At 41.5% G+C, this 144,179-nt stretch overlaps 4 protein-coding genes and 2 long non-coding RNA genes across 12 annotated transcripts; 3 read left to right on the forward strand and 3 right to left on the reverse strand.

Annotated features, from left to right (window-relative positions):
• The first annotated feature begins 35,172 nt into the window (after nucleotides 1–35,172).
• LOC118495123 lies at nucleotides 35,173–36,945 on the forward strand. The gene is made up of 3 exons (XR_004897438.1): nucleotides 35,173–35,185; nucleotides 35,980–35,983; nucleotides 36,835–36,945. It is a non-coding gene; the product is annotated as an uncharacterized LOC118495123 (long non-coding RNA).
• Nucleotides 36,946–38,115: 1,170 nt separating this feature from the next.
• On the reverse strand, nucleotides 38,116–49,326 carry treh (trehalase (brush-border membrane glycoprotein); the record flags this gene model as incomplete). Its single annotated transcript, XM_031286966.2, is given in 17 exon segments — nucleotides 38,116–38,512; nucleotides 39,524–39,577; nucleotides 39,676–39,788; nucleotides 40,789–40,900; nucleotides 41,947–42,034; nucleotides 42,036–42,101; nucleotides 42,103–42,160; nucleotides 42,821–43,021; nucleotides 43,826–43,875; nucleotides 43,981–44,103; nucleotides 44,382–44,498; nucleotides 45,161–45,253; nucleotides 45,416–45,516; nucleotides 47,400–47,487; nucleotides 47,580–47,724; nucleotides 48,228–48,328; nucleotides 49,064–49,326. Coding segments are annotated over 17 exon segments (1,911 nt in total), but the record flags the coding sequence as incomplete, so codon positions are not given.
• ddx6 (DEAD (Asp-Glu-Ala-Asp) box helicase 6) lies at nucleotides 49,324–62,858 on the reverse strand. 5 transcript variants are annotated; one of them, XM_036001403.1, is made up of 14 exons: nucleotides 62,637–62,858; nucleotides 61,201–61,816; nucleotides 61,052–61,115; nucleotides 60,131–60,235; nucleotides 59,218–59,347; nucleotides 57,279–57,425; nucleotides 56,682–56,776; nucleotides 56,463–56,585; nucleotides 56,210–56,338; nucleotides 55,866–55,982; nucleotides 55,306–55,369; nucleotides 54,238–54,339; nucleotides 53,946–54,125; nucleotides 49,324–52,424 (listed from the first exon to the last, which is right to left on the reverse strand). In XM_036001403.1, the coding sequence occupies exons 2-13, from the start codon at nucleotides 61,392–61,394 to the stop codon at nucleotides 53,950–53,952; spliced, it is 1,446 nt and encodes a 481-aa protein (XP_035857296.1). In that variant the 5' UTR covers nucleotides 61,395–61,816; nucleotides 62,637–62,858; the 3' UTR covers nucleotides 49,324–52,424; nucleotides 53,946–53,949. The 5 variants fall into 5 exon arrangements, with proteins under 5 accessions (XP_035857296.1, XP_031142827.1, XP_035857295.1 ...); XM_031286967.2 differs by having other exon boundaries at nucleotides 49,324–52,606; XM_036001402.1 differs by having other exon boundaries at nucleotides 49,324–52,606; nucleotides 62,816–62,837.
• Nucleotides 62,859–64,865: 2,007 nt separating this feature from the next.
• On the forward strand, nucleotides 64,866–68,182 carry LOC116041109 (C-X-C chemokine receptor type 5). The gene is made up of 2 exons (XM_031286963.2): nucleotides 64,866–65,123; nucleotides 66,884–68,182. Exons 1-2 carry the CDS (start codon nucleotides 65,097–65,099, stop codon nucleotides 67,940–67,942), a joined length of 1,086 nt encoding a protein of 361 aa, XP_031142823.1. The 5' UTR covers nucleotides 64,866–65,096; the 3' UTR covers nucleotides 67,943–68,182.
• Nucleotides 68,183–68,239: 57 nt separating this feature from the next.
• On the reverse strand, nucleotides 68,240–114,199 carry bcl9l (bcl9 like). 3 transcript variants are annotated; one of them, XM_036001404.1, is made up of 9 exons: nucleotides 113,847–114,199; nucleotides 81,176–81,249; nucleotides 80,201–80,600; nucleotides 77,077–77,199; nucleotides 76,497–76,674; nucleotides 76,218–76,329; nucleotides 71,551–73,957; nucleotides 71,200–71,454; nucleotides 68,240–69,953 (listed from the first exon to the last, which is right to left on the reverse strand). In XM_036001404.1, exons 3-9 carry the CDS (start codon nucleotides 80,529–80,531, stop codon nucleotides 68,761–68,763), a joined length of 4,599 nt encoding a protein of 1,532 aa, XP_035857297.1. In that variant the 5' UTR covers nucleotides 80,532–80,600; nucleotides 81,176–81,249; nucleotides 113,847–114,199; the 3' UTR covers nucleotides 68,240–68,760. The 3 variants fall into 3 exon arrangements, with proteins under 3 accessions (XP_035857297.1, XP_031142820.1, XP_031142822.1); XM_031286960.2 differs by having other exon boundaries at nucleotides 80,201–80,613; XM_031286962.2 differs by having other exon boundaries at nucleotides 68,761–69,953; nucleotides 76,245–76,329; nucleotides 80,201–80,613.
• LOC116041110 lies at nucleotides 92,892–100,127 on the forward strand. Its single transcript, XR_004102846.2, has 3 exons — nucleotides 92,892–92,903; nucleotides 98,891–98,896; nucleotides 100,054–100,127. It is a non-coding gene; the product is annotated as an uncharacterized LOC116041110 (long non-coding RNA).
• Nucleotides 114,200–144,179: the final 29,980 nt, after the last annotated feature.

Raw genomic sequence — 144,179 nt, forward strand, 5'->3', positions numbered from 1 at the left:
GCGAGTAAAAAAAACAGCTATGGACAAACATGCGATTAACTGCGATTCAATATTTTAATCTATTGACAGCCCTAGTTTCTAACAATAAATATCTCCCTAAAACTCTGTGAACATACATGGTTCAGTTTCAATCCGACAGGGAAAAGAGGCACAGTACATTGTGACGTCTTTTTTGCCCAACACATCTCAACTGAATTATTTTGAAAATGGCAACAGAAGCTGTAGAAAATGAACAAAAGGTGGGCGAGTCGTTGTTGTCCACGTGTCAGATTAGCATTTTTATAAATACCGTCTCGCATTGCCAGACCTTCCTCCACTGCGCTGCGGAGGAGGGTCTGGCTAGTCCACACAGCTTTCCAGGATGGGAGAAAAAGGTGCTCTGGTTTATTGGAATTTCTTTAAACCAATCACAATTGTCTTGGGCGGTGCTAGGATGGACGGAGCAACGGTGCCTCTGCAAAATAGCGTCAAGAAGGAACTTGTTTTGGTGGAACATGTGTACGTTCAAAAGTTGTTTTAGTTGTGCAACAGAAAACTCAGATTGGACAGATAGTCTAGCTAGCTGTCTGGATTTACCCTGCAGAGATCTGAGGAGCAGTTAACCATAGTCCTCAGAAATCCACCGGAGTTTAGAACGCCAACACAAAGAAAGAGGAAGGTAACAGACATCCAGCAAAAAAAAAGTGACATCCGGCGGAATTTTCGGTGGCCCCGGTGCAATCCCGGAAGTGGAACGTCATGGATATAGACTAATAAATACCAGACTCAGTGAGGAAATTTGTGTGTGCATCCTTCGTGTGCATGAGCTCCATTGGAGCTCCTCTGAGCTCTGTTAACAACAGAGCGAGCCTCAGGCTTCCAAAACACTGAAATGTTACTGCAACACCTGATTAAAGCTGACATATTTATTCAATCAGTACTCAATAAGAGCGAGCAGTGTGCAACAGCTGTTAGGGAATGTGCTCAGATGGAGGATTGTTTAATAAATTGGGATTCATGTAAAATCGTACCTCTTCAGTGCTCCGACCCTGTTGTTTTGACATCTGTTTATTGTAAACTTGAATCAAGTTCAATCAGGAGCTACTTTCACATTATCTTAATTAGAAACAATGTTAATGTGAGTGCCAGCAAGCAACTACATCCCGTAATACTGCTAAACCAAAAGCTGTTACATCCACCAACAATCTCTTGCAATTTTAAGGAAGAAATTCACCTTTAAGGAATATTTGAATAAAGAATATTAGGAAGTATATGTTTGCATTCCTGGGTCTGATTTCATGATGTATTTTGGACCAACAAATATGTAACTCTGGTTAAAATCGGGTTTATTATAAGACAAAAAAACCTAAATTGTCTTCTTTTTTTTTTAAATGTTGAGGCTTGTTTTGGACCCGTGCCTCTTAATATATAGTGGTTGCTGAGCAGCATACAGGGAAAGGTTGGAAATATCTAACTTTAGCAAAAGTATGAAAGGCAGAAACACCAAAAAAGAAGGTAATGACAAGACTTCATTTAAGCAATAATGCATGCCAAGGTGTCCTGATTTATAAAAAGAATAGATGAGGCAGAGGTGAAGAAAGCATATCGGAATGGCATTTTCTCCACTGTATTCATTTATTTCCGTAACCATGGAAACCTCAGAGTGCATTGTCACACTTAAATCATAACAGTTTAAAGGTTCCCAGTGGAGTTTTAAAACTCTTGTAGCGCTATTAAGAGAGTTGAATGAGTTGGTCCATCTTTTGTTTATTTCGTGCACGAGGACGCGATACACACTCCTTCCAATGGTGTCACACTATTCCATTGATCAACAGGTGGCGGTAACATATGCTGCAATGCGTCAACAAAGGCAGGGAAGAAGAAGACTTCAAGCTAGTGAACAATTCAATTCAATTCACTCTTATTCATAGTGTCAAATCATAACAAGAGTTATCTCAAGACACTTTACAGATAGAGTAGGTCTAGACCACACTCTATCATTTACAAAGACCCAACAATTCCCCCCAAGAGCAAGCATTTACTGCAACAGTGGCGAGGAAAAAACTTTTTACATTTTACAACATGGACATGGATGGAAACAATGCTGGATTCAAAATACTTAAAAATGAATCTTTCCAATTGTGTTAATATGGAGCAGAAATGGGCCGGTACTGAACGGTACTGAGTTCCAGACATTTTTGTCCACATGAGTACCCTTACTTCTAATTACGTACGGCCACCTTTTGTGGTGTCGCTAAACACCTGCGTCACTGTGTCTCTTTGTAAACACATAGCTATCTTAACGCTGTGAAAACCTCTTTGTTAACATGGATAATTTTTTGGACCAACATATTATTGTATTGCTGGAGGAGGCTACTGTGCCACTGTGCCAATGCCTGACAGAGGATCACATATGTGATCCTGTGCGCAGGCCACGGCCGAAGCATGGTGGCCCGTCCGTCCCAGCAGTCACCAAATCCCGCACACCAGACCAGCAAGCCGCGGCGCGCATACGGCGTGATGTGGCGGGTGCAGCCAAGGCAACTGTTGTGTCTGTGGCAGAAAAAGGATTTCAAAAGAAGTAGAGAGCACGCGCAGCAGGACAACAGACTTTTGCTCTGTGCAACCTATACTATTCCTTTTTTTTAATAACATTTTTATGACAAACTATGCTATGACATTTTCATGACATACTATACTAAGACTTTTTCATGATGTTTTTATGACATAGGCCTACTATACTATGTATAATGTTATATAATCACAATAATAGGAAATGTTTTCCCCCAAAGTTTGTTACTGGTAAAGTATGCAGTATATTTATAGGATTCGGGAAACACAAGTCCAGAGCAGCTCAGAAATCATTTCACTTGAACCAATTATGACAATTCAATAGAGATCAAATGATCCTGAATCTTCATTTGAGCTGCCCTCATGCCTGTGTGAATAAGCACCCTTCAGAGTAAATATAGGGGACTGTGCATCATTCTTAAAAGAACAATTTTTTTTTCAGTAAACCCTCCACTTTGAGCCCTGCGAGCCGGTCCGACTGTAGAACCTGCATGTCTGTCAGCTCTTCCTCCACGGACTCAGACGGGGCTGGAACTCTCCATGAACCCTCATGAATTATTCATCAGCACATATAATGTTGGCAAATTATTTTATACAGTAGGGAAGGATTCATCTTAGGAGCAGGAATTGGGTAGGGAGAAGCTAATGTGTTTATTATGCCAAGATAATGGCATGAAATAGAGGCCAGGGGTGGAGAATTTGTAGGAGTGTTTATACTTTATATTCATTGGAAGGTTGCATCTGAATGCCTCGTGGTCACATGATGGCAGATGCCTTTCGAATGCAATTTGTGTGTGTGTGTGTGTGTGTGTGTGTGTGTGTGTGTGTGTGTGTGTGTGTGTGTGCGTGGGTGCGTGTACATCTGCACATGCAGTCAAATCTATGCAGATGCTGAATCAGATGTTTTGTGTGCACGTCTCCATATGTGTGCGTCTGCAGTGTGTGCTTACGTAACGTATAGATTTTAACCCTAACCCTAACCCTAACCCAAGTCGAGGTTTCAGTCCACAACCAATGTTGTCTGCTTTTATGGCTGTTGTTGCGAATAGAATTCAATAAACATTACCCAGGCGCATCTCTCTGAGTGGCAGAAAACACCATTAGAGGAAGAAAGAATGTTTCTCTAGAAGTGCTCTTTGCCTTGCTTAGCTGAGATCGGTGAAGATCCTTCCTCACATCGCTAATATCTGTGTCATAATGACATTGCACTATCAAGAAGATAGGCTGCATTTGAACTCAGGGCTGGCTGTTGTGTTGAAAAGGAGAGATAGGGTCTCCATACAGATGTGTCAGCATTGTCAGCGGGGCGATGGGATATCGCAGTTCAGCCATCTGAAAATAAAAGCTTTTTTTAAAAATAAATGATACTTTTATTTGATCTAAGCGTGACAGTCACGTCACAGTGTCTGTGAACAGATTGAGGGACAACTGCATGTTAAGAGTATTCATGAGTTAATTTATTTATTTATTTTTTTGCATCTGAGTAGAGTATTTTTGTCTTATTTAAGTGAAGGCTGCTTGGATTTCCAGCACATCCTTCAATATAATTCTCCATTGCTGAATATAAGACATTTCGGGATGATAATATATTCATTTTGAGCTACAGAAATGTGTCTCTTCTGCGCCTTTCATAAATTGGGGTCAGGTGATAACTGTCACAGCAGAGAATGTGCTTAGTGCTGACAAAGTCGTGTTGACGTTCTTTGGAGAGGGAAGCACAAAAAATAAAATAAAAAACTGTCTCCCAGGAGGCAGGGAGGAGAAGAAAATAAATTGCCTCTCCACAGCCCCCTTGTTAAATATGAAAACCAATCAGCCAGCCCTCCATTCTCACTCACAGCTCCACAAAGATTGTGAGGAATATTGGAATTAGTATTAACAAATGCACTGTCCTTTTTGGGTCTGACGCCATGGGGCCAGTTGCAACTGTACTGATAAAATGTATTTCTTATTGACAAACCAGTGTAAACTGATGGATCCATGGCTATTTTACAAATATGGCTATTAACCACGCTTGAAAGGACTCATGGGTATTGTGAAACTGAATAAATAGAAATCCCTGTGCCGATGCATTCAACTTCTATCAGCATTCTTCAAGTTCCTGAATTTCATGTTGAAAGTAACCAGATCCTCTGTGAACCAAGAAATACTCTAATTGCAAAAGGTTTCGTGGATTTCTCTTATTGAACAGCTGTGATGAGTCTCAAAAAAGGAACAAAACTGTCAACTTTTTTAACAGTATCCCCAACAGTGAGCTTTGTGATTGTGAATAGCCTAATTTGGTTCATTCTCAGGCTTACTTCCCCATGAAATCCCTTCCAGTGACATGAGCACACAGTCAAAGCAACGAGGAGAAATAATAAAGTGTGTAGACAGAAAGCCAGTCACAGAATGTAGTATTAGCAGTGGTTATCGCAGTTAATTTCACAGTGATCAATTCAGAGAAAATTCTGCACGACCTAAACTGCATTATGGTCAATATGTGGCTCATTATGGTGCGCAGTGTGGAGGGCAGAAAGTTTGTTTACAGACGGGAACAACGAGCTAGTGTAAGCAATTTGACTTGTAATATATTAGTTGGAGCTTAACAGCCTATTTCACAAAAAGGTAATTTGGTATTACTTCAAACTGAATAACATAAGCACAGTTGCAGAGTCCATGATAACAGAGGATCTGCAGAGCGAAGTGAAAGGGCATGCAATTTAAATTGAAAATGTACAATGTATTTGTCTAGGGGAGTTATTTTTAATCCATTAAAAATAGGATAGTTAACACAACTGCTGCCAAAAGAAGTCCTTACTTTAATATTCAACACCATTACCAATAGCTGTTGTTGTTAAAGGAAGGTTATTCAGGTGTGCATGCTTATCCTACTTTTTTTAAGGCATGATTTTTTTATTTAAGCTAAATAAATGTACATCAAAGCTGTAAAGTTTGCTTTGTTGGTCACTGGTCAGAGGAATGACAGTAGTCTATGCTATGCTAACCGCTCTGTAAGGCTGTAGTTAAGCTACGTGCACATACAAGCGGTCGTCGGGCAGTCTGGGGGAAAACGCAAGTCTTTCCATTCATTTTGAATGGGGGTAGTGCATTCAGGGGGGAGCCAGAAAAAACTGCATTGTCCTGTGGCAAAAAGTTGAGACCAGGGGCAGAGACAGAGGCTACAGTCCTAAATGTTTTCTCAAAAGCCCAGAATCTATTAGGATTTTAAAATAACTTCAACTCTGTGTCATTTCCCCTCAGTCTCTCTGACCGGACCGGCAAAACGGAGCGATAGTTCTGTTACTGGCGAAATATCGCCATTCATTCTGTGAACTCTACTAAAAATAGGTTTCAAGATTAGTAATGCTGTTTACACCAAATTCCTACCCTACTTATGCTTTGTAACTTAAACTAGTAACATCAGTGTTGCCTCTTTTCAGGTGTCAGAAATAAAAAGTAGTCATTCTTAACATTTGCTATGTTCTGGTTTCAGAATAATGAAGACAAAGAACAATGAGATGTCTCTACAGGCTCTAGAGGATGATTATTTTTCTTGGCAACTATCATGTTTTTCCCAAATAATACATATATTTTCAGGGATTCTATTATCAAATGGCTTAAAAAAGTTTAGCTGCTGTAAATGGAGCATGCCCCCATTCGCAATACAGCTGAACAAGTCAAACACTATCCTCAGTGTGAGTCGATACCATTGCCGCTGGTTTTGATTTGATGTTTAATTTTGAATGAAACTATTCATTGTGCGCCTGAGTCCTTTTATGGTTTGCACAGCACTTTGTACACAGATCTCATCATCATGCTCATTTGCGATAGGTGAGGCAAACTCCGGGCACGGATGGTTGTTTATACCGAACAATAATTGAGATGTTGTGTCACGCTTGTTATCTGCTGCACTAGCTAAAGGGAGATGGCGGGGATAACCCATTTTCTGGTCGATTTCTGAAAAACGTAATAAAATGGACAAGCTTGAAGTAATTCTTCAAGCTTTAGATATCAGTTTATAGCTCGGCATATCACACCATAAAGAATCAGGAAAAATCTATTTTCCTCTTTTGTCAAGCGAACACAGCACCCTCACTTGAACAGGCAAAAGAGTGCACAAGTCACTGAAAGTTCTCTTGAGATAACAGCGGTTTAACATGCTGCAAGGACTTCAGTGGAAGCAAGTACTCTGCATGATCTGCATTGGGCTAACGATGGGACGTAGGAGTACAATTGCAACCTGAGGAGTAAGAAGGGAGCAGGGGGGGGGGGGCTCTGAACCAGAGTGCATGTCAATCATAATTGATCTTGAGTAGCGTGGGTGGCGGGAGACAAGGATGAAGACAAGCACAGAAGGAGACAGAGAAGACAGGGAGAGAGCAAGCATCTTCCCTGGAGGCTACAAGCACCTTTTGAGAAGCCGAGGCCCCAAGGACTCCATCGCCCTTTCCCCGCTTCAAGATCAAACCCATTCTTCTCTCTCTCGCCTCTCCTCGTCTCCCTTATCAAAATGCCTCTTCATTAGAATCAGAAAAAGAACCCTCTTCACAGCTAGAAGTAAGAGCCACGCATTAAGAAGCATATGGATGAAAATTCATTCTGAAGTCACAGTGGGGCACGGTGGAAAATAAAGACTAGACACTGGCAGCCAATGATTCCCTTTTATCTGCATATTGAAATCCCCCCTATTTTCTTTTACAAATGCATTAGTGACTGCTTTTGTTAAGCCGCAGTCTGGAAGAAAAGGCTTATTATCATAGATCTTACACTGTCACTGTAATTATCTTTAAGAGAATCTTTGTCAGTGGCTTTTTATCCCCTGGTACATTGTATGCTCTGTTAGTGACACTCCAATGTACTCATAAATGTCAAGAAGCAATTTGAGGGAAAGTGTAAAACTGTGAGATTGCAAGTCTTCTATGTTAAGGACACCATGAAGCAAACATGAGATGAAATGAGCGTCTTACAGAAATGACTTCCCTTTAAAGTGCATGTACATTCTGCTCTAATAATACATCCAGTAGGGCAAGAATACACTGAAACAGTTACAATGCAAAACTGAACATCATAACCTCCACGAAGATAGGATTTATTGTTGTTTTAGAGTGCATTAGTTTAAAATGTTGTACCTAATGTAATAAACTGGTAACTGAGTTTTAGTACACGCTCAATTGGGAAACTGTTTATAGACAAAACGACTGGATATAAATGTCTACTTTTGGCCATACTAGTGAATTAAATAGCTGAAAAATTAAGAGACTTCATCACATTGATGCAAAAATCCGGTATTAACGTATTAACATTGGCACATTGCCTGCAATGGCCTTGGAAAGTGGGAGATATTAATAAAGAGACAGAGATTCTGGATTAGATATGTCGTGCAGGTTTTTGTTTAGGCAGACAGCTTGCCTCTTCCGTTCATGTAATTCACGTAACGAGAATCAAAGTGTGCCACTTTAACGATACAGTCTTCAGTGGAAGTGACGCTGCTGTCGGGTGCTGTTCTCTGTCATTCCACATTTGTTTTAATTTCACAGGTTTTTTTTTAAAACGACTGCTGCGTTTCAGAACTCCATCCTGGATATGCTCGTTCAACATTTGCAATTTAAAAGCACACTGAACCAATAGATCCGCCAAAGAAATGTGGGAACTGTATTTTCATTCACCTTAATATATTACTTGATTCATTTACTGTTGTATTCAGCAGGTTATGTTGCTATTATTCAGGGTAAGAGATGCAAATGCTGCAGTCTGTCTGAGGTTTATTTACCTCGCAGCCACTAGGCAGGTATCCAGCACTGGTTTGGAGGTTATTTATAATCCAAAATGTCAAACATTGCTTGTGAATTTTCGAATCTGGAAGCTGTTGTGACCCACGAGCAAAATAAATGTTGTGCCTGATGTGAATGTTTATATATTTGTGCAGATGAGTCATGGAAGGTACACGTTGAGTTATTCTGAGGAATCTGCACCAGGAAATGAGGCTAAGAAGTGGAGAGACCTGCTGACAAGAGAGCCACACAGTAAAGTCCATTTCATTTTTCTTTGCACTCCTCAGCTGCCCCTCAGACTCCCCCAACTGTAGTGACCACTGGCAGGGATCACGGACGATGTCTTTTATGAAAGAGTAATACTTTTTGCAGCATAAACAGAAAAAAAAAGTTGCTGCCAGTGTCACCCCCCCCTCCCCAGTCTCTCCTCCCGGTTAATTTCCTTGGAGCCTGCAGGGCCAGCCGGTATGGGGATTTGAAAAAGGACTTCTGACAATCCTGAGGAGAGCTCACACCGAAAGCGCCAGTCTCTCCATCGCTCGCGGCCAGATTGGAAGACGCTCAGCATGCAGAGAGCAGATGAGACAAACCAGAGGGCTGTTCGTGCAGAGCTGGCTAAGCTTGCAATGTCTGACAGGGACACTGTGAGCACACACTGCCACACAGAGGCTGCAACTCATACCTCAGCCTGCCACTAAACACACCTGGAACCCAAATAGCCTATTACTCCATTTCTATGGCATTCACTAAGCAGGTACAAAGAACAATTTACAGATGACATAAACAAACATACAGCTTAAAACAAACAAAGCAGAAGAAAGATAGGTAAAAAAAAATAAACATAAAACTATTATGCACAGACATACAGAAGAGGATTAGGGCCAATGTGAAAAATGTATTTGAGTTCAGAATTCTTAAGACTTAAATCTCAGATAAAAAGTCTGAATTTATTCTCAGAATTCTGATTTTAAACTCAGAACTCAAACGTTTTAATTCTTCCCTACATACAAGTAGGTGCAAAAATTAGGTGTATTTGTAAAAAGCAACAGTGACTAACATTCAATGCCTATTAACAGGTCATTAACAAGTTATCTTATGCAGGGACACGTCTGAGATGAATACAGTGATTTTTTGGAAACAATTTAGTAAAACGCAGCTCTGCAGACTTGTCTGTGTCACCGTCGTCTGATTTCAAAGGTGTTATGAGCTCCGTCGGTGTGTAACTTAGCGTTTAAATGGAGCCCCAGTTGAAATGCGGCACCAATTGGCAGCCTGCAGCTCACACATTTCAGTCGCGTCTTTGTGACCTTTCACAGCCAAATTTACATTTCAATTTCAATAATAAGCAAGTTCACACTTTCAAAGTGAAATTCTGAGGCCAAAATCATGCCCAGCTCTTTTCTCCACTCTATCCACAATTTTTCGCCACTTACAACAGAAATGGGATGAAGGAATACAGCCATTTGCCCCAATCAATGTCAAATTGCAGCAGAGTATCCCTGAGTCATGGGAATACAAGCCAATGTTTTAGTACAGACAAATGTATAGTACAGGGAGAAGAATAGAGATGGGGAAGCTCAAACAACAGCATCAGGAGATGCTGAGGGTCTGCCAACAGAAAGAGGGAAACCTGTCACTCAAGTTGTTTGAATCTGATGAATTTTTTGTGCCGTGTTGAAGCTTGGCGGATCACAATCTATTATGTAATAGAAAGTGCTGTTTTGGATTCCTGCAATGAAAAGTGTGGAGACAAATGTTGACAGTTATTCAAAGGAATATTTTTTTGTTACAAAGTTGGACTCTGAATTCAGTTTGCCACCAACATTGCAAGAAATTCCTTGATCAGCCAAACAGTCATGAAGCTCTAAACCCTAACCCTTATCATAGACCTACCCACTATCTTAAAGGGGCGCTATGCAGTTTTGGCAATTTCTTCGCTGTTTTCTCGCAGGTTTCTCTATAGAGCTCCCCCTACAGCTTCGGAATAGATATTTGGCAGCTCCTATGTTTGCTTGTGTCTGACTCCTCTCTCGGTCAGTCTGCCGTTTCCTCTTTCTCTGTTCTTCCGACAATGCTTTCCTAGCTTTCTGCTTCTCTTTAGCCGGCTCAGCCATGACGATAGTGTGAAAAACTCCATCGCTACCTTGTTAGCCGGTTCCTGGATGGGCGTATGTGTGCAGTGCCGTGAAGCAATTTGTTACATCGCGAGACCTGATATCACGCGATACACCCTGAAGGGCCATTCACATTGTACGCGCAAACGGCAGCGCTGCGCTATGAAACCCATTATTGTCAATGACATGCGCGCAAAAGAACTGGTCTGCCGCTGCGCTGAGCAAAGCGCAGCGCAAGCGGCATTTTGCGGCTGGCCGCTCTTGCGCGTGCCGCGGTCAAAGTTCAACATGGTTCAACTTTGACCGCTGCACACGCAAGAGCGGCCGCAGTGCGCTGTGACGTGTCTGAATAAAAAGAAAAAAAAGTAAACACCGAACACACGTGGATCCACAAACGGAACATGAATGAGAGGTTGATTTTGGCCGCCAGCGATCTCCCAGAGCTGTATAGGCTACGACACAACTTTGAGCTCGTACAGAGACCTCGGACGCAAAACTATGCTGTGGAAGCATATTTCACAATAATAAGCATGCCAGCTGTGTAGGTTATTGTAGCCTCTTAATTTAGGCTAAATCATTCAGGTTGGTTTTAGCTATGTGAAATCAACATATATGTCTCCACTGAAATACAATCCTATGTTATATTTTTTCTCAGTTACTTTGGTGCATTTGTCAAATCATAATTGCATTTGCACAACAGTGAGTGCATTTCTTAAAACAATTGGTGTAAACTGCACCGCATAGTGACTGACCTGAAAAATCGTGTATCTTTCTGGAAATCTTTTGTTCATGTCCAAAGCAAGTAACAATGAATCAAACTGACTGTCTGCTTTGTGTTGTTGTCCATATTTAACAGTTCACTCTGTAAGTATAGTCTAATGAACAATGCACAGGAAAGGGAGCACTATTCCCTATGTGACAATGTTACACATTATTGTCATCTCTGATCTGAGAAATACGCCAAAGCAACTGCGAAGAACTGTAGCCTACTGTTGTGAGCTGCGAAAACCAAATACCAAGTTGATTATACAGCTCCATACAGGTATTTGTAGGATATATTTGTATTTTTTATAAAAAAAATTATAATTTATACTCGGTTGTTATTACACAATAATAATATTGTATTTGTATGTTTATATGATGTAAAATATGTTTGGACTGATTGACACAAGTCATGTTCATTTTCATTGAAGTTCACATATGTAGATATAGGTAGGTATATGGCCTTTACACAGAATAACTACCCATTTCCAAGTGTGTAAGCTCCAGTTTTGGAGGAATTAATTGCACATATGCATTAAACAAAGTGTTTTCCAGAGAATGAATGATGCATGTATGAATGTAGGCTCATATCTTAGCTTTATTATACCCAACTGAAATGACTGCAGACCTCTTAAGTATATAAACATGCAATGACACAGTGTTGAAATGCAACATTTTATTTAGAAATGAAAATAATCCACACGTCTTCATCTATTTAGAGGAGTGTAAGAAAAGGTGGAAGAACCTAAGGGACAGGTACATAAAGGAGAGGAGACAAAAAAGTGGTGCAGAGGCAGACTTGGAAGTACTTTTCCATACTGTCTTGTCTGGAGCCACACGTCAGGGACAGACAAATAGCCTGACGCTCCGTTGTAGAAATGGGCTTTCGGAATGTTGTTGCATCCGGGCAATCGTAGGCCCGACTCTCGTCAGCAGACTGTCAAATTGCTCCCTGTTGAGCTGAAAGTACCCCTGGAACCGGTCACAGTGAAAGCGGAGCTCCTTCACCAGCCCCCAACTGCTCTCTGGACCTGAGGGTCTCGTGCACCCATACCCTTCTTGCGGGTGCCTTCCTCCGTCTTCTCCTCACAACCAGGGCAAGTGCCAAGGCTTTCTTTTGTTTCAAAGACAGAAACATTGTCTCCACCAAATCACTACTGTGTATCCACAATGTCGCATGTACTGCACGTCTGATGTAAACACAGGACACAGACGTGACGTGCATTCAAATATTGGCACATGCCGCGTACAATGTGAAACGGCCTTGACGCTGAGGCCAGCAGCTCGCCGGCCCAAAGTTGCCAGGGTGGTTTTTCAGCTCACAGACACTAGGGGGGAGCGAGACGACCACCATTCAACTCGAAAAAAGTCATCTAACCATTCCAATGACTCTGAAGCTGTTCAGTTAAGGTAAATTAAGCTAAAAAAAACTGCATAGTTCCCCTTTAAAGCATTTAGAAGCCTCAAACTTAACTTGGAAGAAGATGGAAGTCTGAACGAGCTTTCCATCTCCAGAGTAAATAACAGTTGAGCTTTCAGGACAACACAGGATATTTGTCACAAGCAGCAGAGCCGAGCGTTGTTGGATATTTTGCCGTGGTGGTTCAAAACATGGTCTGAAAAACCTATCTAGGGTCTCAGAGTCATCTAGTAGTGATTAGTAGAAGGTAATGGACCAAACCAGTAATTCAGCACGTTATAGCCCATTTACTACAGATAACTTATACTTTTCCATTTTCTAAACCACGCTGTCTTGTCTAAAATTTCCCTCGGGATGAATAACATATCTATCCATCTATCTACTTTCAGATTTTTGTTTGTATTTTTTTACCTTTGAGGTTGCTATGGGTTTCCATATGACTTTAAAATCAATTGCAGACTCAGTCTGCATTCATTTTTATTATTATAAATATCAAATATCATTATCATAAGGTAACATGGTGGACTTTTTAAATCATCCTGCAATTATCTTAAAATTCCAGTTTATTTCCCGTAATTGTGGCCATTGTGACTTTTTGGGTTGCGCACTCGCCACCGCCGTTGTAGAGACCCTGGGAAACAAGGAGTCACACAAAACGTTTAATTGGGCCAAGCTACACGAGCCTCCTACAGCTTTCCAAATAAACATGATTTTTACACAAATAATCTCAAATGCTTGTCTCTGAGTCCGACTGAAAGTAAACAGAAAGTAGCACCCTAGAATAGCTAAACTGCAGAGGAATGTACCACTTGCTGTTTTTTCTCTCTCAGCTCATGGTATACCTTTGTAATTTCGGATCTCAGTGGGTCAAGAAAAATGTATAACCGGGTGCTAGTGCTTATTGCTTGTGGGTTACATATACTGCAATGTCTGCGATATATAATGGTGTTTTACGTGCTGTCATAGCTTTTTTCTTACTGTATTAGAGAACTGACTGGGCGGCCTGTGTCTCTTCTTCCAGTTGATTTTATGGAGTCGATACACTGTCCCCAGGACAAGTGTTGTTCCGAGCCACAAATTGATTTATTGTAACTTAGTTACACAGCTTGGACGACTATATTTTTCATGTAAAAAGCATGCACATTTGTTGTTTTGAATGAATCCTCATTTCCTCTAATCTCTGCAGTGGAAGTGGTGAGTGCAAAGTTAGCATTACGCTTAGTCACAATAGCCACATTTAAGGGGAAAATGCCAGGTTGAAATATATTAGAACTTCTTTTAAACTATACACTTTGATGGAAATATAAAAGGAGCTTCAGTGCAAACATGATCACTGTGATCTTTACCCAACGCAAGGTTTCCGGAGTCTTAATCATTTCTCATCTATTTATGTATAATATAAAAATCAAAAGATGCATAGAAAACAAAAATATTAAAAATCTAAACTCAGTTTATACACTGCAGCTTAATGTTACACTGGTAAACAAACATGTACTCATTTCACATTGATTGGCAGAAAATAAATCAACTAATTTGCGAATCAATGTTGCCTTTCTCTGTTTTATATCATTTTGTGTTTTGGACTGTTGGTTGAACAAAAACAAGCAATCTTCGACATTTTTAAGACTATAACAATTAATCGATCAGTTGACATTTGTTGCAGCCCCACATACAGTAAATTCATGGAGTTAATTAACTGTCTGGTAGATGGCTAAAGTAAAAAACTGGTTTGGCATTAGAAATAGGCCTATTTAATGTCACAGACCACCGAAATAACACATATTTGGTTCTTGTTAGACTTCGCTGGATAGCTGTCTGTGGCTCAGAGAATTGGAGGAACCAAAAGCAGAGAGCAGGCAAGAGTAAGTTGAGCTTGAGGATTTATTTAACAAAAACAACAAAAGGAGTCCTGAATGCAGCAGGCAAAACTCATTCCAGAATGTAGATAAAACAAAAGAACAGGAGATCCAAACTGGAACACAGAGACAACAGGGTAGACTCCACACAAGAACACGCAAACAGTACACGCAGCAACAGAAGACAATGACCTGACACGAGACAAGGGAAACACAAAGACAAAATACACAGGGTAATGAGGAAACAAGAGACAGGTGACACAAGGGCTGGGAAACAGGTGAAAGACATCAGACAATCACAAGGGCGGGAAAACCAAAAGACAGGAAGTAAAACAAGACATGACAAGACAGAAAACCAGACTACCAAAATAAAACAGGAAACAGAAACATACACAACCATAACAGTCTGTTCGATTTTAAGTTTGATTTGTCCCAGGACACTGCTTAGCTGGAAGTTTGTGTACATAGTACTGAATTAACTTTTGTCATTATTAATGGGAAAATAATAGCTGTAAGAGAGTGACACCTCATTAGAATAGTCTTTCCAATACATTGCTTTAACTGTGATCATTTCTAGTGAATTGAATTTCATTTAAGTTTAACGACTCCCAATCTTGTCAGGAACCTCCTGGATCTCCCTCCAGGGTCCCTCCTAGGGGTCCCTAGATCCCACTTTGGGAACAGCTGCTCTACCTGTGCAGCAACACTTCTCCCCCCCCCCCCCCCCCTCAGCTTGTCTGTGAGACTCAATTATTCATATTCTAACCTGATTAAGAGCTGAGGTTGTTTCACATTCAAATAGCAGTTAGTGTTGCTAACAGCCCCCATGAGGTGGCGAAGATCTCTCTCACTCTCTTTCTCCATTCTGATATATATATATATATATATACACACACACACACACACACACACACACACATATATATATATATATGTGTGTGTGTGTGTGTGTGTGTGTGTGTGTGTGTGTATATATATATATATATATATATATATATATATTCACACCTGGCTGCCAAGGATCTGGAAAGATAGCCAAATAATGATGTGTGGGAGTGAGAATGTGTCCATTGTAGCCCTGGCCACTGTTCCTTCCACTAATGGTGGTCATGTCCAGCCTCTGATTAATTAAACATCCCTTGGGGTCAGGGAGTCATGGAAGACGATGTCATTTATCATCTGGCTCATGCGTAATGGAGTGTGGCCTACTGCTACTGCAGAGTCTCTCATTAAGAGTGATAAACTCAGCCACTGCATCCAAGGCCTCGCCACAATTCAGCGAGGCCAAGGAAGGCACGGCACAGGGACGTGCCTATCAAGGAACTGCTGCTAAAGCAAACGAGTGTAATCAGAATCGCCAGGCTTTCACCTTCAAATGAATGGAACAATAGAAGCTCCACACAACTTCAAGGACTTACAATATAGTGGGAATGTTTTGGGGGAGTGATTTGCCTCCAGTGGCCATTTCCAAAGGGTAGAATAAATAATGTAAGCACTATATTTGAAGCAGCTAAATCACCATTAGAAACACTGCAATTACTATATGGGTCATATTTGGTTGGATGCCAGTTAAGGCAACATTTGTCAATTCCCTGCATAACGTGTGTGTGTGAACACTCTGCGTCTTTGATGATGGGCAAACACACAACGGCCCAAAACTTCCATTAGGAGAAACGTGCTGCAGCTTCAGAAACGATGCCAATTCAAAAGCACATAGGAATATCCAAAACAAGTACAGCAATGTGCTGCAAACAAAAGAAAAAGTGCTGCCAAGCCAAGACAAATACATTACAGCAAACAGCTGAAAATACAGAAACAATGCAAAGTTTTAAAAAAACACAGTATGCAAGTGTGACTTTCTCTCTTCTTAAAGCAGCCATATTATGCTCATTTTCAGGTTCATAATTGCATTTTAAGGTTGTATCAGAATAGGTTTACATGGTTTAATTTTCAAAAAACACCATATTTTTGTTATACTGCAGTGCTCTCTCTCACTGCTGCAGATCCTCTTTTCACCTGGTCTCTGTTTTAGCTACAGAGTGAGACCTCTTTTCTTCTTCTTCTTCTGTACTATCTTTGATTGCACTGCACATGCCCAGTAGCTCAGATGTAGATCATGTCAGCTAGCTAGCTCCATAGACAGTAAAAGAAAGGCTGTTTCTACAACTTCGGTCAGTTACAAGGCAGGATTAGCTAGGAGACTTCTAAATGAGGGCGCACATGGAAGTAGTTATTTTGTTGATTATGGTGAACTTGTGTGTGTTGTAGCAGTGCTTTGCTACTGAGAACGAGGTAGCATGCTAGCGTTAGCATGCTAGCGTTAGCATGCTAGCGTTAGCATTAGCGTTAGCATGCTAACGCTACGAGCTAATGGTTGCGGTCAGCCTGCTTGTTTCGGCTTGTGACGTCACAAGCCGTGCCGATTTTGAACAGCTCACCCAGAGACTGAAGGCAGGACACATTCAGAAACTGTATCTCACTCTAAACAGCATGGATGGATTTTTTTCAAAGTTTGTATGTGTGTGGAAGCACCAGAGACACAACATAACACCCCAAATCCCAGAAAAAGTGATTTTTTCATAATATGGGCACTTTAACTCAAGCGGTGTCTCCTGCTATTATTAGCCCACTGCATTACTGGGGGTTTGATTTATTAGCTCCCATATGTAAGGGTTAATACCCGACGAGGTGTCTTATCAGAAATTAATGGACAACGGGCGGGAGGGAGGCCAGAACCGAGTACATTAATTACCTGATAATTAACCAGCTTATACCATGGTCACTTGCCATTTTAGTAAGACCATTAATTTATATATTTCCATGCATTTTACAAACAAAATCTAAAGTTTTTTTTAAACAATAACGGTTTCCCTGATAACACCTGAGGGTTAGACTAATACCTGGAACAATAATTCCCATCCCATGAGGTTCTTATGCAATGCGAACGTTGTTCACTGCTGCAGTAAATAGGACGAACCTTAAGGTCCGGACACACAGAGCCAATAATCGGCCGTTGGACAGTCTGGCGAGGTCAGTGACTCGAGTCTGTTCGGTGTGTTCCGTGCCGTCGTCCGTCTGAGAGGCCGTCATCCGTCCGAGCGGCCGCCATGACAGTCTGGCTTTGAATTTCTGGAGAAACCAGACCCACGTGATGCGTTCGTCCAATCAGCTGCCGGTTTTCATTTTTGGGCGACAATACAGATTAGCGCCACCTGCTGTTATGGAGACGTATTACGTCTTGTCGCTTTGGTGTGTTCCGAGGCACTTTTTTGACCAATTTGGGGAGACTGATCAGCCCAACTGTTTTTTCTGCCGACATCTGGCCGTCGGCTCTGTGTGTCTGGGCCTTTAGATATGACCTGACAACGGGAGATATTTCTAGTTGGCTCAGCTTGTAGAACCCTTCAGCTCAGCTACGAGATAGAAAGCTAACGCTATGCTAGCAAGATTCAAAGTCAATAACATTGTGTACTGTTGAGAATCAGTAAATACAATTTGACAGTATGTTCAATAACAAGACAAGCTAGCTATCAGCCATGTAATTGGCCCCCAATCAATATCAAGACTTTCACAAACAAATGACCGCCATGTGTACTGTCGGCCGCAGGCTGAAGTAGCGACCTGAACAGCGAATGGGATGAGAGATGATCGCTGTGAAACAAAGTCAGTTCAAAGGGGCAGTGTGGAGTGTAACTTACTTGTTGCAGATTGTGTGTTAGCGCCATCGAGTGGTGTTCCGAGGATGTGGCATGGAAGGACATTCATTTAATGAAAAAGTATTCACCCAGACCATGGTATAAACGTAATGCTCTACACTTTAGTCGGTCCACTTTTTGCAGTGAAATCTTCGCTCCTGCTGTATATATTATACAACCATAATCTATTGTTGACCTCATATTGCCCTATAATTAATGCCAGTTTGTCTGCCCCCTAGTCAAAGTTTTTAATAGAAATGAAATGCAAAAAAAAGCCATGTGTTTGATATGGACTTTCCATGACCCAGGTAGGCCTAAATTCAGAGACCCTCTCCATCTGCTGACCATACAAGTCATAATTCGGGCCATCCACACTAAAAACTAACATATGAACACTTTTCAGGTTGATGGGACAAACCTGTTAGTGTGCAGTTGCCTATTGACACATCCAGCTGATACAGGAGCATTGTTAGCATTCATTAGGAGTATTGTTTCTGGCCACTTTTACATTACATTACATTACATTACATGTCATTTAGCTGACACTTTTATTGAAAGTGACTTACAATTGCTAAGTATGTGAGAGGCCGCATGCCTCTGGAGCAACTATGGGTTAAGTGTCTTGCTCAGGGACACATTGGTTGATGTATCACAGTGGGAACTGAACCCAGATCTCCCACACCAAAGGCATGTGTCATATCCTCTGCGCCATCACCACCCATCACTTGGCACAAGTCCAGCATTCACCAACTCCAGAGGGAAATATCCGGCTTTTTGTGCTGGAGAAGAGGTCACTGAACAAACTGTTATCTATCATGGATAACCCCGACCACCCTCTCCACCCACACTGGTCCAACAGAGGAGCACCTTCTCTAAGAGGCTCCGACAGCTTCGATGTCGCACAGACCGCTAGAAGAAATCATTCCTACCACAGGCAATTACACTTTTTAACACTTCATCACTGAGTGCTAGGTAAGACTCAACTGCACTAAGTGCACCTTGCACAATAGGTTTATCTACAGCTTTATCAATACTAGTTAAATAGTTGTACATCTTTATTCCCAACTTGTATATATTTTAAATAATTTGTTCTTATATTCTATCCTATTATTATTTCATGTATATTGTATTCTATTATTTCATGTATATTCTGTATGTGTGCTGTGTGTCTGATATTTTGCTGCTGCAACACTGGAATTTCCCATTTTTTTGGGATCAATAAAAATCTATCGATCTATTTTAGCTAAATGCAACACTATATCTGTCTGTCTGCTGTTGCTGTGCAGGTAGTGTAAGGAGGGTTCTTAGAGCTTTTTCTTTTTAAAATAGCCACCTGCTGCAGCCATAAATGACTATGTGGGTGAACCAAAACAGTAAGTTGTGGGCCATAAAACCAAAACAATTACCTGAAAGATGCCATAACGCTCCGTAGAGCTATAGGGAACTGCAGAGTCGGCTGTTGATTCTTGGTGGGTTGGTCATCATGCAGTCATTTGTTCCACTGTTATGAAAATGTTGATATATCTGCTTTAAACTTGCTCAACTAACAATCTTTAGACCAAAAGATGCAAATAAAGCAATTTGCCAACGATCACAAGGGCAAAAAGAGGATTAAGAAAAAGGATTACCTTAACATTTCTGAATAATGTAACAGATTATCTATCCAGATAACACTAGCACATACAGGCTTATGTCATTTAAGTGTTGATTGCATACACAGATGCACCTTCTCACCGTCTGGCTAACGCAACATAACAGCAATCCGTCTCAGATATCAGAAAAGCCAAGGGCAACCCCAAAGAAACAGACAGCTATCCAGGGAATATCATGTACTGACTGTCAGACCTTGTTTATAGCTAATACATGTTACTAATTGGCATTCAACCTAATACAACCCATCTTTGTGGCAGTTTCACTAGACACTTTGCATTTTTGTGCCTACACCCTGTATTTGAATGTTGTCAAAAAATAGCCTCTCCATGGCTCATGTTCTGGCTAAGCAGCTGTAAGCAAGTCCATAACCGCAATTAGTCATCTTCCTCTGAGATAGAGATTTAAATGCCCCGAGAAGCTGTCAAACTTGTTTAGTGACACCAAATTCTGAAAGTACTTCAGTGGACTATATGAAGCTCAATGATCCGACATTAGTCACGGTCACTTTTTTTTTTTTTTTTTTTTTTGTACTTTGCAAACCTTATATCATCGATTCCAACATAATTGAAATGTAACTTAATACTTCAGAAGATACAAAGGGATGAACTGGGACCAATATGATGTAACTATTACAGGGAAATAGACTGAAATCTCTTACTTCTTAGTGTAATGATGTGGGAATCTCACCCCGTTTTCCCAGATTGTCTCATCTGCTTTATCTTTTTTTGGAAATATTTATTAGATTGACATTTTTTTTTTTTATAAGCAAGCACGTTTCACCAGTTGGATTGCAAAATGTCAGCAAGGGCCAACTAATTAATGAAATTGAGATTTTCTGTTTTGATTTCTCCTCTTTCATGTCTACTCAAGTCTACCTGACTCTCAGCCCCCCCCCTGATTACTTTATTTTTGTGTTGTAATCGCCAAAAAAGTGTGGCTTTCACCCCTGACACTGTAATTTAGTATAGTCTGTGATCAGATCTTCCCTTCTTGCCCGTGTTGGTAAATGCAGCAACGTGACCTGAGCACGCCGGCGCTCATTGCCTGCCATTTCTCGGCTTCTCCTGCTGAGCTGCGGAGGCGTGACACAGGCAAACTTCCCCCCGCTAGGCTGAGAACAGCCACGAGTCCCCGCAGCTAAACCCCTGATGGAATATCAGAGCATCTGACCCCCCGTGGCTCGCCTTTCAAACAGCGCAAGGCCATCTTCTCCCAGCAACAGCATTTTTCAAAGGCAGAGCCAACCCTTGGGGAATAAATTATCACCGCATCCCAAGCCCATCTGCTGGAGCAACACCTGGGAGGGCGTTTTCACCGATTCTCCAGCCCACACTAGGTGGGAAACTCTCACTCTGCAACACTAAAATAATCCCTTTTTATGCACCTCCATCCCACGGTCTTCCAGAGGGGAAGAGTAAAGGTGACATCTGATATGAAAATTAATTCTTTTTTTTCTTATTTCTTTCGTCGGAGTTCTGATATCAGATATTACTTTAAAGTGGATGAAAAAGAACCATGAGCTATTTCCTAGTGGCCAATGCAAAAATCACAAAAGGTGTGTCAATGAGTAACCTAATGGAATATAATAAATCATAAGAGCCAGCACATTTTCATTTAGAATATATGACAATCAAAGACAAAAGCTGTGAAGCTCCAATATTTCCTTAAAATGAAATCTCCCCCCCCCCCCTTTCTTTCCTCCTGAAGGGTGTTTTGGCAGGGTTTTCTGATTACATGGTTCACATAGCTTTGACAAAAGAGGAAATTGGTTTCTTCATTATTCCATCCCACTGGGACACAACAGGTCTCCAGCGGACAAAGATGGTCTTGACCTGACCTTGGTAAATATTCAGATGTTGTGCATTCCAAATGAGGAACATGAAACAAAGAGGAAGAGTGACAGAAATCACCTCAGCACATCCTTTGTTGTCTTTTCTGGAGAGAGAATAAATTAGCTTCCCTGATCAAAAAGGTGTGCATGTTAATGATGATGTGGCCTACACTTGAACACAGAAAAAATGTGGTCAAACAGGTACACAGCAACACTGATTGTGTATTGATTAAAGCAACTGGAATAGAAATAATTTGTCTTAGATTGCACATTGATTTATTTCTCTCCCTGTAATATAAAAGGGACAGAGCATGCTGCTCTATGTCCAGGTGTGCTGTAAAATCAGACATGTTGGAGTACTAAATCAGATTAAAGCTGGGCGATATGGAGAACATCAAATATCACAATATTATTGACCAGATCCATCAATATCAATATTGCGGCGATACTGTAGGGTTGACAATTGGTGCTTTCACAAAATATGAACACAATGAGATTTGAAATAAATAGTCTTCAGTAGAAAGGATTTAATGACTATGTGGGGACAGGCAAATAATAGAACAGCTAAAAACAGTCTGGTAAGTTCAGAAAATGGCATCACTTTACTGTAATTAGGATATTATAAAATCCAACATTTAAGATGATATCCAGCCTCATTTATCAATGATTTTTTTTTTTCTTTTTTTTTTTTTTAACCTTTATTTATTCAGGGAAGGTTCACTGAGAGGCAGCCTCTCTTTTGCAGGAACGCCCTGATCACATTCACACAGTTCCACATTCATACCTGGAAGCTGCCCAGTACAACCACAGTCTGATCTGCTGGCCACTGAGCAGCTCCACTGGAGCGGTTGGGGTTAAGTGCCTTGCTCAAGTGCACCTCAGTGATGGTAATGGGTGAGGGACAAGCGCTGTTCTTTCACTTTCCCCACCCAGATTTTATCCTGTCAGTCTGGGGATTGAACCGACGACCTCCCGGTCACAAGCTCGCATCTCTAACCTTTAGGCCACCACTGCCCCATTGGGTATTGGGATATAATATTTATCTGTTGCCCAGCCCTAAATCAGATGGCAGGAAATCAAAATTTTCACTTAAGAAGACCACTTTTCTTATGCATTCTTAAATGAAATGTAATCCTGTGGTCTCTTTGTGTCTGTTATTCTCTTTCAACCAGGGAGGTTTTGCCAAGTCTGTGGTCAGATTTTAAAATTGAAAACAAGTTCCTTTCTCTGCTGTTCCCAGGTGTCAGCTCTGGGCTGCAGTTACGTGACACACCAATTTGTGAAAAAAGCTGAGTTTTTTGATCATGTGAAACATAACATGCAAGAATTAAATCCCCCTTTCAATACCACTCGGCCAGCCATGCCAAAACACATTAGTAGGAACTCTTGCAACCTTTTACAACAAGTAGTAGGTTTGTGGATTTGGGCCAGTCAAAAGAGTAGATTAAGACTTTGGAGAAGTTGTCAAAAGTAGCACATCATAGGCAAACCTGGGCAAGGTTCATCCACAGCCCATTTCCAAAGGGGCGTCACCAACGGACGCCGCTCAATTGCCTCTGGGCGCAACTGGATAGTCCTTCCACCAATCAGACCAAAGATCCGGGCGACGTAGCAGTGACAGCGGCATCAACAGGTTGCTGTGTTTCGGTGGCCGTCATGTTGAACGTAAACAAAAAGGCTGCTTGCCGTCGCTGCTCTATCGTCATCGTGTAAAGCCCGCCTCAACTCGATTTGGAAAAATTGGAAATGGGCTTGAATAGGCTCTTGGCCAGAGTGACTTGCAGAGCAAATATTTGCCGGAAGTTCATCAAGGTTTTCCCAGGCTAGGCTGTTGCCACAGCCAGAAGACAAATTTTGTATCAAAAAGAAGCTGGAGGCAACAAAAAAAACAGCACTGGCTAAACTATTTAAAAATGGCGGGTTTGTTCAGGACACCCCCGTCTGTTGCTGGTAATGATGACGCAGTGATAGTGACGATTCTCTCTGACCAATCAGTAGTCTGCAGGTTTTTACATCACCTTTTGGTATCGCCTCAGCTCGCTTGGAACCTCGACGGAGGGGATACTAAAAAAAAGTGCCTGTTAGCTAGTACCAGGTACTTTTTTTTCATAATGGAAAAACAAAAAATGCGAGTAGAGTAGAGCAGGTAACATGTAATGGAAAAACGACATACTGCATAACTCGCCAGTGTCTGAACAATAATAAGCAATAGCTGGAAGGTTTGTCAGGTTTCAGTGGCGGTTTAACACTGGTAACATTCAAGTGGAATGGGATTTTAGAATTGTGCATGATGTTTCTTTTTATTATTATGGTAAAATGAGGTGAAATGGTTTGCCTAAAATGTTTAAACACCACCTGTGGTATATTTGATATTACCCTTCTGATGAATATTAAAAAACATGAACAAAGTGGGCATAAGTGGCAGCATTTAGCTATTATGTAGCACGACACATTAGCAACATACTTAATAAGATCTCCAATATTTTTGTTCTTGTTAATTGTACAAAGCAAGTTCATCTTGTACACAGTTTTAAATATATACAAAATATCTACTATAAATTATACATTTATAAAAAAAAAGTACTATACATCAGACTATATGTACTGTATGTTGAGAGAGCATGGGGCTGTTTTCAGTTTAAAAAAAAAAAACTTAACAAAAAGAACTTTAGGGAATCATACTGTAAGTAAACTCCCAGAAACCATAATTAGTGTTAAGATTCCAGTGGGATAATATCATTAATTATCCTAAGTAAGTATCTACAGTAATTACTGAGGAGTATATGTTTATGTCAAAAATGCAATCACACATCGCTGTATAATAACGCTCACAACATTCTTTGGTAAAACTTTACTTCAAGGTATCTACATAAGAGTGACATGACACTGTCATGAACACATGACAGTCATGACACATGAACCCTAACTCTAACCATAACTTGTCATGACAAAAACACTTACTATAATGACTTGTTTATAATGTTTATGACACGTTCATGACAGTGTCACGTCACTCTTAGGTAGATACCTTCAAGTAAAGTGTAACCCATTCTTCTTTCCTTTCCAAATTTAATTCGGTAAAATCTGTCACTAATACCACCTATCTAAACTCTGCAGTATCTGAGTTTGACTTATAAAACTAAACTAAATAATGTTACTTAAAACTAGAGAGGAAGCTTCTGTGTCCGCTGAGGTTGCATTTATTTTATTTATTTTTTTAATACAAGTGAGCAATGTCATCTTCCTCTTATTACTTGGGCATGTATCACTGGTAGACAGACTGAATGAATATTGACTATGCCTGGAATAATAGCTTACAAAGCACAAAGTCGGGCCTATTCAAATATTGCTCTCTTGCAAATGCAGACTCATGAGCTCCACTGAATCCTCCCCCCAATAATTTGATTTCCCTCCTTTCCCTCCACTCTGCCTCGCGTCCTTGCAACCCCCCCTTCTCATCTGTGGAGTGTTCTCTCCCTCAGGATCTCCCGCCATATGTCGCTCTATCCTTCCTACCTTCAGCATCCAGCTTCCCTGCAACGGAATTAATATTTCACAGGCGGCTCCTCGGCCATTTTTCTTGCTGACGGATTGGAGGTGGAAGGAAAGTTTCCGACCAGCCACAGAACAATAAATATTAAAACGTTTCCCTTGGAAGTTCTCCAATCCGGCGCTCCTTATGTACACTGTCAAACGCGTGCTCTCGTGCCATTTCTCTATTTCGCTGTCTTAGTCTCACTCCTTCTCCATCCATCTATCCCTCCCATCTCATCTGCTGCGCCATCTGTGCAGCTGTAATAAGCAGGACTCCTTGTGTGCTCTCTTTGACTCCCTTGCTTTCTCTTCTCTCCTGATTGTGGCTCATCAGCCTCTCCAGGCATGGCCTCCCCCCCCCTCCCCTGCACGGCTCTTTGACTGACTCGTTTGAATCACTCGATGGAGCTATATCGTGCAGTCAGACTCCCTGTGTGCAGAAATGTCTCAAGACGCTTTCCTCGCACACATACGTCCTGCCATTACACAGCAAGCCCAGCCAGTTAACACAACGCTTGCTTTTTATCTTTGGGTGAAAGCGTGCTGCAAGCGTAAACGTGATAACCTTCCACGTGCTCTCTCCGTGGCATGTGATCTCTCACAATTACTCCGACAAAAACAATTCAAGTCCTCGGCAACAGCACACCATTGATCGGAGCCAGTCATCACACTGACATCCCACTTAGCCGGATAATGGAAAAATCTGTGTGTGTGAGATTCTCTTCACTTATGGTACAAACAACAAAAAACATCTTCAAAGACAAACTCTTGAGTGTGTGATTTGTTTTTTTTTCTTTTGCCATGTGAAGTGTCTGGTAAAAGCCTTCAAACAGCAGGCAAGGACACTGTGCCATGCTGCACATGGTGATAGGCTTTTGTGGTCTCCATATTGATTGTATGCCCACCAGAACCAAATGGCATGACTGGGAAAACAAGGCATCTCATCCAATACAACAAAGAGCTCTTCTGCCTCACAGTGGAGCATTTTGGCAACAGTCCTAAATGTTTTGGACAGGGGAGTTAGATAAGTCCATACATACCCTTCTCATCTCCGTGCGTGTCGGCTCCAACTAGCCTACTGCTCCCAATAAGTGACAAAATAACGCCAACATTTTCCTATTTACATGTTGTGATTTGTATAGTCACAGCGTGTACAAATAACAAGATCACATGAGACACAGCCGTCTTCTAACCGTATTCATACTGGGAACTATATTCTCAGAAAGGCGAAGCACTGCTACTTCTGCTACTTGGGCGGAGTGATTTGCTTGCAGCACCTGAGAAGCCCCTTGGTGAGGAGCAGAGAGTAACAACGGTGCTTTTCAGGTGTTGCGCTAATCACTCCGCCCAAGTAGCAGTGCTTTGGATAGTGAGGAGATGTTTGCTGTATGTGACAAAAAATGTTGTAGCCTAAAAAACATCACATCGCTTAGAGTACCTTTAATGAAGCCAGTTTGGTTGTGTATCATAAATGGTGTAATACTGTAGTTTCACTTCTGTTAGCAAGGGCTTTAAGGTGTTGCGCTAATCACTCCACCCAAGTAGCAGTGCTTCGCCTTCTGAGAATATAGTTCCCAGTATGTATGCGGTTAGAAGATGGCTGTGTCTCATGTGACCTTGTTATTTGTACACATTGTCACTACACAAATCACAACATGTAAATAGGAAAATGTTGGCGTTATTTTGTCACTTATTGGGAGCAGTAGGCTAGTTGGAGCCGGTTACCTCCAGGATCTGGGCTAAGCTAGGCTAGTGGTGGGTGCGTCAGACAGAGTTATGACATGCACGGAGATGAGAAGGGTATGTATGGACTTATCTAACTCTGGGGGATACGGTGAATAAGCTAAGCTAAAGCTGACGATGTGTGTTTGTATGCTCGCATAAGAAAACAGCAGCAAATTATTGTGGCCTCCATGTTTTCACCAGGTTTTCAAACACCTGATGCTCTAGGCTACGGCCAACAGCTGGTGGCAGTCATGCAACAAGTTGTTATGCCAAACGCCAATATAACAGAAGAAGAAGAACACGCATCCCGACCATCCTAACCATGTGAACGCTGGTAGTCGGAAAAACAACGTAATCACAGGGGCGGTCCCTGTCATTCCGAGGTGGCATGAACGCGCCATTACTCTGAGCCATGTGATACTACATGAACACACTATGTTCTGCCAAAGTTAGAAAAGTTCACACAAGAGATCTTTTTATTGGACCTTTCCTCACTGGTTTGGGCACAACTCGGTTGGAAAAAGGCGATGTCACATACTTCTGTGCACCAATCCAAGTTTATCTACATTTAAAAGTGCGAGAACAGATGTGGAGTTGTTTGCTTGTGCTGTCAGCGCGGTCATTTAAAGCTGATCAAAGTACACCAACGCAATTCTTGATACTAAGGATATTTTTCTGAACTTTAACTGCTGCATATTTAGTCGAGTATTTTATGTAACAGAGAACAAGGTTTTCAAGGCCATTGCAATTTCAAATACAGACAGTTTTAGCTGAATAAAACTTAAGTGAGCTCTTTACAACCTTAAAAAAAAAACAAATCACAGGTTCATGGTGCGTCTTTGAGTCAGATATGCTGCTTAAAAGCAAAGTTGATGAAGACAGAATATGTCCACTTGACGATATCATAGAGAAATCAGGCAACCAGCACCCTCACAAAGGGATATAAAACGTGTGAACTGCATAAGCAAGGTGAATTGCTTTTGATGTTTTTTTATTCTCATATATATATATATATATATATATATTACATTTTCTCTCACCGGTAGCTCTTCCTTCAATTAGATTTGATTTTAAAATCTCCTCTTAAGAAGGAGAAATTCCACAGGAACGATTCCTCAAGAGTTATTGATTATAAAACGCCTGATATCTCTGGACAGCGCAGAATCAATATCACTAAGCTAGCTCATATCTATCCGTATAATGCCTCCAGTTAGCCAATCCTTCCAGTTTAGAGGTCAAGGAGTTGGCCTATCCTCCAAACAGTTTAGCTGCTAAGCCAGAGACAAACCAGTTGTTTTGTGGAGGCCAGGCTCATAATTAGGGAAATGCATTACACCGGAAGGCCTGCATGATCCCTCAATGAGTTATTGATCAGAGCATGTTGAATGGGAGCCAGTGGTCGCCATCTCTGTCTCTCGGATTCTCCATCAGAGGACATACAGACAGCCTCCCTGCCAGGGGTGGAATGTAACTAAGTACATTTACTCAAGTACTGTACTTTAGTCCAAATGTTGAGGTACTTGTACTTTACTTGAATTCTTTCTTTTCATGCCACATTCTACTTCTACGCCGCTACATTTCAGTGAGAAATATTGTACTTTTTACTACATTCATCTGACAGCTTTAGTTGCTTTACACATTAAGATTTCTGCACTCAAAACACATATAGTTTATAAAATCTGATGTTTTATTATAAATTAAACTAGCCAACAATATAAGGGCCTACAAGTCCAGCTGAGATGATTAGACCATTAAACACACAACTGTTTGGATCCTTTACTCTTTCTAAAATGGGAGGATTTTTCTGCATTGAGTACTTGTACTTTTAATACTTTAAGTACATTTTCCTGATGATACTTTCAAGTAACATTTTCAATGCAGGACTTAGAGTAATTTACATTGTGGTATGGTATAACATTCATTTGTGCCCTTGTTAAAGTGCCCATATTATGAAAAAAATCACTTTTTCTGGGATTTGGGGTGTTATGTTGTGTCTCTGGTACATCCACACACATACAAACTTTGAAAAAAATCCATCCATGCTGTTTAGAGTGAGATACAGTTTCTGAATGTGTCCTGCCTTCAGTCTCTGGGTGAGCTGTTCAAAATCGGCACGGCTTGTGACGTCACAAGCCGAAACAAGCAGGCTAACCGCAACCATTAGCTCGTAGTGTTAGCATGCTAACGCTAGCATGCTAACGCTAGCATGCTAACGCTAGCATGCTACCTCGTTCTCAGTAGCAAAGCACTGCTACAACACACACAAGTTCACCATAATCTACAAAAGAACTACTTACATGTGCGCCCTCATTTAGAAGTCTCCCAGCTAATCCTGCCTTGTAACTGACCAAAGTTGTAGAAACAGCCTTTCTTTTACTGTCTATGGAGCTAGCTAGCTGACATGATCTACATCTGAGCTACTGGGCATGTGCAGTGCAATCAAAGATAGTACAGAAGAAGAAGAAGAAGAAAAGAGGTCTCACTCTGTAGCTAAAACAGAGACCAGGTGAAAAGAGGATCTGCAGCAGTGAGAGAGAGCACTGCAGTATAACAAAAATATGGTGTTTTTTGAAAATTAAACCATGTAAACCTATTCTGGTACAACCTTAAAATACAATTATGAACCTGAAAATGAGCATAATATGGCTGCTTTAATATCTCTGCTGAATCAGCACAGTAGGGCAAAGAAGTCAGTTTTCCCCCCATATATTTATACATTTATGACTAATTTGCTTTTTACATATCTAAGGCCAGAGGATAATAAAGTAGGCATGTAGATACGTATGTATAATTTTAAAGACGTGAAAAAATGAAATTACTATACATGCAACTATTTTCCAAGAAGACCAATACATCTAAAATGTGAAGCACTTTCTAAAGGAAAAAAAAAAAAAAAAAGTTTCTATGTTCATGCTAGTTTGTATGCTGCGGCAGTTTCTGGATGACTGGCGAGGACAAGACATCCTGACCTTTGCTTCCACAACAACATGTAATGCACTTGTCACCACTGTTTTACAATTCACGGGCCGCCCACGGAACGTGCTTCCCCGAACAACGTTCTCGCAATTTGTATAATTAAAAAAAGGCACACGCACGTGCACACACGAACACATGGTACTTTCACCTCACCGCCACTTAACTGCCGGACAACTTATTCCACACTTTACAGCTCCATCTCATTAAGTGAGCATAACACATTTCCGCTAAAACGGCATGGTAATGTGTGAGTTATCAAAAAGGAGCAGGTTCTACTTGAGTTGCTGCTGTCAGTGAAGGGCTGAAAACATAATGATTGCTGCCTGCTGCTTAAACCTCTCTAAACACAGCGTCTCACACAGCTGTGACTGTGTTGGTGTCATAGTTATGCATTGGGATAAATAAAAAATGATGATAAGGCTTGTAGATGGAGACTCAGAATAGCACATTAGTAGAGTGTGATCTTTGGGGTTGCACGAACCACTGCACCCGTTTCCCTTTAGCCCATTTCGGTTGCACACTCAATCGGTTGTGTGCACTCATGCTAAGGAGAGAGATGCTGTGAAATCCCTGACAGGGCCTCATATCTTCACAGCTAAGAGGGATGCATTTTCTTCTTTAAGAAGCAAATTTCTCATTACTTTTTTTTTTTTTTTTTTACAACCATCTGAATATCTATATACACTTCATTTCATGCTTGGCCTGTATTTCACCATAGATGTAAGCAGAAATGCCAAAGACAGAATGCCTTGTTTGGAAAAATCAGTAACTGGCAAAAAAAAAAAAAAAAAAAAAAATGAAGTTGACTGTCTTTGTTTCTTTTTAAAATTGAAGGTACGTTTGTGTGAGTTTCAAGCTCTTTAACGTTTTTCACTCTGTGGTGTGGGTGCTTTCAAACTGGAGGGAGCATCAGCTGTAATGTGAAAGTAGACTCTTTTCATGTCAAAAGGGATTTAACTGTATAACTACGGTGGTCCTTTGGCAACATTACAAAAACATTTTTCCCACAAGTGGGAAAAAAGTAGGTATCATCTTTGTCATTCTTTAAATTATAATCCTTAAAGGTCCAATGTGTAGGAATTTCTCCCATCTAGCGTTGAGATCATATATCGCAATCAACTCTCTCGCACCACGCAGTTCAAAGTACCTATCACAGCTACGGTAGCCTTCACGCTTCAAAAAGCCGGTCTTTACTCTTTTCCAGGCATGAAAACAGGTCAGGGGTGAAAAAGGTGAGAAGGATATTACCCCTCTAGGGGGGTCTGGGGGCATGCTCCCCTGGAAGAAAATTTTAAATATTCCATATTTTAAAGCATCAATCTGATGCATTTTGAGATGCATTTTTTTGCCAACCAACAGTGTAATATTTCAGTATGCAATCATTAAAGTTAATTTGACTGGCAAAACAGTTAAAGTCCTTCTGACATTACACAATTTTCAGTAAATTTTTAAAAACTAAAAAGTTTTGGATGAATTTTTACTTCTGCCAACCATATGTTAAATAAAGAGTACACATTTACATATTGCAATAATATAATCCTACAATGAATCATTGCGAAAACTAAACTTTACTAATTTGGCTGTATCTGTCGGTACACGATCCGTTCTGCCTGCACGATCCGTTCTGCACATGCGCAAGATAATACTGTTTTACGTATCCATACGACCTGCACGATCTGTTCCACGCTAGCCTATGGCTAGCCTCCACCGGGAAGCTAACGTTAGTTTAGCTAACAGCTAATTCGGCTAACCGCTAGCTGACAGCTAGATTGGGTCTAAAATAACGTTAACTCAAACGTAATGGGAAAAGCAGGCTGCAGCTAAATTAAGACTTCACAGTAATAACAATAAAGACAAGTATTGAGTGATTGTATTTTAAATGAGCACAAGTAAAGTAGAACTGACGTAACAGCTGTTATATATGTTAGGTGTTTGTTATATATGTCAACGTTTATTTTCAAGTTTTATTTTGAGGGTCTTTTAAAGTTATTACATGCTGTCTCAGCTAGCAGTTAGCCGAATTAGCTGTTAGCTAAACTAACGTTAGCTTGGCTGTCGACCGGAAGCGTGGAACAGATCGTGCAGTGTCGTAAATCCTCGTACAACCGCGCATGCGCGAACATTTTGCGCATTTGCAGAACGGATCGTGCAGGCAGAACGGATCGTGTACCGACAGTATCTACATGCTCCTATCCGCGTTACCACGGAGACCACACCGGCACCACACTCACATTCCGGCAAAGACCCGCCCTACTTTGCATCTGATTGGCTAGAACTCGTTTCATTGGTAGGTGGAAGTTCGATGATTGGTTAAATCCAGCGCATCAAAACAAATCCCATGTGGACTTTTTAAATTTATTTATTTTTCTAAAATAGTCATATGCCAGAAATCGGGCACCAGGCCCGAGTACTTAAAATTAACGTAAAATTTCAAGCCAAAAGGAATACTTGGAATTGATGGTGGTGGTAAATATTCATGAAAAAGGACAAGTTTGTGAACGGGCAACACAGATTTTGATAATGAACAACTAAAGACGTTACACACTGGACCTTTAAGATGTTCATGAAATGAAACAGTTTCATATACTATTTGTGGTCGATTTTAGCTTCTTTTTTTTTTTTTTTAAACTTGATCCCCACACACCTAAAAAATAATTGCCAAAAAAAAAAAAACTCTGGGTTTTCTATTTCAGAAAGGGAGGTTAATCAAACCTGAGAGAGAGGGATTACTCCAGCCCATTTCAAAAAGAGAGGTAACTTAACCTCAGAGTCAGTTACTATGGTAACTGAGTCTGTGAACCTAACCTGGTCGGGAGCAGGTTTTCTTCAAGAAACCTCGAGTTCTCTCAGTCTCCTCCCTCTGACACAGCGCGCTTCCATTTCCTCATTCATTCATTCATTCATTCTGTATCAGGTGCATTTTAGCGCAGTTTGTTATCTGCATGAATATAAAAAACATTGGTTTATGGCAGATTCAAAAACGTTTTCCCGTTGATGAAAAAGCTGTATTACTTCAGAGAGTTTGCGTCGGGAGATGAGTCCCGACTAGATGTATTTTCATTTCCAGATAACCGATTTGAGAAGTATTTTCTTCAGTCCATCAGATATGTAGATAACCTTATCCGTCCTCATATCACTAACATCCACCATCGTGGACATGCTTTTACATCCCAGCAGATTCTTTGTGTCGCATTATGTTTTTTGGAAAAGGCAGTTTTATTTACAACATTGGTGATGCGGATCATATTAGTAAAGCCACTGTAGCAAAGTGCCTCGCTCTGTAACGTTTTTGTAGTTGATCCCTGGACACAAACCAGTGAGAGCCATTAAAAAGAATTAAATGATTGTAAATTATATTTCTGTTAATCATGGTGCTGCAGGCTCAGGATGGGATTAGAGGTAGTATTAGTAGTACCATTCCAGTTTTCACCAGTAATATGTTACCTGTGATTAAATATGAAATTAATACATTAATAATTTTATTGTGGTGGTGCACGTGCTTAGCTCTGAGTCAACCTACTCCGAGTTGATTGAACCAACTCAAATCAGCTGTTCTGGAGCCGAAAACTCAGTTTCCCATCTCAGGGTAAATCAACTCAGAGATCAGGGTTAGAGTTTGTTAAACCTCCTTCCTGAAACGGACCCCTGCTCTAGGAATATTACAGCATTGTGAAACTAAACCCAGAATCCAGATGCCTAGATCATTCAGAGAAAAAAAAAATTCTGAGCCATTTTCAGAAAATAGTGCTCAGTCAGTCTTTGTCAAAATTGTATAAATCTCTTATTTTCAAAAGTTATAGATACTGCATTTTGGAAACGTCTGCTTTTCCATAGATAAATATCCGATATCATTTGTAATACCACCTCACCATTGTGGCAATGGCCCTGTGGATCAGCATTAAAGTTAGTTGGATCAGAATTTTGGTGTCTTTATAGTTACATAATTCAGTGTTTTACCTAACATGATGTCCAAAATGATGTTAAAATGCACCGTTAGCACAGCAGAATAACGTTTTTTTTTGTTTTAAAACTACATTGAAAGGGTGCCATGGCACCCCTAAAGCTCTGATCCTAGAGGCCCTGATTCAAAGTATTTACATCCAGTAATTACGTGTCTATAAAGTAGTTTTATTGATAGTGGTGGAGTCCACCATTCCCATGCTGGATTCAAATTAACTTTCACATGCACCAGGGATTCCCAGGAAAACAATGCATGTGTGTAATCCATAGTGATTCTAACTTATTAACGGCTTCACTGTTTATTGTTCACTCTCTCTCCATCATGTCAGAGCGGTATTAGGTTAACAATAATGCTAATCGAACATCCTACTGCTTCACATTAAAGGGTATCGTTTTTTTCAACCTGGACCCTATTTTGCTATGTTTGTGTCTAAGTGACTGATTTTATTTTTTTTGTAGAGTGAATAAAGTGAATTTTAAGAGGCTAAAATTACTTTTTATTTATTTACATGGAGTCTGGTTGCTTTAGCAAACGCAATTTCGTGGGCGTTTGTTTAAAAAAAAAAAAGGATCTTACTCTTTAACAGAAAGGTCGACCTCCTTAGAAATCCTTTCCATAATGTTGTCAGACACTTAGAAGCTTGCCACTGAGCCTGTCAGTGGCAAAACAAGCACTTTTGTGAAGGTAAATACAGGGTGGACAATTGCCTTATTAACTTACATTGTAGCTTGTTTCGCCGCTGCCGTCTGCAGCGATCTCGCTTAATACTGGACCACCGTCAAAGATTGTTGTTCCTATCAGTAGGCTAGTTACCCTTTAAAAGCTTTCATCTGGTGGAATAAAGAGTGACTTTTATTGTGAAGCAGCCACAGGAAGTGCAATGCATTGGGTGGTTAGCAGCATTGTGTTTAGTACAGAACTGCCCTTGTGGTAAGCCATATGTTGAAAAGTCATATTGCTGAACATAGTACTATTAAATATAAAAACATGTCTAATCCAGTAGCAGCACATTTTATTGAATTCAATCATGTGTAACAAGGGTGTGGCCTATATAACATCGGTGCAGTGTTGATTTTGATTGTTGATTTTGAAGAATGTCATCAGAATAAATAGAGAAATGCATAATTATGGAGCAAGAGTGTGAGACACCTTTTTCTTACTTTCTTGCACAGAACTGCCACCAGTGGTGGAAGTATTCCGATCCGTTACTTCAGTAAAACTACTACTTCTAAACTACGACACTTTAAAAATACTCTGTTACTAGTAAAAGTCCTGCATTTAAAATGTTACTTAAGTAAAAGTATGTAAGGATCATCAGGAAAATGTACTTAAAGTATAAAATGTAATTAAAGTAAGTAAAAGTACTCGATGCAGAAAAATCCTCCCATTTTAGAAAGTGGAAAGGATCCAAACTGTTGTGTTTAATGGTCTAATCATTTCACCTGGACTTGTAGGCCCTTATATTGTTGTTCATTTATAATAAAACATCAGATTTTATAAACTACATGTGTTTTGTGTACAAACATCTTAACCCTCTACAGCATAGTGTTGCCCTTAGGCAACGGAAAGTTTGCTTAGGCCCCTTTCCAGTACTTGTTTTTTTTTAATGATTTCAACCAATTAGAATTTTCCAAAAAGTATCAAAGAACAGTCCAATAAGATGTGGGAGCAACTATCAAGCACCATTTGAAGGAGGGACTTCCTTTTCTGACACTTGGTCACAGGAGCACATGGAGTGAGAAGAAGGTAAGATTATTTGCTTTAGTAATCTTATTTAAAATGACATTAACTGTAAAAAAAAAAAATATGTTGGTGTAAAAGAAGGTGTAGAGATGCCTTTTATTAGGTTTTTGGAGGTTTTTTTTTTATTGTGCATGTTCAGAAATTCTGTTTCTTTTCGTTGCCTCAGGGCAACGTTGTGCGACAAGGGGGTTCTTTTCAAGGTGTCTTTGCAGATAATGTGTTTGCATGTATTAGTGCACAATATAAGCTCTCACTAAAGTTGTGTTCTATTTTCTTTATTTAATTCTACTTCTTTTAAACATTTTTACAGAAAAATGGACACAAGACTGTTCTATGGTAGTAAAAAGCAGGATCCACTCGTTAGGCAAATCCCATCTGACAGTGAGGACAGTGAGATAGACAGTAGCTAGGTTATTCAAATGATAGGTTTATACAATAGACAGCATAAAAAATAGGAGTCAAATAACAAGTTGTAGTTATTCTTGTTGTGTTTTCATTGGCATTGGAAACTTACTTTTCATATATGTTTATAGACTAGAGAAGAGACCACATGCGCCTTTATGCCTTCAAGTCCCAAATTGCACACAGCCTGTGCAAATCCAAAAAAGATGCCAGGAAGAGAGGGCGAACCAGTGGTGGGATCTCCCAACAGTATGAGGAAAAGAGGAGGAAGCAGGGACCAACGGCTCCCATCCCTAACCAGGATGTCCGCTTGGACAATGTCTCACACTGGCAAATAATGTGTGACAGGAAGGGAAGATGCAGGGTTCCTGGGTGTACAGGAACACCCAAAGTGATGTGCAAAAAGTGCAACGTACACCTCTGTTTCACAGCAGAGAAGAACTGCTTTTTGAAGTTTCACACGGAGTGAACTCTCATTACTAGAAGTATATGACATGACACAACTCACTACATGATATAAACCTATGTCTGTATGAAATCCAAAATGTAAATGTGTTTCAGGTTATTTAACCCTTTCTGCTTAAATGATTTGTTGACATTTAAAAAAGAATTGTGATTTTGTATTGCTCTCTGAGCATTGTTTTATTAACTGTGAATTCATAATTTGCTCTATGATTCTGTACCGTTGTTGCACAACGTTGCTCTTGGGCAACAAAAAAATATTTTGGGGGGGGAGCCCCCCACCCAAAAAAAAAAAAGTTGTATCAATAAAATGTCCCCAAATGAACCAAGAAATGATGTGGAATATTTTTTATCATGTACCATCAAAATGTGTGCAGTAGAGGGTTAATGTGTAAAGTAACTAAAGCTGTCAGATGAATGTAGTGGAGTAAAATTTACAATATTTCTCTATGAAATGTAGCGTAGTAGAATTAGCGAGTAGAAGTAGAAAGTGGCATGAAAAGAAAAGACTAAAGTACCTCAACATTTGTACTTAAGTACAGTACTTGAGTAAATGTACTTAGTAACATTCTACCACAGAACTGCCACCTGTGCTATGTATCTTTCAAAAAGGAACAACGGTTAATTTTAACATGCAATGTTATACTGTGAGTGTTGTCTAAAAGCACTTGGTAGAGAGGTGTGTAGCAAGATGAAATTATGCTACAGAAAGTAATGAATTGCCGCACACAGTCAGCACTAAGTTTATTAAAACGTTCCGGCCATAGACTGTGCAAGATGAATGAATATGACCAAAGTATTGCATTTCAAATAAACTTAGTGCTGACAGTGTGTGGGAATTCATCACTATATTTAACATGTGATTATTATGCCAGCACTTTAATCTGAAATACTTGGTTGATTTTAAAAACCGCTATGGTTTAAACATCATTCATGCATTCACTTCACATTTTATTTCTCACATGAGCTTGTTTACATTCCAACTTCAGTTTGCATGCAGATAGAAGGCCTCAGAGTGAGTTCATCTGCATACAGCAATATGCTTTATAATCAAATTAGGTGAATAACTGTTTGTCATGTCAGTTCGATATCTGTCAATGCTGTAATCCAAGCAGCAGCAAGCACTAACAGCCTGTATTACCAGAGAGAGTCCAAGAGAAAGTGCAGACATCATCTGCAACTTCGCATATCGTCAGAGATCATTTACCCCCAGGGATAAATACTTAAATATTCATCAAAGGAATTCTTAGTTTATGATCAATCATATCATGTTCCCTCTACAAATTAAAGTGATCCTGATCATATAAGATTTAGAAAAATATCAGATCTTGTCCAAATATGCACAATTTAGTCTAATTTTTAATTGTCACGGCAAAATGTCAAATTTTGCCGTACAATTAATTGTCTCAGAAATAATTGCGATTAACAATATAATTGTCTCCAAGTCAAATTTACTTTTTTTTAAAAACTTTTTTTTTAATTTAAAACAAAAAGTTTTGAATGAATCCCAGAATACATATTTTGGTTATATGACTGTCATGTGACCCAGATAATGTAATAAACACCACGCGTCTTTATTATCATTAAAAAAAGAATTCTAACTGTTGTTTTTTGTTGTTATGAACGTGTATAGGGTCATGTGCTAACAACAATTGAAATAAAAATACACAGTCCAACCAATCACTTACAGTATATAATTACACTTTGGCATATATAAACAAAAACAACAATTACCAGTCATACGCCTTAAGACCTTAGCTAATGTTAGTAATTAATCGCGGTAAAACAAAGACGATTATGTAAAAAAATTGGCAACTAGACCATTTAGTAACAATAGTTACAGGACTATGGACAGGAATCTCTCCTGTCCTGTAGTGCAGTGAAAGCAGGAATAATAAACCGCCAACCTCCAGTCAGGCTCTTCTATCACCTAGGATTCACAGGAGCCTGAGAGTGGCTGAGAGGACCAGAGGCAGCAGGAGGCCAGGAGTCACTCGTCTGCTTCCTGAGACGAGTCTCAGCCCATACTGGTCCAGGAGCTGCAGGGCCACACCGTTGGTCCAGCCAAAACCCAGCTACAGAGAGGGCAACACAGCCGAGCATAAGGGACGTTTTCCTTTTTATGTCACACTTTAGCAAAGCAGCAAAATACAGTGATGCAAACATCACCAAGAATTAAAACAAGTGGTTCATTTGTGCTGATGGAAATAAAGTAAGAAAACTGAAGTGAAAAGTAGACGACAAGTACAAACAGGGTAGAACATTATACAAAAAAAAAAAAAAAAAAAAAGAGATGGATAATGACAGAAGTGAGGAGAAGTGAGAGTGTACGTGTACATGAGCATGCAGGTGTGTCCAAGTTAAAAGGTACATTGTGTAGTGTTTTAAGTATTTTATTAGCTAAAATCATTCATAAATATGTCCTCATTGGTGTAAAATGACCTCTGCCAATGATCTGACTTATCCTCGTAAAGCGAAGAATTTCTTATCTGTATTTACAATGGACGGGCAAGTCCAAGGAGGCTTCCATGTCGTTCCGCCATTTTGAAAAACTAATCGCTGAGAGAGACATAAAGCACTAGTCTAGCTGTCTAGCTAATCCACAAAGCGTTTTCGTTCAGAGCCAGCGTCACGTGACTGAAAGCAGCTGAAACGGAGAAGGAGATCAGTGAGAGGCGCTTGTCACCGCCCCGGCAAATTTGAATGCTAGTTCATAATGGAGGATCATGCTTATGCCGAGCCACAGGAGAAGGAATCCTCGTCGCCAAAAAAGAGAAAATTGTCACAGTGTTGACACAGGGGCGTAGCACACAATTCTGGGCCCTGTAGAAAGGCATCTTTCTATGGCCCCTCCCCACATCCACGGCTATTCATTCTAGCATCTTTTTGGGCCCTCCTCACATGAGGGCCCTGGGTACTCAGTCCCATTTCCACCCTCTAGTCCGACACCCCTGTGTTGACATATGAAAGCATCAAACTGTATGTACGGGACACAGGATTTTTCCACCCAAAGTTATTGTAAACTCACATTAGGATTGATTTATAAGCACATTTGTTTGACACCATCAACACACGAAAAGAAATACCTGAACTTGGTATTCTCCTCCAGCACCAGGTTTGCCATCGCCGTTCACATCATACTGTGAGGAGGAGGAGGAAGATTACTCATTCTGAGCCAGCTGGGTTATCACTGTGCAACAACAAGCTGTGACATAGTGAAACCTTTAAAAAGACTCACCTTCTCAAACATAGCTTCATATTTCATGTATGCCAACCAGTTTGTCTTGATCCAACGCTGCGCTAAATCAAATGCTAGTTGTTTTGCATCCTCTGAAGGTAGTTTGGACAAACCTGGAAATACGAGACAATTTCAATCATTAAACAAACCCAAGAAAGTCTTTTTTTAACATGAAGCCTACAGGTTATACCTAGTCCCCCAGTTTTAGAAAGATTCAGCAGGGCAGGGATTCTAATCATACAGACTTAAGGCCAAAAATCAGTCCCTCTCTGATCATGTCACACAGACAAGACTAAAAGACAGACAAAAATCACACTAAGTGAGCATTGAGTAAAGCTGGCTGCAGCGCGGTCCTGTCAGAGCATCACCAGTGACGATATAACAAGTGTCTGCTGATCTCTGTGGGTGGTTCGGTCTCAAGCCAAATATGAAATAAAATGACTTTCTGTAGCCTTTAACATGTGCTGTGTGAAGGCTTTGACGCCGGCTTGCAATATGGAGCAATGTTTTTACAATTGGGTCCCTGTTTTGTTTATACTGTGTACACACACACACACACACACACACACACACACACAGATGTGCACACAGATATAATACGTTTTCCTAGAGCTGCAAAGATTAATCAAATAGTTGTTAACTATTAAACTATTTTCATAATCGGCTAGTCATTTCTTATGAATAAAAGTAAAATGTCTATGATTCCAGCTTCTTAAATGTGAATATTTTCTAGTTTCTTCTCTCCTCTGTGACAGTAAACTGAATATCTTTGAGTTGTGGACAAAACAGGAAATTTGAGGACGTCATCTTGGGATTAAGAAACACTGATCAACATTTTAGAAACCAAACTAATAGATTAATTGACAATGAAAATAACCGTTAGTTGCAGCCTTACATTTTCCTGCAAAGGGTGTCACACTATTCCACTGATAACCAGGTGGCTAACACGCTAAGAAATGCAGCAATGCGCCAGTAAAGGCAGGAAGGCAGGGAAGAAGACTACTTTTATAAAAAGAAAAGACTCAAGAACAGTACTTAGTTACATTCCACCACTGCATGTCATCAGTACAGGTTTCAAGCACTTCAGTGTCAGATCAATGTATTGCCGCCTACCACGGATGAGCATGTGTTGCAGAGGCGGCCAGGCGTTGGGATAGTCCCACTGCTGCCCAGACTCCCTCAGCGACGTTGGGACTCCGTTGGGGAACTGGAGAGCACCGCTCCCCTGTACACACAGGAAAAGCAGCAACCATCAGAGCATACATGGGTTAGACCAGTGTAGTGTGTGAGTGCCATCTGCTGGATCACCGTTCACAAAGCACATGGAACATCCTACTAGCTTCTGAGCAGAGGGAGGATTCATGCTCAAAATGGTGGCGGGGAAATAAAAACGAACACAACAATCTCTCCTCCCTCAACAACTGTCGAGAGGCATTTCAGCAAAAATGTTTAAAGTCCAACTGAAAATCAGAATCAGAAAAAGGTTAATTGCCACAATGAGTACACTTGCGTGGAATTTTCTGCGGTGAATGCTGCAAACACATTAGACATAATTATGAAATAAACAGTAAATAAAGAAAACAAACATACATACAAAATAACTGTTGCATAAGAAAAAAAGAGGCTGAATGGGTTAAGTGCAGAATATGCAAATATATAGAATGTGCAATGGGCAGATGTAAAGTCCAGGATGAAGGTTAGTGCATTGTGTAGTGACTAGTGATGGTGATGTATTTAGTCATTCCTTTTTTTGTATTCCAAAATGTCAACGTGTCCCTTTTCAGACAGTGTGTTGTTAGTGGTATTGAAGACTAAAGCCCACAGCAGTATTTAACCAGAGGGAAGTGACATCTGCAGGTATGTTAGTGTGTTTAATGTGCGGCTGCTGAACAGCTCATTAGCTCTCTGATGGAACTGAAGAGGAGACGAGTCATACTGGGCAGATGTGTGCCTTATCAGGATTAATACTGGGTTCTTTCACACAAATGGCATAAATGCATACACCTAGGGGCCACGTTATTATGTGGTGTTGCAGTGCATTATATTCAGAGGTGGTTCTAATGTTCTAGCCCACTCATGTATGGACATAAGGAGGTCAAAAACACATTTCAATATAATGTAGACTACTATACCATATCATTAGAGGTCAGTGGGGAGAATATGCATCTTTTGTAATTTGGATGAAATGACCCTTTAAATAAACTAAATGAGCTATTCTTCCACATTTATTTGTAAAATGAGACCACAATGAAGCCTAGAATGCCCACTAACCTTCAAATACTGTACTGCCTTCTCTGCCATCTCAGGCCGAGAATAGCACTGTGCCCAGACAGGTGCCAGGTTGGAGGGGTAAAACTCAGTGTTTGGAGTGCGTCACCAGGTTGTAGTCGAACCAGGCTCCCCTCTCAGCATCCCACAGCACAGACTATGGCCTCCAGTCTGCGGGCTGCAGTCTGCTCGTACAGGGCAGCAGAGTCACTGTCACCTGGCCAGAAACAGCACACGCACGCACGTTACGTAACAGCAGCTAGGAGCTAAAAGCAGTGTGCAGACCAACAGTGGTGGAAAACGTAAAAGTCCTGCATTAAAAATGTAACTTAAGTAAAAGTATTGTGAAGTAAATGTACTTAGTTACTTCCCACTACTGTACACCAAAGTAAGTTCAAAGGCTGCTAGTCTCGCAGACCATCCTCCACAGCGCTGCGGAGGAGGGTCTGGCTAGTCCACACAACATTCTGAGATGGAAGAAAAACGTGCTCTGGTTTATTGACATTTCTTTAAACCAATTACAATCGTCTTGGGCGGTGCTAAGCGCCGGACACAATGACGGTGCCTCTGCAAAACAGCCTCGGGAAGGAACTTGTTCTGGTGGAACGTGTGTACGTTCAAAAGTTGTTTTAGTCGTGCAACAGAAAACTCAGATTGGACAGATAGTCTAGCTAGCTGTCTGGATTTACCCTGCAGAGATCTGAGGAGCAGTTAACCATAGTCCTCATAAATCCACCGCCGTTTAGAACGGCAACACAAAGAACGAGGAAGGTAACGGACATCCAATCGAAAAGAGGGACATCCGGCGAAATATCTGGCGGCAACGGAGCAATCCCAGAAGTGGAATGTTGTGGATATAGACTAAAAGGCTGCTCACCCAGTATCCTGTGAAATGAAGCGAGAGTCTTCTCCTTGAGGCACAGGAGTGCGTTGAGATCAGCAGGCAGGATCTGGCTGGTACTGGTCTCCCTGAGGGTGCCGTTGTTGTGGCCGTCAGCGTCCGTATACCAGCGGGATGTGAAGTCCCACCCAGACTCTGCACCCACTTTCAGATCCATCCACAGCTGCTCCTTACGGTCTGAGGCAGAAAACAAAAACAGATCAGCATTTCAAATGTGGTAGGTAATCATGTATGTGTTGTTTGTGAACTAGATGTGGAAGAAGTAAAATATGTGCAATTCAATTTTATTTGTAGTGTCAAATCATAACGGACGTTATCTCAGGACACTTTTCAGATAAAGCAGGTCTAGACCACACTATGATTGACAGAGACCCAACAATCCCCCCCCCCCTCCCCCCAGGAGCATACATTTGGTATGACAGCTGCCAGGAAAAAAAACTTCCTTTAAATAGGCAGAACCAGACTCTTGGTGGGCGGCCATTTGACTGATGCAGCCTCTGAATACTTTTTTTTTTTGCAACTTTAGGACATAACTTCACGGCCTTGACTTTGTTATTAATGAATGAATATGAATAATATGAATCTATTCTGCGATGTCTGAGCAAACATTTCGCTGGCAGAAAGATTCTAGCAAACAGTATTTCCTAAAATGTGTGTTCAGCAGCAATACGAAAAATAAATGTCTTCAACATACTGTTATGTATTAATTAAAAGATGCTAATGAGGTTTTCAGAGCACGTTTGTTTTGCACAGATGACCCTTGAATGGAGGGCAATATATTCCACTTTTCTGTTGAGGAGCAATTATAAACTACAGTACAGTCAAAGCCAAGACAGAGCACCACACAGCATTATTGTTTTTTTTTCCCCTCTCTCTCATTCTCATGGAACAAAATGACCATAACAGGGTAATATTACTTCTCATGCTCATAAAGAGGGATTCATTCAACCACCAAGAATATGAGCACTAGTAAACCATTACCATCAGTGAGTCCTTCAGCTAATTCCAGGTCATCTGTGTAGGATTCAGGCCTAGAAAGAGCAAAAGACACGGTTAGTGTGGGTGAAGGCACACCCTACAACACCCACATATCTCAAATGGGTTTTTATTATTCACTAGATTTATTTCAGACGTACCTTGGCAAGCCCACCTGCACATGATACCGGTTCAGTACATGCTCCGCCCCGTTTACTTCCACAGCCACAGAACGGTTCTGCATCCAGAATCGGTACTCCTGCTCCAGAGCTGGTAACGCTGCTCTTAAACCATGCAAGTTTGTACAGACAGCAGGGAGTAATGTTTTAATTCACACTACCTTTTACAGTCCTTAATATCATTACACAAAAGAGAAGTGTCACATTCTAATTGAGTATTTTAGGGAAAAACTAAACACCAGAGGCACTGACAAGACACGAGCACTGAGGTTTTAATGTTTAATAGGCTTTTTTTTTTTTTTCTCTCTATTCTGGAAGAGAAGCGAGGCAGCTGAAGAATGATAATGTGTCTGGCAGGACATCAGCTCCGGCCTAAATATCACCTGAGGAACTCTTTATCCTTGGTTGCTTGATAGTAGCTCTCCACCATTAGAGTGAGGAATGGAGGCTGACTGCGCCTTTCATAGTAAATCCGCCCACCATTTGGAATGAAGCCATATCTGCAGGAGGAGTGATTGGAAAAAGATCTTTTATTCCACAAATCTTGAAATCCCCCCGAGAGGTCCACATCCAAAGTGTACAACTTAGGTTGCTAAATGACTTAATATTCAAAATGAGAAAACTACCTGCAGCGAGCTAGACTTTTTTTTTATGCTATGCAGTAGCGGAATGTAACCAAGTACATTTATTCAAGTACTGTACTTAAGTCCAAATGTTGAGGTACTTGTACTTTACTTGAGGCTTTTTTCATGCCACTTTCTACTTCGCTACATTTCAGAGAGAAATAATGTACTTTTTACTCCACTACATTCATCTGACAGCTTTAGTTACTTTACACATTAAGATGTTTGTACACAAAACACATGTTTATAAAATCTGATGTTTTATTATAAATGAACAACAATATAAGGGCCTACAAGTCCAGCTGAAATGATTAGAACATTAAACACACAACTGTTTGGATCCTTTACACTTTCTAAAATGGGAGGATCTTTCTGCATCGAGTACTTTAAGTACATTTTCCTGATGATACTTACATACTTTGTAATGTTGTCAAAGTATTTTTACAGTGTGGAATTAGTACTTTGACTTAAGTAAAATGATCTGAATACATCCTCCACCACTGTGTGCTATGAGAGACGAAAGGTGCTTTAAGGCTTACCTGTTTACGAGGTAGAGGAAGTTCTGAATCATCCCGTGGGACGTGTCTGTCATCTCTGACAGCAGGAGCCCGTTGATGACCCAGTAGGAGTCCCTGTTGGGCACAGAGCGGCTCACGTCACTGTCTGCACACACGCCACCCACCGGGGGGAGGGGGGCATCTCAGCAGAGTTGGCTGTGATCTCTGCTCGCCCTTACCTGCTGAGACTTTCCTCTCAGACAGACAGCTGAGAGCCGGGCTCCATCGTTCACTCACCAGTAGTAGAGTTCCCTGAAGCGCCCTCCCGGCACAACGACAGGATGTGGGCTGTATATCTGCGAGTAGAGCTCTGGGTGATCTTTAACACCGCTGACCATCTGGAAGAGAAATCAGTTATTTGAAATCTTTGGACTCAACGTGGATGCTTCAGCCTCTTTCTCAGGGCTGCAACTAACAATTAGTTTCATTATTGATTCATCTGAATAATTTCTCAACTAATCGTTTGGCCTACAAATAAATCATCAGAAGATAGTGAATAATGACTTCCTAAAGCCCAATTCAAGGTTCTGTACTGACATTTCAAAACTTTTTTTAATAATATTTCCATGACCATTCATAATGTATAACCCAAACAGAACTGTATAGTATACTTTACTCAAAATGTTAATTATTGTATGAAAATAAACAGAAACCTTTAACAGTTTCGTTCATGTTTTTTTAAAGCATGTGATTATGAACTTATTTCTCAGTGCAAGTCTGAAAAACAATGCGTAGCCCACATGCTATATAATATCTCACGGCTCTCTAATGGCCGATACAAATGGTTTCGTCATTAGAGAGCCATGAAATATTAAATGTACACTTGGCCGGCGTTATTCAAACAAATCAGATTCAGACTCTATTCAAGCATAATGTCAGCTAGCTGGCGTACATGAAGCGAAAGATGGAATTTGGGGAGGAAATTAAGAAAGGTACGTGATGGTAAACAAAACGCCACGCCATCGACACGCGCCAGTGCTACGTTACGTCAACCGCTACGGAAAATAAATGGCCGTTAGGTTACATTATGATTAACTAATTAAGAGTTAATCACGGAAGATTACTGTCAGAGCTGTAACAATTCAAAATGTTGCTGTGCAATTAATTGTCTCAGAAATAATTGCGATTAAAGAATTTTTTTTTTTTTTTTTTAAAATCACATACAGCAAACATCTCCTCACTATTCCCTAGCTGCCTGTCCCCTGAACACACTGTAAAAAAAAAAAACGCGGTCTCTGTAGACAGCCCAGGCTCCACAAACGACAAGAAAAACAAACTGGCCAACCTGCACCACAAAGCACAACAGTCTTCCAGCGCTCCAGCCAATAACCGACAAGAAGGATTTGGGGGGTTGGGGGGTTAGTGCGCGGAAGGGTGTGAGGGGACGGGATGAGGAGGAGGGAGGGGCGAGCTAGCCTCCGTCTTGTTTGAAAATACTTCGAACGTCAACTAGAAGTGCCGTCACCCAACATCACTTAGAGCACCTTTAATAATATAATTGTCTCTTTCAGTAAAACTGAATAACATTTATTTATTACTTTTTAAAGTTTGGAATGAATTCCAGGCTAAATCTTTTATGTGACCCAGATAATGTAATAACGCAGGTACACAGCCTCTTTATTATCATAAAACATTGTTTAACTGTATCCCCTTGTCATTTGTGTTGCTATGAATGTGTATGGGGTGCCACCAACTAGCATAGCTTTAGCTTAACAGTCTGACCAATAATTACTTATATAATTGCAATTTGGCATATCTAAACAAAATCAACAATTACCACTCTGTCATACCTTAGGACCTTAGCTAATGTTAACAATTAATTGCGAAACAAACAAAGAAACTGCGATTACATAAAGACATTGACATTAGACAATTATGTAATCATTGTTACAGGCCTAATTACTGTAACAATTAATTTCATTTCAACAAACAAAACTTTCAAGGATTTTACTAATTACATGACTTTTCCAGGCCTGGAAAATGAGACTTTCCCAGGTTTTCCATGACTGTGGGAACTCTGCCAATTTGACATATTCATATAGCTTGTTGTCCAACAAAACCCAAATATATTCATTGTATTAACTGACTAAGAAAGGATTCACATTAGAGAAACTGAATTAGCATTTTTGCTTAAATAAAAATGACAAAGGATTATTTAATTCCAAAATATTTAGGGTTAGGCTATGTTCGACCGATCGACTAACGAGTACTAATTCATCACCTTCCTGCCGAGAGACTTCCACAGATTATGGATCTTTCCAGCCCAGTTACGTAGTTCTCTGTCTACTATTCCTTCCAGGAACTTGGGCCTGCATAGAAACATCAACTCATGTCAACCAAGTACATTTTAACAATGAATATACAGTACTATCTGAGCACGAGTCTGATAACTGGTTCTCACTCGTCATGCCAGTCTGGTGGTGTCCATGGCTCAAACTCTGACCCTGGTTTCTCAAAGTATGTACTGAGGAACTCCTGCAGTTTGGAAGGTGGGACGGTAGAGTTCGGCGATGCATTTGAAAGGTTGCGAAACGTGGACAAAACATCTGCAGTGAAAGACACAGGGAGCAACAAAAGCAGCCATGTAATCAGTGATGGAAGAAGCAGTCAGATCTTTTACTTAAGTAAAAGTATGCAAGTACCATCAGGAAAATGTACTTAAAGTATTAAAAGTAAAAGTACTCAATGCAGAAAAATCCTCCCATTGTAGAAAGTGTAAAGGATCCAAACAGTTGTGTGTTTAATGGTCTAATCATTTCGGCTGGACTCGTAGGCCCTTATATTGATGGCTAGTTTGATTTATAATAAAACAGATTTTATAAACTACATGCGTTTTGTGTGCAGAAATCTTAATCTGTAAAGTAACTAAAGCTGTCAGATGAATGTAGAGGAGTAAAAAGTACAACATTTCTCTCTAAAATGTAGCGGAGTACTTCAAATTTGTACTTACTTGATTAAATGTACTTAGTTACATTCCACCACTGCATGTAATCAAACATCTTGGGGAGAAAAAAAAAAAAATTTACGGACTTTTTTTTTGCTGACTTACCTGGAGTTTCCCGCAGCTTCATGTCAACAAAGTACTTTTCATCATCAAACAGTTTAGCTTTCTGTACCTGGTGCAAGATGGGCCCAGTGCAGTATATTTCATTGAAATTGATATATCGAGTTGTTAGTTATTAAACAGACATGATAAAGGACATGTGTAGCTTATTGGTACAATATACTGACATCTTGTTAGAGTTTTGCAGGGAAGCAGTAAAACCATGTCAGTCACTAAAAATTAGCAGGTGAGGGCAAAGGTCTGCTGACAACTTGATATATGCTGAAGACAAATATTATGAGAAAATGTCTGTTCACTGGCAGCAGTAGATGGTGGATTCAACCTTTACAAAAACAGTGCTTCCAGGGGTTCAGCAGCAGCAGGCTGAGGTTACCCTATAAACATTTTTGCTAAACGAGCGCAAAACAGCTCAAATCTATCAAAGACAGCAGCCTACATTTGTGGCATCAGAGTGCAATTTCTTTCTGAAGAAATTCAGTGTGTAGAAAATTTGACTGAAATAAAAGATCCTAAGTAGACAAAGTAGAGGCATTCCAATATTTTAGATTGTAAGCATTACAGGAGTTTTAAACTGAGCAGATCAATTGTTTTTGGTGGGAAATTCAAATATATATTTTTTTTTAAATAAAAGGAAAAAAAATATTGAAAGATTTGGGATTATACAAAGTGCCTCCAGACATGTTTTAGATTAACTTATCAGTTTCACAGCCATACATTAACCAGAATTTTCTTTTAAAATCAACAGGAATTCAAGAACAGGAAGCAGTCTCAATAGTCTTGTTTACAAAAACATTTTAAGGAAAAACACTCATTCAGCTTACCTGTCACAAGGTGGGGGGAAAGCACTGTTTACACAGGCTAAAAGAGCCACTGATGAAAAGCTCAATACCACCAAAAAAATGCATCTTGAGCTACAAACCGTGACACCGGAGTACAAGTCAGTCTGCGGTCTGAGAACTTCCTCCAGGTCAGAGTTTATATTAAGACACAACGTCAGCGACGCACTGACACCTAGCTTTGAAAGAGTGACATTAAACAGGACACTGCTGTGGTTGCCAGAAAGATAAAACTTCAGACGCAATAAATTTCAGTGAGCTTTATTTTCAAAACAACTTTCAATCGTATCCAATACTACTCATGACATCCTTTAAACTGAAGTCCATTGTAAAATTAGCTTCACTGAAAAAGAGCTGCCAATTAAATAACGACCAAATTTCCATAAAAAAAAAAAAAATGAACTCAGGCTTTAAATGCTTCACTAAATTTAGAGACTTTAAGTTCTTTACTTTTTTTTTTTTTTTTTTTTTAAATAAGGTTTACTCCACTTGAATGTTTCATGAGGAAAAAACAAAAAATTCCAAATTTAAGGGCAACTTTATCAAACCTTTTTATACCCATTACCATAACTTTGGATCTTTAGATCATGTCATCCTGTTTTTGTAATGCCCAAAGTATCCTCCCCATTTTATTTTACTGATGCATCAGTTTTGAAAGAAAATCCCTTACGGACTCCTCCCACATCCTCCTCGACAGGCAAGGGATAGGACGGCCAGATTGTACACAAAAGCTGTGTTATCGTAAATGTGTTGGAACTATCGAGAGGATGAACGTGTGCATCAGGGCAGCAAGAGCACTAATTTAACCACCCCACAAATTAAAAAGAAAGAAAAAAAAGAAAGACCTTAAAGAATGAGACGATTTAGTTACAAACTATCCAATTTAGTCACCCAATCTGGGGCAAGATGCTCTTGTCTCAGTCTTTAAGGTTCTCATCATGGCAGCCACTGGCAGTAATGCAGCATTCCATCAAAAAGGTAGCAACTACATCTTGAGGGATTGTCAATTTTAGCCCTGAAAGCATTTGCTGCGGTGATTACTGCCAGTGGGCTGACAAGAGACAGACAGCTGCCAAGTGCCTGTACAATTAGATCTCTGTTCACTCATCTAACGCTTAATTTAAATTTATTTTATTTTTTTTACAAATAAAGCCCTCCCACCCAACCCATAAGCCAAAACAGCCAAATTCGATGTGCAAGTATTTAAGGGACAACGATAGAGCCGAGAGAACAGGGATCACAGTCCTAACCAATGAGAAATCAAATAGTGATTTTAAACGGATCAACACTGTCACTCTTGTTATATTTTTTAAAAACAGCGTTGATTAACTGTGCAATACTACTTCTCATTGATTAAAACAGTTGAGAGCATCTCACCATAACAAAAGGGGGAACCTCATTTGCAAAAAGGTTCCAGCTGAACATGTGGTCAGTGGACCTTAACGCAAAATTAGGTTGTCATGTTGCATAAAAATGCAAAAAAGCAACTGTATCCCAAACCTAAAATATGAAAGCAATAAAGGGCAGAGAAATAAGTCATAAACTCAGCAGTCTGAGGTGCCCAAGTTATTTTTTTTAAACAAGCAGTCTGACTAATAGTAATATGTAATCCTTTGTGCCCATTCCCCCTCAGTGCCAATGGGGAGATGTTCTGCATCACACTGCTCTCCCATCTGGGCGTCATGGGTGTACAAAAAGCAGTGCAGTCAGTGTTATTGCCTGAACCCATCTCTCTGTGCGTTAAGTGCAGCTCAGTGCTCAGCTTGTTTTTAAATGGGGCATCTTTTGTGGTTAGCTGGTTTTAATGAACGCCAGCTAACTTGCAATGCACAGAGACTGAATTCATGCTACATTTTAGGTCAGATGGTTCATTTTGATGCATTTGGCCAACATTCTTTAGAAGGGGGGTAAATAAATCCACAGCTTCCAACATTTGTGAAGCAATGTAGCGATGCTTAAAGAGCACATAGATCAATGTAACAGCTAATACCTCCCCCAGAAAACAAATTCTCTGCCAATTCAGCTGCACTGCAGCGAGTAGTACTACTACATGATAGGATATTATTTTCTCTTCCAATAACACTATAACTGGGAGATCTTAGAGCACGTCTCAAGAGTCCGTTTCACAAGTTAAGGCTGGTGACAACAAAGAATGAATTACTCAAATGCACAAGCTTAACAAAGCTATCTGTCTAGACTGAACACTTGGTAACACTGGTAGCAGGAGAATAAGGGCAACTATTTAAACAATACCAGTTTAAGTGCAGCTTTGAAGAATTGCACTCGCCATCAAATTTGGAGGCGCTAAAAAAAGATTATCAGCGACAAACTGCCTCCAAAAACATTTCATGCACAAGGTCATGTTTTAGATTCTAATATATTCTGCAATTTCTAAAATTATAAATAAATTCACAGGCCAATGTTGCAGATCAAACAAACTGGCAGTTAAGGAAACGGTCTCCAGTGCTAACGAGAGAAAGGGTGGGTGGGTGGGTGGGGGACTTTTCAGTTTGTCGCCCAGCCTTTTGAACTTGTTTAAAACAATCTTAAAATGAAGGTATATACACAAGGTGAAAGATGCACCCCACATGTTGGCTGCACATCTCGCAGAATTAAGCATGGCCATCCATAGGAAGGTGAAACAGGACAAAAAAGAAAAAGAAAAAAAAAAAATGCATTCCCACAATTAAACTCCACCAAAACAGGTATCCTCGTGACTCATGGTGTGGAGGGGCTGCTTATTCATTTGTAGTGTTCTGATGCTGAAGACGGAGGAAAGGTTCTGGGTCTTTTACAAGCACACGCTTCTCCACAAGCAACTGGACAGTCTGGCTGTCTCTCTTGGAAAAATATCCAGCATTTCTGTCCATGGAACGTCCAAGTTTGTCCTCATTTAGCAGCCAGACTCAAGTGTAGCTTAGCCAGCAGAAAGATAATGCAGACCAGCCGCCCTCCTAATTATCTCCATTTCTTGCGAACGAATGATCCAACCGAAAACAGTTATGAATTCACCAATGCGATCTGACGTTAAATCAGCGGTACCAATTTTCAATTAGGTGAACGTGAGTGCAGTGTATGAAGTGAGCGACATGGCGGATAACGGAGGGTTATTACTTTAGAACGAGTTGAACTGCTTGTTAAGGCACTTGATACAAATTGGTTAAAACTTTCAAAATAAAAACATGGCGAATGGAGGGGTGTCATGTAGCGGTCTGTTGGTGCTGGCTTTGTGTCATTGGTGGATATGAATCTTCACAATGTGCATTGATATATTTTTCGACTTGGTCCCATGCTTTCCTCCCGGTGCTTATGTCTTCAGGGTGTGGTGGTGCAGCAGCTGGGAGCCCTATAAAAAAGGCAAATGAGTTCTTCCAAAAACGCGTCCATCAAAATACACATTCCTTATGGTGGCATCCAAAAAAGGTAGACAAACAAACTGTACATAAAAAAAAAAAAACTAAAAAAAAAACAAGAACTCCAAGACAGGGGATGAAAAAAGATACAAAGGGGAATGGATGATGGACTCATCTGTAGAGAGATAAGAGTGAAATTAAGTTTATTACATTCTCCTGTTAAACATTCCTTTATATCATATATTTAACTTTATAAACTGAATAGGTTTTAAAATCAGGACCTTCTGTATTTGGACCAGAAAGCCCATGCATAATAAAAAGGTGACAAATATAATAGGCTACACTGACAATGTGTCATACATACACGTATTTAAATCAACGGGGCCAAAACACTTGATCATCCCTAGATTACTTATTGATTTTTAAAACAGGAACTTCTGAAAATGACAAAGAATAGCCCTCCTGCAGCTGCTAGAGACTGAATATCTGGCTCAAGGACACCCCAGTTCATACAAACATTGTGTTCCATGGGGCTGTAACAATATTTCAAGTTGAAAAACTGCAGCCTTGTCACAGCACCAATTGCATTAAAATGGCATATTATGCTCATTTTCTACATCTTTCATCAGGTTTAGCAGGGGTAACAGAGGGGGGGGCATTTTTACTTGGTACATCAGGAAATGCACCATCATGGCAATGACAGCAATAACTGCCAAATTACCTTTAGTTGTGCCAGTGAGTTCTACTTATAATAAAAAGGGATGCAACGATCACTCCTTTTTTCAGACCAAGCTTATGATAATTACTATTACAGTTCTAACAATGACTTTTGCAAACATTTTATTTTCATCAGATGTTTGTTTTTAAAAAATGTAATAACTTTTTTCACCAGTCAACTGGAAACAAACTGATGCAGAAGTGCATTTTACAACAGCTAGAGTTTCTCAAGAGTTTACGAGGTGCGATTAATGCATGGTCCTGTCGGTGCCCATGTGCTTCGTCGTTTGTTTACATAACGAACTGGGAAGGCAAAATGTTGTTGGAGCATTTTCCAGTTCCGTTTCTCCCTTATCGCCGACTCTGGCAGCGGCCATGGTGTCTTGAAAATTGCAACTGCAGACTACCGCTGAGCTGCGTTTAGCTACCGATTGTTGCACGTCGCAGACTGACTCCCAGTGTTGGAATCCTTACGAGTGAAATACAGCCACAGTTTAGGCGGTTTAGCTTTAAGCTAAAACGGCCTTAACTGTAGTAGTTGTACGATTTACATATGCACAGTAAAGGACCTGATACAGATACTCTGTGCATACCTAATACCACTGACCCAGCATGCCAAATAGCACTAGCACAGCAAGATGTAATGTCTGCCATTAAAATCAGTCCAATTATAAATCTTTTGGTGTGTTGAAATGGTTGCATTGGCATCAAAAAGACGGAGAAGCAGCTAAATGATCCGGGAACTATCCTGAAAGAGGAAATTTGTGTATTTTGGCCGTCGGTGTCTGTGTACTCACTGGCTCATGGCTTGAGTTCTTCGCCACTCTCACTGTGGTACTCTGCCACATATAGGCTCTTGTCAATGATGCCAGGGATGGGCTTGATCTCCGTCCCAAGCTGCTCCTCAATCCCTTTCAGGTTGAAGCGATCATCGTAAGTGATGAGGTTGATGGCCAGACCCAAGTGTCCAAAGCGGCCTGGATATTAAGGACAGGAGCGTTTAAATTACTTTATCGTTTGCTACCCAAAAAAATAATCTTTGTACAAGAGGCTCAGTAGAAAAGAAAAACCACCAATATGGGCCCTTACCAGATCTACCAATGCGATGAAGGTACGTTTCTCCCAGCTTGGGAAAGTCGAAATTGATCACAACATTCACAGCTTGAATGTCAATGCCTCTTGTGAAAAGGTCTAGAGGAACAGGACAGTAACACCAATATCATACATCTGGACCAAATGTTAAGCAGCAAGAATTTCAAAAAGATAAGCACTTTATTTCAACCCACGAGTCACTACAAACTGGAAATAAAAGATGTAAACAATAAGAGTCCTTAACAGCAGAAAACGTGGACACACCTGTGGAGGAAGTCTAACCAACAAGGCACCACAGAAGTATGTGCATGAAATGTGTCACCACAATTACACAGTAGTACCGAGTCACACTTTCGTTTCGCTTTATTTTGACTCTCACAACCCTCCAATATAATCGGCGGATCTGCTCATAGATTAATCCTCAACCTTGTAGTGCAATTTCAAGTTATGGACATCATTTCTTTCAGGACAACCTGAGTTATCAGGTTATCCTGGGTTAACGTTTTGTGTAATATTATTTATGATCTCATCATTGCGGATTTATTGTACAAATGCTCTGAAAAGACACTGCAGATCCAGTTGAAAACTAAAGCCTTTGTGTCACTTTGCGCCGTGCATTTGTTTATGTCGGCACATATGAAGCTTAACAAAACAAATTTTTATTCATTTTTTGCAAGCAGGAGCAGCCCATTGACTTTCAGTTGAAGGATTTACCCGCCAAGCTGAGTGATGCAACAATCACTGAAATGTCATCACATAACTTTTAAACAAGAACAGAAACTCAAGCATTACTATTTTTTTTTAAACTAGCAAAATATTACATCTGTCAACTCAAGACTGTGCGTTTAAAAAGCTAGGTCAGCTGTAATCTGATCGGACACGCTTTGAAAAGTCAGTGGCAAGCAGGGTTGATTTACCAATCATGTGAACTACAAGCTCAGCAAGTGTGGTAGTTATAATGCATCCACAGTAGCTGTCGGTTGCAATGAAACAGCTTCTAGACAATTACACAGTTATACTTGGAAAAATCTAGTGTCGGTACGTGCACGTGGCTCTACCACTTACCAGTGCAGACAAGATTCCGGCAGAGGCCATTTCTAAAGTCGTGGAACACACGGTTGCGATGCTCCTGGAGAGCAGAAAAGAGATGTCATGTAAACCTCATGGTTGATTCTTCAGTACAAGACATTTAACATTTATGGGCTGTGGAAAAGCACCATGTTACGGGTATGTAGCTCTATTGGCTATAATGAACAAGGCCGCAAAACTAGGCTGCAGTGTGAATACATTAAATGTATTCCAGGCAACCTCTAATAGATGACAAATAACAAGACACCGTCCAAAAGCTGTTTGTACATGTTGTACAGTTACCCAAGTGTCAACAGGACTGTTTCTCATTGGTGGAAAAACCTGGCAGCGGCAGCAACACTCCAGAAATAAAGCATTGGTGTGGAACTGTAGCAGCACATCTAATAGAGATACGTGCACGTCTGCACGATGTACCACTTTAATGCACACCAAAAGTAGTAAGTAGCAGCTGTTCTGGTATGCATCCATCGCCACCTGTGTGTATTTTGGTCTTAAAGCTGGTAGGTGATATTTCTGAGGCAGTACTTTGAGCTGACCTGTCTCATCTTGGCATGAATGTAGAAACATGAATAACCGAGCTGGGAGATCTTCTTGGCAAGGAGCTCCACTCTCTGAGAGGAGTTGCAGAAGATAATAGACTGGTTGATCTGGAGCTGGAGAGGAGAAAGGGAGAAGAAAAAAAAACAAAAAAAAAAAACACACCAACAGCAGTTAATCCCAGTGAAATCAACGTTTGAATTCAAGTATCCAATAATTAACATGCAATGCAAAACAAAAATGTTAAAATGGACTCAAACAGCCCTTTATTTATGACAGCAGCCATTTGCATAAAAACCCTGCAGTCAAGTTGGCCTTCAAGTGCAATAAAGGCAATGCTTACCCTGGAGAACAAGGTGTTAAGGCAATGGACCTTTTGCCTTTCAGTTACATAAGCGTAATACTGAGTCACACCCTTCAGTGTAAGCTCCTCCATCAGGTTGATCTCATAGGGTTTCTGCAAGTGTGCATTCTACAAAGCAGGTGAAGACAGGGGTTGACAGCTTGCGGTTGAGCTACAAATTACGAAGGCTGATTTGTGCATCAGCAATAAGAAATGATCAAACAAGACAAAACAAAAAATTAGAAATATGTACCATAAACTTTTGCACGCTGAGAGGGAAGGTTGCAGAATAAAGCAGAATCTGCCTCTGTTTGGCCAGGAAGCCCAGCATTTCCTCCATCATAAGCACAAAGTCCTGAGACAGGAGTTTGTCAGCCTATTGAGCAGAGGGACATGGGAGGAAAGGCACATTGAGAGCTGTCGGGGAAGTATTATAGTTCAAAGTAAATGAAAAATAAACTATTTAACTCACTTCATCCAGAACGACCATCTGCACTTGATTGACTTTAGCCACCCCTTTCTTGATGAGGTCTAAAATCCTCCCAGGAGTGGCAATGATCACATGTACTGCAAAATAAATAACACATTCGTCAAAAAAAATAAATAAGATACACAGGATTTGCACTAAAGAATGATAGTGTTATGACTTGGCTGAGGATATTAAAATGTGCAGCTTTCAGCATAGCGTTATGAAAGTAAAGGATCAGGTCTATATCATCCTGGCAATATTCAGCCACTGATGACTGTGCAGTAAAGAAAGCTGTATCCAGTACTTCAGTGGGAAATCTGACAATATTCACTCAGTCACAGAGCAGGCGTTTAAATTAACTGGCACGTTTCAATCGTCAACACAACTTTAGGGGCGCAGTGAAAATGTATCAAATAATGGGTTTTTCCTTCATAAAAAAGGAATACGGGGAGACATCTACAAGTAAAGAGATTTCATTTATTTGAATAGAACGAGCAGCCTATACTAGCTTTTTGATTATTTCTGCTTCAAGATATGAACACAGCATTTATTATGAAGACAAACCGCAGTAACGTAATGTGAGGAAATTGTGACGTTTACCCGTTTCGTCGAGTCTCATGATGTCATCGCGTAGGTTGGTTCCACCTGTGGTTGCCATTACCTTGACTCCACCCATGTGTTTGCTGACCTGGATACATATTTGGCTTACTTGCAGAGCCAGTTCTCTGGTGGGCACTATGACCACAGCTGGAACAACAGAGAAACACTCATGTGATGGAGCACACATTTGTTTTCTCCAAACCTGAGCCAGCATGAACAAAGCTTTTTAGAACCATTAAAACAAATCCAGTCACAACAACTAGGAGGTACAAACTGCGAGGAAGCTTCACACACAAGGTTGCAAAGACACCTTGATTAGAGCTTTTACTTAGGTGTGATATACAGTGCCAAGAGAAAGTACTTTTACACAGTGGATGATCATTCAACTAATTTACTATTACTCAATTTAAAAGGTCCAATATGTAATATATTTACTGTAATAAATCCAAGTGTGACCCCAATGCGTCAGATGTTAAGGAAACATGCTAAGTTGAAATACTATCTTTTCTGACAACAATGCTAATGTCAGTATTTTCTCCTTTTGAAATTTCCGTTCCGTGACGGAATTTCTGTTTGTGTTTCGGCCTGTGTGTTGTCAACTGCCCAGTTTGACAGCCAGGCCTGGTTGCCAGATATACCTTTAAAAACATAAACCCAGCGCGCTACAGCTGTAACGTTAGCCACGAAAGCAGCAAAAACGGGATCAACGGAGATGTATTCTAACCGAACTAAAAAACAAAAAAAACTGCATGTTTCTAACAGTCGCGTGACCAGAGACGTTACAAACTCCGGGTAAATATTGGAGATGTATTTGAAAGATGGAGACAGCTTAGAGCCCAAAAGGACGCGTTGGCTAATTTCCTCCTGAACAGCTAAGCATTAGGTTCAGGCTAATTTATCATGGCTACTAGGGACGGGCATTTTATGGCATTTAAACATTTGTGTACTCAGATTGAATTATATAGCTGGAGTACCCGAGTTGGTTACTCGCACTAAAAATTGAGACACAGCCAGTAAAGTGATCCCAACTGGTCCTGGCTAACGCAGCCATGCTAACCCTGCTAACTGCTAACGTTAGCAGAGGACCAGGCAAGCGGGCCACGGCTGTTTACAACGTGTAGCCTGTTCAGCGGCTGTAGCCGATAACGGTGAGTTATTTGAAGCCAAGAGAGGGGGGCTGTAAATCAGGAAGAGAGGACTGTGAGTTTGCAGTGTTAGGCATTGTTGCCGTAATTCTAAGCCAATAAAGTGTGTTCAGTCGGGTGGAAAAGGACGGCAAGGTAGTGGTATATTTAGCGGTTCATACCGTAGCTAATTCTAAGCCGAGGAAGTGCGTCTGTCTGGCGCGTGGAAAGGGCGGTGAGGTTGTGGTGTTTTTAGCAGTTTGTATCGCAATTCTAAGCCGAGGAAGTGAGTCTGTCAGTTGGGTACAGAGCTCTGCGTGAGCACGGGCTTTTGTGACTGTCAACATAGCCAGCATCTAACGTTAGCTACTCCGCTGTGCTGTGAAGTAATGTCTGGCTATGTGAGACAAGCGGCTAGCAACATTGTTGGATGCGCCGGTCTCAGCCTGGCAACCAACGTGAACTTCGAGTCTGGGGAGGAGGAGGGGGGGGAAAGACGACTCTCTCCAGTATTTTGAATTTGTACTGCAGTAACTATTTTAAATATTGCACCTTTAAATATATACACTCATTTAAATATATACACTCATCTCCAACTAACATTTATTTGAATTATCAAATGATCTTGAGATTAAATTTACTATCTAACCGGGGTTATAAAAAAAAAAAAAAAAAAAAAAAAAAAAACAACAAGCAAATATTCACATTTTAAAAGCTGGAACCTCAAACTGTTTGCTTGAAAATGACGAGTGACTGATTAAGATTACATCTGACATTTTGACATTTACTGTAGGAGAAAATGAGATTTCTCTCACCTTGTATGCAGTCCCTCTTCAGGTCAATGCGTTCAAGTAAGGGAATGAGGTAGGCTCCACTCTTTCCCGTGCCATTCTTAGCTCTGGCCAAGATATCCCTTCCTGACAGTGCAATGGGAATGCTTTCCTCCTGTGCAAAAAGTAGTAAAAGATTCATACTTGACACTACTTTTTAATGCAGTCAGTGTATTTTTGGCACATACCAAATTATGTCTGCTCTAACAAAATATATTCCAACATTCAATTCAAAGGTTTGGTCACTATTAAATAACATTCTACATGTTATTTAACTTTATGAAAAAAAAAATAGTAACCGTCCCAGGTCATTGGCCCACTAATATCCCATTCAGGCCGCTCAGCAATGCAGGTTAAACCCTGTTAGGGGGCCTGTCTGAATGGGTCAGATGAGGAGAACTCAAGGGATAATCAAAGTCTGGGAACCATGAATGTACAAAACGTCATGGCAATCAATCCAACAGCTTTTGAGATAACAGGACCAAAGTGGTGGACCGACCAACATTGCCATGCCACTATAGTAATAATAGTTTATATAAAATAGTAATCCGCTTTTTTTTGCTGCCTCACCAGAGTCTGACCTAGGACCGAACCCCCCCCAAAAAAAATAAAAAATAAAAATCAATCCCATAAAAACCCTGTACACTATATTTCAATTAGTCATTTAATGACAGAGAATCAGAGTGTGACCAATACAATTGGAATTCCTTATTTTAATTAAGGAAAAGGTATCAAAGAAAATGTTGGCAACGTGTCAAAGTCGTGTTAACAGAATGACTGCCAGGATTTTCCAAACACACCAAAACTCTATAATTATGAAAACATGCACTTCCTTAAGCAAGACACCTTCTCGTCCAGCTGCCAAAAGAGATCAAATCAGAGTTGTGTCTGAAGGTACCTGAATTGGAGATGGCTTCTCCCAGCCCATCTCAAAGATTCCCATCAGCAGCTCCCTCTTTAGGCAATAATCTTCAAACTCGTTGCCTTTAGTTGCAGTCACATCCTGTAATCATAGAATTATATACTTCATTAGCATTTGGTTAACAAGATGTATATCATGGGTTTGTAAACTAATGGATTATGCCCAACTGATAATGGAAAGGAAGAAAGTTTAAAAAAAAAAAAAAAAAAAAAAAAAAAAAAAAGGTTGTCTAAAGTGTCAACCAATTTCAGAAATTCCCAAAGAAAACTGCTTTTCTTTAAACTAATCGACCGTTAGTAGCCCTCTCATTAGCTACAGAACGAATATAGAAATAAAAAAGGTAACTAAAATCTGTCAGTCATGTAGCAAATTCATATTAGATCCTGAGTAGAAGAAACATTAAGAACACTAAATCGGACCACTGCAACAATTCCAATAAAAGACAAACCTATAAAAAGGTTTTTAATAGCATGACTGTGTAAAACGGTGGCATGCAATTATGTGCTTTATTAAAAGTACTCAATACCCATAGCTAAGAACCCAGGCATAACAGCAACTGTATGGTTACCACATAATAGTTGACAATGCATGTATATGACATGGCATTATTTTTATAAGGAGCAAAAGTTGTATGAGTCAGACCTTGTTCATGGTAATAGTAAAATAGTATGAAATGAAATTCCTACTCTTCATAACAATAGCTAGGCTTAGGAGGATTTGCTAGCATGGCTGGAAAGCCAACAAAAACAGAACTTGCTGGGTGTTTAATGAACTTAAAGACGTTTAAAAAAGGACTGCATAACCGTGACATAACAAGCAAAGGACCTGTCAAAAAGCACAGGTAAAACCGGTATCTGTAGCTCAGAGGAAAAAAAAAAAGAACTTTCTTGTACCAACCGAAGTTTTCATTCTCATGTCTTTTGGGGGCAATTTCAAATTTTTCTTCCAGTCATCTCCAGGCCTGTGGAGGGTAAAGCACGAGTAAACAATAAGAATAACAAAATAATTTACAGTAATAATTATAGTAATAATAAAGAAAAACGTACTTGATGACAGCGTTGGTTGTAGGGACCGGAGGGGAGTTACCATTGTTGATTGTGCCTTTCATCTGATTAAGTTGCTGTAGTAGAGGGCCTCCACCTCCACCTGGTGCTCCAGCAGGCTTCACCGGGCCTCTGAGCTGTCCGTTCTGGTTGGACAAGCCCAAAATCACTGGGTTCTCTGTCCTGGCGGTACTCATGTTTACTGAGCTTTACTTTTCAGTTTCAATAGCAATGAAATCTCTTAAGTCTCGAAATGAAGTGAGCCCACTCTGCTGGGACCACTCAAAGCACAATATTGTCCTTCCCTCTTGAGACTTTAATAATTATCCAAATGTAAATGTTCAAATGGTTTTTTTTGTCTCAGCAGGTTCCTCAACAATATTGTTGTTTCTGGGACATCAAGTGTCAAAAACAAATTCCTCTCCTCTTTATAGAAAACGTCTAAGCATGGATTTCTTCAGCAAATTAGGGCTTATCATAGATGTAATCTGCCATTTTTTTTATCGAAAACCATACACCAGGAGGGCTAAGCTAGCTTTCAAGTACTGGCAGACTGTTTAGCTAGCCATCTTGTTTAGCTTCACTGAGCCGCTGCGTCCTTTCTCAAGTTTCTTCAACCCTGAAACATACGAGACACAGTCAGACACATCATACCCGACCAAAAAAAAGTAACATTACAGTTGAATGATGATATGTGGCAAAATACATGCTGTATTTAGAGGGTAGCTAGCTAGACTAATCGAGTTAATATTTAACGTTAGCGGATCAACTACTGACAGTAACGTCAGATGGCTGGCCTTACGTCAGAAGTTAGCCTACATAGCAGTGGGTCGTAACGTTAATGTTGCATGGTTAACCCTTGCTAACATGGAGACGTTGATTTGCCGTAAGTCAACCACACCAGTAGTTTCTATACAATGAAATGACCTGCCGCTTGAGAGGTCGAAAGGATAAATGTCTGAATACATGACTGACATGGAGCATTTGCTCTCTGTTGTATCCAACCAACTAGAAGGGAACAAGCTAACGTTACCCAGCTATTAACTTAGCCACGGACATCTGACTAACTAGCTAGGTTAGCTAGCACATGAAGCTTTAGCTTCACGCTAATGTTGTGCTAGTTCGGTAACGTTGAGCAACGTCACAATACCGAATTCAGATTTTTTTTTTTTAATCCAGTCAGTATGTTATACCGCTAGTGCAAATAATAATTGACACCTTTTCCAATTTTAGCAAACGAACAAGACTGGATATCCACCATTAGCTAACTAATGTCAGCTAACTCAGTTGACTCCATTGCCGTGCTAACGTCAGGTCTGCTAGCAAGCTAACAAACTTGCTAACGATGGCGAAATAACATTTACAGTTAACGCTAATTGTAAAAGTCATCACGAAATATTAGAATATCATGTATATAGTTTGGATGTACATGCATTTACCTTGGATAACTGAAATAACCGGCTTCCTACGCGTCGTACTCAATTTTTAGCTGACTACGAAAGAGTCTTGTCAACCAACCGTTCAAGATGGCTTCCACTCGTATTTGAACCCGCCCCCATCCAAGTAATCAGCTGATTTCATTTCAAATCAAGGATTTGATTTGGGATTTACCCTTTACCTACAGGGCGTCACGATGATACTTCAGACTATGTTAAATGGACATCCACTCCACATGCATCAATCGAGCCCGAGTTTTTGTCGGTCTTGTGTAACAGTTACTAACAGTGTTCTAGCTAGCTAGTTCATTCAAAAGTAACGTGATGTAGCCTACATTAATCTATCTTGATTAGTCTTGAATGTATCCTTCCTTGGAGACTATGACCTGGATGAGTGAGAAACTCCACAGACATTCATCTAACGTTACTTCCTTGGCATTAATGCAACCGTAAACTGTAATACGAACACATAATTTTAACGGACTGATCGCTTGTGTGCCTTCTACCCTGGGTCAATACACAACAATGTAGTTAGCCTTCATATCACCAAATATACTGTGCATGCCCTGCTATTTCTTTTTCTACCCAAATTAGAGATTAAAATAGCAAAGAATAAAGGTGATAGAAATATCTGACAAACCCAGAGAAAATAGTGGTTTATTTGTATTGTTGCGAGATCTCTTGTTTCTGTCCCTAGCGTTTATAGACAAATATTTTGAAAGTATTGGAATTGTATTACATAGCCTAACCTGCAGACTGCTCCATATCATAGCCTACCATAACCAGGTTTATAGGGACTACATATTACAATCAGGGTTCAGAATTCACTTTTTGTTCCCCAGCCAAAGTGGCTAGCGAATGTTTAAATTCCACAGCCACTCAATAGACCACCTACCAGCCACCTGCATATTTTACCTAGTAGATGGTGCTAATTTGGAACACTGATTACAATTGTAAAACATGTAGATTTAACAACTGAGTAGTTCTGCATTTAGAAGTGTCATGTGGATAATTGGGCATGGTTTTTGTGTATAATTTTATACTGGTGCTGCTCTCAAAAAGTAACAGCAGATTTATATACGTCAATATAGACACCATGGGTCAGATATAAAAATCTGGAATCAGTACTAAATATCCATGTCTTTATTTACCAGGGCCATAACACTGACAGCAATGTGCTCTCTTCTTCAGGAATGCCCTGTTCATGCTCACATGGCTATTCACACCTGGAATCTTCCCAGTACAGTCACAGTCTGATCTGCTGGCCATGGAGCTGCCTTGCTCATGGGTTCCTCGGTGGCTTTCCCCCCACTTGAATGTCTCCAGCGAACCAACTAGCTACAGTAGCAAACTAGACTTTCTGGTCACAAGCCTATTTCTCCAATCATCCTCCCCTCCCCTTTTGGTGATACATGTTGCAATCATAAACACATAACTGATACCAGTGGCCAAACTAAGATGATGTTTATGGTACTCTCACACCAACTTATTCTTATTGTTAGAGGATGGCAGGATGTTGCATGTTGCAGAAATGAAATGTTTAGATTTTGAATATAGGCAGTCTTGCGCAAATTGATGCCGAATTGACAATTTGCTTCAAAGATTTCGGAGTTGAGGAGCTCCATGAAGTGAGGCGACAGCCAGCAGGCGCCTGCCCCGGCCGCTAGCTCGTCGCTCGGCCAGTCATGCTCAGAGACCCCGCTGTAACCCGGAGGTCTCTCAGACCGGTCTCGTAAATAAGAGACTTTTATTTCGCCGTTGACGATTCGTTTATTTAAATGTCACAACACATGTCCATCATAAGATTCAGTGTAGGCGCTATGGTGGGGCATTCGAGGGCCGTGCCCCCCTAGCGGTCATTGATGCCCCTCCTACCACAGGCCATGGCGTGGCAAAAAATATCCCTTTTAGTTATTATTTTAATATTAAATGTGCAAACTGTAACTTAAATTAAATAAAATGAAATTAACGGGGAGAACGCATCATTTTAGTTATGCAAATGGTAAAAACAGTTTTGGGGGAGAGTAGTTAGATCTGCTTAGAAGTGGACTTTTCCTATAAGTACGTTCCTGTAACTACTTGGTCGGAATGCGGTTTAAGATGATGTTTATGGTAATCTCACACCAACTTATTCTTATTGTTAGAGGATGGCTGGATGTTGCATGCCAAACTACCCAAATAAATCGGACTAGTTCAGTACGATTGCCTGTCCTTTGTCCAATGCTACAATATACTGTAGGGTGTGGTTACTTGGACTTGCATTACTGCTCTTTCATGCTTACTATAGAAAGCCTGGTACAGTATTTAAAGCTTTGGTCCGTTTTGACTCGCAGTTTCAACCAACCCCAACGCAGAAATCAGCAAAGCAAGTATAGAAGAACCAGCACTAAGAGGAAGTAGGCTATACACACACATTTCACTACGGCAGTGTAAGATACATTCAAGTGACCAAGATTCACCCACATGGCCTTTGCAGTTACCTTTCCACTGGTAAGACATCATTAAGAATTGTTGAAGTGAATGTTAAATTGCTGTAGATGTTCTTAAAGGTCTTTGTTATACTAGCATATATAGCCGGGCACGATTTAAACAAAATCTAATTTTAGACATTCAAATGTAGCATGTGTTCCGTTTGTAATTTCTATACACTTAAAATAATGGGTGTCATTGAAAGCAACAGGATCAGTCTTACTGTGATTTAGTCTGTTGTCAAATGTCCTTTAACTGCACGTAGCTGTAATAAGTAAGCTTCCAGTAGCTGAAATGTACTGTTTAAAACAGTATAGCATAACTCCGTAACAGTTTCTCTCTGCTGCAGCATCTGGCATTTTAAAGCAAGTCATTTTAATATAACCGGCAACATGTATGTTTTTTTTTCTTCTTTTCTCTTTATGATTAAGATTAAAGTACAATATTTTTTTTAAACTTGACAACATATTTGATACACTATAGTAGCTTGAATTAACTGAACTGTAGAAATGCATCTAAACAGATGTGAGTTTGTTACATGGGTGCACACTGCTTCTTTCCTGTTGACTCACAAGGGAAATAAGCGAGGAAGAAATTCCCTAATACATCATATATGCTTGTCATGAAAGGAGAGCACTGCAGGGTGATATATTCTGTTTCTCTAATCACAGGCTTCAAGGAACTTGCGATTCATCATCGCACTGATCGATGTCAAAGGTTAAAATTATATCATTTAACGATAATGCAATTATATGTGATTATTTCTAATTTCAAATCGGTCCGATGAGTTTGTAATATGACTCAAATGTATAAACTTGTAGAGGAAGCGTTGTGATATAAGAACAGGTTGCAGTGTAGTAGTCATTATGAACTTTAGGCCCAATAGAAATGTTGAAAGTAATGGCAGCAATGATAAGATGTTAATTCTAGTTAGTTTATAGTTTATAGTTTTGGAACTTTAAAGTTTTGTTTCTTCAAACAGAATTTTTCATTTCTAAGATGGGAAACAGATATAAAATACTTTTGATGATATTAAGCTATATTCACGATACTTTTCTTATATATTATCTTTTCTAGAAGTTACATGAAAATACCAGAGTTACTGTAGCACAGAGTACATTCTGCTACTAATATGACTGCAATGCAATGAAATTCAAGAGGATGCTAAGATTATGAATGTTTGTACAACGTCACATTTGTACCCATATTTTTCTTTTATAATATAAACATATATGGATATATTTTTGCTGTTTGTCATGGTCACTGACTTAACACCATTATTAAACATGGGAGAAATGACAGTTTTAGAAGAGCTTAGTTTTTTTTGGACCAGCAGCCGTTAAAGTGACAAGTCAGGTTTTAATAGCTGTGATTTCTCCACCTGATCTAATGTTAACTTTGTTGTTGATTTGGGGGTAAAAAGTAATTAGTATTCATTTATTATTATACAGCCAAAGTAGGATATTTTGGCATATTTGCCTTAAAAACATCTCCTAGTTACGAGAAGGGGAAGTGAAAATAATCTGGCCTATATCTGCATTTCCTGCCTACAGTAATAATTTGACTGAGAATGCCACAGGGAAGAAAAAAAATACACAAATCAAAGTAGAGCTATAAGCTCATGTAATGATTCATTTTTCATTGCATAATGAACAACAGCTATTAGAATTATGCCCAAATGATTCGAGTGTACAATTGTGTATTATTCCACATTACACTAAGTTATTCTCAAACTGCGATGAGGTAACTAAAAGGAAAATGTTCCTCTTTTTATTTCACAGCTGGAAGGCACAGATTCATCAGACTACGCTTATGAAAACGTGGAAACAGCCTGTGAAGATGAGGGGACTGGCCTGCAGACCTTTAACGTCGTGTTCCAACCCTTGCTGTACAGCTTGATCTTTCTGCTGGGCGTGGCGGGGAACGGCCTGATGATAACTGTCCTCCTGAGACGTTGGCGCCTCCTGCGCATCACTGAAATCTACCTGCTGCACCTCGCCCTGGCTGACCTCATGCTCCTCTTTACCTTTCCTTTCGATGTAGTCAACAGTGCCACTGGCTGGCTGATGGGGGAGTTTCTCTGCAGGCTGATGGGCCTGATGAAAAACCTTAACTTCCGCTGTGGGAGTTTCCTCCTAGCTTGCATTGGGTTTGATCGGTATTTGGCCATCGTTCATGCTATTCCAAGTATGCAAAGTCGACGTCCCAGAACAGTGCACCTCACGTGCATTACATTATGGCTGGTGTGTTTGGGTTTATCAGTACCCAACGCTGTGTTTCTTTCTGTGAAGGAAGAAGCCAGAAATTCATCTAGGCTCTCCTGTTCCAATCATCTTTATGGAATCAATGCAAACAACTGGGTTTTGACCAATCGAGTCTTCGATCATTTGTGTTTTTTCCTTCCCCTGGCTGTCATGTGCTATTGTTACACAGCAGTGGTAGTGACTCTGTGCAACAGTCAGAAAAGCCAATCGAAGCAAGGAGCGATTCGACTGGCTTTGCTCGTCACTCTCGTCTTTTTCTTCTGTTGGCTACCCTATAATATCACCTTAATAATCGAAACTATGGTAGACCTGCGTGTTATCGTATATAAAACCTGTAGCTCGTATGTCCTACTGCGACCAGCCCTCGATGTGACCAAAAGCCTGGGTCTCTCACACTGTTGCCTGAACCCGTTCTTGTATGCCTTTGTTGGGGTGCGGTTTCGCAATGAGCTAATAAAGTTACTTTGTAAATTGGGCTGCAGCCGTGTTTGCCTACCTTTCATCAGAGCTCAGAGTCACAGTCAAGCGTCCATCTCTGATGGAGCAACCACCACCAGCACCATCCACATCTATTAAACTTGTATACAATGTCAGCTGTAACTAAAATGCCTGTGTACAACAGTATTTCATTTGTAATGATGAAAAACGTTGTTATCCGACAGTACCAATTGCTACTTTGATTGCATTTAAAAGATGTTTTATTTACCCAGTCAATAAAAAAAATGTATATTGTTGGCATCTGCTGAAATCTGTTTTTGCTTGTACTTTAGCTACTGCTAATTGGATTTAATAAAGTTTTCATATATTATACAGCAACCGTGTCTCCTTGTCAGTGGTATCAAACAACAATTGACACAATAACCCAAACTTAAACCACCATAGAGATCAGTATTATTCTATTTTTAGACTTCTATTAAAACACTGTTATACAGAACAACTGCAAACAATCACAAATTGCATCTTATATACAGCAGGTATATATTATATATATATGTATATATATAATTCATTTTGCACAACAGTTTGGTAGTTGGAGAAAATAAATCAATGATATTAAAACAAATAGAAATTTGAGGCACTCCTCTCCTGACTGCCACTCTGTTTCCACAACAAATACACACATCTTTGAAATATACATATTTTACAGTATTTTAGGAAATGGCTTCTGATTTGTTATTGAACTTTGTTACAGTGCTTTTAGATGTTCAATTTTTTTGAATCAGTTGAAATTCAAAATTTGGAGAGTATCACTGATTTATTGTTTTTACAGTTCCTCTTTTCAAATAACTGGAAGAATAACATTAAAGAAAATATTTGGACACAATGGGAAGGTAACCTAGTGGACACATTTCTTTTTTTCTTTTTTCTTTTTTTAACAGTTTATGTGAGCTGCATCAGAATGGCATATTGGCCATACCCCCGGGGCCATAGCCAATCGGACTGTCCAGAGACATTCCCCGCTGTCTGAGAGACTGGGGGCCCATCATACCAGACTGTTGGTGGGAAGGGCCCATCATGGGACCCTGAGGGGACATTAGAGGACCCTGGGGACCAAATGGATCCCCTGGCATTGACATGCTTCGCTGCTTAGCCTGCATCATCATAATGTTCTGCTGTGCCATCAGATTGTGTGAGTGCTGCTGGGAGGGCATCATGCCAGGGTATGGATTGGAAGGGTGGTGGAGAAGGCTGTTGGCCATCATGGCTTGCTGTTGCTGGAGTTGCTGCTGGGGCACCATGCCTGTCCTTCCCATCATATGTCCAGGCGGGCACATGGGGCCCATGCCCACGCCAGAAACCATACCCCTTGCGCCCCCCTGAGGAATGCCCATGTTTTGGCGTAATCCACCGTGTGAAGGGTGGGGTGGCAGCTGCTGTTCAGCCATCATATTCTGTAGGTTTGCTAAGTGGGGGTTGGATGAAGGGCCGCTGCTATGTGGAGGCCCAGAAGAAGACAGCTGTTTGAGGAGCTGCTGTGGAGTAGGTTGCTGGGGAAGTGGCCCCTGGTGTGGATTCTGATGGGGCTCACTCTTGGGGAAATACTGAAGAGTGCTACTGGGCTTATCGGAAGGAATGATGCGGGAGAGATCAAACTCAGGGATCCCTGAGTGAGTGGGCCGTATGACTTCGCTTAGATCCGGGCCATCCCCCATGGGCAAAGGGCCAAATGAGTCCGAGGGGTGAGAGGGGCGCTGGTGAGGATGACCTTTTCTAAGCAAGTGTAACTGCTGAGGTGGTAGAATATCTTCATTGGACTGAGAGAAGTGATGTGACATTCCTCCAATGGGCGAGTGCATGGGCCCATGCGGTGGGGGCTGGATGCGAGAAAAGCCTACCATCTGGTTCTGAGATATGGGCGAAACGTTGCAGGGCCCCATTCCGTCAGGTGCGCCTCCTCCCATCATGGCAGAATTCATGGCAGGCATGCCCATGTGGTTTGGGGAAGAAAGCACGGGTCCTGAGGCGTCATGGGGCAGGTGTTGGTGACCTTGGCTTACAATAGCCATGGGGCTTTGTGGATCACTGTGGGGGCCGATGGAGCCCTGGGAGACGAGTATCTGCGAGGTCTGGGGGGTCCCCATGTTTCCTGATGATGAAACGCACACTGTTAACATTTGAAAATGGAATGACCTTTTTCTCAACCAATTATACTTATGAAAAATTAACATCATACTCATCATAGCATCATTCAATCATATTTTTCAGCAGCACTACTATATAATATGAGGGTTGAGGCTGAGGAATCCATGCACATGACTGGGTTTTGACCAATAGAGTCTTAGATCATTTGTGTTTTTTCCTTCCTCTGGCTGTCATGTGCTATTGTTATACAGCAGCGGGACTGACTTTGTGCAACAGTCAAAAAAGCCAAATCAAAGCTAGGAGCGATTTGACCGGCTTAACTTGTCAATTTCATATTTGTCTTCTGTTGGCTACCGTATAATATCACCTACCAACGTTTTTTTAATAGGAAAAACATAAAAAAAGAAAGAAAACATAGATCTTAAGGCCTGCCCTTTACACACTATGGACGTTTTTTTTGTGTGAGATTAATTTGCATGTCAATATATTTTCACTGTATATTGTTTTTCTCAAGAGTACTTTCACACAGACCGTGAATATTACGCGGCGATAAAGCAATGTCATTTCTTTTGAAATTAAGTCAATTTTTCGAGCTATCGCACCGCAAATAAAGACATCAACCAATCACGCTGCGTTGTTTCCTTATGAGGATCATAATAGGCTGTATGTGGGCTGTATAGATGGCACTCTACAGTCTGTGGCTACACTGCGTAACTGTTCACCATAGGGAATTAAATTCACTCAGAGTATTTGGCTAAAAGGAAACTCGATGAAATAGCTTACAGTAGCTTAGCGTTAGCTTTTCCTGCTTCGGCTTCTCGACCGTATATTGCTTTTTGTATAACTATCATATATTAATGTGAAAAAGTAAAATTAAAAACTGTTAAAAAAAAAACAACAGCAAAAGAAAACCTGTCCCAACAGCATGGTAGATTAGCTGGCGTGAGGCGTGAATATAGGAACATTTTAATGAACAGCTGTTGCGAATTCACATCGCTGCCAGTATGAATAGTTTTGATGCGATTATTTAGCATTTTCTTGTTGTTTATTCGTCACGCCCCCAGTGTGTAAGGCTTTAAGAATTGAGACACTTTATTTATTAATTCAGTCAGTCAATCTTTCTCTGATGGCCTGGCCGTTTCTACAAAAGGTCACACTGAACCAGGGCTATTCTACTGCTTCCTCTCTACACACTGCCGAACTGTATGAGGTGTTTTCTGTCAGTGTCACAATGTGTCCCTGTTTCATACCTCCAATGCTGACACCAGACAGAAGAGGTCGATCTGGCAGCATCTCATCATCCGAAGTGGCAATTGTTTTGATTGCGTCGTGGTAGAGAGGAGTTGAACTGGGCATGGCATACTTTGACATCTGAGACATGATGAGCGATAAAGGGTTCTGGGTTGGAGGGTTATCAGGAGAGGAAGTGAATGGCATACTAGGATTCATAGAGCCTGGCTGGCTAATGGGCGTAGAGTTGGAACTCCTGGGGGGAAGTGATTGGCCTGTAAAGAACGTTAAAAAAAGAATGGATTAATGTCACAGCAATACAAGGAGGCGCATTAACGATGATCCAACGTCATCTTGGATTTTGAGTGTACCTGTCTCAGTGGAACTACTTCCTCCATTGCCCACTACCTTCCCACTGGTTGGACCGCCGGGACTTGGAAGAGCCGTTTTAGGAGATGCCCACCCTGGGGAGCCCGCAGCCATAGCAGGGGACTTGAGTTGTCCAGGAGAGGCAGACGGAGAGTGCAAGCCAAGGTTGGAAGACCCCATTATCTGGGGAGACTTCATGGAAGTAGAAGGAGTCCCAGTGACAGACGCCGGGGGAAGAGTGGGGTGATGCCCTGCAGAGGAGATCTGTGAGGGGGACTTCAGTCCTGGGGCAGAGGGGGAAGGTAGAAGAGGAGATGGCTCTTGGTTGAGGGATGGAGACTTGAGCTGATGAGGACGAGGTACTGAAGGAGAGGTCAGGGGGTTAACATTGATTGCTAGGTCAGAGGGGTGCCTGGGACCGAGGTCTACTCCCCTGAGGCCTCCGGTCATCGGCATATGACTAAGCCGCGATGTACCTCCCATTGGATTATGGCCTTGCTGATCAGGCCCAAACATCTCCGGGCCAGGTTGTTGGAGATAGGGCCCTTCCACCTGTCCTCCAGAGAAGGGACCATGATTGGGAAACTGGAAGGGGCCATCAGGTCCTGAAATCATTCCCTTATTTCCTCCTCTTCCATTCTGTGAAGCCCTGATTCGTGAAATCTCTCCAGGGCCAAACATCTCACCTAAAGGCCCCCCTCCTGCAGGACCTCCTCTGAGCTTCTGAGATAGCATCATCTGCTGATGTTGCTGAACGTTCATCTGTGGGTTCATGTTCATTGTGAGGCTGCTCCCCAGAGGAGAGTCCACCAGGTCTCTCATCTGAGGACCCCCACCAGGAGAGCCCATCATCTCCCGTGAACCAGGAAAGTCCATAGGATCACCTCGAGAAGAGGGTGGACCCCGGCCCATTCCCAAATTGTGAAAGTCTAGGCCCCCGGGATGATCCATTATTCTCGACCCCAGGTTGCCCTGTTGCTGCTGTTTAGCTAATCTGTCAAGTTCGTACCTGGGAAGCCCCTGCATCTGCCGTTTCTCCATGAGGCGAAACATTTCCTCTTGTGTTATCATATGTTCTGGCTCGCCTTGCAAGTGCTGCGGAGGTCCACCAGGGTAGCAGCCATGAAAGGGACCTCCACCACCTATGTTGTTGGGCATCTCATCGAGCCAAATCATCCCCGGCCTGGTGGGCCTTTGCGGTCCTAGACCCTCCATTGATAAAACTCCCACTTTGCTGCCAGGAAAACTGCCTCCCCCAGGTGGCCCTCTCTGCATCTGTCCCAGGAACCTTGGGCCGCGGGGTCCCTCTTGGTGCATGTCTATCATTCGTGCATTCCCACCCATTCCTCCTCCCATCATATTGCCAGGACCCCACTGCTGGTCTCCGGGCTTGCTGTGGTAGGGAGGAGGGGGTCCTCTCATCATCATGGGACCTCCGTGCATGCCGATCTCCGTCATCATTCTAAAGTGCTGCGGATGTGTGGGGGGTTGTATGTCCTGTTGCCGTCTCTTCTCTTGGTAGTATTCTTCTTGGAGTTTCCTCCACGCCATTTGCTCTGGGGTCAGCCCTTCTGGTCCAAGTAACGGACCCATGTCGACCCCGGGTGAAGAGAGCTGGTGATGTGGGTGTTGTGGTAGGTTATGGTGAGAGTCCATGTGAGGGCTGTCAAGGGCAGGTCCGGCAAGGGACTGCGTTTGAGAAATGATGGACTGGAGGGGTTCTTCGTATTTCTTCATTCCTCCCATCGGAGCCAAGGCTGACGATAGCATATTACCACTACTGCAATTTCCAGAGCTATTAGTACCATTGTCACGTTCCTCGAGAACACTGCTCCTATCACTGTTGTTGTTATTATTTAGGTTGGAGGGGTTATTACTAGCACTGTTGTTGGAGCCTCCTGTGTCTCCCGGACCTGCCCCACTGCGGAGAAGCAGCCTCTCTATGTCTCTCAGAGTCTGCAAGGAACGCTCCCTGTGTTCCAGCTGTTCTTTGGAAAGACCATCCATGTTCCCTGGGCCACTCCTCTGGCCTGTGTCACACTGTAGGTGTGCAGAAAGGATGGAGGGACTCCCCGAGGGAGAAACAGCAGCAACTGGAAGAGACATACCCCCTGCACCCTCTGCATCTCCAGTTCCTGGGACTGGGCCTGCGGGTGTGGCCGTGCTCCCTCCCTCTGACCTATGGGCGACGATGATGTTATTGCTGGAGGCTCCGCCAGGTCTGGTCTGAGGGGATTCATTATCGGAGTGTCCTGCTGATGACGGTGTCCCTGCAGGGTGCAGTGGGCCTCGAACACCTGCAGAGGCTGGGCGCGGAGTTCCACTTTGGGATTTAGGGGTGCCTGTGGGTGGAGAGCTGCTGGAGTTTACCTTATCAGATAGGTTAGGAAGCTTCCCTGATGGGTGGCCCTGTGGCAGACAAAAAGGGGTGGGGGGGAAGAAACAATTACATTAGTTATTTCCAGTAGTAGTAGTAGTTGTAGTTATTATATAGTATATAAACTATCAGTGTTGGGTGTAACGCGTTACTTTGTAAGTAACGTAGCTACTTTTTAGGGTAAAAATTAGTGTAACGCGCTACTACTGAAAATTTGGTAACGAAACGTAGTTCCTTTTTCAATTTGGCGCAACATTACTTTTCCCAGGGACAGATTTGACAGCGACGCTGCCTTCGCAGCTGCGCGCTCACAAGCTCCACATGGGACGTGACAGAGGCTGGTAGCAGAGCAATCATGGCAAGCGAGAAGCAGCCAACGCTAACTTTTGAGAGCGTTTTAAGCTTTGTCGGCTTTTTGCTAGACGGCGCTCTGAGCCAGGCAGACACAAAGCTGACAGCCTCACAGATGGATGCGGTGGAGACCGGCTCATACATACACGCAGCGGACCGCTGTGGACTTGTGTCGGTTGCACGGACACGCAAGGATTTCCAGAAAAGAGGCTGCATGTGTCTACGACAATGCACGAACCATCGTGGCTGCGCGACCAGTACAAGTCGATACAGACATTACATAGTATACACTAACACCGTGTAACGCCGATGACCTGCTGATGTGCATTCAACCCGCGCTGGACTCATTCATAATGAATCAGCCGTCACTCTGCGAGTAGAGAATCCAGTCTGCAGTGTAGTTCAGACACTTCACTGATAAAATAGAGATTGGCTTTATGGTCAAAGACAGTTTTTGTATAATTAACTTCAGTCTCTGCTAGAGACCCCTGCTTTTAAAAGTAACGTAAAAGTAACGAGTAAGTAAAAAGTTACTTTCCATAGGTGGTAACTAAGTAAAGTAACGGATTACTCTTTTAAGAAGTAACGAGTAACAAGCAAACACTACTTTTTAAAAGTAACTTCCCCAACACTAAACTATACACCTGCACATTGCACAGACTATATTATTTTTTTTGCACATTCTGCCTCTTTTTTCTTATGTTAAACAGACATTTTGTCTATATCTTGTTTTCTGTATTTATTGTTTATTTTACACTACCGGTCAAATGTTTGGGGTCACTTATAAATTTCCATTCCACTCCATTCCAGACAGAATACCAGTTGAGATCAGTTGCATTGTTTTTTTAACCAGAGCAGCAGTTTTCAGATTACATTATGTGCTTACATAATTGCCAAAGGGTTCTCGACTGTTGTAGACGGAAGTGGCTGAAGAAATGTTTGAAATTCCATGCTTTTTGGTCTAAACGTCATACCCAAATTAAAAGTGGTACAGCTCCCATATACTTTGACACTCTGGGGTGAGCCTGATATCATTGGAAAGGTGACTGATGTGGGTGTTTGTGTATTTGAGAAGTGTTGTATTTTGTAGTTTTTTGGCTTGTTTCTTTGCACTTTTAAATGGAAATAAAAAAAACAGACATATCTGTAGAAAAGAAATCATATAAAATCCATTTTTGAGTCTTTTGGCTTCTGGGTTTTTTCTGTAGTAAGCTGAGACATGTGGCTAATGCCCTGTGTTGTCTGTCACCTGTCAGATGTGTTTACAGCAGTGTTTTCTAATCATTTTACAGATGTATGACTTGGACGGAAATAAAAAAACCTCCATTCTAGCCTCTGTAACTCTGTGTCAGTAAGAAGCCTAGAATCACCCTGAAACTTTTAACAAAAACTTGAGAGTGTTACCTTTCCAATGATATCAGGCTCACCCCAGAGTGTCAAAGTATATGGGAGCTGTACCACCTTTAATTTGGGTATGACGTTTAGACCAAAAAGCATGGAATTTCAAGGGTTTCTTCAGCCACTTCTGTCTACAACAGTCGAGAACCCTTTGGCAATTATGTAAGCACATAATGTAATCTGAAAACTGCTGCCCTGATCTCAGCTGGTATTCTGTCTGGAATGGAGTGGAATGGACATTTCTAAGTGACCCCAAACTTTTGACCGGTAGTGTATATTAATGTTCACTTTCTCGGATTACTGATTTTGATATTGTCTATTATTGTTCATTTGCCAAAACAACACATAGTGCACTCCAGTTTCTCAATTTGTTCTACAAGCATTCACAGCAGCCATAACAACTGCTAATGGAAACAGGAACAAGGAGGTTTCTCGGACGAAAATAGCTTAACAAATTAACCTCCCCACATACTTTGCATCTGTGGCCTTTACTGTGCAAAAACACTTTTACTTCCTCGTGGTTTAACACAAACTTTTGTTTACTTTGCCACTGAGCTGTGGATGTCTGACCTGCTCCAACTTGGTGCGTGAAACATTTTGCTGGTGAAAGAGAAGGATGGAATCGGTCTGTCCTTTCAATACTGCATCTGCAGCACTGTCAAACAGAAAGAGCAATGCTATAATTAAACTGTTCAATCAGTTGCATCATTCAGTGTTAAAAATAAAAACAAATGGGTTGGTTGATAAGACAAAGAAAATTCAGACATCTCCACTTCTGATGTGAAGGATCACCTGCATGTCGGGCCTGCAAACAGTTCTCACCTGTTGGCTAGGCTGGTTGTGAAAACATACACCACTTGCTGTGAAGGCTGAGGAGGAGGCTCCGTCTTCAGCCCTGGTCCCACTCCACATCCCATGATGGGACCCGCAGGTTCAGACACGGGCCCTGCAGACAGGCGATCAGAGAGCCCTTGGATAGGAGCTGCCAGCCCACGCTCTCCTGAGGAAAATCAGCAGCACGCGGTTTTCATTTGACTACAGTGGTATCCTGGTTTATCACTGTAATACCAGTACAGCCGTTTGGCTACAACACTTAAACACTAGATGGAGCTAAAACACATGTAAAGTCCACTCAGTGGAAAGGAATAGTACAGTACTCCAAAAGGACATCCTCTTCCTGTCAGTGTGTGTGCAGGATCTGAAAACGGCTCCAATTAATGGCTTTAACCCGTTGTTTTCAGAGACAATAACATTGAGACGGGGGCAGGGCATTACTACGTGGAATTCACGTGGCCATCAAAGTTGTGGTCCCACTGACACTATTGTCAGTGAGGACTGTGCTACATTCAGACAACAGCAACTGGCAATGTGTTTCCCCCTCTGTGGAGACAGACGGACTCACGGTGGGTCGCAGTGTGTGGCTTGTCTTCGTCCTCCTCTGTGTCAGGTCCAGAGCACCATTCATCTCCGCTATATGGCTGTTTCTTCTCCAGAACACAGCGCCGCTTACTGCGCATTACACCCTCTAGAGGATATCACACACACACACACACACACACACACACACACACACATCAACACTTAAACAACTATCATAGTATCGTCCCTTTAAAGCAGTGTTTTTCAGATGGGGGAACGTGTACCCCCATCAAAGTGACACAGGGGTACTTTGGAGTACTGCAGGGGGTACGTGAAATTTTGTGGGTCAAAAATATGTCCTGCATAATTCCTAAAATAATTATTATACTATGATAATGAATGCTTTAAGTGATGGATTCTAGCCTCTTTATATAGACCTTTTTTTTTTTTTTTTTAACCTAAAACGGGGTACTTGGCTTAAAAAAAAAAAAATTCAAAAGGGGTACAATATTGAAAAATGTTTGAGAAACACTGCTTTAAAAGGGTATCACCAATGCTATTTTGTTGTAATCATTCCACCACTTATGGTCTTAACCCACCACTGTATTTTACACAGCCAGAAGATAATGTACTACTATCTGTTCTAATGCATTTTGTTTTACTTGCTGGAAGTTATAGAATCTACAGCTGCTTTGACAAATGTAACAAATCACTTTAAATGTTAACAGGATGTCAAATGGCAGAATCACCTTAAACCTGTGCTCTTTGTGCCTGTGCAAAAAGTGAGTATACTGGTGTTTTTCCATTACATGGTACCTGCTCAACTCGCCTCGACTCTACTCGCCTTTTTTTGTTTTTCCATTACGAAAAAAAGTCCCTGGTACCTGCTAACAGGTACTTTTTTTAGTACCAGGTTCCAAGCGAGTTGAGCCGATACCAAAAGGTGACGTGAAAATCTGCAGACTACTGATTGGTCAGAGAGAATCATCACTAATCACCACGTCATCATTGCTAGCGACAGACGGGGCTGTCCTGAACAAAACCGCCATTTTTAAATAGTTTAGCCAGCGGTGGGTTTTTTTGCTGCCTCCAGCTTCTTTTGAAACAAAATGTGTCTTCTGGCAAACAGCCACATGCTGAGAATCAAAAACGACACACCTTAGACGTTCTGTGTGTCACGGCAGTTTCCTGCGGCGTCGCAATGACGACCAGCCACGCTCGCCTCAGGCACGAGGCGGTACTAAATCTGCAATGGAAAATGGAGGACGGGGCACCGCGGCCGAGCCGAGCTGAGTAGAGCAGGTACCACGTAGGGGAAAAACACCATACACGGAAATAGCCTGAGCTGACTTGTAAACATATTTTCTTAGATTAACTAAACATTTCACATGTGAATGATCAAAAATACTCATGAAACACTGCAATCATTTGCAGTTCTGCTCGTCTCCGTATTGTTTCTTTTCTTCTCGCAACAAAATGCCATGCACGCTACACACATCTGCTATAGATGCAATGTTTTGAGAAGCGTGAGCCTTCCTCACATGGTGTCATTATGATTTTGTGGATGCACAAGCTGCTCTGCGCCAATGGGTGCAAACAGCTGCAAGAAATACGTAGCGACATTAACTGCCAGAGGGTGACCTGAAGAAGGAGAGTCAGAACCAACGTCTGACAGCAAATACTACTGTGGGGTTTGGACTCCAAATGGTGACAGGAAAGAAAAGTGGTCACGTATTTAGAGAAGCTCTGTAAACAAGTCAGTGACGATTTCTCAAGTTCATTAATCAACATCTTACTGACTTTGTGGCAAAAAAAAACAAAAACCTATACCTTCCAACAAACACATCAGATGAGCGTGGCTAACCGCAGACTTAAAAGACGTGTGGATGTACAGTAAGGAAGGAAGTGTGCAGTGACAATACACAGAAAAGGACAGCAGAGGGGGGGCTGCTACCTTGACACAGAGAGGCAGCATGAAAGAGCTCATTTCTTCTTCTGTGAATGTTGTTGTTACCAGCAGTCACTGGTTTATATCTTAAAAGGAACGTGTGTGGGTCAAATGGGATTTACCCTAAAATGACCCAGCCTATCTTTCACTGTTTCCCTCATTCAGCGTCTGTCGCTTTTTATGTTGGAACCACACCTCTCACTCGGAGTGTATCAAAGTGTGTGTGTGTGTGTGTGTGTGTGTGTGTGTGTGTGTGTGCAGGAAGCCCAGATGAGTTTCACAAAATCACATTGTCATCTGCAGTCAAACGCTCACGTAAACACACAAACCCTTAAACCAGCAACAGCAGTGGAAGAAACAAACACTATGTGGGCTCTCCCAGTGGCGTAAATGGCATGACTTTTTTTTTTTTTTTTTACTTTGCTCTTGTAAAGATATGCTACTTAACAAAAAACAAACTTGATAAGTTTTGGAAAATGTGTTTTTTTGTTTTTTTTTCTTGGAGCATAACAACACAAAATAATGGACGGATCTGAATGCTAATAGGGCTGTGTGTTTTTACTTTCATTTTTTTCAATTTATTTTTCCTTACTCTCTTATTGTTATATGCGTGTTAAACGCAATTGTTCAGGTTGTGTTTGTTTGTCGATGTTATTCTACTTATTGTCTCCCTTCTTGACAGAGAGACAAGACAAAAAAAAAAAAGTGTATGTATGTATATATATATAATCAACAGCAAACAAATGCAAATCGAACACGTTACACTGAACCACATGAGCTTAAAGATTTACCAAGACACTCACAAAAAGAGCTCACTCACTGCTTTAATAACAAGCTCACCAGGCTCACTAGCTTCTCACAGCCTCGTGACTGGTCTTGCCCTCCGAGCACTACAGAAAGCCCAGATGCTGTTTCATGTGAGAAGTGTCACTGCAGCGCGGGCATGGCACAAACTATCAAAAGCCAGGGGGAAATTCTGACGCGTCGCTGAAAGGTCAGGGCATTTCAGCTAGAGAGAAAACAAGTTATTCTGCCCTCTCAGTCCTTGCGTTCACTTCCTGCTGTGGAGGAGGTGAATGCATGTAATCTGGTATTTCGGGTAAAGATTTGACTGATAGGAAGGTAAAGGAAGTGAACTTCTGTATACTTAGAATAGAGACACAGTGTCTACATGTCCCAGACGCTGACCCCGTTGCGTCTGTGCGTGCGTGTGCCTTACCTCCTTTGGCATCTGCCTCCAGGACTGGAGGAACGGCATTTCTGGATTCACCAGAGTCGATGGAGACGCTCCGCTCCCGCTTGGATTTGTTTTTCAACATCCCTCCGACGCCGCTCGTCAATTGGCTGACAGCCTTCAGCCCAGGGTTGCCGGGAGAAACCTGGTTGGTTTTGACTCCATGGCTCCCGGCACCGACACCCTTTGGACCCAGGTGGCCAGTGGCTCCCTGCTGCTGCTGCTGCTGAGCCTGCGGGGTCACACTGGCTATTTGGGATCGGCCGTCGCTGGTGACCTGCTTGCCATGATTGGCCAGTTTATTGTCCGTGTGCATTTGACTGGCTGGTGATTAAGGTGGAGGTCTGGTATGGAGAAAAGCTGTCTGTCAGTGGTGCTCACATTGCTTCCAGGCGACACTGATGGAGAGAAGAAAAATCAGGTGCATCAGTGTTACAGACTACATTTCTGCAATTGGCCCAACAGTTAAAAGATACATTCAGATTATTTCTCCATAAGGACTGATCTGGGAGTAATACAATCTGACCACTGCACAACGAGCAATTTGGAAATCAACTTGTGCAATGAACACATCGCGAAAGGCTGAAACATATCGCGATGGACACTCAGAGATTTTTTGTGTTGGTTGAAAGAAATGTAAAATGTAAAATGTAACTGTCATTCTTTTTTTTTTTTTTTTTAGTGCTGCCATTTATATTCAATTCAATGTTCAATTTGTTCAATAAAAGAATGTTGGACATGATTTCCTTTGATTTGTTTTAAATTCAACAAGCAATTTGTTGTCTTTCAGCAGAATACTGTAAGCAGCAGAACGGAGTACATTTTAATATCCGTTTTAACAACATTATGGCATATTTTCCTCGTAGCGTGCAGCCCTATATTGTGCCTATTCTGAGTGGATGATGGACAGCGGGTTCCAGGTTAGGCCTTTAGAGCAAACTTTTCAGCCTGTTCACTCACCTCATCTCAACCAGACGCTCAACTGACACATTGCCATGCTGCTCTCCTGGATGCTTCACCGACCACACATGGACCTGGGGGACAACGAGAGAGGAATATCATCAGTGGAGCTAGATGGCAACCTTTACAGTCAGCGCTATATGTCAGTGTGTGTGTGTGTGTGTGTGTGTGTGTGTGTGTGTGTGTGTGTGTGTGTGTGTGTGTGTGTGTGTGTGCGTGTGTGTGTGTGTGTGTGTGCGTGCGTGCGTGTGTGCGTGCGTGTGTGTGTGTGTGTGTGTGTGTGTGTGTGCGTGTGCCCTCAGCATGTGGCTCAACGTCAACTCCATCAGCAAAGACTGAAGAAAGACAGAAGAGTGATAAGAGAGGCAAGGCCAAAGAGACACTGGGAGGTGACTGTTCCTTTAAGGGGCCGAGAGCAAAGAGTTTGAGCTGGGGGAGGGACCTGCAGCTCTGAAGAACCAAACACTTTGCAAACCACAAAAACTCCACCACACCTTCCGCAACACTGTCTGTAGCAATACCTGTGTCTCTCGCTCCCTCTCTCTCTCTCTCTCTCTCTCCCTTCCTCACTCACTCAGTATCACACAAGAGTGTATACACACGCAGGCAAAAACACATTACCTGCTTATTACAGATTTTAGTTTAGGCCCTTTTTATTTTAGTCAGTGGTGTAACTAACTAACTACATTTACTCAAGTACTGCACTAAAGTACAATTTTGAGATATTTGTACTTTACTTAAAAGGTCCTATGACATGCTGCTTTTTGGATGCTTTTATATAGACCTTAGACTAGCCTTTTCACCTTTGCTGGCTAGGCGACTCATCCTTTGGCACTGGAAATCAGCTAACCCACTGCCATTTGGATGCTGGGTGACCGATGTTATGGCACATCTTAAATTAGAAAGAATGAGATGCTCCCTTGGGGGCTCAGATAAGAAATTTAAAAAAGTGTGGCAGCCCTTTTTAGAACATATAGAAAGTAATTTCAGACCTAGAATATAAATGTATATCTATGCCCTGCATCCCCCCCCCCCTTTTATGTTTTCTTCCTCCTCTCAATATGCCTTATTTCATAATTTCTTTGTTGTCATGCATTTTATTTTTCACATCTAATGTAATGTATATTGCAACATATGTCAATATTGGTTTTCCATTACTTAAAATGTTGGCAATGTAAATATTGCTTGGAAACCTGTGAAAAAACCCAATAAAGATAATTTCAATAATAATTATATAGGCCTTAGTGGTCCCCTAATACTGTGTGTACTGCGTTGACCAACTGCCATGCTTCGCTTGTTTTCAAGCCATGATGTCTCTCTCTTTCTCATGGGCGGGCCACATTCTCTGGGCGGGAAAAGCAGAGAAAGGGGAGGTAACCTTTCCCCTTATGACGTCATAAGGAGAAGATTCCAGATCGGCCCATCTGAGCTTTCATTTTCTCAAAGGCAGAGCAGGATACCCAGGGCTCGGTTTACATCTATCGCCATTTCTAGCCACTGGGGGACCATAGGCAGACTAGGGGAACTCATATTAATGTTAAAAAAAGGGGGAAAGAGGGAAATATTGTACTTTTTAGTCCACTACATTCATTTGATTAATTGAGTTACTACTTACTTGGATTCACATGATTAATACACAATATGATAAACAAATGAGATATTATATGTTATTATTATAGATAAGGCAATTAGAATTTACCAGCCTTTACCTGCTCCAACATTAAAATCATACGTGCATTAATCCATCAAATTACAGATTCTAATCCAATAATATAACATACATTATTCTGAAAAGAGACATTCTGCATAATGAGTATGTTTACTTTTGATACTTTAAGTATATTTTTTATTCCAATACTTTTACAGAGTATTTCGACTCTATGGTATTACTACTTCTACTCGAGTAAAATTATCTTCTTCCAGCTCAGACCTGAGAGCCCAGATGGAGCCTCAGCTCTCACATCTCTTCTAGCTGAACTGGTAATGTTAGGGCTGGGCAATATATCGATATTATAATATAAATATCCATATATATGCGACTAGATATCGTCTTAGATTTTGGATATTGTAATATCGTATGTAACACAAGTGTTGTCTTTTCCTGCTTTAAAGGCTGCATTACAGTAAAATGATGTCATTTTCTGAACTCACCAGACTGTTCCAGCTGTTTTATTATTTGCCTTTACCCACTTAGTCATTAGAGGTCGACCGATATGGGTTTTCTCTGGCCGATGCCGATGCCGATCTTTAGAAATCAGGGTCAGCCGATTGCCGATTAATGCTGCCGATTTATTTTGGCCGATATTTGGCCGATATGTGCTTGTTTTTAAACCTCTATTTGAAAGATAAAATGTAACACTAATATACACAGAATTTCTCAACAAAAACATTTATTGAACACTTCACCAATCTACACTTGTAGCCTATACTTCATTTAAAAATGTGTAATGTAAAAACATACTGTAGCCTATATTGTATAAATAATGCATGAAAAATATATAAAATAAATGAAACAGGTAAGAAGAAAATAAACATTGTCAAATAAACCTTTCAATGAAAAAATAAAGTTTAGTGCACTTAGCAGCATTTATTAAACTTCTGAGAATACAAATCTGCTTCACAGAAAGTGACATATTATTAATCTCAACACTATTTCCTCCTAACTCCTGTTGAATCACATAAGACTAGGGCTATCTAAAGTCAATTCTTGTTCACCTTGTTTGTTAGATCATTGTTCATTTGTAAGTGTTTTATCTGTGTTTTGGGGACCCTACTGTTAGCCTAGCTACATGTCCTGTTGCACTCATTAGGATCTTATCTGAGCACATTTCTGTCATTCAAACAACTCTTAGTTGTAATTTAAAACTCATCCAGCCAATTTAATAAAATTAAGGGTTTTATTCGTGCTCGAGTCCATAGATGCAGTTAATGGATAGCCTACAGGAACGGAGAACTGAAGGCTCTGTTAGCAACGATTAGCTCAGTTAGCTGTTAGCTCCGTTAGCTCCAGTTAACTCCGTTATAGGAGTGGATGAGACTGCCACGGACAGGGGTAACAACCAGACTCTGATAAATGATATTCGGGAAGCTTCCACAGCGGTGTGGCCACGGTGTTTTGTACGGTTGGTGGTTTTATTAATACAGTTAATCCCAAGGTAAGAACACCAGCAACATGGTACTGCTAACGGTAGCGTCCGAACCTGAAGTGGCTGCGCGAGACACACTGCGCAAGAATTCACGAGGGGAGGGGCTGGAGGCAGCTGGTCTGGGTCTGGGCGCGCTGTAAAAAATGTCGCCTATTCATGTTTTTAACACTAGGCTGCCCGCAGATGCGCCTGCTTATTAATCGGCTTGATATTGGCCGATGCCGATTATGTAAAAAATTGCCGATTAATCGGTCGACCTCTAGTCATTATATCCACATAACTGATGATTATTTATCTAAAACAATATTTTGTGAAAGCCCCAATAGTCATCCCTTCAATAGTCTCGCATTGCCAGACCTTCTTCCACAGCGCTGCAGAGGAGGGTCTGGCTAGTCCACACAGCATTCCAGGATGGGAGAAAACCGTGCTCTGGTTTATTGGCATTACTTTAAACCAATCACAATCGTCTTGGGTGGCGCTAAGCGACCGGAAGGAGCCGCTGCAAAATAGCCTAGGGAAGGAACTTGTTTTGGTGGAACGTGTACGTTCAAAGTAGTTTTAGTCGTGCAACAGAAAACTCTGATTGGACAGATAGTCTAGCTAGCTGTCTGGATTTACTCTGCAGAGATCTGAGGAGCAGTTAACCATAGTCCTCATAAATCCACCGGAGTTTAAAAATACAACACAAAGAAAGAGGAAGGCACCGGGCGACAAGAGCGACATCCGGCAGAATTTTTGGTGGCACCGGAGCAATCCTGGAAGTGGAACGTCGTGGATATAGACTGACCCTACAATATCGTCGCAATATCAATCGATGTATTTGGTCAAAGAATATTGTGATATTTGATTTTCTCCATATCGCCCAGCCCTATGTTAGAGACAGCCTTAATCCAAGCAGCACTCCAGCTCAACTTTAAGAATGGTGGAGCCTTACCAGCACACGAGGCTTCATTCTGGGTTCAGGTCCATAGCTGCAAGCTGACGCTCTCCTGACACCACCACCTGCCTGTGTCCATAACCCCCAGCTTCTGATTTTAACCTTCGCAACCGGGGTCAGCTACTCTGCAGTGGCGGAATGCAACCAAGTACATTTACTCAAGTACTGCACTTCAGTCCAAATGTTGAGGTACTTGTACTTTACTTGAGTCTTTTCTTTTCATGCCACGTTCTACTTCTATTCCGCTACATTTCAGAGAGAAATATTGTACTTTTTACTCCACTACATTCATCTGACAGCTTTAGTTACTAGTTACTTTACACATTAAGCACTGTAATGTAATGTATGTAATGCACACAAAACACATGTAGTTCATAAAATCTGATGTTTTATTATAAATGTAACTACCCAACAAAAAAAAAAAAAACAGCCTACAAGTCCAACTAAAATAATTATCTGATGAAACGCGTAGTTGTTTGGATCGTTTCCAGTTTCTAAAATGGGAGGATTTTTCTGCATTGAGTACTTTTACTTTAAATACATTTCCCTGATGATACTTCCATACTTTTACTTAAGTAACATTATTAATGCAGGACTTTTACTCGTAACAGAGTATTTTTACAGTGTGGTATTAGTACGTTTATTTAAGTGAAAAAGGATCGGAATACTTCCTCCACCACTGCCTCGCTGTGTGTCAAAGAAGTTGCGTGCAGTCTGCAAACTAGTTGTACACGATTCCTTCTTTGTCAGTATTTGCAGGTCTTAACAAGACCCGTCCACACCGGTTGCTGGTGAACAATAGTTGGCCAAACAGTCATCACAAGCCCGTTCACAAACATCCAGCTGAGATATGCGGCTGACATAATGCAGATCTCGTGTCAACATTTCCACACTGGGGTTTCATATTTGGCCACATGACGCAATGCCACCGCTGCACACGGTGCAGTGTGTCAGGTCAGCTGTCCTGCTCTTACAGAACCATCTGTACCGCTCACTCACCTTGACAGGTAATGGTAAACACAAAGCTGTAATTAGTCATTAACTCACAGCACAGAAAGGCGCTTGTTGGTCGGCTGGAGGACTTCATCACTCATTAACTCAAAACGGGGACGGTCAGACGTCGCTCCTGTTGACAAAGTGTGACTCACTTGCTTAGTGCGACAGAGTGGAGGCCGACTAATCACGCGGCGAAGTCGCTGACCTTCGAGTGGACAGTTAAGAAAAGATAGGCCTATCTAAAGTGAATGCCAGTCTAGTAGAGATCAAGGAGACTCGTGACCATTTCTGCTGCAGCTGATAGGATCAACAGGGGAGAAACCTGAAGAAGTCAGAATTTCAGCTTTATTGGCCAGGTTTGCGTAAACAAACAAGGAATTTGACTCTGGTTAATCTTTGCTCTCAAAGTACAACACTCAAATTAACATATAAAGAATAAAAAACAGAAAGGACAGTAAGAAATATATTAATAAAAAAAGTACTGTTAAGTATGCAGTATAACAAGACAATAGTGCAATATCAGTATAGTCTGATAGTTCAGTGCAATGGTAATATATTAATAACAATACTGTAATTGTAAGATTGAAATTTACATGAGGTAGATGAGCACAACAGTGTTGGTTGACTTTGTTCAGTGTAAGGGTGGGCGCTATTTCTGAGCGTTCAACAGGAGTGTCACACAGAGTCACAAATAAAAAAATAATAAAAGAACTTTGAAGCAGGTACAAGTCATCGAGGCTCTAGTAAATGTTGGCTCATCCAACATTTTGTAAACCAGGAGATGGGCCTCGCACTACCATTATCCTCACTGCTTGCCACGTCAATGGAGCCTACATTTAAGGTAATCAGCCACAAGGAACATTCCAGTGACTTTAGCACAGCTAAAGCCTCTTTCAGACTGAGGAACCCCCCCCCCTCCTCCCTCTCTCCATGCACAAACACACTCAAATACAACCTGTAGCTGCTAAGGACTACTGTCACGAAAGCACTACCAACTATCATACGGGCACTATGTGCAATCCCATTTTGATGTGTGTTTTTATCTTTTTTTTATTGGTTTTTATCTTGTTTTTATTTATTTATTTCCTGGTGTGGCACTGATTTCCACCAACGTAATCTCATTGTGTTCACACAGTGTAGTATTCAGTGACAATAAAGTACCTTAAATCTTGAAACAGACTGGATGAGTTTTTACTTGAGAGGGTTTTGAGTTTCTGTGCAGTGGTAATACACCAATGAATGAACAGGATTACAACTAGTCAAACCAAATGTGCCCTTAATCAATAGTGAAATATGTAATGAATGTTTATTCCTTGACCCAGCTAGACAAGGGGATAGCGTGACTAGAAATCTTTGGTTAGCATATTAATGTTTAACTGAACCGTTAGACAGTTAAAAGTCTCAAACAAAGCAGGCTTCCCTATTCAAGCCAAGACATTCTATCTGTATAGTGCTGTTTACAGGCAGCAAAAACTATTTTATTTGGAAGAGTCTCAAGAAGACCCAATTTGTGATGCAAAGTCTGGAAAAAAAAAAAAAAAAGGTGCTTCAGAACATTTTAGACAGGAGAATAAAAGTAATAATAATTTAGAACTGTAACATGGGACAGTCTGGCTTACAACTCTAATAATAATAATAATAATAATAATAATAATAATAATTTCACAGTACTAGGGCTGTCCTCGACTAAAGAAATTCTTAGTCGACTAACACTTATATGATTTTGTCAATTAATCGATTAGTTGATGTAATCGACAGAGCTGTGCTCTTTGAGAGGTGGTTAAGACTAGAAAAGCACAATATAAATGTAGTTAATTAAAGCCCATGTTGCAGGGCTGTCATTCATTACACAGTACGCGAGAGCTGAGAAGGGTCTGCTGGCATCATACATTACAGAGGCGAAATAAAAACTATCACTGATGCCTCGTGTTGTTTATTTTCGACACGTGTTACTGCGCGCTGCACGGAGAGCACATGGTGTGCGGAGAAGGCTGACATCAGATGCGCGTTTAAAGCATCGACCGCAAAAAGGTATGTATACAGTACATATTAATTTGTTGAATAGATGCTTAGTAGAGAAAGAACAGCACAACAGTATGTTTGCTTTCGAGGCTGAGATGACGCTAAACATTAGTAGTAGGCTAACTTACCTCAAGCGGTTAAAACACTGACAAAAATAAACGCTAAAAAGTCCGACCCAAATGTCAGAATCAGAACCCTAAAGGATCGTCCACGATCCCAAACGGCACCTCTGATTCATAGTTAGATAATTTAATAACAGTTAAATGTAGAGACTTACTGATTGCTGCAGCTAAAAGCTAACGAGTTAGCCGTCACAGGGGTGTCTTTGGTGTCTTTCTAGCCTTTACAGGTGATTTTCTATCCAGCCTGGAACTTGTGCCTTTTTTCGGGGGTTGTTGAGCATTAAATCCAAACTGTTACATCCAAGATTTATCCACTTGATATCCATAATTCATCACGTTTTCGGTCATTTCTGCCGCTAACTCCGTGCTACCCATAGACAGTAGGTGCTACCGACAAGGGGATCTCCCATGATGCCTAGTAGAAGTTCTAGTACTAGGCTGAGGCACGTCTCCCCAACGTGACGTCATCACCGAATTGCGTTAAAAAACCCACTAAACGACTAAAACGGTAAAAACTGGCCTTTAACACTATTTGGTGACATTTTTAACAATGATATACATATGTTGCTTTATGTACCCATTAATCAATAGTGGTGGTTAACCTGCAACATGGGCTTTAAACCATCTGTAAAACTGAGTTTCTCCACAATTAATCCTGCAAAAGTTCCACTTTAAATCTTGTGCTTACCAGAAATGTGCTCATTAGTTTCTTGGAAATGAGTAATTAAGCATGAATAAGCATAAAAAATGCGTCATCAACTAAAGAAATCTTAGTCGATTAAGACCAAAACGACCGATTAGTCGACTAATCGACTAAGAGGTGGCAGCCCTACACAGTACAAATGATTAACTTGAGCAAACAAATTAAGTAATCTGAGGGTACAAGTTGTTCATCTGATGACTATTAATCAAAAAACTAAATTGTCACACCAGGATTACACACAGGCCATCTCCATTAAACTTTATTATGCAACAACTGGTTGATGCCTTCGCTGTGTCATAGTAGAGCGTAAACTACTGTCTTTTGAACCTAATTTACTTCAATTTGTGAGGATTTGTTTTCACTTCGATATATTTAGGTTTTTTTCCCTGTTGATCAGCGGGAAAAAAAGCCACATTACATCCAGTTTGATTCAATGCTGTAAAACTGAAGAAAAAAAAAAGAAAATTGTCAAAGTGTTCAATGGTTTTTTTTATACGGTACTGTATATTAAACAGCAGCACAGATACAAACACAATCTAACTCGCATGTTCGCCTCTCATCGTTGTTTATAAGGTGTTCAGACACACCTGGTGAACCAACACTAAACTTAATTGGTGTCATCTGCATTCATTACCTCCTGACGTCAACTCGCCTAAGACATTTAACACCTAGGCTTGAGAAATGATTAGTGCTTAATTATGGTGACATTTAAATAATGAATTAAATCAAAGTGGCTGCTGTGCAATTAATCTGCAATAAGATCAAGCTTGTAAAATCTAACTTAATGTCCCTAAAGGGAGGTGTTCTCGCTCTCTCTCCCCCCCCTTACCCAGTCACACTGTTTCTGCCAAAGCAGGTTGAGTCTTTCATTTTCAGCTCAAGCTTTTGTTTTCATGTTGACAAGGTTGCAGATCTCCAGCTGGCCTAACAGACTGCAGCTTTCCTCATCAAACAGGGTCTCCTGCACTTCTCTAACAAATGTTCAACAACTTATATTATTTATAAAATATGTTGCTCTCATGTATTTGTATCTGTGGGTCCAACGATGCTAATTGCACTTCTTCGCCAGATCATTTAAGCCCTTTAACATAAGATAGATAGGAATAGAGGTAAAAATGACCAACATCTGACGTGAAAACTAGACGTGAAAGTCTGAAATCCTGAAAAGGGATAAGAGGGTAGACATAATGGATGGATAGTAAGAGCCAAGTCTCACTGTGCAAAAGAGCATGCTGAAACAGTTTGGAAATGTACAAACCCTTGTTTAGCTTGTTTTGTAAGCACACTGGCTCCTATGACTAATCACGCATCACGCATACTGACAAACAGCTGAACAATTACCGAGAAAACACATGAAAAAGTAACCACGTTATCACTATATTCGACATGTATGATTCCAGTGACTCATTTCCAGGGAGAAACGTGCTGTCTCCACTTAGAGACTATTTTTTTTTTTTTTACAGAGGACTGATAGAGCTTTGTCACAGGGTGCAACCACAATCACATAAAGCTCAACGTCAGACAACCAATGAGGTGCTGGTGGACTACCAGAGGAACAGGAGACCCCCTGTCCTGGTTGTCATCCAGAGAGAGGAAGTGAAGAGGGTGGACTCATGCTAGAGGATGGATATCCGAACCGAGCCCGACGGGACCCGACGGGCCGGGCCGGGTTCGGACAGATATTTAGAAATGATGTTCGGGTTCGGGTCGGGCTTGGTCACATCAGCGCGATAAGGCATATCAAATCTTTTATTAAAAAAAAAGCTTATTATGTAGGTGCGCGCCTGTGTTAACGTGCGCTTGTTGCCCCGGGTGCGCTGATGCGCTCATCCGTTGACATTTCCGAATGCCTTCCTACAAAACGTACATGTGTCATTAGTATGAGAAAAAAATGACATTTTAACTGTGTCGGGCTCGGACATAAATATCTTAATGCCTGTCGGGCTCGGGCCGGGTTCGGACAGAAAAACGCGACCCGATCCGCACTCTTAACCTTGGGGTCCAAATTAATAGAAAGCTGGATTGGACTCACAACACTGAAGCCCTTTTCAGGAAGGGACAGAGCAAACATTTGTTCCTGAGGAGATTCAGATCCTTCAGTGTGTGCAGACAACACATTCTCACCCCCAGCAGCGTCAAAAAGCGACGCTTGGCCAGGTGCCTTTGGTGTTTGTTACTGACGCAAAAAGTCTCATTAAGCGGCTAGCCCTTTGGCGTCATATTTAGACGCGCTTGGTCGGGACTCTTGGCGTTACTTTTCGACGCTCTGGGTCGGGACGTACGTTTAATTGACATGCGGCACAAGAACGGGACAGTTAAGCGCGATATATACTTCTGCGTAAAATCTACGCCGTGGAGACATGGACGTCGCCGGACCCTACGCCGTAGCCTGACGTGCACCTCTCGAAAAATGTAACGTGGCTTGGTAGCGTTGCATTGCGATTGCGCCTGCTTTAGGAAGTTAACTAGTCGCAAGTTTGCTGTAAAATGCAGTCGGGTTGTCGAGGTCAAAACACTATATGTAGCAGCTGTGAATCAAATAAACGTATTATAAATAATGTTATGTCATTTTTTACTCTTACACTGAATGTTTGCTGCTTAAATCCAGATGAGTTTTGAAAAGTATTTTCCGCGACTGAAAAAGGCACGTGTTGAGGATAAGGACCAGCCTGAACCGGAGGTATCAGTCTGAAACAGAGCTCAACAGTCTGACCAGTTAATCCATTAATTATGTTATTAATTTGTTTACAATATTTTCAGGCTTCAACCAGTGAAAGACAGGGAGAGAAAGAGATAGATTAGTTAGGCATTGAAGTAGGAGATGAGGACAGCATCCAACAGCGTGTCCTCAGTTTTTGGTACTTGATTGTTACGAAAATAAGTATTCCCGCCCGACGCCCCCCCCCCCCCGCCACAAATTGCTTTCTAATCTGTGGGAAACACTGCTACCTGATACCTAGCTCTGTATTCGGGCGTCATGTGAGAATGTCAACAAACAAGTCTGTTTGAGCGGCTATAAAGTGTACACTCTGGACTGATACTGACTGCCTGGAATACTGTCCATCTCTGAAAACTACACTTTTAGCTCAAGCTAAAGTCACTAATACAACAAATCACACCTTCAGGAAGGTTATTATGTTCCATTTGTGTTGCAACTGTTTTTAAAGAGGTGTTTATTCAACATTATGGCCATCCTGCAAAGTCTGTGTGCTGTTGAATATATAGCCGTACTGAGGAGTTTCTAATATTTATTATACAGTCTCCTCAAGTTTTAGGATTGCAAGCCAATATGAATAGCTCACACACGAGAAGACAAATACAGAAATCTCTCAACTAAAGTAAACAAAACTGTTCTAACTTTGGCAGAACATTTAAAGTCCATGTAGGACCAAATGGCTCATAGTTAAAAGTTGCTTGCAAAAATGGGCCTTTAAAGTCCCGCCTGCATGTTCCATAGCAGCCTGTGTTGTGCAGCAGTGCTACAAGAAACGGCAATGGGGAGAAAAGAGTTGCCAGCTTACTTAAATTTCCAGTTTGTCTCCCACCACAAACAGTAACACCAGAGGCGTTAACATCTTTTGAAAAAAATCAGTCCCTCCAGTATTCCGTGATGTTAGCGATCGCAACAATTCACGCAAATTCAACCAATCACCTAGCCTGACAAGCCAGACCCACATCAATGTTGGGTCTGGGAACTCAACATTGGCAGGGCTCAATCCGAGGGGCGGGATAAACGGTTGTCTTTCAAATTCCCTCTGCACGCAATAGGATAGGGCTACAACCAGGCAGAGCAACGAAGAAGGTAGCGGAGCTAGTTGATAGATTAAACTTTTGCCGTATCAGGTCGGCAAAACTCTGAACACATCTTCCTTTTTTAAGAATGACATCAGTGCCGTTCTTTGTTCTTTTCTCAAAGAAAAGCTTAACTCCAAGTCTTCCAGAAGACCGCTGTTCCCAGCAGCAGCAGCAGCAGCCATAAGCCCGCCCACCGACTCTATACACGATGTGATTGGCCTGACTTGAGTTTGGTTTTTCCAGCTTGCGAGACAACGGAGAGTGCCTAGACTCCCCTGGCTGCAAATTACATTTGCTGCCGCTAGGGTGCGTCTAGATTTCTAGGCTACCAATCACCGTGAATTCGGTGCGACTCGCAATTTTGACCAATCACCGCAAATTTGACCAATAACCAGAGTTTCCCGCGACTTCAACCAATCACAGCAGTCCCACGTGCCAGACTTTGCGTCAGTGTGTGACGCTGAGAGCCACTGACCAAGCGGGAGTGAGAACGGGGTGACGTAACACACGTACGTCGCCCAATTCATTTCCTTGTTTCTAATATGAAGACGAGACGTGTCATCTTACAACATCTCACATTTACCAACAAAACGTACAGCGAAAGACGGTGCAAAACATTTCAGACCAAACCGGAGAAGAGACGTACACGATGATCTAAATTGAGGACAGCCGCGCTCGTTATTGTAAGTGCAATGATAAGTTAAAGTCCAATAAGCGCTTTATCAAACCGTATTAACGTGTGTCCAAGCCCAGGATAGGAAATTAACCAACAATGAAAAGATCAACAAGCCATTGACAGAAATGTTCAAATTTGATTCATTCAATACATTATATTTTTTGCAGCATCCTGGTATTTTTGGTAAGGTTACTAGGAAAACTCAGCCCAGAGTAATTTTATTCTCCCCAAAACAAGTTACCTTTTATTAACTTTTTTTGCAACTTTCACTTTCTCCCGCAACTTCATTGCAACAAAAATACAAAAGACATCGCAACTTTTATCGGAGTTTTTTTACAAAAGCTCCTGCAAAAATCTGGCATTTTGGGCCGCAACAATCTCAAAAAAAGGCCGCGAAATCCTGGAGGGACTGAAAAATGGTCTCTCCAACTGAGGCAGGAGAGATAACCACTGTTTGCTGGGATCAAATAGGCTGTTGCCTTTGGTTGCAACAAAAAAGTCTCGTCTTTAGGGCTGCAGCTATCGATTATTTTAGTAATCGAGTATTCTAACGATTATGCCATCGATTAATCGAGTAATCGGATAAGAAATACTTTTGCTCTATAGTTAACAACAATAGTAAATATACAAAAGAGAGGTTTCCTTTTTTCGAAAAAGGAAAATTGTTATTGCCTAAACTGCATACAATAACAGGGATAGATGCTATTTTTAAGCACTGGCCAGATGGGCCACCAAGCCCCTTATTCTGTTGGCCAAAGTACATTTTTGGTGGCCCAAATGTAAATCTTTTTCGCCCCCCTTCCCCTTTTTGCCTCTGGCTCTTTACACTGGATATGCAAAAGAGCTGTTCACTAAGCCCAGATACATGTGTCTGTACAAAGCTTACAGCAGGGCTATTCCACTATACTGTTCAGGGGGACACATTATCAGAAGGCTAATACTGAGTGAGGAGAAAGAATGAAGAACGCAGACATCACTGGCATGGTCCGATGACGTCAATCACGTGCATATTAAGTAGCCATGAGGATTTAGGATGAGGGGCTGGTTTGTCTCCGGCAGCCGAGTTTACAAGAATTTGTCAAAATTTCAAGATTCGTAGCAAACGTATAAAACAGTTGGACTACAAACCGACAGCTTTCGTTTTAGCTTGTTTGTAAAACATCGCTATTTGCAGAGTAGCATGCTGTAGTGTAAAACAGCGCAGCAGACATTGATGTTACCTTGTGTAGGGTTGCACGATATTGACAAAATGTGATATTGTACTAATGTAGCGCCAAATAGTTATAACAGAACCATTAAAAGAAATCGCAAAATTGAGAATTTAAAAAACGCCATTAAGACAGATTCCACAGGGCCCTACATTAAGTCAGTGCTAAAAGCTAACTGGAGATTTGAAAGTATGACTAACGCTTCGTCTGGGCTTCCAACGAGCCGCCCCGCGGTAAATGTAGTTTTAAAAAAAAGTCTTAAAATACATTAAAAAATAATTCCTAGCGGCTTAGGCCTGGTGGGGGGCAACTTATGCTGGGTGGGCCACCAGGCTTGCAATACACTGGGGGCGAAACCCTGGAGATGATGTAGCATTGACGCCCTGCTATGGTGGTAAGCTAGTTCAATTTTACAATAGACAAACTGTACATAGTTTTCGGGTTTTTTTGCCGCTTAAAATGATCCACAGTAGCGTCAGTGGCGTCAGCCCGATGTGCGCTGATAATAATCATCTGTGGGAAAACAGTGAACGCTACAACGTTAGTTAATTGAACAAAGCTCCGAGGCAAAGAATTTTCATTGAGGATTTTTAGTAATCAAATTATTCCAGTTACTCAAGGAAGCGGTTCAGCCCCAATTGTCTAACACAAACCAAAGCATCATGTATTCATGACGATTTCTTATTGCCAATGTTCATGATGTGTGCACCATAGATATAGTTTTAGATCTATGGTGTGCACAGTGTCACCATCTAGTTAAGAGGATCCAGTCCAACTGACACCTGCTGATTCCGTGGAGGAATGTTTCTATAATCATCAAATCAGCATGTGACATAGAGCCAACAGAGAAATTGAAAACAAAAATATGAGGGCTGGCAATATTATGTTCACGCCCTGATGTCTTATTGTTTTCTGTAAGTACGTGAAATACTTCGGAAGCCTTGAACCAAACATGTTGCAGAGATCAGCTGGCCATAGGGGAGCTGTTATTCAATCAACAAATGTGTCGGGGCATAAAATGTTCTCCATTTCCTGTTCCTCATCTGACATTTTCACTTTCATGAAAGTTGTTTGGGAAACAAATTCAGTTTAGCATCTGGACCTTGTCCACATGCATCCAATCTGTTGCTCCATTAGAGAAATAATCCAATGAGTAGAATGGAGAAATCCATAGCACATGGCCTTTGCATATAAAGCCAACTCATTTAGGGCCATGATGATAAGTACATATACACACACAAAGCAGCAGGCCAACACACACAAACACACGGCCCTACATTGCTTCAACATCAATGGAAATAAACATCACTTCTCTCAGATAGGCCTGAAGGTTTGATACATAATTTAAAATAATTTGTCAAAAAGGTATTTGCCTTAGGGGCAACCTATAGCTCACCTGGTAGAGCACGGTGTTTTTCGGCTGTCCATCCAGGGATGTTGTATATTAAGAGAACTCGTGGATGATTTAACCTAGGTCAATGGTACAGCAACTATAATACAGGTCAGAATTTATGTGCTGTGTGTGCTGTGTGTGCGTGTGTGTGTGTGTGTGTGTGTGTGTATCTACGTTAAGAGGTTGAGCTATTTAGTCCCAGTGGGTCACACAGTACTCTGTATTTTTAGAGCGAGCTGGTATTAATAGACCCAGAGAGCCCTGGGAAGTCGGGGCCAACAGTAAGAACAAAATACGAGGCCGAGTCCAAAGACAGATGCCACAGTGGTGCTCTGTGGGTCGACACCAGTAAACACTGTGGCCAAAGTGTTTAACGGTACTGATGAATGAATAATGTGTGTGACGCAGGAGCGCGCGCAGTTACACAGAGATGCACAGTGCTAGCTAACAAACTGCATTTGCGCATGGCGCCAGTCAAAATGATTCCAATGTGCTTGGCCACCTTGCTGTCTAACTTAGGACGAGGTCGCGGCTAACGCAATATGTATGACTGTTAACACAAAAATACCTCTGTGAAGGACTATTCTCAAAGTTAAAACATGTCCTTGCAGGGTCTGCCAAGTCCTGCTTCAGTTTTTTATCAAATATTATGGTGATCTAACAGGACAGCCACTTCCAACATTCATGTCAGGTTCACCAGTCTGAGGTCCTTTATCAAGGTTCAAGAGGCATCACATATGTATGATAGAGAATGCTATCAGCTGTAAATGGTTGAGTATTGAACACTTTTATGCAACAGGCACCAAAACATGAAAATTATGTTAAAAACACTGTTGGGAGTACTGTAACAGTATTATAGTGATTTCTCCAGAGGCAGGGGGACCACGACTGATAGGAGCAACTATAGCCGCTTTCCGACCGGAGGGATTTTTGCAGTTCCTAGAACATAAAATTCCTAGAACCCTTTTTTTTCTCATGTTCCGACTGGACCAATTTGGGGATTTTTAAGTTCCTCTGGCCGCAGTTCCTGTAACTCTTTCAGCTCCTACTTCAGGGCAGGGTCTTTTCGCTGTTCCCTTTTCAGCATAGGAACCTAGGTCAACGCGGGTCGGGTTTCTGGTACAGACAGATCAACAACGGGACAATTTTAACATTTTTGCCATCTTATTCATCACTAAATTCACTTCTGACAACGTTTTAGGCGAGAAACCAACTGTTTAGATTTCGAATATAGGCAGTCAATTTGCTTCAAAGTTTTCGGAGTTGAGAAGCTCTATGAAGTGAGGCGACAGCCAGCAGGTGCGTGCCCCGGCCGCTAGCTCGTCGCTCGGCCAGTCATGCTCAGAGACCCCGCTGTAAGCTGGAGGTCTCTCAGACCGCTCTCGTAAATAAGAGGCTTTTATTTCACCGTTGACGGTTCGTTTGTTTAAATATCACAACACATGTCCATCATAAGATTAACGGGAACCTGTGGTTAACTGTCTTTTTGGAGTTAAACTCCACAAGCGTGTCCTGCGGCTGGCCGCCCGTCACACACACACACACACACACACACACACACACACACACACACACACACACACACACACACACACACACACACACACACACACACACACACACACACACACACACACACACACACGGGGGAGAGAGATACTCGTTTCTCTTCGGGAGACTTGTTTAAATTATGAAAAATATGCAATAGATTTAGTATTTAGTTCATACATTTTTGGTGTATTTGTTATAAAGCTATAAAGCTATAAAGATCGTTGCCGTGCTTACATCACTCCCTTACCCCTCCTATAGTCCCTATGGCCACTTGGCCAGTGCGAATGCAAATGGCAAAAAATGGTTTTGGGGGGAGAGTAGTTAGTAGATCTGTTTAGAAGTGGACTTTCCCTAGAACTAAGTTCCTGTAACTACTTGGTCGGAAAAACGGCTTATGTAACGCAATGTTTTTTAAACTTTAGTCCTATCACCTATATCCAAACAATGTCAGGCAACAATACAAATACTCGTTCTCATTCATATTTGCCATTTGTTTTCTAGTCTTTACTGCAAATTCTCACCACCAAAGGCATAGATTTCACTCAACCATATCATGCAATATTTCCAAACTTGTCTGGTCCAGCCAGCATTCTCCAGATTGACTGCCTGTATACTTTCCAAGAAATACTTTTTTTTAGAGAACCTGTGTTGACACATTCACTACAGAAAAAATAAATAAATAGTAAACTTGTTGTTATTAGAGAGTGATAAGAAAGTCCTTATGCTGAGTTGCAGTTTCAAACAGAATGCATTCAACCCCCTTCCAGCTCGATTCATGAAAATCTGGCCAGTAGATTTTCCATAATCCTGCTGACCAACAGACAAACCAACAAACAGATGCATGACCTTCTTGGCGGAGGTAATTACTAGGCCTGCACAATTCGGGGGGAAATATGAATCACGATTTTTTTAGTTTAGAATTGATATCACGATTCTCTGCCACGATTTTTTTCTCACAAAGTGTAATGTTTATTGCACACATGAACCATGACAAAACAAAACAAATTGGCAGTACCAAACATAGATGTATTTTGGCACCTATAGCACACTGAGCATCACCACAAGCCTGTAAACATAGAGGCTTCAATGAAGAGAAGGGAGAGCATTGCAGCGCTTGGGAGCGCTTTAAAACCATTTTTTATACAGTCTATGTTTAAAACTCACAGAAGAAAGTAGTAGCGTTTGTGATGCAGTCGGCTCATAAAATTAAATAAGAATCAAAGTCATAAAAAAAAACATTTAATTTCTTTTTTTTTTTTAATCAAAAAAAAATCGAAGTTATTTAAAAATTAAAGAGTGTGAATCGAGATCGCGATTTTATAACGATTAATCGTATAGGCCTAGTAATTACTAGCAAAATCATGTTACTTTTTGTCTTTCATTTTCAGTTTTGTATCATTTACAGTTAAAATGGATTAACTATAGATATGTTTTTTAGTGATTAAGTATTAATGTAAACATATTTGTTGCTGTGCTACAGAATTTGTATTTGTGCCACCAAAAATTCAACCTCCTTAGCTCAAGTGCTGCTTTCTGAAAACATTAACATACAGCTCTGGTAAATACAAACCTGCTCAGATGAAGCAAACATCACACCTCTGATGGGGATTTTCCTCGCCGGCTTTTATGTTACACACATGTAATGTGGGCTATGTGGCTGTTGCAGTGACTCGCTTCATGTCCACACGCAAAGGTTTCAAACAAGCCCAAAATTGTCACCCTTATCACCGAGTTACACATGCTGTATATTTTAGTTTCTGCTGCTGAATCTACCTGCGTACCATCTTTAATAAGTGAATCAACCTTCAAGTGGAGAATGTAGAAATAACCATGCTACACCATGACCACAATGAAGCTACTGTGAGAGAACAGGTTGACTGGGATGCACTGTGATAACACAAAATATAGTGCAATTAAGTGAGGCGGGGGGAAAGCAATGAATGGTTGGTGGTCTTATGAACAGAAATATGAGTTTTTAGTCACTGGTTGGGTTCCTTCGTACCTTCCATTTGAAATTACCAAAACTACAGCGTGCAGTAGTAATGTAGCTGAACACATACCAACAACTGGACCTACTGTACAATCCTCGATCCCAGCTAACGCAGCTCAAGGACACATCTGAAACTAAAGAAAAGGACTCTCAGGCCTACTCCACACTTACACAGGTCTTTTTGAAAACTGGCTTTTTTCCTCCTTCGTTTAAAAAAACTCCTGTCTACAGTTTTGAAAGAAAACACAAGAACACATTGAAGCTCTGTCTTGAGCATGCCAAACCAACAAGCGGCGATATAACCCTAACCCTACAGCCATGTTGGCCAATCACACAAAGAAGAAGATGATTTTGGCCAATCAGAAGCTTGAATAAAAGCTATTACCGGAAGGCTACCTGGCTGAAATGGCGCAATGATCGCTCTGTAGCGCATGCTGATGCCTTGGTTCTTCAATATAGTGGAAGAGTAACTAAACATCTATAGCCTCTTTCTGACGAAGTAGTTACAGGGATGTAGTTATAGGAACAGTCCACTTCTAAACAGATCTACTAACTACTCTCCCCCAAAACCGGTTTTGCCATTTGCATTCGCAGTGCACACATAGGAACTGACCTTTTGTTATTATAATCACAGCCATCTAACCACCACTATGCGGAAAAGGGAAAAAGGAAAAGACCCTGCCCTGAAGTAGGAGCTGAAAGAGTTACAGGAACTGTGGCCAGAGGAACTTAATAATCCCCAAATTGGTCCAGTCGGAACACGAGAAAAAAAGGGTTCTAGGAACGTTATGTTCTAGGAACTGCAAAAATCCCTCCGGTCGGAGAGTGGCTCATATGTAAACATGTAAAAAGTCCTGCAAGCAAGGTTTAATCCAGCACTATTTTGGCCACGTCTGCCATTGCACAAAATGTTGCCTCATTTGTGATGCCTCACAAAACGGAACGAAATAACAACGCACACTCTGACATTACAAGCCAAGAACTTTGTTTCCCTGTCTATACCACAACTAGGGGTCGACAGATACTGTTTTTTCAAGGATTATTAGTAGTTAATGAAACCGATAACTGATATTTGGAACCAATATGCATTTACAGTGAAAATGAAACTCTTTAAGTCAAAATTAAGATTTTGGAATGTTCCAAACTCCGACACCAAACCTTGATTAAATGCTTTAAGCAATTATTTAATAAATTAGAAACTTTTCAACAAGCCAGTAACAGAGAGTCAGATAGTGTTGTGGGTGGGACATTAAGTCAGACTCAGTGGTGAGTGAAACCGAAGCAGAGGGACAGACACAGAGCTGTAGCTGAGCCAAAGTAGACCACTTTTTAAATTCATTAACTTTATCGGTTATCAGACAAATAAAACGCTGACACAGATAATCTGCAAACTGCCAAAAAAAAGGGCCCGATAATCGGCCAGGGCTGATAATATGTCTATAGCTAACCACAACACTGAAAACGTATCTGAAAATCTTTATCCGAGCAGGACTTTCCCAAAAGATCCTTTTTCAGTGACCTAAAACGCAGTTTGTGTGGACCAAAGGCCAGAACACATAGAAAAAGCTATGTTTAAAAAGATACTTGTGTACGTGTGGACTAGGCCTCAGTTTCTCAGCAGCAACACAGAAGACAGAGTTATTACTAGCCTGTTGATTAGCCTGACAAGCCAGACCTCAAGATGTTGGGTCTGGGAACTCACCATTGGCAGGGCTCAATCCGAGGGGTGGGATAAACGGTTGTCTGTCAAATTCCCTCTGCACTCACAGCCAACCAGAGCAACACTAGTTGATAAATTAAACTTTTGCCGTATCCGGTTGGCAAAACTCCGAACACATCTTCATTTTTTAAGAATGACTTCAGTGCTTAACTCCAAGTCTTCCAGAGTCGCGGTCAAAGCCAATTCGAAAGACCGCTGTTCGCCAGCAGCAGCCATCATCTTTGTTTTCAAGTAGCAGGGAATTCACGCAGAACCGTCGTAACTCTGCCATCCTTATGTTAAGCCCGCCCACCGACGCTACACTCAATGTGATTGGCCTGACCAGAATTTGGTTTTTCCAGCTCGCCAGCCAACGGATGGTTTTCAAATTACATTTGCTGCCGCTAGGGTGCGTCTAGATTTCTAGGCTACCTTGTTGATGGTATAAGGAGTTTAATACATCCAAGTACTGTCACAGACTCCTGTGGTTTAAATCCCACCTGCATATTAAATAAATATGGTTGAGCTGTTGTACATAAACTATATAATACTATAGTAAAAAAAAAAAAAAAAAACACTCAACCTCAGTGAGAATTGTCTGATTATAGAAAAAAAGGTCTGGTAATAAATTTCAAACATCAAAACTGACATACATGAAATCTATGGTGAGCTGTTTTTGACTGAATTCAAATTGCTGCACTACATCTGTGAGAAGACACACAGTTGAAATGGTTCTGTCAGCTACCCTTCTGTAGTAAGAGCCAAACTGATTTGCAAGCCATGCGACTTTAGAAAAATCAACAGGGATGATGACAGGCGAGCTCTGCTAGGTTTAAAGATGTTGAATCAGCTATCGAGCCCCTGCCAACTTTCACTCATGGAAAACCGACTGAAACCAATAACGTGAAACGGCTTCCAAGTGACAGTCATCAGCACATTTTGAGTGATTATTGGTGCCAGCAGCCCTTAAATTATAACTTTCAGACTCGCTTTGATAAATGCAGCTTCAGATTTTGCATGCTTCCATTGGACAAAAACATGTTTTTTCCATGGGTCTCTTAATGTCACACTTAATTGGAAAGCACCAACCATCCATGTCTGATAAAATAGAAGACCATGAACTGAGAAACTACTGCCCATCTGGGGGAAATGACTTGGTGTAGTGTGAATGTTTCTTGCACAGAGGCAGTAGATGCAAATTCATACCTTTTAAGAGAGAAGCCTATACTGTATTTGTAAGCTGTCGGAGGCTGTAGGCATGGAAAGGACACAACTGGAACTTGTTCAAAAGTCTTGCAAGTGGAAAAAACCCCCTGCATTTTTGGCATTTTTTGGTCAGAGTGGGCCTGCATACGAGGAAACCCTGTTCATGGATTACTGACCACATTCAACCCCGTTGCCATATCTATTTCTTGCTTTTTATAGACCTTACCATAACTTTTTTTCTCTGCCCTTCCCCCTTTCCTTCAACCACACGCTTGTGCTCTTCTCCCAACATGCACTCTGTTTTTCTGCAGCCTGGTGTTGTAGGAATGTATTAGTCTGCAAGCATAACAAGAGGTTACTGCAGGTCAGCATTCATTTCAATAAACATCTAAAAATGAGAAGGATTCAGTTGGTCCGATGACGTGTCACGTTAACCCTTTGATAAAAAAAAGAAGGTATTTTTACTTTTGGGGGAAGTTAATCCACAAACTCTGTTTACAAGTCTGTGATGTGCATAGCTGCCTTCTCTGCCACTCACAATTCAGTCTGCTCATAGCACTTGTTGGGGGGTAAAGTGCAGTGCATTGTGGGACAGTGCACACTGCACAGGTGACAGCCAACAAAAGAAAATCAGCACACTAGGGGGGTTGGAGGGTTGCTGTGGCAACAAAACATGTCACGGGGCTGAGTAAATATAGGCAAACCAGTAGGCGATGTGCACAGAGAAGGGCCTGCAACAGAGGAAAGGCCACCGGAGGGAAAAAAAAGAAAAAGTGAGACATTTGTGAAGAGCTCAAAGCATTATGGTATGTTGATGTAACAGGCCTCACTGAAACAGTAGGGGTGGGAATCGCCAGAGGCCCCACGATTCAATATTATCACGATACAATATTATTGCGATATTAAAACATATTGCGATATTCTGCAATACGTTGCAATTTGCTACCCTGTTTCCAACTTCAAATGATGGAAACTTTGTCTAACATCTGTTGTATCGCAATTCTAATTCATCTCACTGCAATGTTCCTGAAAAAAAAGCTATTCATTTTATTATTCTAGTGCCAAAACGTTAAATTCTCATGTGCAATCGATACAGCATGGTATCGCAATATTCATAGGTGTGATTGGCAAGGGACAAAAAAGCAGGAAAATATACGGCGCACCCATGGCGCTGCGACAGCCCCCCCCTCTCATTTAAAAAAAAAAATAAACCATTAAATGGCACTTTCTGGAGAGTTTTGTGCGAAGAAATGGAGAAATTGAGTCTTACATGATATGTAGGTATTAGGGCATTTAGCATTTACATTACTGTTAATCAGTCATCACTTGATTACACATTGCATTACCTTGTTATAATATAAATAATAGTGCCACATGAAGAGACAGTGCAGCATATGACAGTAGCAACAGCTGAGAAGATTTGGGTCTGTGGTGACCAGGTCCACCTCACACAAACTTCCTTCTCCTATTCTCTCTCCTTACTACCACACCCACACCAGCCCACATTACCACGCCCATGCAGCCCCACCCATGGACATTTACGGATTTTTAAACATTTAATGTAACTGGCAAACAATGCTTTCTACTTTTTAAAGAGAAAATTTTTTTTTTATGCCGTTTGTATGCTGTTACTGTCATTCTCTACAGTATGTAGGTATGTAGTATGTATGTTGTTACTGTCTGTTCAATTGTCCGTGTTTCTCTCTGTTGACACTGTACATATTAAGTTATAACTCTAACTCTGCAATTTAAATGTTTTTTATGGCTGTCTGTGATTATACTTCAGGGTTTTTCCTTGCTCAGAATTTGTCTTTGCGGGAACACACAAAGCGGGGGGGGAGGGGGTCTGGGGGTCCTCCCCCAGGAAATTCTGAGGGTAAAAGACTTCAATTCCTGCATTCTGATACATTTTTAGGCACCAATTTATGGTAAAAATGTCAATATTTATTGCAAGGAAATCACAAAATTCTAGTGGCAGGTAACAATTCAAAATATAATAATAAAAATAATTATTATATTCAGTAGTCCAGTAAGGAGGCTTTCACATCCGGGACATGGGCTGGATACAACAACACTTGACCCTAAAGTCCAGTTGCTTGTAGGATTGACTTAGACGGACCACCACAGTTCATACATACATGTGAACCGCGGATTAATTGCAGAGTTTAACCTACATAGTGTAAAACTACTACGTGAATGGGGCACAGCAGAAAGACAGAGCAGAGCGACGCTGCTTGTTCAGGGTTTTCATGTGTACTCCTATAGGCCTACACTTCGCATCAGGCGTTAAAAACAACTGTACCGAATTAGACTACTATTTAACGCGAGACGTTTTTAACCGCTAATAAAACTGTCTCATTTTAATACTGATGCCGTCAGACGGCCGCGCTGACAGACAGCAGTCGGAGTTCCGGTAGAGCTCTGCGCCCGTCAGCAGCGGCTTCTCACTGTACAGCCGGTCCCCCAGAGCAGCATGATCACCGGGAGGGTCCAGCCTGAACCCTGCAAACAGAGATCCCGTTTGAAGGTGACATGCTTGATTTTGACTGAACGTCCCAATTTAAGTAACCTCTGATCGGGTCGTAGCAAATTAAATTAGGTGTTGGTCATTCTCAACACCTTTCTCCCCCCCCCCCCCCCCACTTATCAACTCTGGACTCTGTGCTGCTGCCAGCCTGTGTAACGTACGTTACTCACCATCGATCGACTGTTAGATTCAGCTGGCTAACGTTAGCTGTCAACCTCCCGACTAGCTAGTGATCTAGCGAGGATTAGCCCTTCAGACCACAGTGGACTTCAGTGGACTCTCCATCCAATCTCCCGACTGGACCTTCGTCTACCACAAATGAGTCAGAGGCACAAAAAACGTTGACAGCAGTGACCGGTCATTATGTTTACCAATACCCCCGACCCGTGCCTTGCGACAACCCCAAAAAAAAATGTGCATGATTTGTATGATTTACGAGAGCTTCATTTTCAGGTCAGAAAAGTCGGATTTCCGGAATTATCCGGAAGAATCACACCCCTGGATATTTCCCGTGGCAATGCTGTACCGACACACGGAGGCCAAGTATTAATCTTTCATTAAATAATTGCACATGAGAATTGAACTTTTTGGCTATGTTGTTAATTAATTACAGTTGATAAATACATTTGAAGTGAGATGAACAGAGACATTGATATTTTTGGGATAAAACAGATTTTGTTTTCTCCCTTTGGGGACATAATTTGAAGTTGGGGGGGAAAAAAAGGTAATAAATTGCAATATATCGCAATGGGTTTAAAATCGCAATCATTTTGTATCGTGATGATATCGTATCGTGGGCCCTCTGACGATTCCCACCCCTATAGGCATAGAATTGTGGGCAACACAGGAGTTGTTGGCTATTCCAGACAAATGCTGCTAAAGATCTCCTCAACAGGCTTAAAATTAGGGGTAAGAAGACTGTAGGCACCTAGTCCGTGGCTTTAACTGAGCTCAGGGACAGGGAAGTACTGGGATCGTTTTTGTACAGAGGGTCAAGGGTTGTATCCTTTCCAACACATTCTGGGAAAAAAGCCAACTAGAGCAAGGAAAAAGACCAATCTGCAGCCTCAGAACAGACAAGAGGCAGGCATTACGGCACAGTAGCAGTAGGCTGACGGACAGAAGCCATTCAGTGTCAAACTGAACACACACCAGTCTACCCAAGCGAGGACGCCAATCAGATACAGTGTGTGGATTTTCCCTTGGGTCAATGTTGTTGGTTTTTTTTTACGTTTTACAGAACTAAAAGTGTAATGCCAGGATCAGACTTCTTGCTGTGTCTTGGACGGAGGAGTGGTAACACTACAAGAATGACACCGACCAGCCCCCGGACCGATCACGCGCAAGTTCATAGGTCGGCTCCTCTTTTCACCCTGTGTGTTCAGGTCTCTGTTTTAGCTACAGAGTGAGGCATCGCACTTCTATCCCATCTTTGTTGGGAGGCACACATGCGCAGTAGCTAGGTAAGCATCACATCATCTAGCTAGCTGTTTGTTTCTACAACTTCATTAGTACAAGGCAGGATTAGCTGGGAGACTTCTTCTAAACGAGGGCACACTTCCAACTTTGCGTGGAATACCTGCAGAACAGGGACATGTGAGTAGTTCTTTTGTAGATTAAGGTGAACTAGTGTGTGTTGTAGCAAGTTTGTATGTGTGTGGAAGCACCAGAGACACAAAATAACACCCCAAATCCCAGAAAACTGGAACTGAAAAAAAAAAAGAAACTGACTGTTGATGATCTGAAATAAAAGACAGATTCAGCAACTGCATAGCCTATTTCTCGCATAAAATGTTTTCACAAACACATTTCGGTGAACTATTTTCGTAAAAATAAGAGATTGTTTTCCAATTGAGCCGCCATTATGATCCGTTTTGAAATCCGGGAGCCCCAAGTGTTAGCGTTCGTCCAATCAGGTGCAGCCATGGCGGCTGTAGGAGGGTGTAGCCTGTTTTCTTTGCTTGTCAGTGGTCAAAGTGAAGAGAAACTGATAACTGCTAGTGGTGCACTAAACACATTACACAAACTGGGTGACAGAAAGAACTACAATTAGAGAAAATTGACACAAGTTGCACCTAACTTAGACATGTCCCTAAAAAATTATATATATATAAAAGATAAGATAGTTTCGAAAGTAGCCTAGCAAAACTATAGAAACAATTAGTAGTAGAAGAAAGGAAAGTGTCCCGAGCTGAAGCAATGGTGCGAGCTGGGAAAAGACTTTAGATGGAGAAGAGATGAAAGAAAGCCAAAGAAAGAGGGAAATTTACCTGGATTAAGAAAGCATACTTGTAATTATTGCAATGGGTATAAACGAGATGGGAAATTACCTCCAGATCAACAAAGTGTTAGCACATGTTTGGCCTTTGCTGGCTAATTTACAGTATACTCTAACAGACACTTTGTAAAGTAACCAACCGCAAATTAAAAGTGGCGTTCTTTTCTAAAAACGTATTTGTTGGGTAAATTAGTATCACATACCAACTGTAAGTCATGGTAGGATTAGAAAAGCATAGGACAAGAATGCTTAAGAGGATAGACGTGGTGACAAACGAAAGCATCCAGTAGAATCCCAGCTAGAGTTATTAAGTTCACAAGTGCATTCTATAAATGTAATACAATTTGCAATACACTGCTTAGAGGGAACATCGGTATCCACTGTTAAAGCCACAGAGCTCCATGAGACCCACACACTGTGCATTCATACAGCAGGCTGTACAAGTCAACTTGTAAAAAGTTCAGCATTCACATACCAGGAAGTAACTTGAATGAATGTTTAAGTGTTGTACACCAGCACTTGCCCTTACGGTTCTTTGAAGCAGAAAATGTCAGTTTCTTGATAACAAGCACTTTTAGCCCTGCTAAGGGTTATATGAATAGTAGGGCTGAACGATTAATTGCATTTGCGATAAAAACGCGATTTCCTAATCGCAAAGGCTGCGATTTGGTCACATGACTCGCGAGAGCAAATCAGTCTGCACTCCGCAGAGAAAGCATCAACTTAGCATGCTAACGCTACACTGTACCTTGAGCTGATTTCTGTCATTCAAACAACTCTGAGTTGTAGTTTAAAACTTTTACAGCAATTTTAATAAAATGAAGGGTTTTATTCTGGTTCGAGTCCATACGTGCAGTTAATGGATACAGACACGCAGAACTGAAGGCTCGGTTGGCAACTAGCTCTGATTAGCGGTTAGCTCCGGTTAGCGGTTAGCTCCGTTATAAAGATATGGAGTGGAGGAGCTGCCACTGAGAGGGGTAACAACCAGACTGATAAATGACGTTCGGGGAGCTTTCACAGCAGCGTGGCCGCGGTGTTTCAACGGTTTTATTAGTACAGTTAATCCCACGGCAAGAACACCAGCAACTAGCTAACGCAACGATAGCCTCTCTGAGCAAGTGCACACGGCAGCACGCAACTTCACGAGGGGGAGGGGCTGGAGGCAGCTCCTCTCTGTGCATTGTAAAAAATTACACTGGTGTGTGTGTGTGTGTGTGTGTGTGTGTGTGTGTGTGTGTGTGTGTATATATATATATATATATATATATATATATATATATATATATATATATATATATATATATATATACTATATTTTTACTTGTTTAACTGTCTAGTGTGTAATTGTTCATACTATAAAATGATTTATTGTTTGTCTTTGTTGAATAATACAGAAGACAAAGAGCTTAAAAAAACAATCGAATCGAAATCGCAATATTTGGGAAAAAAATCGCAATTAGATTATTTTCAAAAATCGTTCAGCCCTAATGAATAGTTATCTGAATGGCAATGTCATGTGCTCTGTTCAAAACAATGGGGTTGGTTTTGGGTGTACGAAGAACCACCAGCTACTGGGGGCCTTTAAAATATGTGTTTGCTTTGGTAAAGGGCTATATCTACCAGTTTTTTTGTGTATTAAGTTAGATTTTTAGCTTCCTAGCCTACAGTGTTTGCCAAAGAACACACACCGTTACCATTATGAAATACTGCTTGACCGCTCTAAAGCAGCTTTGAGCTGATCAGTCTGAGCATGTGCAATAAATGCATAAAAGCATCATGTGATCGCAGAATCCTCCAAATTATTTTAGGATAAGGTGATGAAAATCCAGTTGATATTGTGTTAGCCCAGATCCAAAATGTTTTGGAAGCTAAGTACACTCACTTAAAGGATTATTAGGAACACCATTCTAATACTGTGTTTGACCCCCTTTCGCCTTCAGAACTGCCTTAATTCTTTGTGGCATTGATTCAACAAGGTGCTGGAAGCATTCTTTAGAAATGTTGGCCCATATTGCTAGGATAGCATCCCCCACACCATTACACCACCACCACCACCACCACCAGCCTGCCCAGTGGTAACAAGGCATGACGGATCCATGTTCTCATTCTGTTTACGCCAAATTCTGACTCTACCATCTGAATGTCTCAACAGAAGTCTTCAACTGTCTTTGGTGAGCTTGTGCAAATTGTAGCCTCACTTTCCTATTTTTAGGATAGCACCCTCGTGAATTAGCCTACCGTTGCTAACGTACATTCATAAATTCTACATAACATTGTCCGTACCCACAGGACATCAGACTTACTTATTGATGCACAACAGTGTCCATGAACTTCCAATGAGGGGAGAATGGAAAGTGTGATAGCGTTGTGACGCCTTTTCTCTCTCAACTACCGCATGCTAATAAGTTACTAGTCCAGGTAGAGCGAGCTAATGCTGACAGGGAGAGAGAGAGACTGTATCACTAATAGCCAATCCAGTCTGCTCAAAGCGATGGTCTTTTTTACAAATAGGTTGCACGTAAGGGGAAAAAAAGTAGCTTCCACTTATGGGGCCCTATCTTGCACCCTGCGCAGCACAGTGCAAAGCCCGACGCAAGTGTCTTTGCTAGTTTAAGACCGACGCAGTTGTCAATTTCCCGTCCAGCGCCCGCGACTAGGATTAGCGTGTGTCTGACAGGGTGGGGGGGGCGTGGCATCACAATGGTGGTTCTCTATCGTGATGTCAGCCGTCCATCGGCACAACCCTAATTCAGACCAGCCCGTCTGGCACCAACAACCATGCCATGCTCAAAGTTGCTTAGATCACCTTTCTTTCCCATTCTGACATTCAGTTTGGAGCTCAGGAGATTGTCTAGACCTGGACAACACCCCTAAATGCATTGAAGCAGCTGCCATGTGATTGGTTGACTAGATAATTGCATTAACGAGAAATGTAACAGGCGTTCCTAATAATCCTTTAGGTGAGTGTATTTTGACATGAATGAGTCACTTTAAAATGCAATGTGACAGTCATGTGGGCAGTCACAGCGAGTATGAGATTCTCGACATCCTCAACAAGTTATGTTTATTATCTCAAACGTGAAAAATGTGATGCCAACTCTCAGTTCACACTTTTTTTTATTCGCCAGGCAGACTTAGCTTACCCAGTTCTAGGGGTGTGTGGGTGTGTGTGTGTGTGTGTGTGTGTGTGTGTGTGTGTGTTTGGGGGGTGTCGATACAGCATAGTATCACGATATTTTCTGTCGCTGCTTGACAAGCCCATAAAATGGAAGTGAAAAGAGAAAAAACTGAAAATTATCTTTTTAGATAAAACCGATGTTGACAAAGTTTCCTTTTGGGGACATCATTTGCAATTGGGAAAAATTTGAAGTTGGAAAAAAGGTAATAAATTGCAATATATTGCAATATATCGTAGAATATTGCAATATGTTTAAATCGCAATAATATCGTAATGTGACATAAGTATCGTGATGAAATCGTATCGCGGGGCCTCTGGTAATTCCCACCCCTATAGTTAACCCAATTTGTCCGTAATATCGTTCAAAAGCTTTGATGATTGGTTAGATCTGATCAGAGCTCAGGCCTCATGGGGAAAAAGGAACGTGGGCTTTTTGGTCACCAAGCCTGTGATCACACCTACAGTTGATTTTGTATCTGGAAAAGTTTACTTTGATGCATTTTTTTCTGTTTGAGTCAAAACTCAAACAAGATTCAAACTTGTAAACAAAAGTCAGACAGACCCACAAGTATCTCATTTACTGGATATTAGGACAATTTGGCAGTGTGACGGCAGTCAAAACAAATCAAGATTCCTCTCCCTGTAACCATGAAGGGTAGACTCGGCTCTGCTCTTTACTAAATCGCACAACTCCTTGTGTTCGCATCAGCTCTGAACACATAAGGAAACATCTTAATATACAGTAAGCATCCACTGAGACTCAATTTGTTACACAAGGCTTTCCAAGCATAAGTAAGTGCTGACAAACGGAGGTGAACATCTGTCCTCTTGCAACCAAGGAACAGTGTACAGTAACTGAGGGTTAAATCCTGTATGCATGTTGCTTGTAAAGGGACTAAGAATTGCATGCTCACAAGGTCTCAGCGTTTTTTTCGTACACACCTGAGTTCAAATGGCGTTGTTCTCATCTGACCGGACCAACTAATGTTAAAGAGCCTGAAGACACCGCCTGGTGTGACTAAATATATGAATGTATACTGAAAGGTTGAGGACCAGCAACAGTGTGGACTGAGTAATTTTTGTCTGCAAAGCCTGCATGCAAAGTATGCCAAAGATAAGCACAGAGAAAAAGCACAGAACCGCAACAGATACTGTGACATTAATGTTAAGCGTAATGCAAGTGTCATAAAATGCTTGGTCGAAATGCTTATTTTTTTAGGGATTAGAATGGGGCCTTGCTTTTTTTTCCCGATAGGCCTACAGAGTCCAGTACTTAAGTGTCTCAGTATATTCTGTCGCGTGGAAACGTTCTCAATATCGCATTATTCTTTCATAGCTCACCTTAGCAGTGCTCCCTGTAACTCACCCCAAAGTTCTCAGATCACCTAACCAGATAAGAAACACTTTGTCAGCAGCTCACCATATCTGTCTCTGCTTGCACTGGAGCTGTCTGTGTGAACATGCATTGGCTGACACATGCATATTCCTTCAAATCAAACTCTGGACAAAACAAACGAGGCAGGAAATAGACTTTTCACTCACACCTAGAATGTGTCAAGCAATAGATGCAGGCTCACATTTTGTGCTCCTCCTACAATTATAGACACATTAGCCTTCTTGCTGTTACAGGAAGACTGGTTTATCATCACCTGTTCTGGCACGGGTTTCATCCAAGTACAGAGTACACAATTGATTACTAAAATATCAGTTGGTAAAGTGATGAGCACTGGATGGACTAAAAACTAAATTTGGTTCAAGCCCTGACATGCTAGATTACGTTTTCATCATTATCCACTACAACCTCATTTACACGGACCCCACAGGACAAAACACAAAGGCTACAAGAACAAAGCACAAAATAAAACTTGCATGCAGGCCTACAGGTGGGCGTGGACTGTACTTAAAAAAAAAAAAAAAAAAAAAAAAAAAAAAAACACAGCCAGAAAAGAAGAAGATGCTCTGAACTCAGAGATATCTCACTTCCAGTGGAAAGCAACGCACAGTGTACTGTAGCCCTGTAAGACAATTCGGCTCAAGTTGCAAACTCTGTTAGGTGCTATATATAGCTCACCAGGATATTGTAGATACACAAACAGCATGAAGCGCCTGTGTGCACACACACACACGCACAGGCTGTGTAGCAAAGGAGAAATAAACTGTATTATCTCTCTCTCTGTGAACAGGTTAAAGTGTAGCATTATCACACCATATTCAACAGGCTGAACTGACTGAGCAGCGTCATCTTGATGTCTTAAGGTTACTGGATTGAGACCACACACACACACACACACACACACACACACACAGGAAGAAAGAGACAGGAAAAAGGGTGTGTGAGAAAGAGCACTTCACATACTGTATGACAGCGTTTAGCTATATAACTACAATCCTAATAGTGGTAAGGGTTATTACAACATACATTTTCACAACTAACTTCAACAAACATAACGTTTTAGTTGTCGGACATAAACTTAGCTTGACGTCCAGCTGCACAGTATGCTTTAATGTGTGTAACTGAATCACAGCGGGGCAGGAAATGCCTCTTAAAATAACACGTTTTTAAATTACACAGATATAAGTGGTTTCCATTACAGCTAACGTTGACCACGGTAACAATAAAGAGGCAAATAATGTTAAGCAGCGGCAATATTAACAGCATGTTAGTCTCCACATGCCCACGCTGAGTCTGTGTTGAAGTGACAAGCAACGTTATCGTTACGCAGTCTGTCTGTCACCCTGCTGAACACAGTTTAGCTGCTTAGCACAAAACCATGCAAATGCTGCTTTGGCTGCATCTGTCAGATTAGCTTCCTGGCAAGCTAATATTAGTAATTTACACATTATGGATTTACATGTTCTGACACGTGAAAACACCAAAGTAGAGCAAGCACCGCATTCTCGTTAGGAGAATTTAAGGACACATGCCCCTGGTGTGAACCCCGGCGCTCACGAGTGGAGACTTGCTGCGCCAGCCAGCCAGGTCCACGGGCTAACTTAGCATGCTAATTCCTGTCTTCGCTAGGCTACTTGCTTGTATACTGACGTTGCCGTAGCACACATCTGCAAGCGAACCAATGCTAGCTAACGGGATTTGAACTTTGTTATTGGCTTGCTAGCGACCCAAAGACTTCATTAAAAGAAAAGAAAGTTATAGTCCACACGTACGGAAGACAGCTCCGAAATAGGCAAACAGCTAGCGTGCGTCGGCAGTGACAGTGTTTTGAAATGCTGTGTACTCTACCTGGTGTGTGAGATCAGAAGAGGCCGATGTCAGGACTGACGGCCAGTCGACATTCCCCGGAGTGGCCGCCGCCGCCGCCGCCGCCGCCACTGCTTGCTCCGTTCGCCGTAACGTTACCACTGCGCAAGATGGTCCCGATGTTTGATAAGAAATGAGCTGGTGCAGTTTGACGGGAGGTTAAGCTGGGGATAAATAACACGGCGTATCTAGGTTGAAGTTTCGGTCGAAATCAGGGGACGCGTCACCTTGCAGCGGTTCATGACTCCCACTATTCAAGATGTAGAAGGGCAGGACGTTGCATTTCTCTGCGAGTCCGTATCACTCCCAGCCGCTGACAATAATTATTGTGGCCACACGGGCATTCATGTCACTGTAGGATACTGATATGTCATACTGGACTTCTGTGCTGGCTGAGAGTCGCATTTTTATCAGGATTATATGAATGGCAATGTCAATCACTTCAAAAATGATTAATATGATTCTTAATATGTTGTTTAGATGATGGTGATGTCAACATCCTGAAATAAAATGCTGTCTTTTAGACTTAAAATGCACTCTAGGTGCCTTTCCCTAAACTTAAATCAATAAAATAGCAGAAAAGTGTGTGTTTTATTTCCATCTAATTAGGTCTATCTGATCCAGCAAATCACTCTTTCCATCTCAGACAACATTTCTAATGGACACCATACTGCAGTAAATTTCAAATTCAAAGAGGAAGTAAATCAGAAACACTGTAAACTGAGCTCAGACGCTTCAAGGTTTGGGGGAAACATTATAAAGTTACTCTGAGTGGAGATCCAGTTGTTGCACTGTTAAACCTGCTCCTTTTTCAGTTGAATACTCCCTCTGGTGGTATGGGTAGCATAAGATTGGGTTGACAACATATATCCTCAAGTGAACCTGGGATGAAGGCCTTTCTTGCAAATATAGCCTACTTGACAGTGTTTTTAAATTGAGATGGGAGTTTAAGTAATGTTTCATACAATTTGTTACCTAGGACAAGCTGATAGAGCACATGTGTTTTTTTCTGCAGCAATATTTACAGTTAAGAACAGGCTTGGCTATATCTAGGAGCAGCATAAGACACGATACCTTTCTGGTGCTGGCTCCCACTTATCCCTACCAAAGTAATTGCCATAATCAATGGACCATGAGACGTTGTTCAGACAGAGAGTATATCTCATATGCTTTTCTTGTCCAGATGTTGCAAGGATTTGCACCTGCAACAGTTGCTTCTCTAGTATGTTTTTAGACTATCCACAATGGAGGGATTTATCTTTTTTGTTGCTGAAAGGATGAATAAGGAACCCTGATTTATTTGTTTTTTTTATCAAGCAACCAATTGTATATTAGGCAAGGAGACATAAGTCATAAATCACAGAGGAGGGAGCTGCAATGATTTATACTGAGAGGTAGAGGAATAAAACACAAATCTACAGTGGACTGGATGCGCGTCAGAATGGAGCAGTGTAAATAATCACAAACCACAGAGGTGGCTTGCTAAGACTTCCTGACCTGCGGACATGGAACGAGAGCAGGCAGACAGGTCCGAGTCGTGAAGGAGACCCACCACTGTCTTCATGACCTTCTCCTTCCAGACAAGGCAGAAAGGACTGGCATTAATCAGCCGAGGAAGCGCCATCACACCTGTTGGCATCAGACATTTATAATCACTGAGTAATTAAATAGCTGAAGATTTTAGTTATGCCACTGGGCAGAGATATGCACTCTACATTATTCTGTCATGATACGCCAAATCAGAAGGGAAATAAGCTCAGATAAGCTTTTTTGTTTTATGGTTATTTGACACAAGGTTTTTTTTTTTTTTTCTTTAATTTGTGTATGCTTTTTTTCGTAGACACACTAAATGCCAATCGAGTATTTTTTTTAATTTGAAAGAAAGTATACAAAAAAGTGGGGCTCTAGACATCACTCCTGCCAAATAGAGCAGCCTGGGAATATTTAAGAGTGAATAAAACAGCCAGCAGACAGAGTATGCTGCATTTTTTATTGTATGATGAAAATGCAAAAAGATGCTGTGAATTCTACCCCAGCGTCCCTGTCCCCCCCTCTGAGATATGTTTTATCTGAGTCCATTATTCTCTGCTGGTTTATGGCAAGCAGAGGAATGAGCTAAATTAGGTGAGGAAATGAGAGGAGAGGAGGAATTGGGAGCCCGGTATTTGGAGAGAAAGAAAATGAAACAGAGGAGGAAGGTCAAGAGAACATAAGAAAGGAGCAGTGTGGAATGAGAGAGAGGAGGGAGATAGAGAGAGTGAGACAGAGAGGATGAGAAAGTGAAACTATGTTGTCATGGAAACTGGCATGGACCTGAAGAGCAAAACAAGAATGTAAATTGGTTTACCCTTAGGGAATGTGATGGTGCTACAGGGAAGAAATAAGCAGAGAGATGGATTTAAGAGAGGACTTTCCGTAACAGTGAATGCAAATAAAGAGATTTGAAACGAAAATAAATGTATATTAATAATGATGATGACAAAACTATGGATATTTGAATGTAGAGGCGTATATCAAGCATCTACATGTATAATGTACAGTATCAGTTTGTGAGGTGTAGAGGTCAGTGTGAGTCTGTGAATCACTAACATGGCTACTAAAATGACTTGTGGCTCGGCTACTGCTGCTTTTTATTTCTAAAGGTTGCCATTTAGTGATGGAGATACATGTAAGCCCTCTCACACTTTTCATACATCATTGCAATAGTGAAAATAGAAGAGAGGACAACCTTAAAGGACAGGAAAAATGACAATGAACACATAAAATGAAATTAACAGACAATGGGTAAGACAATGAGAACTACGGCTTTACATTAAAGCAAGTGTATAGCCTACAAATGTATTTTAAGAAGTGATTTCAAAGAAAAAATAAATGTATATAAGTAATGATGATGACAACATTATGGATATTTAAATGTAGAGGCATATATTAAGCCTCTGCATGTATAATGTATCAGTTTGTGAGTTTGTGTAGAGGTCAGGGTGAGTGTGTGAATTACTAATATGGGTAAACAACTTGTGGCTCGGCTACTGCTGCATTTTATTTCAACAGGTTGACATTTAGTGATGGAGATGCACGTAAGCTCCCTACTCACACTTTTCATTCAAGAATCTTAAACATAACAGGATTCAAGCCTCCTTCTTAAGAAAGCCACCTGTCAGAGGCCCGCCAGAAATTTGCACAGGTATTATAGGGAGCAAAAAAAGAAAAGTTTTTTCTGTACCTCATCCTCATGTTACCTCTCACCTGTGGGCTTTTTTCCCCCCACACTGCCAAAGCCTTTGCCGGCACTTTGCTCGCAAACATTCCTCTTTCAGTCAACTGCTGGAATCCTATCATTGGATCTGATTTTAGTTGGCTAGAGATGATAGGAATGTTGCCAAGAAACTAATGGTTTCCGTGGTGACAAACACTACCCATTAGCCATTGTGTGTAGCGATGTAGGATGTCAAGTCCCTCACCTACAATCTCTACCAGCGCTTTCAGAGTGAGAACAGCATGTGCTCAACATACAAAAGTGTAGGTGTTCTTGTACAAAAGTATCATACTATATGCCCTCATGTGGCACATAGTACCAAAAAGAACACTTTCATTTACGTAGCCTCCATGTTGAAATGTTTTCATGTTGATTTCCACACACATAATCGTTGCAGAAAAGGCCGTGCACCAATGTATGCATGCAATAAATTACACATTACATACAAGACAAGAAAAGAATTGGTACAGTAGCTGCATGTCAAATACAGGACTTGAGAGCCAGTGCAGACACAATGAACACGGAAATGACATACTACACTGAAACACTGTAGCAGTCTTGACATACAATACTGTCATTATCAGTCATAATCCTAACTATTTCAAACAGAAATGGATCAACTTGAGAATGCAGTGAAGCACAAAACAAAGTGACAACGATGCAGCAGTGGCTGACATTGATATATAGCTTGAATAACCAGCAGCCATGTGCAGATGTGTTAGTTTGTTCAGTCAGTCTGACACCGTGTGTGTGTGTGTGTGTGTGTGTGTGTGTGTGTGTGTGTGTGTGTGTGAGAGAGAGAAAGAGCGTAATTGTAATTGGGGAGAGGCGGTTGCCGTGGCAGCTGGTGCAGGCACTGATGCACACGAGCAGTATCAGCAGGTGGTTTCCCAGATGGCCAAAGTCAGCAACAATCACGTTTTCCTCTTGCTCTTACTTTAAAATCATGCAGGTCTTTGATGGAGGGCAGCCAGCAGACACAGACATGACAAACTTCTCAGAAAGGGCGGAGGCACAGCCAGACCTAGCAGTGATGGATGCTAGGGATGTGGACAATTTGCTGTGACATGTTTAATCAGAATCTGAATCAGCTTTAATAGCCAAGCAAGTGTGAACACACAAAGGAATTTGACTCCGGTTTGGTATTGCTTTCAGAATAGACATACATTGTACAGCTAAAACAAAGACAGCGAGCTGAACAAAGATAAACAGAAATATTTGACTGTTATGAACAGATAGAAGTATGTACAGTATATAAAAAGTGCATATACACATAAAGACAATAGGGCAAATTGTGCTGGAATGAAATAAAAAATGGTTGCTTATATACATGAGGTAGGTGGTAATGACATAATGCATAATAATAATTTAAAAAAAGTTTACAAAGTGCACATACAAATCAATACACATACAGTAGATACACATCATTGTAAAAATAGAAGATAGGACAACTTTAAAGGACAGGAAAAACGACAATGAATAATTGAAAATTGAAGGAAATGAACAGGTGATAGGGTCAAAAGACTATTAAAAAAGATTAATTAAAGATTATTAAAAGACAACATTACATAAAAGCAAGTCTACACAAATGTGTTTTAAGAAGTGATTTAAAAAGAAGTCACTGATTCAGCGAGCTGTAGCTCCTCAGGCAGGTCCTTCCAAACCCAGGTGCCCTGATGGAGAAGGCACCATCACTTTCTGGTTTTCAGCCTCGGCTCTGGAACGGTTAGAAAAATCAGAAATCAGAATCCGAAAAATGGATTTATCGCCAAGTAAGTAGCATTTACGAGGAATTTGCCTCGGCTGTTGGTGCATACATGAACATATTAAACATTCATATGAAATAAACAAACAATAAATACAGAAACACATAACACATACGTATTTCACGTTAAGAGGAAAGAGGCTGTATGAATGTGCAAAAAAATGCTGAGGGATGTGCAAAAGTTCAGGATATATAGAATGTGTAGAGGACATGTATATAGTCCAGGATGTAGGATTAAGATTCAAGAAGGGCCCCCACCCTAGGATCTGCGAACGGGCTCATGTGGGGTCGGCATATCGAAGTATGTTTGACAGATATTTACATGTTTACCGTATGTATTTAACACTATAAAATATATAATTGACTGAAAGGTGGGTGCTTGGTGTTGCAGGGTTATTGCACAGGGAATGATCCTGACACTATGGACTGGAGTTAAGTGTTTATCGCAGTGCCAGGCCTGGCCTGTGGGAAGAAGTTGTTTCTGTGTCTGCTAGTTTTGGCGTACATTGTTCTGTAGCCAGCTGGACTTGTAGGCCCTTATATTGTTGGGTAGTTTAATTTATAATAAAACATCGTAATTTATAAACTGCATGTGTTTTCTGTGCAAAAAGCTTAATTTCTAAAGTAACTAGTAACTAAAGCTGTCAGATTAATATAGTTGAGTAAATATTTCTTTCTGAAATGTAGCGGAGTATAAGTAGAAAGTGGCATGAAAAGAAAAGCCTCAAGTAAAGTACCTCAACATTTGGACTTAAGTACAGTACTTAGTAAATGTACTTGGGTACATTCCACCACTGTCTGTAGCGCCTACCAGAGGGGAGGAGGTGGAACAGTTTGTGTCCGGGGTGAGACTAGTCTTCAACGATGTTACCTGCCCGTTTCCTGACTCTGGAGGCGCACCAATGATTTTCTCCGCAGTCCTGACTGTCAGTTACAGTCTGTTCCTGTCCTGTTGGGTGGCCGATCCAAACCACACAGTGATGGACGCGCAGAGAACACGCTGCCGGTGTCGAGACACAAAGAGCATCTTTCAGTCAAACTGGAAATGTTCTCATCCCATCTGAGGGTTGTGATGTATTGAATTGACTAAACTGTGTACACAGAGGAGCCAGTTGAGGTGGTTTGGGCATCTGGTAAGGATGCCCCCTTGGGCGTCTCCCTATGGAGGTGTTCCAGGCACGTCCAGCTGGGAGGAGGCCTCGGGGAAGACCCAGGACTAGGTGGAGGGATTATATCTCCAACCTGGCCTGGGAACGCCTCAGGATCCCCCAGTCGGAGCTGGTTAATGTGGCTCGGGAAAGGGAAGTTTGGGGTCCCCTGCTCGAGCTGCTGCCCCCGCGACCCGACACCGGATAAGAGGATGCAGATGGATGGATGGATGGATGGGTGGTGTACACAAGGCAGTACTGATGATTACCAGGGGCAGATGAGCATCTGGGTTCATGTGGAAGTCAAACTCTTCTCCATAGTCTTGTTTGTGTTGTGATCAAGGCTGTTGGCACACCTAAATACCCATGTGGCCAATTATTTGCAGTAGATGGCCACCTTGTTGACTTGGATTAGGTCCAGGTAGGAGGTCAATTAAGGTAATGTTTAGTTGGGTAGCTTTGGTTCGGTGAGTATCACACTGACAGCAGAGTGCTCATTAAAACACGATAACACAAAGGTTTTTTGTGTCTTCCTCATTGGCATTGGATGGGACAAACAAAAATACTACAGCTAAAGCTAGACAAATAACTGATCTAATCGAGAAACAAACAGCGGTGGAAGAAGTATTCAGATCCTTTACTTAAGAACTACTAAGTACTAATACCACACTGTAAAAAAAATACTACTAAGTAAAAGTCCTGCGTTCAAAATGTTACTTAAGTAAAAGTCTGCAAGTATCATCAGGAAAATGTACTTAAAGTACTAAAAGATGAAGAAACATCCTCCCATTTTAGAAAGTGTAAAGGATCCAAACATTTATAATAAAACATCAGGTTTTATAAACTACATGTGTTTTGAGTACAAAACTCTTAATGTGTAAAGTAACCAGTAACTAAAACTGTCAGATGAATGTAGTGGAGTAAAGAGTACAATATTTCTCTCTGAAATGTAGCGGAGTAGAAGTAGAAAGTGGCATGAAAAGAAGTAAAATACGGTGTATCAAATGTGTACTTAAGTACAGTACTTGAGTAAATGTACTTCGTTACATTCCACCGCTGCATTGCAGTCAGTTAAAATAAATGCTGCTCTTGTTTTTATCTTACTTGTGGTCAGAGTAAGGAAAAACAGGAGCAGACAGTAGATGGCAGTAGAGTTACTCTGATGAATTTTAATCCTGGTCCCGGTCATTCACCGTTCCCTTGGTTTAGTGTCAGCTTTGCTTTACACAAGCACAGGTATGACTCACAGAAAAGCACAAGAAGAGTTAGGGCTTTATGAATGTTCACATACCACTCCAGATGTCTTTTAAAAGCTGGCAAATCCAGATGTTCCATATATTGTATAAACTGCCATTTGGGTGCTGTGTTGGCAAAATATCCCTAATCCTCTGCAACATAGTCCAACTGCACAGAATTGTTTCGTCCTGGGCTAATGCACAAATGTATGTTTCTTCTGTGGATAAAAGTAATTGCTAGTCCACAAACTTATATTAAACACATGAAAGAAAAAAGGTCAAATAAAAGGAAAGCTAAAAAGTTCCCAAACTTTTTCACTTCAAGGACCCCTGAAGTGACACAAAATAGACTCGGATTCCCATTTGACAAGATTTTGTCCCAGGGCCCCCACCTGATAGGATTTTGGCTTTTAGATGTTTTATTACAGAAAGAGTATCCATCTTCGTCCGCTTATCCGGTAACGGGTCGCGGGGGTAGCAGCTCCAGCAGGGGACCCCAAACTTCCCTTTCCCGAGCCACATTAACCAGCTCCGACTGGGGGATCCCGAGGCGTTCCCAGGCCAGGTTGGAGATATAATCCCTCCACCTAGTCCTGGGTCTTCCCCGAGGCCTCCTCCCAGCTGGACGTGCCTGGAACACCTCCCTAGGGAGGCGCCCAGGGGGCATCCTTACCAGATGCCCGAACCACCTCAACTGGCTCCTTTCGACGCAAAGGAGCAGCGGCTCTACTCCGAGCTCCTGACGGATGACTGAGCTTCTCACCCTATCTCTAAGGGAGACACCAGCCACCCTCCTGAGGAAACCCATTTCGGCCGCTTGTACCCTGGATCTCGTTCTTTCGGTCATGACCCAACCTTCATGACCATAGGTGAGGGTAGGAACGAAAACTGACCGGTAGATCGAGAGCTTTGCCTTCTGGCTCAGCTCTCTTTTCGTCACAACGGTGCGATAAATTGAATGTAATACCGCACCCGCTGCGCCGATTCTCCGACCAATCTCCCGCTCCATTGTTCCCTCACTCGCGAACAAGACTCCAAGGTACTTGAACTCCTTCACTTGGGGTAAGGACTCATTCCCTACCTGGAGAAGGCACTCCATCGGTTTCCTGCTGAGAACCATGGCCTCCGATTTAGAGGTGCTGATCCTCATCCCAGCCGCTTCACACTTGGCTGCGAACCGATCCAGTGAGTGCTGAAGGTCACAGACCGATGATGCCATCAGGACCACATCATCTGCAAAGAGCAGCGATGAGATCCCCAGCCCACCGAACTGCAACCCCTCTCCACCCCGACTACGCCTCGATATCCTGTCCATAAATACTACAAACAGGATTGGTGACAAAGCGCAGCCCTGGCGGAGGCCAACTCTCACCTGAAACGAGTCCGACTTACTGCCGAGAACCTGGACACAGCTCTCGCTTTGGTTGTACAGAGATTGGATGGCCCTGAGAAGGGACCCCCTCACCCCATACTCCCGCAGCACCTCCCACAGTATCTCCCGGGGGACCCGGTCATAGGCCTTCTCCAGATCCACAAAGCACATGTAGACCGGTTGGGCATACTACATACTACAGAAAGAGTATGAAACCCATAATCAGTGGTTGAATGTAACTAAGTACATTTACTCAAGTACTGTACTTAAAGGTCCAATGTGTAGAAATCTTTCCATCTAGCGTTGAGATCATATATCGCAATCAACTCTCTCACACCACGCAGTTCAAAGTACGTATCCCAGCTACAAAAAGCCGGTCTCTTGCTCTTTTCAATATCCTTTTTCTTTTTCTGGGCGAAGAAGACTCCTGTTCCTGAAATTTGGATTTTGAATACGTGTGGTCCTCCATGTTTCCTTCTTCAAACTTCTTCAAGGCAGTTCATGCGAATGCAAATGTAAAATTTCAAGCCAAAAGGAATACTTGGAATTGATGGTGGTGGTAAATATTCATGAAATAGGACAAGTTTGTGAATGGTCAACACAGATTTTGATAATGAACCACTAAAGACGTTACACACCGGACCTTTAAGTACAAATGTTGAGGTACTTTACTGGAGTCTTTTCTTTTCATGCCACTTTCTACTTCTACTCCGCTACATTTCAGAGAGAAATATTGTACTTCTTACTCCACTACATTCATCTGACAGCTTTAATTACTAGTTACTTTACACATTAAGATTTCTGCACAGAAAACACATGTAGTTTATAAAATCTGTTGTTTTATTATAAAGTAAACTAGCCAACAATATAAGGGCCTACAAGTCCAGCTGAAATGATTAGACCATTAAACACAACTGTTTGGATCCTTTCCACTTTCTAAAATGGGAGGATTTTTCTGCATTGAGTACTTTTACTTTTAATACTTGAAGTACATTTTCCTGGTGATACTTACATACTTTTACTTAAGTTACATTTTGAACGCAGGACTTTTACTTGTAACAGAGTATTTTTACAGTGTGGTACTTTTACAGAAGTAAAGGATCTGAATACTTCTTCCAGCCCTACCCATGACCAAACTAGACATACATTCTGTCATTGTGTTACTTATGGATGGAATTATAGTGAAATTAAATGATTCCCCTTTTTGCCGAGGACCCCCTGGAACCCCCATCTTGGACCCCTGGGGGTCCCCGGACCCCACTTTTGGAACCACTGCTCTAATGTACCGTCAACACTGGAAATGTTTCATTTTTATATATCATAATTACACTAATAAGCAGACTCAAACGGAATCTGCTGATTTTTTTCTCTCACAGTTGTCAGCAGTGATCCAAAATGAAAATCTGTGGAATTAAGCAGTCTGTGTTTCTGCTTGTGGTGGAGACGTGTTAACATTCAGAGTTTCATTTGAATTTTTTTCTTTTAATCTCCGGAAAATTCTGCGAAATTCTGAGTCTGCAGCATAGACTGTATAATATTAATGGACAACGCATCCGCGGAAGTGCCTTAAACCTGCATTCTATCTGAATTCCAGCAGGGGGAGACACGTGCGGTTGCAAAAGGAGGTCGGTTTCTGTAGTGTATGAGAAAGTGACGCACTTCTCACTTGATTTATTACCTCAGTAAACATTTTCATAATGAGTTCATGGTCTCAGTCGCTAGTTTTAAGTCGTCTGCAACACAAAATGATGTTCATTTTTTGAATTATGGTCTCGTTGATTTTAAAATCGGCAATAAAGCAGGGAGTGTTTTAGGCCGTGGCTATGATGTGATTTCCAGTGAAAGTGTGTAACGTAACGTAGAGTGTAAGTAGCTCCTCCTTCACTCCTCCCTCTCGTCTAAAATCGTCACATCCGCAACCAGGATGGCTGCGCCCGCAACGGCAAACTCGACAACTCATAGCAGATCTCCACAAACCAACGGGTGACGTCACACATGCTCTGTCCATTAATAATATACAGTCAATGGTCCGCAGACTCAGTGTGGCCCTGCTAATAAGAAACATTTTATTAACTCAACTCAGATTAATCTGACTAATCTGCACATATATCACTCATATCACTGCACAATAATGTGGAACATCCGACCAGTTGCAACTGTGTGTATTTCCATTTGTAAGGGTCTGGGAGACACAGGGCAGGCCATGCCATATGAAGTTTAAAGGGGCCACATGAGGTGAGGTCCTGCACTATTTGTGAATTTAAGTTTGGCCCTAAAAAGATTATGGGGAGTGGAGGTGTTGCTGTGACCTTTTTGTAAAGCTCTGAAAGCCTGGCCCGGCCCGCTCAGCTCTCCAACAAACACAGTGAGTGCAGACGTACACATGGCAGCGACTCCCTTTGAAACAGCCAGAGCTCCAAACAATCTGGATCCTATTAAATCCTTTTGTCTCTCTCCCATTCTCCCCTCCTGGTTGTGCTGTCTGTTTTGACTTTGTGTTATTCATATTCCCCCCCCCTCTGTCTTTAGCATCCCACAATGCATTGCGTCGAGACTGCCGGGCAGATGTTTTCGTGGTGCTGAACCATATGAGTATCAGGGTAGAGAAATGCTAGACAAACTCAGACACTGAACATAAAGCTGGGGAATAATCCTTAACATTTGATCATTTAATGTTTAATGTTTGTATGCCATTTCTTTTGTGCTGTAAAACTACACAGAGCTGTGAAAAGAGACAACCATCTTGTTCTATTGATCCTATAGCAGAAATCCTTGCCCCCAAACCCACATGACAGAGCAGCTGGCTGAGAGCGGCCTCATCTGGAACTGCCATCAGTCGCTTGTTAAATGCAGTGTGCGAGGGGGGTGGGGGGGACATGGCAGCATGCAATCACAGCCAATCCATAAGCATACACTGGGAACTGTGCGCACAAGCTCGGGTCAGAGAGCAGTTTGTTTAGTGTGTGTGTGTGTGTGTGTGTGTGTGTGTGTGTGTGTGTGTGCGTGCGTGGGTGTATGTGGGCTACATGCCGATGCTGGACCAGACCGTGATATAGAATCTGTGCTCCACTCCTCTCTCTCTCTCTCTCTCTCTCTCTCTCTCTCTCTCTCTCTGTCTTGGTAATTGATCCCAGACTGGACATTTGAGTTGCCAGCAGCGATTCATATCGTTTTTATCTTTCAGACAAGTCCTCTACTGCTTCCAGATGGGGGAAGGCACTCCGGGGTTCAAGTTTGTTTAAAAAAAAAAAAATGTAATGCTTTAATGTCTTTACCTTACAACAACCATGCAGCGAGAGGAGAAAGCTACAGCCGGTCACATACTTGTGTGTCACTGTAAAACCCATAGGCCATGTGTAGACAGTTTCTTTCTCTCTGCCGGTGTTTGTTTACCTGGCTACTGTATGTGTGAATGGAAGCATGCCAGTGCCAGTGTCAGTGGTTTTGGAAAAGGTATGAGGTTATGGAACAGATCCGAGTCTCTGAGTACGGCTTCGTGTTGCCATGTGTGTGCAAACTTGAGCTGATGAAAGTATTCACACAGTATCCTCATCTATTCTTTTATATTTCACCTTTAGGGCACATTCAACTTCAATATAAGATGGTGTTGTGTCTGAACATTGTTCTGCACAAACCCAGCCAAAAAGGACCGTAACTCCACCATTCTAGATGTAACTCTTCATACATGTCTAAGTGGTAATCCACACTGGGAAACAATGATATTATCCATTCAAAGATCAAAGTTTCAAAAAATGAAAGAATATACACACAGTTCATTTTCCAACATTGACAACGCAAGTCTCGTTCCACTCACAAGATTCCTAGGGTCCAAATAATGAGAAATGACTGACCTCTTTACGGTCACCTTTCCCACCTGAAAAGCTCTCATGACCTCCTTCATATAAGCAGAAACCACTTCAGAATGAGCAAGTATCCATTTTAGAAGCTTGTAAAGTAGCTGAAGGGAACAGAAAGATGAGAGGGATTGATGAGGGTTTTAACCTCTGTCTTACATGGAAACATCTGTCACATGTTACACTGAGGTGTTTGAGATTACGGGAAACTGTCCCGCCGAGTCATGAATACCAGTCCTCCAGTTCCTCTAACATCATTTTTTAATGTATAGATCTGGGCAGACCTGTACTTTGAGCCATATTTCATTGTATAGAGTGAAACTCAGGGAGACAATATTTATTAACAATATGGTTATAATGTACAATTAGTTTCAGAGGCTATAAGGATTAGCTTTTAGCTTCTAACTGGAGTTCAAAACAATAAACTGGTGGCTAAAGCCAGCTATTTAGCCATTCACTTTTTTTAAAAAATGCATAAAATACTGCAATAAACCATGCAGCCTCTTTATAACGTTAATCAGCTACATGGCAATTATAACGCAGCAGAATTATAAGCACCTCCATATCCAGGGCTTTAATTGACACCCTCCAACCCGCCAAATGCGGGTTAAAAATGAACTTTGGCGGGTAACATTGTAAAGGTACTAGCCGGTTTGGCCAGGGATGAAAGAAGCAGGTAACACTGCGTCTGTTTGTTCGGCCAGCTGCAGAAACGATGCGTTGGACTGGGGGGGAGGGAAAGGGACTGAGTACCCAGGGCCCTCATGTGAGGAGGGCCCAAAAAGATGCTAGAATGAATAGCTGTGGATGCAGGGAGGGGCCCATAGAAAATGCCTTTCTACAGGGCCCAGAATTTTGTGCTACGCCCCTTAACGATGCGACAAGTCAATGTTGCCAGATTGGTCTGTTTTCCACCTAGAAATTTGGGCGGTTTTGTGTGTGTTTGGCTTGGAAACGTAATCTTTGTTTATCTGGCAACATTGCTGTAACTGATTGGCTGGTAACTTTAAAAATCTACTAGCCGTGTTGGCTGGTGATCAAAAAAGTTAATTTAAAGCGCTGTCCATATCGGATTTGAGTCTCCAGCTAATTGAGCCACTGTTGGCTGCGTGTGTCAACATCAGTGTAAAAAAAGTTTTTTCTTAGGGCTGTCAAACGATTAAATTTTCTTAATCGCGATTAATCGTTGAATTTCTATAGTTAATCGCGATTAATCGCATGTTTTATCACATGATTAAAATTCTATTATTTTGCATTTCAGAACTGTTTTTAAGTACATATTAACAATGGAAAGCCATTCTTATGAGTGTATCTTGATTGGGAATCGTCGGAATCCTCTACAGTGAAATACAGACAAACTTTACACCGTTTAGTGTTAGCTGTCAGCATTGTAACCGTGTTTAATCCAGCTACTACCTAGCGGTAGGCTAACGTTAGCTGCTGTCGAGTATAGTGTTAACTAGCGTCACGTGCAACGGTGTTTCTGTTTCCTGTAACGTCCGTTTTCAGAGCACCAGAGAGAAAGACATATCAGTGGCGAAATCCGCGTTTGCTATTCCTGCAGCAGCAGGATGTGTTACGAGGAAGTACGGCAAAATAGTAGCCTGTTAGGCACAACGCAAAGCTGAGTGAAGTGAAAATAAATTAATAAATGGCGGCATGTGATTAATACGATTAAAAAAAATTAACGCATTATGCTCGATCCTTAATCGCATAATGCTGACAGTCCTATTTTTTCTACATGATGCATCAGTTTGAATTAAAACCAATGGAACAAAGTCTCTCTATACTGTATGCTGGAAAGATTAGGTCTATCCCCCTTCCACTCACTCAAAGTGACTATGAAGCTTAAATACTAGAGATACATTTCTTCTTGTTGCCAAATAAAAAGTGATTTCATTACTGTTATTTCCCAGCAACAGCATCGGCTGCATTTCATAAATATGTCAGCGCAAAGACTAATCACCAGTTGTAGAGGTTAGGATTGAGCCAACAGACGGGTGGAGTAATACAAACACACATTAGCAGCAGCATGGGAGTTAGGAGCTGACTTGATGTTAGCTGAGATCATAGTTGGTTCCATTAAGTCACTATAGATTACAGACATATTTATTCCTCTAAGGTTTCAAAACTCTGTACCCTGAAGGCATGTTGTTAGGTCCAGAAAGTCACAGGAACAATAATAATTAGTGTGAAGTTAGTGTGAACTTGAGTGTGATTCCATTTAACCCTTGCGTTGTCTTTGGGTCAAATTTGACCCATTTTCAAGGTTTCTTTATCAGAAATATGTGCTGCCATTCAAAATAATAAAATGGTTTCAAAACAGTATCCTGACTAAACATTGACATATATCAGTCTGTGATAATCCATCAACATATATTCATCTCATCCTCACTACATAATTCAAAATTTGTGCTTGTTTTACTCCAAAATTAGGTATAATTTCATGTACAGTAAGTGAGGTTTATTGACCATAAATTCAAAAATAGGTGTGAAACTAGTGGTAATGAGTTGAAATGAAGTAGTGGGTGTGGCAGTAGCTCAGTCCGTAGGGAGTTGGGTTGGGAACCGGAGGTTCAAGTCCTTGTACGGACCAAAGTACGGAGTGTGGACTGGTAGCTGAAGAGAAGCCAGTTCACCTCCTAGGCACCGCCAAGGTGCTCTTGAGCAAGGCACGACCCCCCCCAACTGCTCGGGGCGCTTGTCCAGCAGTCGCAGCCCCCTCACTCTGACATCTCTCCATTAGTGCATGTAAAGGACCTGAGCATGTGTGTGTATTTCAGGCCTGTGTGTTCTAACAAATCAAGTGTAAATTGTAATTTCCCTGTTCACCACCCTCCCATCAGGCAGACTGAGAACCCCCAGCACATTCACAAATAGACTCCGGAACAGCTTCTTCCCCAACGCTGTAAACATATTGCAGAAATCATACACACATCCACACATACAAACACACATCCCTTGCCCCTTCATGTGTGAGATGTGCTTGGGTGAGAATGTGCTGGTGTATGTATATATATATATATATATTTCTTTTTTTTTTACTCTATGCTGCTATTTGGGGAGGATGGTCCAACAGAATTCCGTTGTACTGCATACAATGACAATAAAGATCTATCTATCTATCTATCTATCTATCTATCTATCTATCTATCTATCTATCTATTTAATATAATAATAATAAATAAAATGAATAAAAATGAATAAATAAAAAAAAAAGTTGGCTAGAAGGTGTAAAATAGAATTGGGTGATAATTTATAATTCAAGCTTTATAATTGGGAAAAACAGACCGGGTGAAGGACAACAAGTGCATGGTCCCCCCCCCCACACACACACACACACACACACACACACACACACACACACACACACACACACACACACACACTCACACACTTTACAAATTAGTGGTGTGCTCGTAAATTACACACGCAATGTGTTTTGCTAGAAGACGAAGGAGTTAAACAATGTTTGACAACTCCATTACGCCAGTGGAAACCAGACAGTAATTTCACTGTCATGTTTGAAGCATTTTTGAAGCTAATTTTCGGTTTCAGGGAAACGTCTCAACATTGACATTGTCAGCATGCCACAGTGTTGGCTTCTGTTGAGTCTGATAATTTACTGTCGTACATCTGGTGATAAATTGGATAATAATACAAAGTGTTTCCCAAATGCTGTAGTATAAACAGTTTGAAGAAGAAAATAAAGGGTCACAGTGACAATGAAATGTCATCTGACACTGAAGGGAAACTAATGAAGTTAGCATCTGCCCATAGCTATTTAAGCACCTGCGTTGCTGCCTGTTTGAGCCCATTTACCACTCATCATTATGCACACTTAACATCACTGCTAATCATTTTTGAAAGCATGCTACAGTTTTAAGTTTCTGAACTGTGCTTTTACCAACTTCAAGGTATGCCCATTAGTTCCATTCATTTCTGAACACGGTGAAAAACTATATGCAAAGGCTTTCAACTTTGACCTAATCCATCACAGTGAACATTAGTTAGTTGTCATCCCAAAAATGTAAGCATTAAGTATAAAGGGGCTGTAGGTAGGATTGTGAAGATCCAGGACTTAGCCTAAAAATTTGAACATTGACAACTTCTGAGTCCCTCCCCCCTTTCTAATAAAGCCCAAAAGCCCAAAATCTCCTAAGCCCCTCCCCCCACAAGGGAGAATGAATGCGTGTGCATGAGCAGTGATTGACACACAGTTAGACACCCCCTCTGGCCCTGATTGGTGCATCTGAACAGGGAGTTGTGGATTTTTGCAAATCGCACTACAGGCTGTAGGTGGTGACAGAGGAGCCAGATTTTTTTTTAAATGACCTGCTTCATGTAGTTCTACTCGAACATAGGGTCAGTTTCAGCAATATGACAAAAAGTTAGTTTTATAAGTCTTACCAACTGCACCTTTAAGCAACATTCAAGACGAGAGATCAATACTGATCTGTGATGATTGTCATGAAGTATGGAAATGATTGGCAACAACAAACAAGATATAACATGCTAATTAGTTTAGTAGGCATGTTTGTTTTACTACGGGCAGAGCCAGCTGTTTCCCTTTGTTTCCAGTATTTATGCTAAGCTAAGCTAGCCAGCGGCTGGCTGTAGCTTCGTATTTAGTGTAAAGATATTAGAGTGATATCAATCTTCTCATCCAACTCTCGTCAAGAAAGCATAAAAGCGTATTTCACAAAATGTTGAACTGTTCCCTTAAAACATGCAACGACACCGGCACAAACACATTTAGCAATGGACAGCTATTTGCACAATTTTTCCAGCCGTTTGATAATAGAATGCCTAAAAATCTGTACATCATTTGGGAAAACACGATAGTTACCAAGGGAAAGAATCATCCTGTAGAGCCGACATCCTGTTTTATGAAACCAGAACACAGCAAATGTTGAGAGGATGACTTATTTTCACTTCTGCCTCCTAAAGAGAGGCAAAAACTGCCTGATGTTACTATTTAAAGTTATCTAACGTAGATAGTGTAAGAATTCAGCGTAAACAGCATGACTGATCTTGAAACCTATTTGTAGTAGAGTTCACAGAATGAACGGCGCTATTTCCTCAGTAATGGAGCTCAGCGCAAATTCTTTCAGGAAGACTTCGAAATAACGTCAATCACCACTATCTCTTCCTAAAAATATTCAGCTGTTAAGAGGCGTTTACTTTTCAGTAAACCAACCAAAATTGGCCACGACAATCATGATCCAATCACAGCATGACATCCTGCTTTAAATGTCTTCTCCTTTCTTGCTATCAGCTGTCTTTTCAGGCAACCGTACAACCCTCCTCCTCCCCTTCCACCCCTGGTCATCGTCAACCACGGCAACCTGAGTCCCTTTTCGGCAGACAGCTCCTTCGTTCGGTCTCCGGGTACCTTCTCCACCATCACCAGTGTCTAGGCTCCATAGGGGGGGGAATATGTCTGGCTTCTCTACCCCTTTAAAATATTTTTAACGATGGAGTCTAATCCCCAAAGACTCTGTACATTTCATATTATGCTTATGTACAATAAATCTTTGCATATCTGCAACAAAGTCTCTGATTGAAAGAGAACTATTGCTCCATTCATTGTCCAGTCCGGTCACAGAGACTGAGGGGAAATGACACAAAGTTGAAGTTTTTTTAAAAACCTAAAAGATTCAGGGCTTTTGAGAAAACATTCAGGGCTTGAGCCCCTGGTTGTCCCTTTTTACAATATTCACATTTCGTGGTAGTAATGTCTAAGAAAACTTGCTGGCATCACTGTGCCCTTCAACATGGCCCTATAGGCTTCATAAAACACAGTATGTAAAACCACCAGATGAAATATTCATTGAGAAAACCAGTGTCAGCATTTCTCTCCCAATCTGATATGATGACATTCCGACTAAATGAATTGAAGCAGAGAAGGAGCAGCCAAAAAAGCCTAAAGCACTGGATTATAGCATGTTCCTCTAGTTCTCTGCCCTCAGCTGCCATGGGACATTCTGGAAAACAAAGAGGCCTATGACAGACCACCTGCTCAGAGAGGATTGTGGGTATGAGCTACTGTACACTAAACAGCTGAACCAGGAGCAGAGTGAGGGTCCCATGGGGAGAAAGGCTGGAGCAGGGTGTGGGAGGGGGTCCAGACCAGTGGTGGAATGTAACTAAGTACATTTACTCAAGTAATGTATTTAAGTCCAAATGTTGAGGTACTTGTACTTTACTTGAGTCTTTTCATGCCACTTTCTACTTCTACTCCGCTACATTTCAGAGAGAAATATTGTACTTTTTACTCCACTACATTCATCTGACAGCTTTACTTACTAGTTACTTTACACATTAAGATTTGTGCGCACAAAACACATGTAGTTTATAAAATCTGATGTTTTTATTATAAATGAAACTAGCCAACAATACAGTATAACGGCCTACTAGTCCAGCTGAAATGATTAGACCATTAAACACACAACTGTTTGGATCCTTTACACTTTCTAAAATGGGATGATTTTTCTGCATTGAATACTTTTACTTTTAATACTTTATTTTTCTAATGATACCATAGACACTATAATTTTAATGGACAAAAGCATCCGGTTTGGCGAAGTGCTGCATATGTGTAAGTGCCTTAAACCTGCATTCTATCTGAATTCCAGCAGGGGGAGACACGTGCGGTTGCAAAAGGAGGTCGGTTTCTGTAGAAGTCTATGAGAAAGTGACCCACTTCTCACTTGATATTACCTCAGTAAACATTTTCATAATGAGTTTATGGTCTCAGTCGCTAGTTTTAAGTCTTCTGCAATACAGAATGAGCGGGGGGTGTTTTAGGGCGTGGCTATGATGTGATTGCCAGTGAAAGTGTGTAACGTAATGTAGAGTGTAAGTAGCTCCTCCCTCACTCCTCCCTCTTGTCTAAAATCGTCACATCCACAACCAGGATAGCTGCGCCTGCAACGGCAAACTCGACGACTCATAGCAGATCTCCACAAACCAACGGGTGACGTCACACATGCTCTGTCCATTAATATTAATATATGTCGAATCACGAACGCTGTGTTTGAGCTATGTTACTGGTTGCACGGCGTTCGTCGTTCGACTGGTCATGACTGGCGGCCGCATGTAAACATTAACGCTACTGACTTTATAATCTATCTTTGTAATAAACTGTCTGTACACTTACAAAGTTCTCAATGCTTCAATTTGCATGTAGGGACCCTCATTATGCTACAGTTTAAGTGTGGTGCTATGAGTGCTTGAGCCTTGTTAGTGGTGTAGAAATAGTGATTTACCCTGTGCCCGAAAGCTAGCGTTAGCAGCTAACCCCCGGTTTGCGGTAGCTTGTTTCAAGCTACAGACACATTCGATTAGCATGAAAACAGATCCCAGAGAGCGTTAGACTCGGTACACATATGTTATTAACCCCTAGGTTCATTTTGCGACAGAATTGACCGTTAAGTAACATTTTCAATGCAGGACTATCACTTGTAACAGAGTTTTTCTACAGTGTGATATTAGTACTTTTACTGCAGTAAAGGATCTGAATACTTCTTCCACCACCGGCCCAGACAGCGTGGTCATGTGGGAATGGTTGCCAAGGTGGTGGCTGCATGTGGCATATCTGCTCCCCAGATCCTGATGGACAGTGGTCAAGTCTGCGCTCAGTACATAAATACTCCACGCTACATTAGCCGCCAAAGCCTTTCCACATGTTGTTTGCAGAAGGCCTCTTCGGTACTTAAACCCCAATCCCCATCTGGCTCTTTCCAGGTCAGCTCGTCCAGGACTTCACACACGCTCTCTGACATGGACCTGCTTTCTGCTTTACAAGAGAGAGAGAGAGAGAGAGAGAGAGAGAGAGAGAGAGAGAGAGAGGGAGAGTGCCAGGCTCTCTGTAGTCCTGTGGTTCACATACCCAACCTAGCATGTCGCAAGCTCCACTCACACCAGCACATTGTAAGAAAGAGACCACAATAAGACCCTGTTTAGCATTCTATGACCTCATAATCTCGCAAACCCCATGAATTACAATTTATTTTATTTATTATTTTATATTACAGACCATTCTCAAAGATCATAAAGATCAAGAGGAATATGTTTCAAATCAGTTATGTTGTCGCCAGGGGTGAAGCCAGACGTTGTAAACCTTTGGGGCTCAGCCCAAACCTAGGGGGGGTCGGGGAGGCACGCTCCATTTACGGCAGCTATATGCAATATTTATCAAACCGTTTTTAAAAATCTGTAAATCATTTGGGGAAAACACGATAGTTGCCAAGGGAAATAATCATCCTGTAGAGCCGACATCCTGTTTTTTAACTGCTCTCCAACTGTCTTCATCATTCTGAAACCAGAACACAACTAATGTTGAGGATGACTTATTTCCACATCTGCCACCTAAAACGGGGCAAAAATTGTCTGATGTTACTATTTTAAGTTACATAACGTCGTAGTGTAAGAATTTGGCGTAAACAGTATAACTGATCTTGGCCCTCTGTAGTCCTGTGGTTCACATTAGAGGATGGATACCCGACCCGAGCCTGACGGGACCCGGCGGGATAGTTCAGGTGCCGCCGGAAATTCCGCCGGATGTCTTTCATTTCGGCCGAATGTCCGTCACCTTCCGTTTTCTTTGTGTTGGCGTTCTAAACTACGGTGGATTTATGAGGACTATGGTTAACTGCTCCTCAGATCTCTGCAGGGTAAATCCAGACAGCTAGCTAGACTCTCTGTCCAATCTGAGTTTTCTGTTGAACGACTTAAACTACTTTTGAAAGTACACATGTTCCACCAAAACAAGTCCCGAGGCTATTTTGCAGAGGCACCGTGGCTCCGTCCGGCGCTTAGCGCCACCCAAGATGATTGTGATTGGTTTACAGAAATGCCAATAAACCAGAGTATGTTTTTCTCCCATCCCAGAATGCTGTGTGGACTAGCCAGACTCTCCTCCGCAGCGCTGTGAAGGAAGGTCTGAGAATGCAAGACTACTAGTTAACCCATCAAAACAAGGAGGACACGGAGGATTAAAAAAACATGATGGACTCTTCAGTAGAGGTCATTATCTTGTAATTTTGATTTCCTCTTTGTCTCCAAAGCTCACCGTTGCTGTTCTTTCTCAGCGGTGACGTGAAACGCATCACTCGAGCTGCTGTGTGCGAAAGTCGCCGGACGGCACCATTCTGTAAACATAGCCATACCGAGAAACACAGAGAGAGTTGTGTGGCGCTGACAGGCTTAATTAGCTTTGTATCATCTCATTTGGCAATGGCTTGAATGTAACAGATCTCCATTAATATACTAACAGCGTTAACATTGTGTCCTTCTGGAGCCATAATCAAACTTCTGTCAGCAGAGTGAGACAACTCCTGTTCCATGGACTGTGGCTTCTCTTGTTACACAACTCTGTGAGTATAAACATCTTGGAACAAGGCTGAATAAGCAGATCTTTCCACTAGTCTCAAGAGAACAACACTTGATTGAAGTAAATTGTTTACACAAGTTGACTTTAATTGGGAAGAAGATAAATAAGCTTAGCCCAATGATTTTGAGAAAAACAAGATGTCAACACTAAACATTAAACTAAAGGACTTGCTATGATGTAAGTTTTGTGCAGCGGAAGTGATCATTACAAAGCATTTTATTAAGTTATTACCATAACATGGTCATTATTGAGCTTTGGAGGTGCTGGTTGGTGGATTGGATCGATCAATCGTCTGGGCTTTTATTTTTTTGAAAATACTTCCGGGTCTGTCTTTCTTCATTCTTCAATTCAAAACGGAATAATGACAAAAAGGAATTTGCAAAAACCAAAATTGGCCTGTTATTTAACTTTGGTTTTCTTGTTTTTTTCAATTTAGAGAACAAAAACCTTAAACAGCTCTGTTTCTCTTTTTTTTTTTCCCTTTTGGGGAAAACATGGTATTTAGAAAAAAGAAAAAAATTATAAAAATGCACACAGACCTTTCTAATCCAGCTCTTGGGGGAAAAATGGATTAGAAGCATTTCCAAAAATGTTAAACTATTGCTTTACAGCGAGTGCATGGATGTGTGATGCTCTACTTTTTGAAAATAGTTTGCAACGTAAATCCCTCGATTGTAATGTTTTTGGAGGAATATTTACGCATTTTCTGGTAATATTTTCTGGACCTATTTGGGCACTTGATTCTAGTCGCACCCTGAACTTAGCCATTAGTAAGAAAACAATTTGTGCATTTGTCCATGGCTTGCAGGATTGCAGGGGTTATTTGTAGCTTTCTTTCTGTAAAACAATATGTTGTGCCGGTGCACCCATGGGGCTCAGTGGAGGAGAGAGGCCCCTTCCTGCTGCTCCTGTCCCAAGGCCAGTCAGCTGTGCTGGGCTCTGCTCTGTGATTCAGGTAGAGGCCCTACAGGGAGCCCTGTGCAGAGGAGGCCAGCATGGCAAGGTCTGAGGCCATGAGATGAGTGAGCCAGGAGGGAAATGGGGGTCATGGGGGTTGGGGGTGGGCCTCCGTGCTTTACGAGCACAAGCCTCTGCACAGCCTTGCTCACCTCCGCTCTGCCTGCCTGCTAGATGAATGATGATAGAGCCGAAATATACGGTAGCCTGGCTAATACATGTTACCCTGTCTGCCAGCCGCGCTCCACCTCCACAATGTGTGGTCCCCGACATAACTGTCAACTGAAGAAGGAAGCCTCGAAGAGGAGGATGAGGACGAGAAAACCTCACAGCTGCAGCCAGCGTGAGACGTCTGGGACTCAAAGTCTGAGGACAGCTACACTCAAGGGTGCAGGTTTTGTTGGGGGGGGGGCATTATAACGCCCCCCCCCCAGTTATATAACTGGGGGTTTCTCCGCCAGAACATTTTGAGCGTCAAACACTTCATTTCCTGCATTCTGGTGAATTATATGCAACAATTTGTGCCTTTTCTGCACAAATCACATCTTTATTTTATATTTCACAGTTGCTGTTTTCCGTCAGATCGTTTATAGATCTGGATGTTTCCGACCGCACTTAAAGGCAGCTTCATTTCACGGAGAAATAGAAAAGAGAAAGGAGACGTGCGCTGCAAGGTTAAGATGGTACAGTCCACTATAGTGGTTTCTGAAATCGTTGGGAAACATATTTACAGGTAAGATGGATATATATATATATATATATATATATATATATATATATATATATATATAGAGGTAACGTACGTATATATATGTTCGTACGTTACCTCTTTTGGGCAGTGGCTTGTCAAATGTTTTGAGGGGGACAAATCTACCTCTTCTAAATATTGGAGGGGGACATATCCCCTGCATCCCCCCCACACCACCACCACAAATCTACGCCTATGGCTACACTAACAAGAGGAAGTCAACATTGTTGGACACTGTGATAAAATCCTGAGCTACAAAAACAAACACAGTGGCTGTACAGCACTGTGAATCTAAATCTCATTAGATGATAAGTGGAAACACACATCCTCACTGTGAGCCAAGACTATTCTTTTTTAATCCAGAGATTGAATCATCTGCTGTTAAGATTTAGTAACACATTCCAATACAGGTGGTCCAGTGAAATGAGAGGTTAGCTTTGCTGTCAACAAAGCCAGTGGTAATGACTGATCTAATCACAGGGCACGCTCACGGAACCCACCTGTTTTGCCAGCTTTGCTCTCACATAAAGTGCAGCGTTGCCAAGTGCTCACAGGTGGGGGCGGGTGGCACATGTTGGGGTGGCAGTAATGTGTTACCCAGATCCCTATGTAGTCCCAGCTATCTGGGTCTGATTCAGTTCTCTCATCTGCTGCCAAGAACAAAAAAAAAAACCACGTTGCTCGAGCTTGGCCTGGCCGGATCCACTCAATGGGGCTCTGCACCTGAGAGCTTTTAGGGCTCAAAGAGGGTCCAGATAAGATGCAACCTTCCTTTGTCGCCACCCCCCACACACACACACACACACACACACACACACATACACACACACTCTCCAAGGCCAACATCCACCCACACTCACCACCATCCAAAACATTTTGCTTTTCAACAACTCATTTTCCAGTCGCCTGGTCTTCTTCCTTCCCAAATTATTTTTTCTTTAAGTTGCAAGCGGCCAGGCAGCAAATCAGGCAGGCAGCCAGCAGATGTGGCAGGCCCTTGTGTGCAGGACTGCAGCACTTAGAAAGGATGTGCTTCACCAGTGAAGAATTCGGTCAGCTCTTAGTCCAACAGAACAGGACTTACTGGTCCCATTAATGACAAATCACAGTCCTTCCCTCCTTTGTCACAGTCAGACATTACAGTCTGGTGTAGCAGCTGCAAGACAACGTTGCCCCGGTAATGTTAGCAGCACTGCACATGGGCTCACATTTTGTGTGTTATATATAAGGATAGCTGTATTGCTTATATAAGGCCTAATTCCAATCAAATACAATAAAGCTGAAGCGTTTCTGCTGAGATGCCTAAAGCTACCCTTCACAGTTAATAACATGTATTGCGAGGCATGCCTATTATTATATTATTATTATATACCCTGGGGATCCAGCCAGTGGGGGTGCAAATAACATAAAACTGCCTTCCAACAAGTTGATCGTTCTTTCCAAAAGAAAATACTAAGTTAAAAGTCTCCCACATTTGTTAACTCCTCATAAACTTGGTATTTTTTCTTTTCTGTATTTTCTACACACGCTGCCACACTGGTACAAACCACTCTTAACGGTCTTGCTCTCTTGTTCCTGCAACATTTTGCTCTTCCGTACATAATCTTCAGGTAAATATTTTCCATCGCACCATACCTCTTTGCAATTTTAGCAGACACATCATTGTGCAATGTGTTTACTAGCTTGTCAGTGTTTCCCTAAAATGTCTTTGAACTTCGTCTTCCAGCCCACTCTGCCCTCACAAACCATGTTGTTTTATATTGCAATTTTATTACATCTGTCTGCCTTCCAGCAGCCTTCTAAATATAGCCCTCCTCTTCCCCCTCCCAAAAGAACTAAGTCCTTACTAATTCTACGTCCCTACTAATTAGAGCCTTCTCCTCAGTCTGGGGCTGCCTCCAGTGAGAGCAGCTTTATGGGCTGCTTGCAGGGCAGCGCTGCTTAGCTTCAGCCTCTTCTCTTGCAGCCATCAGGCCCAGACTTCAGCCAGAGGCTCTGAGGAACTCTGAGAGTTTTTACTAGTGGCTGCTGCGTGGCACCACTAATGATGCTCACTGTTTGTCTCCTCCTAAATCTAATCTTAACGGAGCCCTTTTTTTTTTCCTTACAAGAGATACTTGCAGGAGCGTGCTTCAACGAGCATTTAAAGATTTCAATATCCATACATGAATTATGCAAAAACTCATGCATTTTTGAGTGCGTATGTGCACTGCTTCCATGTTTCACACAAGGCTATACTTGGAGACGACACAATGCCCTTCACTGAGTCATGAGAAATGTAGTTATCAGTAGATGTTGTGAATCCGCTGTGATTTTATTCTGGCTGCATGCCTTTAATAGGGTAAATAATAACTTGCATGTGTTTGTAAGGGAGATTCCGGCCCTGGTTTTTTTTTTTATTTCACATTGGAAGTGACGGAATTTCTTTAAAAAAAGGCTCCACTGGTTTATTCAATAATAAATGAAGCCATGGCATCATCCTGACACCCTACACCTTTCACGCTCAAGTCTAGCCATTAGCCCAGTCATGAGTGGAAGAGCTGGAGAGACAGGCGAAATGAAGCGACGCTGGGGAGGTGGACGCATCGATGAATAATTAAAAGTGTATCCGGTGTATTTTGAATCCTCCCCATCCGTCCTTCAGCCTGGCTCAGTCACTCTCAGCGTGTACAGCAGTGTGGACTGGAGAGGTAGACACCTCTGTGATAGGCTTTATAATAGCCCCCCTGACTTGAGATTTCCAGTTGAAGTTTCGTGGCACCACAGGGAGTCTGAGGATGATTCCTTACATCTGCTTGCTCGTCTGCTGGCTGGCTCTTCCTCTACAAGGTAAAAGACCAATCGTACTTTAGCTTCCTTTAAACAACAAAGATGTGGGGTTGGAGACAAGTTGAGGCGAGTAGAGTTTCTCTTTATCACAAACTGCTGCCATTACTATGTCGAATTGCTAAGCGCAGCCGGAGGGAGGGTCATAAAGTTTGATCCATCAAATAGTGGGTTTAATTATGTGTTGCTCATCCTCAAGAGCTGACTCAGTCCATTCCCCGAACCAACTGTGAGGTCTTGTAAAAAGTTCTCTGAAGACACTCACTAATAAACATCTGTCAATGCTGAGCTTGTTGGGGCTGTTTTTGTCGATGTGTGGGAAACAGTGAGAGTTTTTGTTTCCATACAGTATTAGGGAAGTGACCTCGGGCGTCTTGTGTTACAGCTCTGGAGATACTTGACCCCGAGGAGGTGGAGTACATTCGCTCCCACGCTACAGCGACAGCGGGAGGCTCAGTCACCTTGGACTGTGGTTCCACCGTGCCCGCCATCTTCATCTGGGGCTTCACCAAACCGGGAACTGATAGTAACGTAGCGGTGGCCTACAACTACGGCCAAGGACCGAAGCTCCAGGCTCAGTCCAGCAGTCTGGGCCGCATGCGGGTGCCCGCCAACACCTCTGCTCTAGTCATAGAGGAGCTCCAGAGGGACGCAGAGGGCATGTACACCTGCCAGGCGCTGTACGACACGGACGAAGGCACCAGGATAACTTTCTACTTCACCCGACTGGATGTGGAGGAGGACTGATGATGACTCTCTGGTGTATTTTGTTTACATCAGTCTCATCCCTTTCGAGTGTGCTGTGTTAATTAGGGTTGGGCATCGTTTGTATTTTAACAATTCTGATTCCAATTCCGATTCTTCCTTTCGATTCCGGTTCTTATCGATTCTCGATTGCGATTCTTTGAGGGGTGGAGTTGAAACGGGTCACATGCTTATTTCACAAATAAGAGGACCGTTTTATTTTGATTCAATGGTGGGTCGCAATGTCACCGGGCTTTTTCAACGTAAAATAAAGCCACACTAGAGCTCCGCTTACTGTGTGCTCCATGGCAGCAACACCTGGCTGCTACGGAAACCAAAACTTGCGCATGTTAAATTTGGAACCGATGATCGGATTTGAATCCAAACGATTCCAATAAAGAAACGATTCCGATGGAATCGTAATTTTTGGAACAATTCCAAGTAGGAATCAGTTCTCGATGCCCAATCCTAGTGTTAAATGTGTACTTTTAAGATATATGAACACCGTGTGCATCTTCAAATAATCTGCTTAAAAGAGTCAAATTCCTAAAAACATATTCTCAAACTTACCTTTAATGGTACCGAGCCACGCATCGTTTTTTGGCCAGGATTTGACATATCCGTCTGACATGTTTTGCCCTCACCACAATACAATGAAGGTGAAGGGAATTTCACTAATGAAAATGTACATTTAAAGGGAAACCACACCACCATCTACACATTTTATGAATACATCTACAGTTTATTCATCCTGGGAAGTACTACTCAACTCAAACTGTTGTCTTGTACGACTCTGAAGGAAGCTTTTTCAAGCCAAGACTAAAAGTCTGTGTTTGCCGTGGAGTTTGAAAGATGGTGGTGTTTACCGAGCACAACTAAATAAACTATTGAGTTGCATTATGGGAAGCGTAGGATCTAGCATTTTTGTAGCTTGACCTATACAAGGTACTACAGGCCAGGATATCTCAGCCTGTATTGATTATGACCATTCATTCCCCATGTAATCTGCTTCTTGTGAGTACCCCGACTTTATTGGGAGTCCAACACAAAATACTTGGAGTATCGCTTTTCTGGAAAGACACTTTGCAGGTCATTTTGTAAGCATCACAATTAAAATTCCACGCCCCTCCATTGTATTAGGACAGAGGCAGACATCTCAGGAACAGACAACTCAAAACCTGGGCAAATAACCCCCCAAACTACTAAATACAACAAAAGTTAAGTGAGAAAATGTGTTTTTTTATCATTTGGGTGAACAGACTTTTTAACACCAGTCTGGACTGTAACACACACTGAGACACTTTGATCAGGGGAAGACTGTGCTATTGTCTCCTGCAGTCTTGGTAGCCGTATAAAGTGACACCATGTAGACCTTGAGGTTGTGGTTTCCATTTCAAATACCTAGCCGGTGTTGTGTTGTGTTAATTATTAAAACCATCTGGATAGCAGGTTCATTAGACAAGACTATTTTGTTTTTCTTCGAAATATATTGATCATCACTGTTTCTGCTTTGTTCGAAAAACAGCCCTGCTGCGTTGTTTTTCTTTCTTTAAGTGCATCAGACTGTGCTCGGTATGTTACTACTTTCAACAGAGTGAGCGGCTGTGGCACATCCAGAGCACACTGACACACACTTCACATTTAAAAAAAACACACTTCGCTCGAAGCTGCAAACTCTCCTTCCTGAATCATTTCTCGGGAGCATTTTAGCTTCTTTGAACTGTCAGATGCCTTGACAGAACTCCTCACACATAAGACAAATGTTCTCGTAGATAATTCATCCGAATAAAACAAACATTTACTCATATCTGTGCACAGAGAGTGGTTGGGGAATAAAAAATGATGATGCTGATTTATTTCTCAGCAAGTGTGGCTCTCAGGATTTCTCCTGACTTGTGTGAATACCATCAATTTCATTCGGGAAAGGTAAGCTCATGGCTTGTCTTCAATAGGCTCATTATTGATCCAGATCAGTATGATCACAGTGGAATCATTAAGTGTGTTGACTGGGAGAGAATGGAGGCAGTTAAATGAGTAATTCCCCACTTTGGGATTAATAAAGTCCATCCATTCACCTAAACCATGTGTCAAACTCAAGGCCCGCGGGCCAAATGCGGCCCTTCACTTTATTTCGGCCCGCCTATCAATTCAGGTTCACAATCAGTTTTGCCCCACCTAGTTGTGTGCCAAACCAAAAAGACGGGGAACTGTTTTCAAACTGTAATTACGCGACACTTAAAACAAAATTTGGCAGATTTGCAAACTTTGAGGCTCAGAAATTCCCACAGAAGCAATGCGACTCAATATTCAGGCCTGTGATTACATTTTAAAAATGTAATCAGAATGATTGATTCATGATTGATTTGCTAAATTGTATGATGGCCAAGGAACTCTTTTAGGGCTTTAAGTCGACAAAACTGTAAGTAAGTAAGACTATATGAGACATGTAATAATACCGTCAAGGATATTTGACTTTTTCGGTTAAATAAAAGCATGTCAATAAACTCTACATGCCTGGCCCTTGATGGGAGTCCCATTTTCCAGTGTGGCCCTTTGTGACATTGAGTTGGACACCCCTGATCTAAACGGATGTCGCTGGGCTAAAGATGAGACGGCGTTTCCTTGATTATATCTAACAGGTGCGGTCTACAAATAGGCACAGTGTGGAGTGTGGCATCTTCGTGTATCATGTAAGACTTGAGCCTGATTAATTGATAGCGGATATCCTTCAGGGAACACATAGATTATTAGTCTTTGGTGCATATGAGCTCATCATTTGCAGGGACCCACTTGAATGCCGCTGGAGTTCATCCAACCAAAACATGCTTCACTCGTGGTTTGTGACATCTCAAGGATAAAAAACCGCCCGGGGCTGAATCAAGCGACTTAACAACACACTGCCCGATTCATAAGAATTACATTCATCCAGGGTATGCTGGAGAGGGGAGAGAGAGGAAGAATGGTGGGCGGAGGGGAGAGGGACTGGCGTTAACAGGTCGGCTCTGCAGCAAGG

Source organism: Sander lucioperca, chromosome 5 (assembly GCF_008315115.2).
Source record: "Sander lucioperca isolate FBNREF2018 chromosome 5, SLUC_FBN_1.2, whole genome shotgun sequence".
Classification (NCBI taxonomy): domain Eukaryota; kingdom Metazoa; phylum Chordata; class Actinopteri; order Perciformes; family Percidae; genus Sander; species Sander lucioperca.

Bases quoted from the DNA above. Each gene is read 5' to 3' on its own strand.
- ddx6 (XM_036001403.1), bottom strand. From the start codon at position 61,394: ATGAGTACCGCCAGGACAGAGAACCCAGTGATTTTGGGCTTGTCCAAC. The intron at 61,116-61,200 runs GTACGTTTTTCT...TACCCTCCACAG, and splicing joins ACAACCAACGCTGTCATCAA to GCCTGGAGATGACTGGAAGA. The intron at 56,777-57,278 runs GTAAACGTCACA...TTTATTTTGCAG, and splicing joins CATGAGACTCGACGAAACGG to TACATGTGATCATTGCCACT.
- LOC116041109 (XM_031286963.2), top strand. From the start codon at position 65,097: ATGGCCTTTGCAGTTACCTTTCCACTG. The intron at 65,124-66,883 runs GTAAGACATCAT...TTTATTTCACAG, and splicing joins TTGCAGTTACCTTTCCACTG to CTGGAAGGCACAGATTCATC.
- bcl9l (XM_036001404.1), bottom strand. From the start codon at position 80,531: ATGCACACGGACAATAAACTGGCCAATCATGGCAAGCAGGTCACCAGC. The intron at 76,675-77,076 runs GTGAGTCCGTCT...GATTTTCCTCAG, and splicing joins GCCACACACTGCGACCCACC to GAGAGCGTGGGCTGGCAGCT. The intron at 69,954-71,199 runs GTATGAAACAGG...TTTCATCATCAG, and splicing joins GTCTGGTGTCAGCATTGGAG to GAAACATGGGGACCCCCCAG.